Raw genomic sequence first — 112,862 nt, 5'->3', positions numbered from 1 at the left:
CAGCCAGCCAGCCAGAGCAGCAGAGGAGCAGCTCAGAGAGTGTGCTAAGCCAGAGTGGAGAGGCATGATTTTTGCACCCCCTGGGTAGAGGCGGTTTCCCTGCACTGGTTTCCCTGCACTGAACACTGAGTCGGGGGGGGGGGGGCACTGCAGGGTGTCACAATGAAGACTCTGTGAACATGCCCAGGAAAACTAAGTGTGTCCAATGCTGTTTTAGACCTCCGTAATAGGAAACTAGCCAAATGAGTTGAGCAAGCAGTCCAGCCACATTATTCTGTGTATCAGGAAGGGTGAAGGACAGGCATCCCACGTGCCCGTTGTTGTCCATGAAGGAGGACCACGCAGTTAAGTCAGCATGGCCAGGGCATGAGGGGCATAAGGCAAATGGCAAATCAGCCTGATGACTTCCATTACTACTTCAATACCATTTAAATGTAATGTGAGAAGAAATCTTAAGCTTGGATGATGGAGAGGAAAAAAACACACAGAATTTGAGTGCAAAAAATAAATATAAAATTTATTAAAACACCCACAATAGTTTAAAGATATCGGGAATAATACATTTCACAAACCAGTTGGTTGTGTAACATAATAAAATACAAATTAAAAAAAAGGAGGGTCCATATTTGCAATTTTTAGGCATCCTAAAAATAAATTTTCAGAGACACTGAAGGGAGAAGTGTGAAAGGAAAAAAAAATACAGACAAGAGGGGGAAATTATACAAAATAAAATTATCAGCATAAATTTACCATACTAAGGATATCTACAGTTTAATACACAAGTCCTATTGCCTTGAGACATTGTAAAATCTACCATTTGTCAACCAACCCCAGATAAACTTCATTTCAAGTCACAAATCAACAAAGAAATCTTCAAGTGTGGTCCACAAGGTGGCCTCCACTGGAGGCCTCGTTTACCAAATGTGAATTCAAAGAGACAAGAAATCAAATACGTTGAGAAGTTACAGCCTTCGGTTAACTAAACTGAATTAGTCTGCCAAATCCAACCTGTTTCTTTTCCTCATTTCTCTTAAATTTAAAAAAAAAAGTATTTAGAAGTCAGCTTTATACCTTTTTAATTAGTTTTACACGCAAAAAGAAAATCAAAAGCCAAAAGCCAGCTGGACAGCAGACGTTTTCCAAAGATTGAACAGCAGTGAGTAAACTCTAAACAACAGGTGTCAAAAAAGGAGGAAAAGGATGGCAAACAAAAATCACTTGTAAAATATATCCCTGATATTGGAGCAGAAGACAAAACTGGCCAATTTGCTTTACTATTCTTAGGCAAAAAAGAGAAACAACAATTCACATCTTGACCATGAAATATTCTTAATGCAGGCAAGACTCTTGTTGCATTCCACAGAGAACTGCCTTCTTAAGAGAATACAGGAATGTTGCTCTTTGCTAGTTACCGTAAGATTTATAATTTGCTGTCTGGAAAAACAAGTCACATACTGTCCATGAAGTGGTATGGCGCTAAGAGCAATATGCCGGGGGATCTGTCCCAATCTAGCACCAACATTTCATCTTTGCCCCTGGAATCTGCTTCTTAGTCCACCCAGAGTTGTTATTTCTGCATTTTCAAAACTACTTAGTGGAGTAATCCAACTGGATGGCATATTTGAAAAAATAATGCACTTTTTGCTGGCGGGGGGAAGGGGTGGTGATGAATCAAGTCAGGATTTTGCTGTTCCCAAATCAAAACATCATTGGAAACCTTTGCAAATTCTGCAGCAAAAAGAGTTTGAGAACATTGGGGCAGATTTTTTTTAACCAAACATGCAGAAACTATTATTTGATTACTGATAATATAGCTGCTTAAGATCTTATTTCTAAAAATGCTTTCCCATGTGGGCCATACGCTGTTCTGAGGTACTTCAGTAAAATCTACTGTTTACTGAAATGAAAGCACCACTCTCCCAGTTCACCTTTGTATTAGTTCTGTACACCGATTCCTCATTATGTTTCATTATTTTGAAAGTGAGAACTTGCCCAAGAATAGAACAACAAAGGCCATACAGTTTATAGGATGTCAAGTACAGTGTTGACGTAATAAAATACACACCTTGTTTCTAATATTTGTATCAATCCCATTAGCTATAACTGAATCACAGGTTGCCACAATACTCTGTTTCTGAGGTATTTTTTGTATGTATTGTGATAACAGCAAGCTTATTATATGATGAAAACCTGGCTTCTGTACACATTTAAAACAAGTCTTGTGAACAAAAGAGAGAGAAAAAGTGAAAGACAACGAGTGAGAGAGAAAATAAATAGCACCAAAAAGGTATCTTGTAAAACTTTCAGACACAACTACTCACAAATAGCAATATACAAAGAAAAAGCCATCCTAAAGTAGCAGAATGAAGCAGGCATTTTAGACTAAAGGGTAGCAAATCCATGTGTGGCCAGACCCTGGTTCCCTTCTCCACTATGAACCTTTAACAGGTTGGGTCCGTTTTCAATATTAACATCTATAGAATAAACCTGTTTACACTGAGATGCAGATGTGGTCCAAGGAGGATTTTTCCTTGGTTAAGGAATGCAGGACTAAGTCATAACTTTTTGCTGTTAACTATAAAAGCAAGCAAGCAAGGAAGCTGGAGAAGACGCAACTACATTGCTTTATAAATAGCTGCTCTGTCTTGGAGTGACCTCAAAACTACCAATTCAGCACCCATTGTTTTTGCATAATAATTACCAATACAGAATGTTACATATTCCTGCACCAGGCACACTTGCTAAACTGGCACAAGTGTTATCTCAAAGTAGTTTGTAGTACCTTATTTTCCAGCTGCTTAAGGAAAGCATTTTAAATTTTACTTATTCATAGTTAAACTTCCTTTGAGCTTGATCCCAGAAGCCCTTTTCACTGGTGGTAGTTTTGCCAGCACCTGATTCCATCGAGCGAAGTAGGACTACTTGAATGAGTAAAAAGACAATTCTCAGCATCTGATCCTGAGCTGTGCTGCTCCATTTATATCAGCTTAGGATCGAGCCCTAGGATGTGGACAGTTGTCATTTATACCAAAGTAACCTCTGCTGGATCTACACACATGTAAATGAGCTAAAAATTATGTAGCTGTAAATTTTAGACTCAGAGCATAGACTTTAAAAAAAACATGTATTTAAAACATTGAAACTTTCTATTATCAGTTAATTGTACAGTTCTCTGGTTTGACATATACTGTAGCACCATAGCAAGATGGAATCTGGCAGAAAACAAACAAGCCCAAACACCCTTTTTGAAAACAAACCCACCAAGATAGCACCATTTCATCAGAAGATTTCGGTTATTAAAAATTATGTCTTTAGCCTACAGTGCAGACATTGCATCAGCTGAAGCAACTTGGGGCTTCTTTGCTCATTTTTCTCTCTCTTTGCCTTTCTATGGGACACAGTTCCAACCTATGATAAATAGAAAGAAGGGAGCTCTCTAACTCTACTGATATATTGGGATAACCTTGTGTCTCACTGATGCAGCTCCTCAACTGTCTGCTAACCAGAGACAGCAACACAACATTCCTCTTACACACACACAAAAGTTCATAGCAAGTTCACAAGCAATGAGCCTTTTTGTCACCTTCCCAAACTGGACCCCCTGTACGCATAATTGTTCCTTTGCCTTCTATACTGTTTGGTCCATGCATTTTTTTCCTTCATAAATAATTATTTACCATGATCTGCTTGAGCTCTTGATTGACCCAGAAGAGTAAGCGCCCCAAAGGAAATATTTTTAAACAGATGACACTCACGGTGGCCCAGTAGCTCAGCAAAGCATACAGAGGAAATAAGAATCCACTTAAAGAAGGGACCTTAACCGACCCAAATTTCCTCCCAGAGAAGTTTAAGGGGAGTTTGCTAATAACTTCAGCTGTAGCACCACTGACTCCCTTTTTAAAGATTTTTTCCCCAGGGATTACAGTTTTGTTTGTAATTTTAGCACCATCAGCTATTATGATTGAGGGTTAGTTGCTGTTAACTTGTTTCACATCGCTACCCCCCAAAAATACATTTCAAAGAAATTTCTCACTACCGCCTGCAGAAGTTGCTTGGCCTTTGACAAGGGCTGCAGTCAGGATTCATGATTTCTGAAAAGGCCAACATGATGCTCAAGGCCCTGGTGGTCTTGGCTTCCCGCACCTCCTAATAGGATGTTCAGTGGGCCTATAGAGATGTACGAGCTAAGGCAGCCTTAGTTTCGTGCTCTCCAAATGTTGCTGAACTCCGACTCCCATCACCTATGACCATGGACTGTGCTGGCTGGGGTTGATGAGTCCTTCAAGGGCACCAGACTAGGGAAGGCTGCTCTATGCAACAAACAGCATAATTAAGCTCACCAATGTTGCTGCAGATTGAGGGAGACCTGCCATAATGGCACATCCAACTTCCTATGAATGAGAAGTGTAATCATTTTTTAGCACTACCCCATTGGCTTCAGTGTGGTCGGGCCAAGGTGGTGCCCTTAAGACACCTTTTACAAGCACCTTTGTAAATAAATACATATCTGTTTCCATTTACTTTTCTAAATGACCCTGACCACAACAGGAGCTGTAATTGTCCATGTGTAAGCAAAAAGATGACTGCCAAATAAAATAATTCTTTTTTTCTTTTTTAAAGCAGGAGTAGATAATCTGTGCACAGTTCTATTCATAAATCTGAGGCATGGTAACTTTTCCCAACAACTGAGATTCGAGGTAGGTTATATACGTAGTGAGAAACAACCTCAGATTGCACCCTACTCGTAAATATACTAAGTACATCAATTTATTCAGGATTTTGAGAGTCAGGAGTTTTGCCTTTACTTCTAGCAGCCTTGTTTTAAAGTGTGCATATAACATATGTGCTGCAGAAAATTATGGTGGCATTCACATAATGCTGCTATAGATTTAATACTGCCATTGCCAGAATCAAATAGCATGTGGATTGCCTCCTATCTGCACCAGGATCAACCAATTATACTGGCAAACACCTGGCACAATGGGTTTGGAGAGCCAGATTTCTTTTTTTAAAAAGAGAGAGAATCTCAGTCCAAAAGTCTTAGAGAAACCCATCTAAGATGAAGCAAATGAGAATTTTGCCTTAGACACACAATTTCAATAGGGAAAAATTATTCCAGTTTTATTCACTCTGGACTTGCGTCAGTGTGAAGGGAAAGCACCATTTGGTCTTTTGGATTATTTGTGTGAGACAAATAAAGGACTTGCCCTGCCAATTTGTTTTTCTCCTTTTCTCTATTCCTATTGTGAAAAAAACAGTGGAAATGGACACAGGCAAATTTGGAATAATTCATGGGTCTTCCTGCGTTGCCACCTTCTGACTCCCAAGACAGCTCCTGTTCTTTAAACTTGCCTCTACAAAAAGGTATTTCCCCCATCCAGAGATCTTAAGGGCACCATTGCTAGGTCAGAAAGTTACAGCTCCAGAGCCACATTATGCCATGATCAGACAGCTCAGGAAAATCCCTAAACGGAAGCTGAACACACAATAGGATTTCAACAGGTCAGATGCACAGCGACATCCCTCCAAACGAAACACCTCCCTTCCCACATATATTACAATTTCTTGCTCCCCAAAGTCATGCAAATGAAGCTTCCAAGGCACCCCTGCAACACCTTTAAAATAGGAAAGTCAAATGAGACGTTAACAAGGAAATTACAGAAACAACAAAACCAAACTAAAGTGTTTTTGGAAAGAGATACAAGTCCAACGCTTTCCCCCAACTACAGCCGGCTAACAGAGCCATCCTACATCAGTCAATAGCAAGCAGCCATTGGCCTAAAAAGCCTGAGAAGATAGAATATGTGGTGATTTAACTGAGGGCTGGAGCTACACGCTTATGCAGAGAACTCCCGGATTTGGACCACATCAGACTTCAGATAGCAGACGCCTCAACATTAAATAGAAATAAACAACCCTCCCTGCATGCAGAAATCTAAAATAACAGAGAGAAAGCTGTTCCACTTCGTGTAGTTGTTTATGGGGTGAGGGACCATGTGAATCTTTAAAGAAATGTGATTTTCCCACCTGAAGCCTGAAGTGGTATAATCGAGGCAGGCCTACTAGTCCATGATTCGACAAACATGTAGAATGGCCTTCAGAGGAGCCCCACTGAAATCAATGGCTGATTTACAGACGTGGAGGATCAGGCCTTGAATGGGACGACATCACTATCATCCTATGACATTCAGAACATTTCCTATAAATCTCACTTGGAACAATTCTTAACAAGCACGATACGCTCATGGGTATGCATATGAAATCAATTATCATTCATTGATTTTCCCCTTGCCAAAAAAAAAAAAAAAGCATCTTTACAGAATACAGTAAAAACAAAAAAAGGACGGAAAAGCATGTTAAATATTTTGTTTCTATTTACATTTCTCCCGCAATAATCTGTTTTAAAACATACTGCTCTTCAAGTTATTGGGTAATTTTTTTTCTTTTAAATCTTGGTGAAAGTGCTTTTTTAAAAAAATCTTTCTCTATTTACAGTTTAAAATCAGAACCACATAAAACACTCAGGATGCTGTATAGAGATCCTGGTTTTGTTTAGTTTTTTTCCTGTTCCAGCGCGTGAGGATTGAGAAGGTTCCCTAGTAAACAAAATGCTATGTACAGGTTTTAATTTGCAAGCCATTTTTCTTTCTCAAAAGGCACCTGTTAAGTGCAGAAGGAGGTGGCCAAGGAATAATCAGTTTCAGATCTCGAACGTGTTTGATCTTCTGGCCTTCTGCAGTGTTGAGAAATCGCATGCACAGGCTTATCAAAGCCATAGGGGACCTACTCTGCTGAAGGAGTCAGACCTCCCATTTTTTTCTACAGAAAGACCCGTAGTATAAGGCAGCAAAATACTCTTGCACCCATTGCCAAAAGAGTTGCCGCCACCCAATCTGAAGATGGCACCCATTTTGAGGAGACGCTTTGAAGGTGCTTCCTCACGGCTGGAAGGTTCTACCCCCAATTCCAATGGAAGTTCATGGAGATTTTCTGAGCAAATTTAGTGAGAGCACCTAAAGCCCAGCAGGGACTTCATCATTAACATTTTCCCAGTAAAGGATGAAATTCACACAATATGGAAAAGAACCACAGACACAAACTTCCTCTTACACAACCCTTCTGTCCTTGAGCCCTGTCCTATTAAGATTTTTTAAATAAAAACAACAACAACCAACCCTGATATAAGTAAACTTTTTGGTGTAGTTTAAATAGTACAAGGGTTCTGAATTAGAGTGAATTTCATCCTAATTTAGGGAAGATTTCCTATCATCATTTTAGCAACACAATGCTTCTGTCGAGGGGAGGCCTGGCTTCAGAGAGTGTAGCCACTTACGTGAATCAGCTATTCTTAAGACAACTTGCATTACTGATGGGGAAAGGGAGGTTAACCTTAAAAAGTTGTGATTCAAAGTTTTAAAAGCACCAGCTGTTTTGCAGTAATCAGTTATCACATAACGTTGATATTTCCTCTTTAAAAAATGGCACAAGAAAAAGAAAATAAAACTTACAATAAGCCAATTTCATTTTTGCATTTGAAAATATCCACGTGTAAAGGTTGGTGTGTGTGGACATTTTCATTTGGTAAGCATGCACCTTTTGAAAACACAGCACAAAGGAGATCTATTGTGTCCTTCCTTTTCATTGGACTCTGCACCAGAGATGATAAAAAGAGGTTTGCCATGATGGTTTCTTAAAGATACAGGAGCTCAGCCCGAGATTCTTTTGTTTCCAGAGTGGCTTTTCTTTTACCACTACAGAATAAGAGATTCAAAAGTGAGGCAGACATCAGTTCGAAATAGTCAGGCCTAGCCTACGAAAAAATTAAGTGTGGATGGTTACACTGTATGATAAATTTGGCAAGAACCGAAACATTGCTAAGTGCTATTCTGTGAGTCCCACAGAGTGAGAGACATGAAAATCAAAAGGTCACCTCCTGGGCAAACACAGCACCTTCCAAATATTGTTTTATGATGCTTCACTTCTACCCAGTCCTCCCCACCTCCCCTTCCACCTCTTCTCCTTAAATCTGTCCTTTTCTCAGTTCCTTCCTTCATGAATTTAACTGGGTAAGATATTTATGCCAAAACAGTTAATGGAGAAGTTAAACTAGCTTAATTTTGCACAGGCTGCACAGCCGCTGCCTCTTGCCTTGGCAAAAGAACTTCATTCAAGAACTTGCCTTTAAATAAAAACGTAACCACATGCAGTGGCAGAAATAATATCTTTATCTTCATTCTTTTCATTTCCACCTCCTCTGAAACTGGTTAAAGTTAGGCCACAAGCTCACAGCAAACCTGACTTTGCAGTGGTTTACACGACATAATTTTTACACAGACAGCAACATGTGCCAGCTGCACTCATGCCAGAGGACTGGTACTCCCCTGAGATGCTCTAGGCAGACTCAGTTGTCTTGAGGATTGAAACAGGCAAATTGGGTCACCTTTTTACAGCTTTCCCACTGTGTGAATCCATCTATTCTGTTGGGGGCCCCTCCCAAGTTAAGAGAAGTGTCACACAAAATTTTATGCTCTGTTCAAAACCAATGAGGTGGAAACTGTTGCCTATTTGTAGTCTCTTGTCTTCTCTACTTAATTCTTCCACCAAACATTTTCCTTCCTGGAAGAGATCTACTAAATCTCTAAGAAACCATCACACAGCAAATTATACAATTACTTTAATTGTAAGTCTTGGTTTCTGGGAGGTCTCTAAAGTGAGATTTCTACCCCACCTGGATGTGATGGATGGTGCAGATTCTTATTGGCTTAGGGTGCAGCTGAGTTTTAAATTTTGCTTCTATGTCACATAATCCCCTTCAGAGTTGTAATAATTTCTGTTAAAAATCCAATATACACATGTGTATTTGGAATGGAATTAAAAAGCTCTCCTTTGCGAAAGGACACTACAAATTTCTCTTGCCATTATCATGATGTACAGATTAAAAATGCACAGATATAAATATTTTTAGATTACTGAAAAATGTTAACAGCAATAAGTTTCTTCAGCTCAACTCCCAAGTGCAGATAATATACTGGAAATGTCACACTTGGCCTGGCGTCGTATTTCTCTCCGACACACGAAGGAAAAAGCACCACAAACCAGCACTGTGTTCCAGTGCTGCAGACTTTGAGGTAAAATGGCCCCATGCCAGCTGCTCTCTGCTCAAATCCAGCGACTGTACGGCCCAGTTACCTTGGTGTAGGCATAAGAGGACACAGTGATAGCTGAGTTTGTTGGGATGGCCAGGGCCTGCCGGGTTGGGACAGTGTCTGTCTTCTCCTTCTGCTGGGGCTCAGTGGCCAAGCTGCCTCCCCATTTCCGCTTCTTGCCAAAGGCTTTGATGTCCTGCTGGAGCCCAAGCCTAGCTGCCTCCTCCTGCCTCGCCCGGGCTCTCTCTGCCAGCTGTTTCATCTTTGCTTCCCAGAGGGCAAGTCCATGATTGGGCTGGTTTAAGTTCTTGTGCTGGTAGAAGACCAGGGAGATGCGTGTGGGGTGACACCGGTTGGGCTTCTTCAGCGGCGTGGTGGCATGTAGCTCTCGCCTTGCACACTCTATGAGGATGGAGCCGTGGGCCGGAGCCACTGCCACCCCGCCAATATTCTCATCCAGAAAGTTGTGTTCACTGTCTGACCACACCTCTTCATCCTCCTCCTCTTCTTCCTCCTTGATGTTCTTTTCGGGTGTCTCTTCCATGCTGTCATCTAAGCTGAATGAGTCCCATGGCCTTTCTTCCTGGCCAGCATCCAGAAGCATTGTACCACCATCGGCTTTCAAGGAAGGGAATGGCTTCTCCCCACACACACCTGATGCCACAGAGGGCAATGAGCCAAAGGAAGCCCATGGTCTGCTGGGTAATCCTGTGCCCGGTGTAGGAGTCCTCCTGTCATCTGCTTTGACAGAACCCCAAAGTTCATCTTGAAGTCTGGAGTTTCCCTTGATGGAACCAAAATTCAGCTGCCCCAAGTTCCAGGGCTTCTCCTGAAGGTTTGAATTCACTGAAAAGGCTGAAGAGTTCTCGTTGACTTTGCAAGGGCTCCATGATTTCCCCAGCACATCAGGGCCAGGTGGCAAAGGCTGCCCTTCTGTAGGAAACATATTCCACTGTTTTTCCAAGAGGTGGGACTGTGGTAACCTGGTAGCATTTGAGTGGGAACCAAACAAGCTGGACTTATTCTGTGTGTTTGCATTGAGAACGCCGGCATTGTCACTGGGTGTAAACATGTTCCAAGGGCTCTCAGCATGACTAGTCCTGTCCGAAGGGGACTCATTTCTGTTGACTTTGTAAGGGCTCCACTGTTGTTCTGGGCCTCCATTCTGAGATGACATGGACAAATCAGATAGGTTCAGATTTGGATTTTGGCCATTAATAGCAGCCGCTCTCTGAAAAGACTCCATGTGTGACAAAGAGTCCATTGGTTCTTGCTTGATTGTTCGGTGATTGAAGCAGTTTGTGTTTTGTGCAAATGACAGGGCTTCTGCAGGGACAGAGTTACACCTCTGGGGCACAGCCGTGGGCTTGCCTGAATGCCTGCTGGATCTCTCGTAGGTGCGCTGGTGGTGGTTTTTGTTTCGTACAGTGGGTGGGATTTCATCTAACTGTTCGGAATTCTTGTAACCATGGCTCAAGTTATTTTGCAACATTTGGACATCAGGCTTCTTCTCGTAGCTGGTGCCTGCCCAGGGTGCATTCCTTGTGTCACCGTAATTCAAAAACTGGGAGTGAAACATGTGATTGCTGGAAAATCCATAATACCCAAAGGATGGAAGAGAGAACTTTGAATGCAACCCGTTCATGGAAGGCAGGTTAGGCTGTGCATAGTAGGAATGGTATGAGTAAACACTGTTCATGCTGTATGGGTCAGAGGGCCTGCAGTTCCCCAGCACCGAGTAGCTTTCCACGACAGCGTTCCCATTGTATTTGAAAGTGTTGTAGTGGTTCTGAGGTTCCACTTTGATGGAAGGTTTGACTGACCGCTGGGAATGTCCACTTTTCAAAGCCATATCTGCAGATGCAAAACAAGAACCAATGTTAATTTGCGGAAACAGGATTGCTTCTTTGGCACAAGACCTTTGAAGATCTGGGTCAGTGTTCTGGCTAGCAGACTTTCTGTCCCTTGCCTGAGTGTCTAAGAACACCATTTAGGAGGGGGAAACTTAACCAAGTGGCTACATGCACATTGTGATAGTCTGCACTATCCTCCTAAGTGGCAAAATTTGACCACCTTCAGGAAAACTTAGAAATCCTCTCTCTTTGCGCACTTGACTTGTGCAAGGCCTTTGCATAGTGTGACTGCACTGCCTAAGACACATTACTAGTGTCTAAGATACATCATGGATCTATCTCTGCCCCCACAGACAGGGTATGGGCGAGGAAATCTCAAATCATCCTGCAAAGCACATTCCAACCACATTTATTTTCCTTTGCAAAATCCTCCTGACAAATCCTGTGATGTTGGCAGCAGTGCTACAATCCAGTCCCCACCACAAAAACAAAGGAAAGAGAACGCTGGAGCAAGTTGTGATGCTCCAGAATTTTTATGGAGCATGCCGTTCGCTTCTTGCCCTGGGGCTTCTCACAGAACTGAAGATAAGCTTTCTGAACAGGATTTCTGCCACCCAAACCAACAGTGGTCATTCGCACCATAATTAATTATCAATGCTGATAATTTCAAAACTAAGACAACCTCAAACCCGGAAGGATAAACACCCACCGTCTATTACATAATTACCTTACCGTCCCGGCTACATTCAGACATATTTCATATAGGCATCAATTTCATATGGTTACCTACTTGGACATCTGCATGGCTTGTATTAACTTATATGTCTCATTTTAAGATTTGTGTGCTGATGGTAACTGTATCTACAATGTGAATGGATGATGGTCTACTATTATTGGTATTATTAGTATATTATTATGATTATGCTGATTTTTTTGTTTCCCCCCTTCTTTAATTTAATTTAATTTATTTTCTTTCTTTCTTTGTTGAATATGCAAATATCATCATCTTCATCATCAACCTAGGTTCCATGAAATCCTCTGCTTTCCTGGCAGCTTTAGAGATTCATCAACAAGAATGTGAATGAGAAAGTCATTGTGGTATAGTGGCTAGAGTATTAGACTAGGAGACCCAAGTTCAAAAACCCACTCAATCTAGAGGAAGCCTTGAGCTAGTCTCTGTTTCTCAGCCTAACCTTCCTTACAGGATTCTTTCTTATGAGGAGAGAACCATGAATGCTTGACCTGAACTGCTTGGAGGAAGTGTGGAATAGAAATGAAATTTACAAATGAAAATAGTAATTGAGGACAGCAATCTTCCAGGAATGACTCATCTACCATTACCAATCTTCCTCTAAGTTGTGCAGAAAGTGTTTGTTTGCCCTGCTCTTGAGCCGTGCTTTCCAATTGGTGGTGCCTTTGGAGTAAGTCGGGTGGCATGCAACTAACTCAAAAAATATTGTTCTAAAGTAGCATTCCCGGACCTGATGCCCTTTGGATGTTTTCAACTACAACTCCAATCAACTCCAGCCAGCACAGCCATGCCAATATGGCAGTGCAGGCTAGGACTGATGGGAGTTGTAGTCCAAAACTTCTGGAGGGTCCCAAGCTGAGAAAAGCTGATAGAGAGTACACAGGTTGCACAGGAAAATGGTGAGGCCCAGATGGCTAGCTAATAATCTGATTGTCACCCAAGAACATGTCCCACAGTCCTTTGCTTGTGCCTAGCAGTGCCTCAACAGAGATATTGATTAATAAAGCATTCCCAAAGGGCAGAAACTTTGAAAACTATTGATCAGACTGCATCCCAACAGCAGCTGTGTAAGAAACCTAACCAGATTAGCACATCAAACGCACAAGACAAGTGGCCTTCTCAGCTCCCAACCCCTGTTGCCCTCACCTGCATCCTGCTGAAGTGGTGGCATCTCAAAAACCTCCTGCTTGATTTTCTCAGGTGTAATCAGCTTCTCCTTCTGCATTTTCTTTTTCTCAGCAGCTGCCTTCCTGGCTTCCAGCTGCCTCTGCCTGCAAGACTTGGCTGGCTCAGGAAGCTTCCTCACCTCTCTGGGGAAGGAGGTGAGAACCTGGATCGCCCCTGTGCCCACCTTGGCAGCTTGATTCTCCTCGCTGCCAAACTCATCGGTGGGGGACATTTTATACAGTGGAAGGACATGCAGCTGTTCATCCTCAGGGATCCTCCCAGTGGTACGATTGTCTTCTTTTGTCAAGGTACACACCTAAAGAAGGGGCCAGACAACACACAGGGAGTCCCAGTTAGCTACTTCAATGGGGACACACAAAACGGCAAGGCCAAAGTCTAAAAAGTGACTTCAGGCATGCCTAGAAAAATGAGAATTTCAAGATGGCATATCTATTGCCAGATGGTTGAACAAATACTTTCACTTTACCTGAGCCAATTAATCACGGGTTATACATTTAGGTCAAACTGATGTGATGAGATAGAGCTGTGAATAGTGTAGTATGAATTTATAATATATACTATGATAGGCAGGCTACATGTGGGATAAAAAGAGTGTGTGAAAGGATAGGATACTGCTAGGAGAATCTGCTCACTCAGACTGTCTAATGAATGTGTCAGGAATGTTTGTTTTGTTTTGTTTTTGTTTGTGTGTGTATATAACAAAACATAAAAAATATAATAACAGATGGCGAATAAAATGAAATAAAAGTAGAGTAAAATGTGGTATCTAAAGCTAAACATGAAGGAAAAGATTGCCACACCAAAATCAAACATAATAAATTAGTATCACGAAGTTCCAAGTAACACAAATGGATTTGCATTCTCCTGTACCTTTTACTCCACTCCAGTACATTATGAAAAGGCTCCGTTTCAAAATGAAGATGTTTCCTTGTTGTCTACCCTCTCTAGTTCTCACCATACATGTAAGCTTAACCACACATACTACGTCCCGTATTTTAGTTATCCATTCTATCATGGATGATGTTCTCCTTTTTTTTTTATTACCCAACTTTGACAAAGAAATCTTCTGGCAACAGTTAACAGAAGTTTAGTTATGAAGGGAAAGACAATTATCCATCTTTTATTGTATTTCTTAATGTCTCAGCAGATGCCCTAGGCTTTTTCTTCTCCCAGACAGAAGTCTGTCCATAGTTTTGGGCATGCCATTATTATACTTAGGTCTACTTTGAGTGGAAGATTTAAGAAGAAGAATAGTTTTTTGGGAGGTATCATAACTGTTGCCATCTTTTCCATCTAGGAGGTTTTCATTAGAGTCCATCTTTCTCATTTATTCATCATGATTATATTTGGCTAGTTTTTCTACCTAAATACCTTCTAGGGGAATTTTGTGACAATAATGTTTGTGCAGGAGGCAGCCTGTTCTTCTCTCTGAATTCGGCAGCTCTGATAACAGAGGCCTGCTTCCCCTCTGAGAAGGCGACTTAATTTCTCTGTGTGTATAAAGCTAAGGCGAGGAAATGCCTCTGTAAGCCTCTATAAGCATGTGTAATTAATAGGCCAATGGACTAAACCAGGCACAGGCAAACTTGGCCCTCCAGATGTTTTTTGGGACTACAACTCCCATCATCCCTGTCCACTGGTCCTATTAGCTAGGGATGATGGGAGTTGTAGTCCCAAAACATCCAGAGGGCTGAGTTTGCCTATGCCTGGACTAAACCTTCGCAGATTCCTCAGCGGCCGCTTATTTAACCAGTTAAAGCTATCCTGAACACCTCAACTGATGTGGTTAATTGGAGAAAACCCACTATGACAGGATCTCCTGCATGTTAAAGAATTAACTGCAGCTATTAGAGTGGGAGGGGATCTAGAGTGGGCAATATGGCGGACAAAGGGTTAACCTTAACTCCCATACTGTTTTCCCATTGAAAACCGCCAGCACCCCTCTAGCTTGGGGGTTATTTCTACAAGTTAAGCAAACTGGGGGGACGACACACATTCCCTCCTCTCAGCTCCCCCCCCCCACTGTAATCTCAATCTGAGTTCCTCAAGACCTTTTTGCTTTGTTTTTAATGGCAAGGTATCTTAGGGATGGTGGAGAAATTCCATCTTCCTGACCTGATGTAGAACATGGGAAAGAGGAAGTAGCCTTATTGGTCCAGCTAGCTCAGTACCATCCATGCTGATTGGTAGTGGATCTCAAGGCTTTCAGACAGGAGTGCCTCCCATCCCCCAATGAGATGCCAGGGAGCTTTTGCTTGCACAGCCAGCGCTCTACCAGCGGGCCATGGCCCTTCCCTGACAAGTGTGCAGATTGGAACATCACTATCCCGTGGATTTTGGACTGATCTGAATATTGCAAAACAATCCTTGGCTCACAACATTTACAATGGGGCATTTTAAAAAGTGGTATCTTGAAAGAAAAATGTGTTTAGAGATGGGTATTTGAAGCACATATTGAAACACTTAAAAAAAAAATGCTAAAGCGAGACACCATGAGTATATGGCTGAATGCCTAACATAAGAACATATGCTGGGTGAGATCACTGGCCCATCTAGGCCAGCATTATGTTCTCACAGGGGCCAACATGATGCCCCAAAGGTAAACCCACAAGCAAGACTCGAGCACAAAAGGACTCTGCTCTCCTGTGCTTTCTAGCAGCTGGTACTTAGAGAAGCACTGCTGCCTCCAACTGCAGAGCCATCATGTATTGTGGCCATCAAGAACCTTCTCCTCCATGAATCTTCCAACCAGCAAACATGACATGGATCACAGTCATCCATCCATCCTCATTCAGGCATCATATTTCATTTCCTTAAGGTGGCCTTCTCCAACCCGGTGCCCACCAGATGCTGCTGGATTACAACTCCCGTCAGCTCCAACCAGGAGAGTTGTAGCCAAACAACTGGAGGACACCAGGTTGGCAAAGGTTGTCTTAAGGCCATGTACTCCTTTAATTTGGGTCTCCCTGAGCTGCGTTTCAGTTTCTGCTTCACTTTCCCACAATAAAGACAAAGTATCTTTGCTTAGCCAACAAGCCCCCTACTCTTCCTTCCACAACTGCAGTGACACCTTCAAGTGGATTACGTCAGAAAGTTTCCATGGATTAGAGTTCATTTAGTCAAATGCACGAAGTCAGCTGCATCTTAAGTTGGCTGATGGAAGCAGTTGTCCAAAGCATTTGGAAAGTTCCATGTTGGTGAAGAATGGCTTACAGGAATCTTAGCAGCTTTGCTGTAACAGGCTAAGACAGCCACCCCTGTGGAACTTTCCAGAAAGAAATGCAAAAAGAAAAAAAGAAAAACACACACACTAAAACCAAAATGAGAGCCAGATGTAGTGGTTAGAATGTTAGACTAGGATCTGGGAGAGATCAGGGTTCAAACCTCCAGCCATGAAGTTCACCTGGTGACTTTGTGCCACTCACTGCCTCTCAGCCCAACCTGCCTCACAGGATAAAAATATACGGGGGGGGGGGGGGAATCATGTATGCCACCTTGAGCTCCTTGAAGAAAATGAATGCTGTTACTGCATCATTTATGCAATGAATAATTAATAAAATGAGCGATGATGCTTCCTTACCACAGTACACCCATTGTAAAGGTTATGCTGATCTTTGTGAGCGTGAGCACAGAAGTCCATGCACGCTGTCACACCAGAGAAGGGCCTCCCCTCTTTCAGTCCAAGCCGGCAGTCTATTGCTATATCCTCATTTGTAACCTGATGAGAAAAGACAGCAACAACTCAAATCACAGCAGTACCTTGGGAAAGATCTATGGTTTATTTGTTTATATTAATATATAACTTTTAAAATCTGTTGTTGTCTTTTATTATTATTATTATTATTATTATTATTATTATTATGTAATACAAAGCATGAAGTTGAACAAAACAAGAAAAACTCACCTAATTTCCCTAACCCTCCCTCTCCCCACAGAACACAGTCAGAAGTAGAATAAAAATAAGACGATACTGAAGTCACCCTGGAGTTGACATCAGATGGAGTTTAATTATTTTGTAACAATTGTCTTTCATACATTTTTAAATTTTTGAATTTTATCTGTGTCGTTTTAATTTGTGTAAGCCACCTGGGAGAAAGCGGGCTATAAATAAATGTAAATGTAGCAGCAGCAGCAGCAGCAACTCAAATGGCTTACATTAAAGTAAAATAAAAACAATAAGTAAAAACACAGCAACACAAATAAAGGCTAAAAACGTAGCTTTAGATAGGGAGAGGAGGCAGTACTACAGCTCCCACACCACTAGAAGAGACCAAAAGGCTTGGGAAAGGTAAAAGCCCCTGCCTCCAATCTAAAAGTGGGCAAAGATGGGGCTAGGCATGCCTCTCTGGGGACAGCTTTCCACAAGCTGGGAGAGGGGGGCATTTGTTAGAGCTGTAAAGGGACAAAGGGCTAAAGTCTGAGTGCCAAGACAAAAGCAACATCCACACTTTCAATGGACTCCTGCAGTCTTTCTCAACCTGGTGCTGTCCAGACATTTTGGACTCCAACTCCCATCAGCCCCAGCCACCAGAGCCACCCTCCCATCTGCCCTGGAATCCAACATTATGCTGCCTGGAGCTGATGGGAGTTGCAGTCCAAGACTGGACTGTCCTTGAAAACAAGACTGCACTACAGAGGGTTGGACTAGATGGCCATTTGGGTGCCTTCCAACTCTAGAATTCTATGATTACACAAAGACCTGAACCTTCATTTACCTAGCCCCACCCTGGGCTCCATCTTTTGTTTGCTCAATATTTTTATACTGCCTTCTTCTAGTGCCAATGTGGTTCTCTCCAGATGTTGTTTCCATCAGCCCCAGGCAGTGCTGGCCAATGTTTGGGGAGCTGAGTTGAGTTCCAACAACATCTCAAAGATAGCAGGCTGGGCAAAGACTGCTGTAAACCAGACAAACCAGTATACAACGAATCAGAGCATTTCCTGCAACGGACCTTGGCAACAGCCTCATAGCCAGTATAGGTCAATGGTTCTTAAAGGCTGTGGCACACCAGCAGGAGAGGATGGCAAGCGTGGTGGGAAGATTTGAGGATAATCAAAGAAACATTTAAACATTTCAGTATTGTATAGTATCATTATTGCAGAATATTGATAGCTATCTTTTAACATGAGAGAATCAAGTGATGCTGCAAGCTCACGCCTCTCACTGTGAGGCACATATGAAAGAGGTCCTTTATAATAATATTTTGGAATGACTTATGTTCTTATGTAGCTGCATTGTTTTATACTTTCTGGATGTCCCATGAGCATATCAAGTAGATGTGTTCAATGTTACCAGTCAAGCACTGCTAGAAGCTGGTCCCCACCCCACCCCCAGCCAAAAATTCAGTGTGGCACAAGCAAACTTTTATTCTGAAATATGGCTCAGAGAAAAAAGTTTGAGAACCACTGGGATCTATACCTAAATCAGTAGCACAATAATAACAAGAGCTCTATGGTGGGTCATTCCAGGTACCTGATTTTTGTAGGCCTGGGGTGCCAGCCTCCTATAAAGTGGGGCGACTTCTGTGGCCAGGTCCTGGAAGCTTCTTCTGAGAACTTCTTCCTGCAGTGAGAGATTGGGAGAGTCATAGCTGCTCATTGATGAGTCAGACTACCTAGTTCAATCTCCTATGCCCAGCAGCCAACAGCATCTCCCTGAGGCCCAGAGTCATTTCCTACCTCGCTGTCACCACCTGTGATCCTTTTTCATGGGAGATGCCAGAGATTCATTCAGGCTGGGACTTTCTACACACAAAGCAGGGGCTTTTCTACAGGACAATAGCCTCCAACCCTTTCACCTTTTTTTAATGGATCCATAGTAAAGCATTTCAAAGGGGCTGCATCAAAAACTACTGCCGGCAAGGACATTTCCGAAACAAGGGGTAATACTTCCAAGCGTTTCACCAGGACCCAATCCTTTCTACCAAATATTAAAAGCTAGCATCACAGAGTTGTAGCCAAATGCCAGTCCTACTCACAGTAGACCCACCAACATTCATGGGCATGACAAGCTTAGGTTCATTCATTTCACTTGATCTACTCTGAGTAGAACTTAGTTGGATGCAATCCATAGTGATCAGTAACCTATATTATTTATAAGAACTGTGAACACCTTTCAAATGAGGAAGCAAGAAATTCATTCTGGAGTAATAAGTACAATGGTTACAATTCGTGATGCGGTTTCCCTATTAGTGTCGCCAGCAGCCCCCTCCTTCAGTTTTTAAATATTTTTGCCATTAGGACAAATTCCAAAACTTTTTCCATCCACTTATTTTTGGTATGGTTTGTAGAGGCTATTTTCCAGCCCTTTCACGTTTACAAGAAGGAAGCAATGACTTGCTTGACCAAATGCAAGCAGGTATTTGGTCAGCCTACTTTGGGGGAAGTCTCACATACACTTTGCGAGAATCCCACGTCGTTGCTCTTCCCCTTAAGAGATGCTGGGGGAGCCCTAATCCCCCATGAAAAATGAACAAAGGGAGGCGCAGTGGTGGGTGGGTGTCTCACTAACCTCTTTGGGGTTGTCTCCCTGAAGTCTGAATTTCCTGGGCGTTTTGCTTCGAGCGTATTTGCACCCATTGAAATACATGCTCCAAGAGCAGCCGAAGGAGAAAGAGGCACCACAGGTGTTGGGGTCCTTGCCTTGACACGCACAGGTCCGGCTGCAATGAATACAAAGGAAGGCATTTCAGATGCTGTCCACAGCAGCCAAGTGGAGCTACTGACCTGTGCTCTTGCCATTCCCAACCCACTGAATCTAAAGGTGTCAACCACAAATGAGTTGGGAGGGCCAAATCCCCCCATCAGGAGGTGCCCATCAAGGGAGCCCAACCATAAACCAACACTTGACCTCTAAAAAGCATTGACTTATAAAGCAGTTAAGGGGATTTCCTTTCCTTTCTGATAATGTGGGAGGTATGGGTTGTGCTCATATTAATGTGATGTGAAGTTTATTCCCAAGATTAACTTTTAATGTGCTTGCAACGTAGTGTGTTAACTGTTATGTATATCTGTCTTATCAGTGGCTAATATGTTGCAATATTTTAATGAGCTTAAATCTTATTGTCTTTTCTCTAAATAAGTGTTCATAATCACGGGAGCTTTCTAACACACATAGCTACGATTTATTGTGTACAGGTAACTCAGAATTGTGTACAGGTAACAATTTATTGTGTAGAGGTAACATGTGCGGTTTCAACTTTACCTGGTTGAAGGCTGGCTAGCTAAAACTGCACAAATTGAATGCATAGAATGCAGAGAGCTTAAAAGCTATTTTTGTACAGGGTATTCCCCAGCACAGAAAGAGCTTTTAAGCTCTCTGTCTTGCAGAGCTGAAAGAAACGCCTGGTACAGCCTAATAAAGGCCTCGCACAACAAGGACACATCCTGTTTCTGGCGTACCATATCAGGCCTACTGGAGCATGGAGAGGGCCAATTTGTACTGTCGAACCCCAAGAATGGACGCAGTACTACCGCTCACTTTTCGCAGACCAGGATACTCAGCTTAATCACCCAACAGTATCTCCAGAAAACTTACCAGCTTGGCCCCCAGTGTCCACGACTGAGGTAAAAGACCTAATTACACAGCTAAAAAACAATAAAGCCCCAGGCATTGATCACCTGCCCCCAGAACTTTTGAAGTCCAATATTGACTGGTGGACACCTCTGCTTGCGGCAATATTCTCTCACATTGATTCTTCTGGTTTACTCCCTGACAGCTGGGCCATTGCGGTAATCATCCCAATATTCAAAAAGGGCCCTACTTCGGATCCGGCCAGCTTCAGACCTATCAGCCTCTTACGTATAGTTAGTAAATTATATGCAAAACACCTCCACAATAAATTAATCAACTAGATTGATGTTGAGGCTATCCTTGCAGAAGAGCAAGCAGGATTCAGGCAAGGCAGATCTACCATAGACCATTGCTTCGTCCTAGCCCACCTCATAGATAAGTACGCCAAGCAATCTCGCGATGTGCTGTATGCTGCTTTCATTGATTTGAAAGCTGCTTTTGACTCAGTCTCACAAGTAAGACTATGGGCTAAACTGAACACCTCAAGCATAGACAAAAGATCTTATTAACTGCCTTTATAAAGACACTGTGCTGAAAGTGCATTGCTCTACAAATGGCCAACTTACAGGATCTGTACCAGCCACAAAGGAAGTCAAGCAAGGATGCATTTTAGCTCTGGCACTCTTCAACCTATACATAAATGACATGGTCCAGTGGCTAACATCTCCAGAGTTCCATGCCCCTAAACTGGCCTCAAAACCAATCTTTGTACTATTAAATGCTGATGACACAGTCCTCTTATCCCAAACAAAAATGGGCCTAATAAGATTGATAAGAGAATTTTAAGTGTATTGCCAGAGAGAACACATGGTCGTAAACTATCAGAAAACCAAAGTTATGGTTTTCTCAAGAAAATATAGGCCCCACAGTTGGCGTATGGACAATCAGCCAATTGAACAGGTCAAAGCTTTCAAATATTTGGGGCTTATCTTCCAGTCCATGGGGTCATGGGGAGCACACCAAAATGTGCAAAAGAAAAAGCATCCCAAAGTGCCAAGACATTGACTTGCTTTTTCCATACAAAGGGTGGCAAACATATACCATCAGCCCTAGAAGTCTTCCAATCTAAACCCCTAGCACAGCTACTATATGGGGCTCAGATTTGGACTGATAACCACCTTAGCACTTTGAAAGCTGTTCAATCAAAGTTTCTAAGGCAGATTTTTTCAGCACCGCCATGCGTCCCAAACGCATCACTGAGACTGGAGGCAAGTCTCCCTTCAGTAGAAGTACAGACTTGGCAAAGAACTCTTAACTTCTGGCTCCGCCTAAACTCAAATCTCCCCGGTTTACTATCCCTAGTACTTCAAGACTCCCATAAAAGTGCCTGGCTTAAAACCATCTATCAAAAACTTTACTCTTGCGGCCTATCCCCACAACACCTACTCACTATGGGCCCTACTAAAGCAAACAGTCTAATTGGTCAACGTCTAAAAGATATCGAGCATCAGAACAACCTGGCCACTATAAGGAAATTCTGCCCTTGGTATGTTCATTTTCCACCTCTCCATTTTGATTCTCTGGCCCCATATCTACACAAACTTATTATCCCAAAATACAAACGTGCTTTTACACTTGCAAGACTGGATGTTTTGCCATCTGCGGTACTTGAGGGTCGATTTCAAAAGATCCCACCTGAGAAATGTCTTTGCCCCTGTGGAGATGGTAGCATCAAAACAGCGGCACACGTCCTCCTGTCTTGCACTCTCTACAAAGACTTGAGGAATGAGATCATCACCCCACTCGTACTAACCATCCCAGGGCGCTCAGCCACGGCCACAATGTCCTTTCTTTTGTCAGATCAAAATGAGCAGATAACAGCAAAGGTTGCTAGGTTCATAGCAGAGGCAATCAGAATAAGGGCCACTAACTGACAGCTGATTCAGGACTTTAAATTGTGCTCTTATATCAAATTTCCTTTTCTGCGTATACTGTAATGTTTTACTGTTGCTATGGCCACTGGCTAATGTGAATAAAGTTTTATTTTATCTCTGTCTTGCTTACTGTCTTGCTTACTAGAAGGCTCTCATGTGGGCTCTGAGAGGCTCTCATGATGTCTCACACATCCCTATGAGAGCCTCCCGGAGCTGGTAAGCAAGGCAAAGAACTTAAAAATTAAGAAAACCCTTTGCCTTGCTTGGGAGGGTTAAGGCCCATTTGGCACAGCAACTCCAGAAGGTAAAAGTGCTCTGGTGGGGGCGGTTCCAACGGTGTGGTTCTAGTATTTTTTGTCTCATGTCAAGATTGTTGTTTTTAAAAAAGGATTGCCAATTCCCGCTATCACTGAATCTGATAATTTTAAGCAGGGAAGAGCTCAAAATGTTGGTCTGGAGGGGGCAAGTTTGATATGGACCCAAGGATCTTCTATTTGGCCCCTAATCAATGGTAGTCAGGGGAGAGAAGGAAGGAGGGAAAGCAGGAGAAACTTGTTAGTTTTAGAGGTAACATGTTCACCTCTTCAGAAGCAGAAATCAGGAGTCAATAAAGCACCCTCCTCTCCCCAGTCCAAGGAAACTTTCAGTAAATCAATTCCATTGCTCAGGCAAGTGAGGCAAACTTCATACTGCACAGTAAACCATGGGCAAATAAATACACACACACACACAAGCAGAACAGGGCTGTGGTTAGCTGCTTTGTCTCCTCCCGGCCAAGATCTCTGAGAAAATGCTGTGTCCCACCAGCCTCTTGTCTCCAGCAGCCTGGCCAGGGCTAAAGGAACTTACTCGTCGTTCAGCCCACATCGCCGGGTGGTGGGGTTTCCATATTTCGTGAGCGTGTCAGTGAGCTCCTGGTACAGGGTGTCCCCCAGGGCACGAGGGATCCCCTCCCAGGCCAGAATCAAGATAATGATGACAGCATTCTGGCAGTGATGACCAGCACGGTGTCGCACCAGGCACAAGAGCTTCTCCTCTAAGTTGTGCCTCCTGATGACCTGGAAAACAGGAGAGGATATTGCTTGGTTAAGGAAAATACAGCCTCCAACCTCACCCTGCCATCCTCCCCCAACGGGGCCAGAGTGGTGCTACCCAGCCTCCTGGGCAGAACTGCCCAAAGAGAAGTCAACATTAATGGGGCAAAGTGACACACTGTAGACTTATTTTCCATACAATTGAAGGAACTGTAGTTGCTGCTGACTCCCCTGGCGTGGCAGTGCTGCACATCAATGCCTGAACATAAGAGACGCCTAACTGCTGGATCAGACCACCAAAAGCCCACCCAGTCCAGCATCTTGTTTCCCACAGTGGCCAGCCGGATCCCTCTGGAAAGACCATAAGTGGGCTGTAGAAGCCTTCCTCCATTGCTATGCCCAAGCAACTGGAGTGAAGTGGCATCCTAGGTGAGAGCCATTGCCCCTCTCCTCCTCCTCCACTACCCCCACCACTATGAAATTGTATCTTCCTTCCACTATTCCTGCAATGAGAGTTATTGAGGGTCTTTGGGGCAGAATTTGGGAACATTCTTGTTTGCTGGCAGTGACTGCATAGGAACTGCTATTCGGCCAGGTTTCTGGGATAAATGCTAAATGCCAGGGGAAAGGAGGGCAGCCACTTACCCACTTTGCGATGGGGCAGCCGCGGGAGCTCTTTCCTTCCTTCCCTGTGTAGATCACTTTTTCAATTCTGATGGCTTTTCCCTTCTCACCATACCTGGTTGGAAAAGTCACAACATTAGGAAGACAAACAGGGCACATGACTGAGAGCTCTGCTCTAGAGGACTATCTGAGTGAAACCTCTTCCTGAAAGATTACAAGGTGGGTTGGGCTTCCACTTGCCAAATGGCTTTCAAACTAGCCAGCAGGGCCATCTTACCCATAGGCGCTAGGGGTGCGGGGCACCTGGGCGCTGGGATCTCAGGGGTGGCAGGCCAAGAGTCCGGGGCCCGAGAGTTGAGTCCGGGGAAGAGCCGGCCTGTCGGTCGGAGCGCCACAGTGGGCTCTTCTGCTGTGGGTGGCTCTGTGCTGCAAGTTCAGGGGCGACCGAGCCAGCAAGACGCTGAGACGGCCAGCCAACTCCACCCTCCTGCGTGCCTAGAACTGGGCAACCTGGGGAGGCAGGTGCCGGGCGGATCTTTGCACCCCAGTGCAAAGACAGCCCTTCTAGCCAGGATAGTAAGCTAACTTCAAAACCATGGTTTAATATTCTAGCTCGTTTGCGAGCTGTTCACCATAGTTTAGGAGTTTGGATGCAACAGGAAGCTGCGGTTAGGAAATGAAACATGACTTGTTCAGCTGCTTGTGTGAAAGGAAGAGTAAAGGGAGGCTACATGCAAGTGCAAGGCTTATGAAAGCCAGGACTGGTTTGTGTATGTTTCACCCAACATGTACTCTAAAATGCTTGGTGTGGTTATTGTTTTGCCATCCCAGTGCTTCGGGGCATCATAGCTAAGAGACAGGCAAATACAACTTCCTACATTAGTTCTATTAATTGCAACTCAACCTTCCCAAAGAGCAGTATCTCCAGGATACCGGAGGTCACACACTGGGGCTTTGCTATTCACTGGGAAAAGGTTGAATTTCACTTTATTGCAGAAGACGTGCTTCTCAAAAGGACTCACTGAGCGTGGGAGATGTTCTTCATATCAGTTATTGATGCACAGAGGTATGTTTCCCACCTCCGCCTTTAGGATCGTCAGCCTCCCAGCCCTGGTTGTGCTGCCTGCGGTGGTGATTCAGTGGCAATGTGTTTAGAGGTGACTCAGCTTCTTCAGCAGTCTATGAGTCAACTGCAGGGGAGTAACCTAATCAGTCTGAACATGTGTCGACCCACCTGCAAGCAGTCTGCAGCACTAACCCTCTGTTGCCTGGGCAAAACTCCTCAACGGAAACAATAGGGGGGAAAGCACCTCTTTCTTGTATGGTATACCTAAAATTCAAATGACCTTCTGGATGAGCCAGGGAGACAACACTTCTACTGGCAACAATTAAAAGAAGTACCTGAACATCTTACATTTTTAATGTTGAGAGGATGTGAGCCTCAGCCCAACCTTCCCTTTTTAAAAACATGGCAGTCTTCAAACAATTCTCCAAACCATGATTTGGAGGATGAGAAACAAGCTGCATGCTCCCTCCTCCCTTCTCAGAAAACTCATGTGGACTTTATTTATTTATTTACTTATTTATTTACTTTATGGTATTTATATCCCACCGTTTTCTCCAAAGAGCTCAAGGTGAAGTACATGGTTCTCCCCTTGCTTAATTAAATCCCCACACCAACCCTGCGAAGTAGGACATATGTTGTCTTCCAATAGATTTCTACCACATTTCACAAGTAATTATTAAACCTTTTTTTTAAAAAAAAACACACCTTAATTTGGGAGGTTTTTTTAATAATCTAAAGATTAGAGGCATATCTTCCCTTAAAAAAAAAATTAACCAAATTTACATTGAAGGGTTTACTTTCACTGAATCTGAATATGCAAAAAAGATGTGTGCTGCCCCCCACCCCATGTAAATAATATCAGTGGGTCCTACTCAGAGAAGATCCATTGAGATGAATGGACATGACTAACGCAGGCCCATTAGTTTCAATGCTTCTACTGTGAATGGAACTTAGTTGGAGGCAACCAACTAAGAGATAACGTACTTCAACAACTGTTACTTTTACATACACATATCTAATTTGTGTAGTATAATTTATATTAAAACCCTTCTCTCTATAGGAGGAAACCAATTTGCTAGTATGTTTAAACTGTTTTCTCGTGTGTTTTTAAAAGTCTAGGTGGTGGGAAAGTGATCAGGATCAGTAACACACAAACAAGTTCAGATCAGTTCAACTGGGTTGGCTGGTTTCAGACCACAATGCATGTTGCCATATAACAGGAAAATGAAGAGGTCTGCTCAGGCCCTTTGTCTTTGGGCTGAATGCCTGACTCAGCATATATGGACCTGCCAGTCAAAACAGAGGACTGAGACTGTACGCCTGCAGCACTAAGGGCCAAAGCAGAAAGGAGAAGAGGCAGAGAGGTCTGTAGGTCCAGAGGCAGAGGAATCTCCACCAAGGCTGCACCAACACTAGGACATTCAAGGTTTCAGGCATATGTGGGTCACTGTTTCCACATTCACATTTGTATACCTTCAACCATCTATGAGCACTTTCAAAATTATTATGCCTCCCAAGCCCATCTTGGAGCTTCCTGTCCACACTAGTGGGTAGCGCCTGATGGGATGTATTCATGCTGTGTGCTGCTGTTTGCTTGTTGCATTAATATCCCACCTTTTTCTCCAACGAGCTCATGGTGGCATACATGGTTCTCTCCCTCCTCATCCAATTGCCATCACCCCTTCAAGATAGGTTAGGCCAGGCTTCCTCAACCTCGGCCCTCCAGATGTTTTGAAACTACAATTCCCATCATCCCTGACCACTGGTCCTGTTAGCTAGGGATGATGGGAGTTGTAGTCTCAGAACATCTGGAGGGCAGTTTGCCTATGCCTGCTCTAACCACTACACCACACTGGCTCCCAAATAGTACTTCCCCACACACTGTAAGTTCCAAAAGTCTGAGGCCCATTACGGGCACTGCGTGCAAGTATTTGGTTCTTTGTGTGTAAGCACTTCTTTAATTTAATTTTGAACTGCAAGTTTTCCAATATTCCAGATTCCCACAGAATCACAGAAAAGTCTACTGGGGACATGTGCACAGGTATTTGCATACCTGTCAGGCACACATTCTTTTTCATTCTTCTTTTAAATGTAAGTTTTTCAATATTCCAGATTTGCACAGAACTTCAGTAAATATATAAAATTTGTGTCACTCCAACTCAGGCAAGGATTTGGAGTCACTTGCATGAAAACCTTATTCTTAGTTTCTTTCCCTTTCCCTTCCCCACCTCTTATACCTGACAAGGGAAAATTTCTATTTTTAACACAGCTGTTTTGTGCAATACCTCTTCTGCCGAAAAGACCTGTTTTAAAAACTTTTTAAAAAAATTATGGGGCACCTGCACCCTTTTCCTATTGGCTCCCTTTTATAGGGAGTTATGGTGATCACAGAATCAAAGTGTTGAAGGTTATCTATGTTGATGCAAGAATTTTAAAAGAGAAAAGAGAAGAAATCTTTTTAAACTGCACATGTTTTGCAACTTACCGTTCTTCCATGAGTTCCCTGATGGCTGCCACAGTTGGTCCAGATCCCAGGTGGGTGTAATAGGGCCCTTCGTCTTTTTCCACTATTTGCTCTGTTTAAAAACAAAACCAGATGAATTATTTCACCTCGGTGTCTTTGCCTTTTTATAGCAAAGGGAACAGGTGTAACTGAAAGTTTGTTAAGCTGAAGGTGGGCAGAATGAAGCCCTTGGTCAGATGCCCCACTGAAACTGCAGAAACGAGGGGGTGGGGAGGGGAGAGGGCAGAAGCACACCTCACCAAAACACAACTGGGATTTTAAACTGCACTGTGATTTACACAACATGATAAATTACAAACTACTTTGCGAAGCTTATGCTCAAAAGTTGCCTAAAATTATTTTCAAAGAAATAATTTTCCTTTATTCTAGGAGTAGAGGACTGGTGCCCTCCAATGTTGTTGGACTACAACTCCCATTATCCTGACTTGCTGGCCAGGCCGGCTGAGGCTGACAGAGTCCAATAACTGGAGGTTATTGGCTGGAGGTTCTCCAGTCCCAACTACTCCCTTGCTGCCCCCGCAGCAGCAAGAAAGGTCAATTAGGCAGGCAGGCTGGTTGGAGTTTCACAGGGGAAGCTGTGGGAGACACCTGACTCTGTTGTCTTCCCCGTGACATCATCAAGAACAGGCTAAGCGTTATACTAATTCTCCAAGTAAGAGGGGAACTCTGCTGTTTGTGGCTTCTTTCTCAGTCCAGGCAACTGGTTCATCTAGATTAGGCATCCCCAAACTCTGCCCTCCAGATGTTTTGGGACTACAACTCCCATCATCCCTAGCTAACAGGACCAGTGGTCAGGGATGATGGGAATTGTAGTCCCAAAAATCTGGAGGGCCGAGTTTGGGGATGCCTGATCTAGTTAGCAGCAACCCTTAGAAGTCTCAGCGTTTTCTCTGTTCTGCTTCCTTAATAAAGAAACTAACCGTAAGTTAGCTGCCATGTCACTGTCATTCTCTGTTCTGCAAATGACCTGTTCTCCCTGTCGGCTCCTTGAGAGCTGGTGGCATTTTATATATAAGTGGCGTCAAAGAAGCAAAAGTACAAGCTAAAAGATGTGCATCCTCCCTCTGCAATACTGCTGTGTATTTCATAATATTCATTCAAATGCCTTAAGAAACATGCAGGAGATCCTAAAGTGGCAGGGACCTCTCACCTACTTGGAGTAGCAAAAAGGACTGGTCCCAGGCTGATATTTGCAACCCCAGACAAAAGTGCAGCCACATCTAGAGGCCCTAAGCAAGATCAGGGGAAAGCCCTTCTGGTTAAGATCTCGGTTCTGCTGACCTAGTAATTAAGGTAAGCTACAAATACAAAATTCTTCACTGCTCAAATGGTAACCCTGACTTGAGCTCAAAACTTATTTCCCAGCTCTGAAAACAAAGTGCTTCTGTTTCCTGTTTCCACAGAGCACAACAAAGGTATCTGACTGAAAAACAGGAATGCCTTCAGCTCTGCATCTCTGAAAGGCTCCCAGATGGTCCACATGCCCATCTTAATAAGCCAGTTCTAATGAATCCCATACCAACTAGCTGGGAGCTGAGATTTACCCTTCCTGTGTCCTTTTGTCATAAGATAACCTACAATTTAGTAAACAAAAAATACAACTCATTGATGGAAAAAGAGGATGGCTGCCAATATCTTCTGTTTCCTAATAAAATAATGTTATACAGTGGTACCTCGGGTTAAGTACTTAATTCGTTCCGGAGGTCTGTTCTTAACCTGAAACTGTTCTTAACTTGAAGCACCACTTTCGCTAATGGGGCCTCCCGTTGCTGCCGCGCGATTTCTGTTCTCATCCTGAAGCAAAGTTCTTAACCTGAGGTACTATTTCTGGGTTGGCGAAGTCTTTAACCTGAAGCATATGTAACCTGAAGCGTATTTAACCCGAGGTACCACTGTATTTATAACAATAACAAACGAACCAGAATAGCAACAGCTAGCTATTTATGTAGCCTCTCTCAGCTGAAACTGCTTTCACCAGTTAATTAACTAAGGTTGCAAATATCCTCACCTCACTTATCTGGGAGTTAGCTACATTACATGGGACTTTACTTCTAAGTAGACATGGTTGGGACTAGGCCTGGTCAATGTACTGATACGTTGCCTGAAACTGGTTTAAATTTAAAATTGAAAGAGCAATTTTATAATTTCCAATCATACAATGTATCACTAATCTCTGGCCCTGCTCACACACACAGACACACACACACACAGCCCACAGCCCAGCCGCTGGCCTCAGGAGTGGGGTTTGCCTGCCTGCAAGCCAGTACCTTCATTTATTTCCCTGGCCACGTGAGTGCCGCTTCCTCTCTCCATTCCTCCTTGCGCACAGCAGAACAGTGGTTTGTGGTAGCCACCGCCTGTACAGTGAGAGACTATCACTGGGGCGAACTGCAGCTGGCTTGTGATGCCCTGGCTGCTGTGCTCTGCCCAGGGTAGTGGCACCTGCCCAGCCTTGCCAGGAAGAGGCAGAAGTTGCACAGGGTGATGCTAATCATATCCAGGGCTGGCAACTGCCTTCTTCCTCCCCATCTCCTTTCTGACATCGTAATATACCGCCACATCGTGAAGTTTAGCTGGCGATATATTACGATGTTGGAAAGCAGATATCGCCCAGCCCTAGTTAGGACTGCATCCTTAAACCTTAATTAAAGGTAGCGGCCTCAGTGATCTGTTAAAACAGTCTGGGGCAAACCAAAACATCACAGAGAAAAATCCTGCAGAAAGAATGATCATGTTGTTTGTGACATTTCACTTGGTCCTAATCAATTTATTGCTTTCCTATGACTTTGGGATCTTCAAATAAACCAACAAGGCTACTCATGGAAGTTATTTATTTATTTGATTTATTTATTTCATAGAATTTATAAACCAATTTTCACCAGAAGCCCCAAAGAGTTGTACAACAATATAAAGGTAGTTCAACAGACCAAGGTCAGTTAAAAGCAATTCCAGGCACTACAACACAACGTTACTGCACTAAGACCATGAGGTGTACAAAAGCACCTGGACCTAAGGCAGTATTAGTTGGCCTGGGAGAAAAGGCAGGTCTTAGTAAGATGGTGAAAAGCTACAGTAACATTCCCACCTGTGCCTTTGGGCTTAATTACGCCAATTTGGTCCACCAAACCAAGCCTTTCCCATCTGACACTGCATTAATGCCAAAAGGGCTCCAGAAGCTTTATTTGCAAGCCCCTTGAAAGCAGCTGTCAGAGGTCTAGGACAGGCATAGGCAAACTCTGGCCCTCCAGATGTTTTGAGACTACAATTTCCATCATCTCTGACCACTGGTCCTGTTAGCTAGGGATGATGGGAATTGTCGTTCCAAAACATCTGGAGGGCCAGGGTTTGCCTATGCCTGGTCTAGGAGCACGTCAGGCCAGTGTTACGCATTACACAGAATGAAATCAGGGTCCTCAGCCCTCACCACCCTGCCTCTAGGGCTTCTTCAGCTTCTCATAGATCATCAGAACAATGGCAAACCCATGCTGGCTGGTGCTAATGGGAGCTGTAGCCCCAAAAAGCTGGAGAGCAGCTGGAGGAGGCCTGACTAGAGCTTAAATTGGTTAATTTCATTGTACACAGGTTGTACATTGACAATAAAGGTATTATTATTATCATAAATGGAGTTCCAAGGTCACTGACCATGGATCAGATTTTGGCCCACTCTGTCTCATCCATTTCATGCACAAGTTGGCAACAGTGACCCAACACCATCTGTCGGATTCTTTGTTGTGATTCCTGCCTTGAAGGGGTTGGACTAGACAACGCTTTAGGTCCCTTCCAACTCTACGATTCTATGAGCTTGTGGACTTTTGGGACACCATATCACTTCATACCTGGAAAGACAAGAGTCCCCACCTTGGGTTGAGTTCACCGCTATGCCACTCTCTTCCCCTCAGAAACAACAGTGCAAGTGTAAGTCCAAGTCCAAGGCCCAATTCTGCTAGCAGAGTCGCAGGTAAAGCCCTGGAAACTACCACTTGATACCTTCCATACCTTTGACTCTGAGAGTAAATGGAAAAGACAGTTCATGCTGTCAAGCCCTAGCAGGTCCTGGGGGATTCACAGTCCCTTTCAGCCAACTATCACACCAAAGGCTACTGCAATCCTAACTGACTGAATCAAGCTTGGTGGTGTTAGAAACTCAGATATATAAGCAGGGCACTAAATGGCGCTTTAAACCTATGTTATGGTCACCACAAGAAGATGTTGATTCACAGGAGCTTGGACTGCATGACCCTTGGGGTCCTTTCCAATGCTACAATTCTACATGTTTATGAACTCAACTACATTGCTTGACTGTAGCTTGCTCTTACAACAATTCACTTGTCCCAGGATGCAAGACGGAGAAACACACACAATCGAAATGGAAATGATATTAACTATGGAACAAGGCAGAGGTTTTTAAACAGTGGTTTGTGAGTTCCCTTTGGGTGGCCTGCGGAGAGGCTGCAGCACAGTCAAATATCTCTGTACTCAGCCCTGCACCTACTTTCCTTGAACTGATGATGGAGGACTGCATGCAAGTCAGTTGGCTCAGTTGCCAACCTGGTGCCCAAAACTCTCCACTTGGTTGTGATTGGACCTGTGTAGTAGCAAAATGCACCTGGTACCTACCTGGGAATTTAGAACACTGGTGTTTGGCTCTCATCAAAACCAATTCAGCAAAAGCCACCAACCTAGGTGCAGCATGATTTCAGCTTTGTGGCAATTGTTGGAAGCTGCACCTATGGTGTTGCCTTTCCAGAATTGAGAAGCATCATCTCCTTCTTCCCTTATTTGTTCTTGAAACAAGCAAACAAAAAAGCAACCAAACCCTCCAGTAAGGTGAGACTTGCTCCACTGTTGCAGGCTGCTAGGATTTGCCCTCGGGTGTAAACACAGCTGGTCTTTTCTTTGAAGTCTGATGGAGACTGGCTTCGGCCAGACTACACTTGGCTCAGTTGCCAAGCTATTTTAAAATAACAAGAGACCCAAAACAGAAATCCTTAAATCTTGGCCAGTTCCATTGCTAGGGCAGGAAATACAAAGGTGTCAGCATGGTTGGTCTATGCTGACCAAATGGCCTGATCTCAGCAATTAGTGGCCAGCTAAAGATCAGTTAATCAGTGACATAACAACATGTAAGATGGCTTTATAACTGTTAAAACAGTAAAATTGTTTTGCAAACAAGTCCACAAAAGTTGCAAGCCCACCTGCCCAGAGGTCCTTAAGTTAGTAAGATATACCCTAAAAGAAAACAACTGGCATTGGCTCAGGTCCACTCACTGGTCACTTGCAAAAATTTATTGCTCACCATTGGCGACCAGGTACATAGCTACTTAACAGCCTGATTCAACCAGTCACTCATTATCAAATCCCTTCATTGAGCCTTTTTTCAGATTGAGGGGAAAAACTTGATGAGTGGTCATTACTCCTCTGAAAATACAGTGAGGAAGGAAGAAACTATGCCTGTTTTCCAGGTGGAAAAAACTGAGCCTAATACCAGGCATAGGCAAACTCGGCCCTCCAGATGTTTTGGGACTACAACTCCCATCATCCCTAGCTAACAGGACCAGTGGTCAGGGATGATGGGAATTGTAGTCTCAGAACATCTGGAGGGCCAAGTTTGCCTATGCCTGCTAATACTGTTGGGAAGCTAAGGACAGCCTTACTGGACTGGGTCCAGGGCCGGGCTGAAGGTCTAACCTGAAAAGCAACTCCCCCAACAAATTAAAGGTGTGTGACCTGCTGTATAACAAAATATCCCAAGAGACTTAGCAGGATAACACAGATAGGCTCACTGTAAACAGCTGGAGAAGGGAATTTCAATGGCACTTCTGAAAGCATCACTGCCTGGAGAGGTTGCTAGAGGAAGCTGGCAGAGGAAGATATCAATCTATGTAAAAATACAAACAAAAGATATTCACAAGAGCAGACAGCATGAAGGCCAGAGAGGTTGGCTGAGTCATAGAGGGTGATCAAGATGATCAAGGGTTTGGAAGCCAAACCTTATGAAGAATGGTTGAGGGAGTTGGGTCTGTTTAGCCTGGAGAAGAGACAAGCTGAGAGGTGCTATGATAGCCAACTTCATATATCTGAAGGAATGTCACACAGAAGAGGAAACAAGCTTGTTTTCTGCTGCTCCAGAGGGCAGGACCCGAACCAATGGATTCAAATGAGAAGGAGGGAGACTCTGACTAAACATTAGGAAGAACTTTATGAAGGTAAGAGCTGTTTGACAGTGGAATGAACTCCACTTCACTGGGGGGGGGGGTTGTTAAGCAGAGGTTGGATGGCCATCTATCGGGGATTCATTAGCTGTTATTCCTGCATTGCAAGGGGTTGGACTAGATGACCCCTGGGATTCCTTCCAACTCCACAATTCTATGATTCTATGCAAAGAATGGATGGGCAAACTGATGCCCTCCAGATGATGTTGGGCTTCAGCTCCTGTCAACCCCACTGAGCACAGCCAATGGTAGCAACATGCATCCTAGATTGCTTTTTTGCTGCTGCTGCTGCTGCTGATACTAGCTGGAAGGCTTAACACCATATATTCCAGTTTTGGCCACTTGGTAACTTACAGATAACTTTGAACATGCTTAGGAAGGCTGGCTTATGAATTTGTTGGGCCCTGACCACACACAGGTCCCCACACCCCAGAATTGCAGCCGATACTTCACTATGGGGCAGGAATTCAAACTAAACACATAGCCATGGTAAAGGAAAACCAACATCATTTATATATTATATCTATGAAAGGCGGGGATGATTGACGCTAGGCCTTCCAGATGTTGTTGGATCCCAACTCCCATCAGCCCCAGGCAGCCTGGTTAAAAGTTTGGGGTGATGGAAGTTGCAGCTCAGCAACATCTGAAGGGACCAACATTAGCTACAACTGACGCAAGGCCAGTAAGTGGGCTGAGACCTGTGGCCACCATCAGAATTCTCTGCTACATAATGAATGGTGTTGGTGGAGATCACACCAAGTGCAGCTTCTTCAAACATTGTGGCAGCCATAGCAGGAGAGTTTGGAGATATTTCAGAACTTGCCCAGTACAACATCTGGCCCATGGCTGGTGCTCTACAAACTTTACATTGGCCTTTGCCAACCTGATGCCCTCCAGATGTTTTGGACTACAATTCCCACCATATGGCCCCCTGGGAGTGTGCCATGTTGGCATAGGCTCCTTTCCACAGGGGTTAAAGCACTTTCAAAGTTGGAAGTCGCTGACTTGAAGGTTTCTGAGGGACAAAGGAACTCCTGCTTCCCCCACGATCGCCCTTTTCTCACCCAACTCTAATTTTTATTCCAAGCACATCTTTGTGGCCCAGTGCCAAGAGAAAGAGAAAACAAATCTCAGCTGGACAGCAGCCATCCAGACAAACGACCAATAATGGACATGCAGCGCCGTCTGGTTTTATCACCAGCAGCTGATGGCCTAAGTCCTTAGTAAACTCCTCTTGGCTACCTTCTCTCTTACTGCATTATTTCTTCCCCATATGGAGAAAGCTGATGTGCACAGCACAAAGAGCTGACTTTTCCATGTGGTGTATTCAGCTCACAGCCACCACACTGCAGGGCAAAGGTGCCATCTTTGGGGGGCCCGGATGCCCAGCCAGGCAACCCAAAGGCAACCCAAAACATTGCGCGTGTGACATCACATGGCATGACATAGGCACCATCTGCATGGGGCCCACAGAGGCCCTGTCCCAGTCACTGCTGTTACGCCAGAGAGCCAGCGGAGGCAAGGCAGTGGGAGTCACATGGTGACGCAAGTGACTCAATGACATCATGTCGTGCATGAGCCGCTGGGCACCCACAATCTGGGGCCCAAATTGGCACCTCTGCTGCAGGGGTCATCAATGGAAAGGGCAGAGCTGCCAGCTCAAAACCCTATGGGGCCCTTCCCTTCACCTGTACTCAGCTGAAGGCTCTTTTCCCATACAGCTAACCCCACACCTACAATCAGATGCTGTGCAGGCAACATGGCCTTATAGTTCCTTATTGTGCGCAAACAACTTTAAAGCTTCCTCAATGGTGGCAATGGTGCCCCTGCACTCCTTAAATGCAACAAGTCCCATGCTTCTGAAGAAGATGAAAAGGGAACACTTATTCACTTCATGCACAGTTAACTGAGGGAACTCACTGCTACAAGGTATGGTGATGGTCACTCACTTAGATACACGTAGTTTAGGCCCCATTACCCTACTAGAAGAGCAGTCAGTTAAAATGACTCAGCTAGTTGTTTTGTGAAAAGTAATCTTTTAGAAGGGACTGGCAATACTGGCTGGTTCACACCTGTGCTGCAGATTCATTTTTGTTTCAAACTTGTGCCAGAGTTAACACAGAAAGCCTCAGCATTATTTGCAAGAGCTCAAAATCCTGATGTGGAGAGTGCAAATGCCATGCAACTCCGCACATGTGCACACGCGAGCACAGACACAAACACCCTCTTCTGAAACCAACCCTCAGGCAACACTTGTTTTCGGTTTTTTAGAAATCAAGATTATTCCTTTGCAAGACACAAGGGGGCAGGGAAATCACATGACTCACCCACGCAGTCACAAGTCGGGAACTCCGCTTGAGCGCGCTTGGCAGGCGTGTCCAGCAAGCTCTTGGTTGGCGTGTCCAGGTACTTCAAGGGAGATTCCAGAAATCCACTGAGAGTAGGCATGAGCGGCACTTTATCCTTGGTTGGTGTCCCTTCCATGGAAGCGGTATCTGTGTTTTGGTTTTCATCAGAGTAAAAGCACGTGGTGGACACCACGGTAATAGCACCAGAAGATTCGATTTTTATCTGCTTAGGGGACCGAGCTGCAAAAGGGTTTTCAAAAGGCTGCCCAGCCCCTGGCAAGAGGGGTAACATTTTGTGACCCGCACTGGCAGCACCAAGGGGGCAGTCCTTGCTAGCCGGAGGCTGGAGAGTTGCATCTAAGCCCACCGTGGGCTCTGGAGAATGGCTCAGAGAAGACAATGGGGGCAGAGGAGAAGGAGGAGGAGGAGGAGGAGGGTGGGGAGCTGAAAGTGGCCCGTCCCCGAGGAGCAGTGGGGCAGGAAGCTCAGAATTCTGAAAGCTGAAATTTTCTCCAAACTCCGCTTCAAACTGCTTGATCAGCTCCTCCAGCTTGTCATCCATCGCGATGGAACTGTGGGCGAAGAGAGGGTGGTCTGCGGGGTTTGCAGTCCTGTGGAAGGCTTCCTCGTGCCCGTTGCTGCAGGCCACAGAGGATGAGCAAGGGGCAAAGCCAGGCACAGGAGTGGCAAGGGAAGCCGTGTTGCATGCAGAGTTCTCAGGGTAGTAGCAATGGCTCTCCTCCTGGTTGGGACAGCATGTTTCCTGAGTGTTGGGAGCCGGGCTTCTGTTTTCAAGTAACTTCTGCAATGGAGACTGCTCTGCAGGGCTGGCTGGCATGGGAAGAGGGGGCAGGAGCCTGGGAGGGGTGCTGGAGATCAGGAGCTGCTCAGGCGGCATCTCTTTGCTCGGACGCTCTGGAGTGGCAACCGAGCGGAGTCCTTCCAAGCTGATCTGGCTGACAGGGAGGAAGAGGGGCTGAGCATCCTTCTGCTTGGACCTCTTGATCTGGACTTGCTTGCGCAGCGGCTTGGCTGGAGTATTTTTATCAGGCTGGACCTTCTTCTTCCTCTCCTTGACAGGCTTTTCTGATGGCTTTGGTAGTGGTGGTGGCTGGGCCTGGGTGCTGGGAGCCCACCAGTTTGGCATCTGCTCCTGGGGGCTTCCCGGAGGTGTCTTCTGGTCCACGAAAAGGCTGCGCTTATGGTGGAGGTGGTGCTGCAGAGCCTTCTGGGTCTTCTTGTGGAAGCTCGTCTCCTGCAGGAGCTGCGATAGCTGTGGGCTGGAGGAGGCTGCCTTGGGGTAGCTGGGGCTGTCGTCCTTCTGGGCGAATGGCTCCTGCTTTGGCTTGGCAGCTTTGGCTTTGCCGGGCATTGCTTCAGGTCGCTTGAACACGGATTTGATGCAGTCCGTGGCGCTGCCCAGTAGCTGCTCCAGCTCAGCCATGGGATCACTCACCAGTGGAGAAGGAGGGGTGTTGGAATGCAGGCCCCATAGGCTGCTCTTCAGCTTGCCTTCATCACCCCACTGCTCGGGGAACTCCACTTTTTGCGGGGTGGAGGAGTTGGGGAACAGCTCTGATGGCTCCAGGTGTCCATTGTTGCGATCAAGGCAATAGGGGGCCATATCCTGAGCAACCTTTGCTCCCTGCTGCCAGGAAGATGGTGCTGATGATGCAGGAGCTTGGAGCAGGTTGTGGCTCATGTATGATTTCGAGGCCTGGCTCTGGTACAGCTCAGCACCGGATTCAGATAGCACCGAGTTGGGGTGGTTGTGTGCCGGGAAACGGGAAGGCTGCTCCAGCTGTTCCTTGGAGATGAATGCCATGGCTTGCAAGGGACTCTGAGGAGGGGGAGGAGTCTCTTGGGCTGGCTCAGGAAGAACAGCTGACAACTGTGTGAGGGCTTCAATAGCAATGGCTGTCTGGAGGCTGATGTTCTTCTCCTTTGCAATATTCAGTGCATTTTCCGTAAGAGGGAGGGCCTCCAGGGAACACGGAGCCTCCTTCTCTTCTGTAGCAGGCATCAGCTTATGATTAGCACCATTGTCTAAGGGGGGTTGGTGTTCCTGGCTGAGAGGCTGTGGGATGCAGCTCTGGTCCTCTCCAGTGGCCAATCTGATTTTCTTCTCAAGCCACTCCAGGTAGTCTGGGCACTCGGGTCCATCGCAGTTGCAGTTGGGTGGTTTGACGCCATGCTTTGCATAATTCAGAGCAGCTTTGAGAGCAGTCAGGTCCTCATTGCCAGAGCAGGTGCTGGAAAGAGGCACTGCCAGGTCATGGTCTACCCCACTGCTGCGATTCATCTCGGCGTTGAATTTCTCATAGAGCTGCATGCTCAGCAAGGAAGGGGACCGCAGAGGCACCATCCCGTGTGAAGACATGGCTGCTTCTGCTGCTGCCGAGAAATCCACCAAGTTCTGAGCACCCTCCAAGTTGGCATTGCTGGAGGAGTCTCCCTGGCTTGGGGCAGATGGCAGCCTCTCCCAGTTGGCTTTCTGCTCAGCGCAGGAGCTGTTGAGCCATGAAGGTGTTTCCATCAGCATGGCCCCTCTTCCAGCGGCTTGGGATCCTCCTCCATTGGCCAGGCCAGGCATATGGTCCTCGCTCAACCTTCTTTCTTCAACATGGCTAAATGGCCCTTCTTCCATTTGGCCTGTTTTGGGTCCATCAACTGAACTGCACTCCAAACCGGTCTGAAACAACAGAAGAAAAACAGAAATAATGAGTTCTAGTGGATCAAACAAACCAGAGTCTAGCAGCATCTTGGTGATGTTGCCCCAGACAGAGAGCTTTGGCAATCCCGCCATGAACTCAATGAGTTTTGACTATTCGCAATTTTGGCTTTAGGTGTGATCTCCAAACCTTGATGTTGGGAAAGATTATGGGCACAAGGAGAAGGGGACGACAGAGGACGAGATGGTTGGATAGTGTTCTCGAACATGAGTTTGACCAAGACATGAGTTTGACCAAGCTGCGGGAGGCAGTGGAAGACAGGAGTGCCTGGTGTGCTCTGGTCCAGGGGGTCACGAAGAGTTAGGCACGACTAAACGACTAAACAACAACAACAAAAACGTAACCCCTCTGTAAGTTGTGGGCTTACTGTATGCGCCACTTGGGTTCTCACTTTTCCAACTGGAGCCTCTCAACTAGCAAGGTGGTGCTCTAAATAAACAGCCAGAAAATTCAGCACCCAGGTAGGTGCTTCCCCATCTCATCATTCCAGGAAAGGCCATTGCTGTACATATGGTGAATTCTTCAATTGACATTCATTTCCTTATACACTATTGCTTTATGCAAGTAGCACCATCCATATGAACACATAGGAGAAAGGCCTGTTATTTTAGTAGTGTTGCCTAATAGAATATACTGACTAAGTATCTTGTTTTAGGGAAACATTTTGATAGTGTTAACTGTATCCCTTAAACAGAGATACTTAGTCAATATATCCTTTAATTCAAGTTAACACAAGCCTTCAAGGCTGCTTCCTTGACCCCTCACAGCCATTCAAAATGGCCCTAAGCACCACTGCTACTCTGGTTAAAAACCATTACAATACAAAGACTCCCCTACAATGAAAGTTTGCAGCATTTGGGACATTTTAATTTAGAGAAAGTAAGATGTGACATGACAGTTTATAAAATTATTCATGGCATGAAGAAAGTGATAGAGAAAAGTTTTCTTCCCTCTCTCATAATACTAGTACTTGTGGACATCCAGAGAAGCTGAAGGTTGGAAGCTTCAGGGCAAACAGAAGAATGTCCTCCTTCACACAGCACAGAGTTAAACTATGGAACTCTCTGACACAGGAGGCAGTGATGGCCACCAAGCAAGGCAGCTTTAAAAGAGGATTAGACAAATTCATGGAGGAAAGGGCTATCGATGGTTACAACCATGACAGCTTCACTCTGCCTCTACAGTTGGAAGAAGCAATGCTCATGTGCTTGAATCCTGCTTATGGGTTTCCCACAGGCTGGCCATTGTGAGAACAGGATGCTAGTCTAGATGTTCCACTGTCCTGATGCAGCATATGCTCTTAGGTTCTAAGATATGTTAACTTAAGCAAGTCTATGGAAGAAAAGTTTACTGTCTTCTCTCCATTACAGCCACCTACAATCCCTAAAGCCTGTTCAAAAGGAATAGACCAAACAGGAAGGGAGCAGGAGTAGCATTGTATATAAAGGATGTGTACACTTCTGAAGAAATCCATGACCTGGAGCATGAAAAGCAGATTGAGAGTATATGGGTAAAAATTGTAGAAGAGAGAAACAACAGTGACCTTACTGTGTGTGTCTGCTATAGACCACCAAGCCATACTGAGCGTACGGAAATGCCATTTACCTTCTTGCCGCGGCGGTACCTATTTATCTACTTGCACTGGTGTGTTTTTGAGCTGCTAGGTTGGCAGAAGCTGGGACAGAGCAATAAGAGCTCACCCCATCATGCAGATTCAAACCATCAACCTTCCGTTCAGCAAGCCCAAGAGGCTCAGTGGTTTAAACCACAGCACCAGCAGGGAGGAACTAACTGATGAAGTGGAAGTGCTGAGAAACTTGGGAGGAGAGATCATGTTCTCCTGGGTTTCAGGAAACAGAGGCAAGGGAAAACTGAGTGTAGTCGGACATGCACTCTGTACTTTTAAGAAGGCAAATTTCAAAAAGCTAAAGGAACTACTGGGTGTGATCCCATGGTCAGAAACACTCAATGAGAAGGAATTCCAAGAAAGATGGGAGTTTCTAAAAGGAGAAGGCCCAAATGCAGATTATATCAACAAGAAAGAAAAGTGGGAGACATCTAAGGAAACTGGTGTGGCTGCATCAGGAGCTTACAGATGAGCTGGGAGTTAAGAAGGGCATGTATAAGAAATGGAAGAAAAGGGAAATCACAAGGGAGGAGTATACACGAGTAGCCAACAGTTGCAGGGGGGGAAGTCAGGCTGGCTAAAGCTCAGAATGAGCTCAGGCTTGCAAGAGAGGTTAAAAATAATAATACATTGTTACCCTGGTGGATCACAAGCATAACACGAGTCAACAGTGTGATGCAGCAGCAAAAAAAGCTAATGCTATTCTAGGCTGCATCAACAGAAGTCTAGTGTCCAGATCACGGGAAGTAAAAGTACCACTCTATTCTGCCTTAGTCAGACCACACCTGGAATACTGTGTCCAATCCTGGGCACCACAATTTAATAAGATGTTGACAAGCTGGAACGTGTGCAGAGGAGGGCAACCAAGATAATCAAGGGTCTGGAAACTAAGCCTTATGAGGAGTGCTTGAAGGAGCTGGGTATGTTTAGCCTAGAAAATAGGAGACTGAGAGGAGATACGATAGACATCTTCAAATATCTTAAGGGCTGTCACATGGAAGAAGGAGCATGCTTGTTTTCTCCTGCTCTGGAGGGGAGGACTCGAGGCAATGGCTTCAAGTTGCAAGAAAGGAGATTCTGACTAAACATTCGGGAAAAAACTTCTGACAGTAAGAGCTGTTCAGCAGTGGAACAGACTCCCACGAGAGGTGGTGGACTCTCCTTCCTTGGAGGTTTTCAAACAGAGGTTAGATGGCCATCTGTCATGGATGCTTTAGCTAAGATTCCTGCATTGCAGGGGGTTGGACTAGATGACCCTTGGGTCCCTTCAAACTTGAAGATTCTATGATTCTAAGCCTTCTCTGAAGAGCTGTGGGGTTGAACAATTTGAAATGGGGCATGGGAGCTGCTGGCGGGGAAGTGATAGGTAACTTCCTTTACCAATAATTTTATTTATTACTATCTTTGTATCCCTATCTCCCTCCATTCGCCTCCCAAATTAGGATTTTTTTCCTGGGGTACCAATCTGCCTATTATTTATTTTAGCTATAATATTTATAAACCACTTTTCCCCTCAATGTAGCTCCAAAGCAGTTTCCAACACAATGCAACAGTAAATTAAGAAAAAACACAGTTAAAAGCAGTGGTCAAAGCACAACACTTGTGTGTCCAGAATACCAAAGCAAAGCTCACCCCACACCTTCCAAGACCTGGGTATTTATTTGCAGAGGTTTGTTTTGATTAGGTGCCAGAAGCCCATCTGTGATGTGACCATCTGTGCCTCTAGGGGGTGGGAGTTCCACAGCTGGAGAAGAATTAAGGAGAAGGGCCTATCCTGCACCCCCACACAGCAAGCAACACTTGCTGGTGTGCAAAGAGAAGGGCCCCCCCTGCTGAACTGAGAGCCTTAAGAACATAGGAAACTGCCTTATACTGAACACAACCATTGGCCCAAATAGCTCAGTCTTGTCTGCACTGATTGGAAGTGGCTCTGCAAGATCCCAGGCAGGGAATGTTTCCTACCTGGAGAAGCCAGAGATTGAACTTGGTGTCTTCTGCATGCAAAGCAGATGCTCTACCAATGAGTCATGGCTGGACTGGTCAGTATGGGAAGAGGCACTCCATCCCAAATCATTTGGGTCCCAAATCATTCAGGATTTGTAAGTTTATATTATATATTACATTTCTATACCACCATTTCTTCCAAGGAGCTCAAAGTGGCATACATAGTTCTCCTCCTCCCCATTTCATCCTCGCAGCCCTGAGATTAGGCTGAGAGACAGTGACTGCCTAAGGTCACCCAGTGAGCTTCACGGCCAAGTGGGGATTTGAACCCTGGCCTCCCAGGTCATAGTCCAACACTCTAGCTGTTGCACCACACTGGCTCTCATTAAGCCAACATTAACACATTAACTTGGGCCCAGTAACTTCTAGGCAGCCACAGAAGAGAGTTACGTATCAGAGTGCTGAAACTGTGTGCCCAAGACCTGAGAAATCCTCCGTCTGGGAGTTCTAACTTAGCATGGGAAAGCTCTCCAAAGATTGCAAGATTTCCCACTGTTACTTCACTCTCCTGTGCTGCTGCTGCCGCCACTGTAGGCCAGAAGCCTGTTAAGCGACTTGTGCTCTGCACTGACAGGCCAGTGGAGTGGGCAAGCTCCAACAAGCCTCTTCTTGGAGAAGCTGCCTGTGGTTGTCTTGTAAACCAGTCTTTTGCTACCCTGCACATAAACCCACTCACAGGTGTGTGTGCGCGCACACGCACACACACCCCACACACACTCTCTCTGTGTGAGCTCTTGCCAATGTGAAGCGCAGCCCTGCTCAGAGAGCAGATAAGGCAGGTCTGGAAGCTGCCTGGGCTCCATCCAAGTCGGTCAAGGATACAGCAGCTGTTCAACCCTCCTCTCGCAAAGGCTGCTCAGCATTCCTGAAACAAGCAGGGCTGCCAGTGTTTACTGGGGTAGCTTGTGCACAGGCAGGAAGGTGGGGGTTGTGGTCTGGTTGACCACAACACTGGCTGTGCCTGTCCTGCAAACCCCACATATGTCTCTAACCTAGGAAATGTTCTAGGCTTCTTCCTTGCTAGGTTATATTGCAGCCAATTAGAGCCTGCTCCCAACCTATTGATGAGGCCTAATGCTGTGGAATTGAAAATAATGGGAAAGTCAGCTTCAGCGGCTTTGACCCTTTGTAGCTTAGCATTCCTCCACATGTGCCCAGATGAAACACCACCTGGCAGTACAGACAGCTTTCAGCTGGGTTCACTGGGTTCCAAAGAGGTTCACTGTCCCTTGCCTATGCATTAAGAGTCTCATGCTCTACCAGCTGAGATATTCAGAGACCTTGAACTTGTACTGGTCACCAGTTTTGTTTCTGAGCCAATAAGAAAATAATCATCAGGACAACCAAGGCAGTTTCCTAAGTAAAGCCTATTTCAGAATCCTAAAAGCTGAACTGATCCATGAGTTGCTTTTTGTTTCTCCTGCAAAAACCATGTGGGGGAAATTCACAATTGATCAAGTGCCCTGAAGGTTAGGAGGAAGGACCATGGCTCCTCCTTTGAATTTCATACTATAATACTCCAGCACCAGTCATACAACCAGTCTATTATGTCCACTAAACACATTGCCAAGAAACATCTGAAAGCCATTTCATTAGAAAGAAACTTGTTGGTAGGACCCAGAGGAGGCACACCCCTCTTCAAAGCCATCACTTCAAAGCACAGGCATAATTTTTCCCCCAAAAAAGAAAATGAAACAACTACAAGCAAAACCACTGAATATTTTCCAAGTTAAGATTATGCTGCAGAGAAGCTATCAAGTGCTGGAAAACTATTTCAGGTTCCAAAAAGCCAACCTAAAACATTTCAGGAGTAAAATTCCTGGGCTCCTCTCCCTTCCTTTGACAATTTTAATCAAGTTTATCATGGCTTTCAATGTCCTTGCAACTAAGGCTGTTTCAGTTGATAAGGCAGGTTTAGACTTTCTAAAAGTCTTTGACAAAATCTCTCACCAGAAGGTATTCATGAAACTAAAGTAGTCAACAAAGGGGCAACAAAAGAGGAATGGTATTTTGTGTGTGTAACCAGGAAAGAAAGAGAAGGCATCAGTTAACTTCAGCAGCTCCTCAAATGAACAAACTTTTTGGGAGAGAAATGCTCCCTTTGTTTCACTCCTCTTAGTAGATTAATTCCCAGTTCAAAAATTAAGGTTGTGGGGCAGCCTTCAACAATTTGGACTACAGTTCCCATCAGCCCCAGCCACCAAGGCCATATGATGCTGGGATTGATGGAAGTTGTAGTCCAAAAGATCTTCAGGATCCCAGGTTGGTGAAGGATGCTGTAAGGCAGGGGTTTTCAACCAGTGTGCTGTGGCACCGTGGGGTGTCTTGAATGATAGTCTGGGGTGCCGTGGGCAACACTGGCCTCTGTCCCTCTTTCCTTCCCTCCCTCCTCTGATGCTCTCCTGCATCTCTGCCTCCCAAAGGCTTGCGCAGCTGTTTGTTGCAGCAGCCCTGGCTACAAGCTCCACAGGCGAATGGTGCCTCTGGGGCTGGCCAGGGGGTGCTTCCCAGGCCTCTGAGGGGCAGTGTGAAGAGGCACCTCTCTTTGGGGCGGGGGGGGGCAGCTCAGAGACCAGGGTGCCAGCAGTGGCTGCCTGGAGGACTCCCAAGGAGAGGAGGCTGAGGGAACACTCCACAAGGGAGGGTGTTCGAAAAGGGGTGAGAGGCTGCCCACTCTGCAGGCAAGAGGTGACCCAACTGGCCTCCTGAGCCCCATAGGGGTGCCATAGAAAGAATGTAGTTGGTCAAGGAGCCATGGACTCAAAAAGGTTGAAAATCTCAGCTGTAAGAGAACTGAGGTAGCGTAGTGGCTGACACTGAGCAGAGATACAAAGACAGTGGAAAAGCAGCATCCTGATAGCTGCAGTTTGTGGCTTGGCTCCCACAGTCAAATACTGTGGAGCCCTGACCATCTGCCATCTAGGACTAGTAATACAGATCTCTACCTCACACCACTGTTTTCATAACATGATAATGTATGTTCAGTGCCTTGAACGTGATATGTTATGTATCATCTACTATAGAATATATTATTGTCTGCTCTCTTCTGTTTAGCAGTCCCATGGCTGCTTTTCCAATTCAGACACCACACCAAACCACAGTGTGAGCGTAATTCAAACACTGGTTTCTGATTCTGGTTTACCAACCCAACACAAGCCATAGTTTATCAGTTCCTTTATCACAGTGTATCAAGTTAAGTTCCCCGATCTATGTCTGAAATGAGCCTGTGTAGATGTAGGAAAGGTTTCCCTCTGTATTCATGATTCAAAGAATCATAGAATTATCGAATTGGAAAGGATATAAATGGTCATCTAGTCCCACTCCCTGGAATGCAGGAATTTCAACGAAAGAATCCATGACAGGTGGCCACCCAACCTCTGCTTAGAAACCAAGGACAAAAAAGTTGGTTTCCAGGTGGAAAAATCAAAATTGGAAACAGAATTGTTGGATCCAAAAATTAAGAATTTGTCAAGAATGTATAACTTGCTGTTGAAATGGAACACTCAGGATGAAATGGTGAAATCAGCTATGATTAAATGGGCACAAGATGTTGGGCATAACATAATGATGGCTGACTGGGAACAGTTATGGACCACGGGTATGAAATTCACGGCATGTAATGCCTTAAGAGAAAACTTAATGAAAATGATTTATAGGTGGTACATGACACCAGTCAAGCTTGCAAAAATATACCATTTGCCCGACAATAAATGTTGGAAATGTAATGAGACTGAAGGTACATTTTTCCACCTTTAGTGGACGTGCCCAAGGATTAAGACATTCTGGGAGATGATTTATAACGAAATGAAAAAGATATTTAAATATACTTTTTTGAAGAAACCAGAGGCCTTTCCCCTGGGCATGGTCGGCCAATTGGTGTTAAAGAAAGATAGAACTTTTTTTATGTATGCAACAACAGCAGCAAGAATACTTATCGCGAAGTACTGGAAGACACAAGATTTACCCACACAGGAAGAATGGCAGATGAAGCTGATGGACTACATGGAATTGGCAGAAATGACTGGCAGAATCCGAGACCAGGGAGAAGAATCGGTGGAAGAAGATTGGAAAAAGTTTAAAGACTACTTACAGAAATACTGTAAAATTAATGAATGTTAGAAAAATGTTGGAATGAAGTTATATGGCTTTAGTAGAAATGTTATAAGGAATTAGGTATAGATAGATTAATAGGGTATTAAAGGGAAAAATAAGGTTAGAATGTGTTAAGATAATTATAGGATAGAAAATAGAGGAAGATGGAGAGGAATTGCTGAAACAATTAATAGAAGTGGAAAACAAAAAGGGAGGTGTGAGGAGGTCATGGAAACATGTGAATGAAAGATAAGATATTGAAATTGGATTGTGTTTTGAATGGTTTTTGTTTTGTTTTGTTAATTGTTTGTGTTAGTGTTGTGTAGTGTTTTTTGTACGGTACTGTATTGTTTTATTGTGCTTTTTTGGTTTTTTGTAGTGTTGTGTTTAAATTGTTGAAAATTAATAAAAAAAAAAAAATTTAACAAAAGAAACCTCCAAGGAAGGAGAGTCCACAACCTCCTGAGGGAGTCTGTTCCACTGTTGAACAGCTCTGTCAGAAAGTCCTTCCTAATATTTAGTCAGAATCTCCTTTCTTGTAGCTTGATGCCATTGGATAAAACAAGCTTGCTCCATCTTCCATGTGACAGCCCTTGAGATATTTGAAGAAGGCTCTCATATCTCCTCTCAGTCTCCTTTTTTCCAGGCTAAACATACCATTCTTCCTCATAAGACTTGGTTTCCAGACTCTTGATCATCTTGGTCGACATCCTCTGCACACCTTCCAGCTTGTCAATATCCTTCTTAAATTGTGGTGCCCAGAAATGGACACAGTATTCCAGGTGTGGTCTAACCAAGGCAGAATACAGTGGTACTATTACTTCCCTTGATCTGGACGTTAGACTTCTGTTGATGCAGCCTAGAATAGTGCTAGCTTTTTTTCTGCTGCTGAATCACACAGTTGACTCAAGTTAAGTGTGTGGTCTATTAAGATCTCTAGATCCTTTTCACATGAACTACTGGCAAGCCAGGTGTCCCCCATCTTATATCTGTGCAACTGGTTCTTCCTGTCTAAGTGTAGAACCCTACATTTGCTCCTACTGAAATTCATTTTGTTAGTTTTGTCCCAGTTCTCCAATATGTTAAAGTCATCTTGAATCTTGATTCTGTCTTCTGCAGCATTAGCTACTCATCCTAGTTTGGTGTCAATTGCAAATATGATGATCATCCCCACAATACAACCCAAGTTGTTCATAAAGACGTTGAACAACAATGGGCTCAGGGCAGAACTCTGCGGCACCCCGCTTGTCGCTTCTTTCCAGGATGACAAGGAACCATTAGTGAGCACTCTGGATTCGGCCAGTCAACCAGCTACAAACTGTCCAGCCCACAACTTTTTTCCCTGCCATTCCTAGTTTTGCTTGATTCCTTCAGTTCCCAGGCCAAGCAGGCCCAATTCAAGGTGCTTATGTTGCCATTTAAAGCCCGGATTAAGCCTGGGGAAGAAACATCTGAGAGAAAATCTTCTCCCCTATCACACAAGCCACGTTTTGAGATCAGTGGGAGAGACTCTCCTGGTGTTTCCTATATAAAAAAAGGTATGTGGTGTAGGCATCTCTGGGACAACCTTTTTGGTGGTGGAGTGACCTCACCACAGAGGTGTGTAGCTTTGTATTCTTTCAGACACCAGATCAAAACTCCATATTTTTCACCAGGCTTTCAGTGGCTGATGGGGTCAAGTAATTTTTATGGTGTTTCTAACTATGCTACTTCTAGAATTTATGAGAATGTTTTAATGTTTCCATTTATTATGTTTGTTTTTGTAAACCACTCTGTGACCAGTTTGGGTGAAGGGTGGTATAGAAACTTATTAATAGAATAAAATATATAACTACCTAGTATTGTTTGTTTGCTTGTTTGCCTGACTGTGCTGCCTCAGCCACCATATTGTTCTAGTATTATTAATCTGGAGAAATCCTAGCTGAGCTGATATTTCTAATTCTTTCCATGCAGCTTATTCACTGGGTCGGAGAAGCAATTCATGTAGGTGCCAGATTTAAAAGGTGGGCTGTGAGTTGGCCTTTGGGGTATGAAGGAAGGAGAGCTGAGAGAAGATTATCCAGGGGACAAGAGAGGAATGAGGATATGTGGTTTTGGGAGTAGTAAGCACATGGTTAAACTATGGAACTCACTCCCACAGGAGGCAGTGATGGCCAGTGATTTAGATGGCTTTTAAAGAGCACTGGACAAATTGATGGAGGGCTATTAATAGCTATTAGTAATGTTGGCGATGCTCTGCCTCCACAGCTGGAGGCAGCAGTGCTTCTGAATTCCGGTTGCCGGAAACCGCAGGAGGGAAGAGTGCTCTTGTGCTCAAATCCTGCTCATGGGTTTCTCACAGGCATCTGGTTGGCCACTGTGAGAACAGGATGCTGGACTAGATGGGCCACTGGCTTCATCCAGCAGGCTCTTCTTATGAGGTACAAATCCAACCTCTCTCCCACCCTGTGAACCCAAAATGCTATTTGGGATCAACTTTATTTATACCACACCATCCAAGTTACTGTGCAAAGAAAACAGGTCCTAACCTTGCAGAACATATATTTAAAACTTGACAAAGGAAGGGATAGGAGATCAAGGAAGGGAAAGAATGCCCATTGGTTACAGCTACATGGACTTTTTAAAGGTTTCAGTGGGATGCAGAGACAAATAACTGTGCCAAATATGATTATTATTATGTGTCAAGGACTTCCGAGAAAAGTCATGGGGGTGTTCATGTAGGTGAACTATTCCAGGAACAAACCTGCCAGCAACTGGTATCATTAGGCAGTACCTGCCAGGGCCCAAACCCAGCAAGGGGCACACCATTCACTATGGCTGCTGCTCACTGGCTACTCACTTTCTCCCTCTGGCCCAGACAACAACAGCCACCATCTCTCTCTCTCAGCACAATCCTCACCACCACACACAGGGAGGAAGAGAGAGCAACTGGCCACTGTAGGGCTGCCTTCAGATGTCTCTTGAAGGTTATATAATTACTCATCTCCTTGACATCTGATGGGAGGGTGTACCACAGGGTGGGCACCACTACCAAGAAGGCCCTCTGCCTGGCTCCCTGTAGCTTCACATAATCAGAGTGAGGGAACTGCCAGTAGGCCCTCAGAGCTGGACCTCAGAGTCTGGGCTGAACAATGGGGGTGGAGACACTCCTTCAGGTATACTGGGTTTTTAGGGCTTCAAAGGTCAGCACCAACGCTTTGAATTGTGCATGGAAACATACTGGGAGTCAATGTAGGTCTTTCAGGACCGGTGTTATATGGTCTCGGCAGCTGCTCCCAGTCACCAGTCTAGCTGCCACATTCTGGATCAGTTGTAGTTTCTGAGTCACTTTCAAAGGCAGTCCCACATAGAGTGAACTGCAGTAGCCCAAGTGGGAGATAATCAGAGCATGCACCACTCTGGCGAGACAGTGCGCAGGCAGGTAGGGTCTCAGCCTGCATACCAGATGGAGCTAGTAGACAGCTGCCCTGGACACAGAATAAACCTGTACCTCCATGGACAGCTGTGAGTCCAAAATGACTCCCGGGCTGTGCACCTGGTCCTTCAGGAGCACAGTTACCCCATTCAGGACCAGGGAGTCCTCCACACCCACCCACCCTCTGTCCCCCAAAATAATATTTCTGTCTTGTCGGGATTCATTCTCAATCCATTAGCCACCACCCATCCTCCAACCACCTCTAGACACTCACACAGGACATTCACCGCCTGCACTGGTTCCAATTTAAAGGAGAGGTAGAGCTGGGTATCATCCACATATAGGTGAACACCTAGCCCAAACCCCCTGATGATTTCTCCCAGCAGCTTCATATAGATGTTTAAAAGCATGGGGGAGTGGACAGAGCCCTAAGGCACCCCACAAATGAGTGCCCAGGGGTCCCAACACCACTTTCTGGACATGGCACAGGAGAAAGGAGCAGAACCACAGCATAACAGCACCCCCAGCTCCCAACCCCCCTAGACAATCCAGAAGGATACCATGGTTAATGGTATCAAAAGCCACTGATGAGAGATCCAGCAGAACTAAGAAACAGCGTTTACCTCTGTCCCTAGCCCGCTGGAGATCATCAACCAGTGCAACCAAGGCAGTTTCAGTCCCATGATGAGGCCTGAACCCTGACTGGAAGGGGTCCAAATGGTCTGCATCCTCCAGGTGTGCCTGCAGTTGTTCAAGTGACCACCCACCTTGCCCAAGTATGGAAGATTTGAGACTGGATGATAATTGGCCATAATGGCCAGGTCCAAAGATGTTTTTTTTAAGAAGCAGTTTAATAACCGCTTCTTTAAGTGGGTCCAGGAAGACTCTCTCACAGAGGGAAGCATTTACCACCCCACAAAGCCCATTGCCCAGTGCTTATATGACGTGTTGGGAGTGGGAGCACGTGTGTCTACACCTCAAAAGTGTTCAGGGGAAGAGACATTGTTCAGTGGCAGTGTACCTGATTAAAGAACACATGAAGAGACTGTTGGATAGGACCATTGGCCCATCTAGTCCAGCATCCTGTTCTCACAGTGGCCAACCAGATGCCTGTGGGAAACCCACAAGCAGGGCCCAAATGCAAGAGCCCCCTCCCCTCCTATGGTTTCCAGCAACTGGTATTTAAAAGCATACGCCTCTGACTGTGGAGGCAGAGTGTAACCATAATGGCTAGTAGCTATCAATAGCCTTCTCCTCCTCCATGAATTTGTCTAATCCTCTTTTAAAGCCATCTAGATTGGCGGCCATCACTGCCTCCTATGGGAGTCAATTCTACAGTTTAACTCTGTGCTGCATGAAGAAGTTTGTTTTTTTCAGCTGTCCTGAATCTTCCAACATTCAGGTGCAACTGCATGTGGACAAACACCAGGTTGCAAAGTAAATTCCTCCCTCAAGAAGCAGGAGGAGCAGAAATAAAATGCACCCCCAATTATGCTTGCAGCCCATGTTAAAAAAAGAAGCAGCAAATTTGAGTCCAGTCTTGGCAACAAGCTGGGGCAAGTTTACCTTATCCTGAAATCACAACAATCTAACTTAGGCTGGCCAACTTCTGAAATGCTAGATAAATACACCAGCTTTTATGGAACGCTGCTGATTTTTACAAGTATTATTTTTTTGCAGATTAAATTTGCCCATTTTTGTTAACCCATTCCTGTGTTTTCCAATCCATTCCTTTGTTCTTTCCCAGCACAGCAGTAGCAGCAGGGTCTGCCAGAGCCTTTTGTGCATTCATCCCCCTCCCACCCAGCTCCCTTGCAAAAACTCCATGATCCGAACAAACCCTTTGGTTTCCTCTCCTCCTCTGCAAACAAAGATCCCCTGGAGGACATGCTGGTCCCAGAGCAAGGATCATTTATGTGGCATGCACTCCCTTGCTTAAATGTTCCTGGAGGAAGCAGCACCCCAAATACAAAGTCATCCTAATGCTTTAAAACAAAACATTTTCCCCACCACACCTCACCGTGGCTTGGGGGGAAGGAATAGCAATACAAGAGGAAAATCAAAGTGGGGAGGGGGATCACATATTTCCCACCCCACCCCCAACACAAAAGGCTTACATTCTTTTAGAATTTAAAACAAAAAATGTAAAGAACTCCCAACATTAAAGGGAAAATGACCTCAAGGATTTTGGCAAAGGTTTCAAATCCAACTTCAAAAAGTTAGCAGCCATTTGTGGTTTGATGCAATTATGGGAAAACTCCACTGCAAAGCTGCAAGGTGCAAAAAAAGCAATAAACCAAAATGACAGAGTAACCTCCACACCACGAACTGCATCTGCCTCCCTACATACTCGGCACAATTCACTCTCTGGGCTCTGTCTGCAGATTTTCGTGCCTCAACCCCTTCTGCACAGCGGCACTGCCATGATTCAGAAACAGCAAGCAAAATGTTGACAGAGGCATCAAAAGGTTCGCGTTTCACGGGGCTTCCAAAGTGCACTCAGCCTCCCCTAATGGTGCCCCAATTTTCTCCTCCGGTTTAGCTACAGTGCTGCAAATCCTGTTTGTTAAAAATGACATGTGTGTTTGCTGCCTTACACACCAGATTTGTGAACTCGGCTTACAAGAGGGCAGCCCATCCTGTGTGCAGAAAAAGCTGCCTTTGGCTAAGTGCTCTGTGCAAAGAACAAACCAGTCAATCGCTTCACCAGCGAACACAAAGAAGGAGTCAGACAGACATCTTGGAAAACTGCAGGCAAGAGAGGAGAGGGGGAGAAGAGGGGAAAACAGCACAAGGAAGCACTTACATTTCCAGAATTCGCCAAGAGAGAACCAAATACGGCGAAGGAGAAGAAAAGCAAAGCATGGAGGAATCCCGAGGAAAATGAGATATGCCACAACTGAAGACCGATTGCAGAGGAGGTAACAGTGATCTAGTTATTCAGCCTACACAGACCTCCCCCTCCCCTCTCCGAACAGCTGTGGGGGCCATTATCCCTCCTGCACATTGCACGTACATCCCCAGGATGGCTGCAGTGCTGCGTAGAGTCAGAGAGGACTGGATTGCTGCAGGAGACAGGAAGAGACTTTTCCCCCCTGGAAGGGGTGGGGGAAGCCACACCCCAGCAGGCTTGGAGGAGGAAGGCCTTCACCTTTCCAAAAGGTCTTTTGAAAATATGTATTTTTTAAAAGAATAAAATCTAATTCCACAAACTGACGTATGCACAAGAAGTCGCCCACTCTTCAAAGCACTGCGTCTTGCAAGTGCTATGTTTTCTTACTGCAGACATCTACAAAACTACCTCAGATGACCCTCCTGACCGTTCTGTTAAAAGGAACCAGTTGCGCTCGCTGCAACAGAAGCGCGGAAACATGGCTGTGGCCAATTGCAGCTCCCTCCCCCCCCCATCCAAGCACTACAAGTCTGACGTCAGAGCATCGTCTCATCCTAACGAAATCCCTTCCAAGGTAAGCGCAGTGGAGAACCTGCCTCCCATCCCCGGTCTCTCTTTCATAAATGATCCCTCTGACGCGATCCAGAAGTCCCCAGTACTGCAGAGACATTGCTCCTCCTCTACATCACATGGTCGCATCTCCAACCCCGTTTCATGGGGCATGCGGTCCTGGGTCACACGACTCCAGGCTCAGTTCCTCGCTGCTGGTGGGAAGCGCCAAGTTTAAGGACAGCAAGGGGGAAGTGTTAGTCATCACGCTATGGGAGTGACACGTTTTCCCATTGCAGCCAATTAGAAGCCAATCGAAGTTTTCGTTGCATCAAAGCGTCAAGTTGTTACGCATCAAAGGCTACCTATCCTATAACACTCTAGTAAGTGAAGCTTTTGAGCGCACGTGTACAGTACAGGCTGCTACTGCAAATGCCCCTCTCTCAAATCTTGTTCTACGCTATGTTCGTGCTCCGTTAGGAGGAAAGTATCATGCCTCTATTATTAACTGTAAGGTGCAAAAAGTGCTGCTATCTCATACAATATAGGGCTCAGACTGGGAATATCTCTTTAACCATTTCAGAGCACATTCTGAATCCCCCATCTTGAAGGGCCAGAATAAATGTCACATATCCATATGGTTCTAAAAGACAACAATTATATGAAGTTGAAGCTCATTACTAGAAAGGAGATTCCAACTAAACATCAGGAAGAACTTTATGACAGTAAGAGCTGTTCGACTGTGGAATGGAGAAGGTGGTGGACTCTCCTTGGAGGATTTTGAGCAGAGATTGGGTGCTTTAGTTGAGATTCCTGCATTGCAGGGGTTAGACTAGAGGACCCTTGAGGTCCCTTCCAACTATATGATTCTATGACTGTGAAGTATCTTAACCATTTCAAACCCCCAGTCAATGAATGAATGAATGAGGTGCACAAACCCAATTATTCAGAGGCCAATCCTTCAGCTTTTGACAGATAAAATTAGAGACGTTCTTCTGACACCCTAGTTCACATACGAAAGAGAACCACAAACACATACATACACAACCAAGCTAAAAGCATTGTTCCATGTGCTGTATTTATCATGTAAAAGCATTCACTTATTTACTGATTATCCCTGCCCTGATTTAAAAGCCAAGCAGGCGGCCTGCTCCCATTTCACAATTGGCTTGAAAGAACACAAACAGGCAAAACCTGAATAAGAAAGACAAAAATGAGATGTGTGTGTACATGCTCCAATTCAGGAGCTCCACCCCCCTCCCCCAAATCTTCTACAATCCTCTGAATAAATATTTCTGGTCTTCTACTGAAGTGTCGGTGTTGCTAAAAGGTATTTTAAGAGCTGTTTCCTACATTTGCACACAAACCCGTCTTGAGAACTCTGGAAGGACTTGGCTATGGTAGTGAGCGAAAGGGCTTGGCTATGTGGCCTTGAAACAATCCCCTCCTTCACCACATGGCTCTAATCAGGAGCAACCTTGGAACCACAGCTCTGAGGCTGAACTAAGTCTGTTAATAGCTCACTTATTTATTTATTTTACATTTTTAAGGGCACATGCAAATACTGAATCACACAGAGAGGGGGGGGGAGAGGGAGAGAGAGAGGGAGAGAGACTTTGGAGCTGCCTCAGCAGGTTCTGAGTCTTTAAAGAGCCAAAGAGCATACCTGCCAACTCCCCAAAAGAAAACAAAGGGAAATTAAACATTATAGTGGGCTGGGACTGCACCAGCCGGTTTTGATATTACACTCAGACAAGCAGCAAGCAAGAGACTCAAGAGGCAAATGAAAAATAAGCCACTATGAGGACTGTAGATGGGAGGCAAATCAAGGGCTGTGGGTTTAACCATTGGGGCGGGGGGAACCCAACAGGATCTTTCCCAGAAACAGAAGCTATGTAAGAAGAACTAGCCACACACAAGGGCGCCAGCTCCGGGGGGCTGAGCCCTTTTGGCCACCACTCCAAATATTATTGGAATAGGGGCTGGGGGCCCTCAATGACCAAAAAGTGCAAAGGTGAAGCATGGAGGCAAGCATGGCACAGCTCCAGTGGCTGGCTCCTCCTCCTCCTCCTGCCACAGAAAAGTGAGGCATCTGCCTTAGTGGCAGGATCCCACAGGGGCAGCAGATCCCGGTGTCAATCTTTCTCTCTCCCCCCCCTTTATTCCTCGTGTAGAAGCAGGGAAGGGGGCACCATTTTGGGATCTGCCTCAGGTACCCTGAAGGTTCTTGCTGGACAATTTGTATCCGACACTAATCAAATATGATGCTGATAAGAATTTATCAGTGCCATGACTTTCCCAGCCTGAGCTGTGGTGTGCTCCACTGAACTCCTTTGTGTTAGCTTTCTTTGCCCATGGTTCTTCATATTGTTCATGGAAGGTGGAATGAAGGCCATGAGCAGCAATCCTGTTTCTAAGATGGACACACTCCTTGAACTGTTCAATTTGCTTCGCTGGCCCCACCATGCTCTCACCACAGAAGGCTTGCAAGTTCACGAACTGTCTAGCAAGAATGCAACCTCAGAACTGTGCAAATGGAAGGAGGACAATGTTCTGAAGATACCTGAAGAAGAGTAACTGCAAACAGAGTATAATCACTAAAAGCACAGGGCTTCATGTCCCCTTTGCTTGTCACCATAGCACAGGGAGAACGTTTTCAGACACCTGCGGTTAATCTGCTCTGTATGCTTTCCAAAAAAAGTCTGGGAAACTCAAAGCAGCACAAGCAACTGGCCAGAGCCCCAAGCCCCAAAGAGTGCAGTCACTGCTGTGCCCAGTTCACATGCTGGGCATCTTCTCTTGGGCAATAGATGTGCTCCAGTGAAACCCAGAGAATACTGGAAGTTTCATGATGCTGGACATGAGTCAGTGCTCTTCCCACATGACCCACTGCAAGGCCTGCCTGCACGTCTGCAGGACAGGAGCCTAATCTAATCTTGGTTTCCTCCTTGTCCCAGGGCAGGATGGTGTGGAGCTTGCATGTGTACACACACTCTCTCTCTCCTAAGTTGCTGCATGCCTGCTGCTCAAATTCTATGGCAAGAAAAGCAAAATTCTATGGCATGATTTCTTACTTTGCACAATTTCTCTGTCTTTTTCTTTGTGCGTAAAGGAGAAACCCCTCTTTAAAATGGTGTTTCCTATATATACCATAACAAGAAGAGACTATCTGTAATGGAAAGGGCATAGGTTCAGGGCCAAAGTATATAGATGGTGCATGAGTGCATGTCAGTCTTCCAATTTTATTTTATTTTGTAGTGAAAATGCATCCTTAATTGGAAGAAAAAGAACGGTAGAAAGGAGGGGCTGCTAAGTCTGCTCCCTCTTATTCTTTCTCCACTCAAAAGTGCCTTCCAAACTGCTTTTTTGGAGGGGGGGGGGAGTCTTAGGCACTTCACAGCCAAAGGAATGTTAACTCTTGACTGTCAAAGATAACACAGTTGCTTCTACAGCTCTGGATGCCTATGCACACCAATCTAGCATCTAGGCTACTATTCCTAGGTCAACACTAGGGGTCGGCAAACTAAGGCCTGTAGGCCAGAGCAGGCCCACCTGGGTCGTAAATCCAGCCCGCACCCCACGCCACAAAGCCGAGACTCCCAGCGATGGTGAAGGAAGGAAGAAGCGGCGGCGGCTCTGCCACTCAATCACCGCGCCTGGTTTAGCTCAGCAGCGTTTGATTGGCAGAGCCGCCACCGCTCGGTCTCTTCTTCCTGTCGCAAGTAGACAAGGCAGTGCCCACCGCCAGCTCCTTCCACCTCGCCCACTCAGGAGTCCGCTTTCCCTTCCCTGCCAGCTTCCACCTGCGCCGCCAGGAGACCGCCAGGAGATGCCGCATCTCGGCGTGTAGCCACACCCTGCCCTGCCGCTGGATGCACGGACACTAATAGCCCTAAAGACATGCTTACTCACAAGTAAGCAGCAATTGTTTCAAGGCCACTTGTTCAGCGCTTGAAGAACTGCTCAAGCCCACTGAGATGAAATGCGCTACGGATCACGCCCCTGGGAAGGTAAGCACAGCGGCTGGCCCCCCTCGCCTCTTCTTCCAGCAACAGGGGACCACCACCCTTCCACCAGCTTATGTATCTTCCCCAGATGGGCTGCGCACATGCAGGCAGAGACCGCGCCTATGTGAAAACTTCCTCTGCGCATCCCTTTTCAGTCCCCTCCTGATTCTGGGAGAAAGTGGTGCAGGAGAGGTTGGGGAAGCACCTGGCTTGCCTCTTGCCTGACCTGCCTCTTCCTCCAACCCATCTTGTGCTCAACCTCCAGCTCTGAAGCATCCCCTGCCTCCAACTCTTTCCTCCACAAATCACTGGCACCCTCTCCCACCCCCACTCCCCTGGTGCACACTCCTGCCAGTCCCTGACAGGAGAGCACTGATACAAGGTCCTCCACTGCTCTTCATATATTTATAATACATTCTGTGTATTAAAATGGAAGGATTTGTGCTTGTTCTTTCCATCTTGGCCCATCCTCTCCCTGGAGAGTTCAAAGCCTTGAGATCTATGGAGGAAACGGTTCTTGTGGTTCTGTAAATAGGCATTGTCCATTGTGTGGCAATGTGGTGGCATTCCAACTGTGGAGCTCTCATCCTCTGGAGGTATTGTTTGTCTCCTTCACTGACAATCTTCCGGTGTCAAGTCACATGTTTTTACCCAGACCTTTAGGGGGAAATGGATACATAAATGTCCCTTGGTTTTCCTTTATGTCACTGTTGAGATGTTGGAGAGTTTTCACTGTGAATATGCTGGGTTCAATGAATAATAAATATTTGAAATAACTGTGCCATTTGTATTGTGTGTTGTTTCATCTGAATGTTTCACAAACCACTCTAGGTTCCCAATGTCACATCTCACTTGGTCATCAGTTCCAATATCTTTAAATTGCAGCAACACAAGAGAAAGTTTGGAATGAGATCAAGAAAGATTTGGAGATTTGGAACAGAATGGACCTTTCCCCTGATGGGAAGGATAGCAGTGATAAAGATGAATGCACTACCAAAGATGTTATTTTTATTTCAGTCAATACCGAAAATAAGTAATCTTGTCTGCTTCAGAAACCGGCAAAAAGATATTTCTAAGTTTGTCTGGAATGGGAAAAAGCCTAGAATAAAATGTAAAATGCTTATAGATATAAAAGACAGAGGAGGCTTTTCCCTCCCAGACTTTAAACCGTACTATGAAGCAGCATGTATTACGTGGATTCGGGACTGGATTAAATTAGAGAAAGATGAAATACTGGACTTGGAAGAGCACAATAATAGATCTGGTTGGCATTCATATTTATGGTATGGGAAAGATAAAAAAACGTAAAGGCTTTCATAACCATATAAGAAGAACCCAAACCCCATGGTGGCTTTCGCCAGTGGAGGCATTAGCATTAAAACCACTCAACCGGAGAGGCAGCCAGCTGACATTTAGAGAATTATTGGGGGGGGGGGGAAGGGTATACTAAAAGAGTATGAAGAATTTAAAGTCTTTTTGCAAAGTTGGCTACATCATAGACAGTTGAATGAACAGTTCAAAGAGGATAATAAGAGAGGTTTTGGTTACATAGTTTCAAACTTTCAAAAAGAAATGATCGAGAGTGATACAAAATTACTTAAAAAGAGGTATAATCTCCTGCTATATGGGGAAACTGGATGAGATGGTTAAGTCAGCACAAATAAAGTGGGCTCAAGATTTAGGTCATAATATACAATTTGAAGATTGGGAAAGGATGGGGAAGCTGAATTTAAAATTTACAGACTGTATTTTATTGAAAGAGAATTATATGAAAATGATGTATACATCTTCAGCGGTACCTCGGGTTACATACGCTTCAGGTTACATACGCTTCAGGTTACAGACTCCGCTAACCCAGAAATAGTGCTTCAGGTTAAGAACTTTGCTTCAGGATGAGAACAGAAATCGTGCTCCGGCAGTGCAGCGGCAGCGGGAGGCCCCATTAGCTAAAGTGGTGTTTCAGGTTAAGAACAGACCTCCGGAACGAATTAAGTACTTAACCCGAGGTACCATTGGAGATGGTACATTACAGCAGAGAAAGTGGCTAAAATGTATAAGACTTGTTGGAGACGTAAAGAAAAAGATGGTACATTTTATCATATGTGGTGGGAATGCAAAAAGGTCAGAAATTATTGGGAAATGATATATAATGAATTGAAAAAAATGTTTAAAAAGACTTATGTTAATAAACCAGAAGCTTTCCTCCTAGGAATTTTAGATCAAGAAATAAGAAAAGACAACTGGAAATGATTTATGTATGCAACAACAGTGGCAAGAATTTTACTAGCACAAGCTTGGAAGACAGAAGAAACCCCAATGAAAGAACAATGGCAAGAGAAACTCATGGAATATGCAGAATTAGCAAATTTACATGAAAAGGACAACAAAGACTTTAAAAGAGAATGGGAACCATTTACAATATATATGAAGAGACAACATGAAGAGTTGGGACTCATTGGCAGGGTTTGAGTAAACATTCACAAATGTATTAAATAAAATAAAAATAGATGTAAATGTATTAGTAATAAATTGGGGAACTAATACGCAGGGTGAATAAATTGAAAGTAAAACAAAGTGGAAGTATGAGGGAAGTCCATGGGAGGGGGGCAGGAAAAAATGGAAAATTGTTAGAGAGATATTTCATAAAGGATGGATATATCGAAAAACCAATTAGAACTATTTTTAAAAAAATAGATTGCAACACAAGAGGCTGAGTCCCAATCCCTATGGAGCTGAAGGCTGTAAAAAACCGCATCCGCCAACGTAAGAGCCACAACATCTGTAAGCTTGAGTGACTACCTGCCAATGATTCTTTAGCTGTGATTCCTGCACTGAAGATGACCTTTGGGGTCCCTACAATTCTATGATTCTGTAAGCTGCCTATCATATGGATCCAGCCAGTTGTGCAGAGCATTATCAACACCACACACACCCCAAGCAACTAAAGTTGGGGGCATGACAGAGATTGACAGCTAATACAAGGCAGAGAGGAAAGTGAACAGAGTTTTTCTTCTCTTTCTCCCATAATACTGGAACTCAGGAACATCATAGGAATCTGACTGGCAGGAGATCCACAGCAGACAAAAGTAAGACCATCCTCATAAAATCATAGTGTCGGAAGAAATCCCAGTCCAACCCCCTACAATGCAATAATCATGGCTAAAGACTCCCTGAGAGATGGACGTCAAACCTCCTTTTTAAAAACCTCTGATGAATGAGACCACAACTTTCTGAGAGAGTCCATTCCATTGTCAAAACAGGACAAGAAAGGAGATTCCAGCTAAACATGAGGAAGAACTTTCTGGCAGTGAGAGCTGTTTGACAGCGGAATGGTCTCCCCTGGGAGTTTTGTGGGCTCTCCTTCCTTGAAGGTTTTTAAGCAGGGGTTGGATGGCCATCTGTCGTGGATGCTGTAGTTGAGATTCCTGCATTGCAGAGGGTTAGACAAGGTGATTCTTGAGGCCCCTTCCAAATCTGCGATTCTATGATTACATAATTAATTTACAGAACTGAAAAATGTGGGAATCACCCCTGGCTTAGACGGCTTAAAACGTAAGAGGAGTCGGTTGGTTCACGCCAAAGGTCCATCTAAACCAGCATCCTGTTCTCCCAGTAGCCAAATGAAACACCAGGCGGGTTGTGTCCCTGGCGTGGGTCAACTGCAACCACGTGGAGCTCTCTGGATGCCAGGCTGGCAGCTGACATCTCCATCTGGCAAGCCCCACCAGCTTTCTTAAGCTAGTGAGCCACAGCTTATTTATTACATTTATATCCCACCTTTTTCTCCAAGGAGGACATGGTTCAACCCCCTCCTCATTTAATCTCTACAACAACCCAGTGAGGTAGGTTAAGAGGCTGAGACTGGCCCAAGGTCACTCAGTGAGCTTCATGACTGAGTGGGGATTTGAACCCTTATCTCCCAGATCCTGGTCCAAGACACTAACCACTATGCCACACTGGCCTCCTAGAATCATAGAATCATAGAGTTGGAAGAGACCACAAGGGCCATCGAGTCCAACCCCCTGCCAAGCAGGAAACACCATCACAGCACTCCTGACATATGGTTGTCAAGCCTCTGCTTAAAGACCTCCAAAGAAGGAGACTCCACCACACTCCTAGACTACTTCTGCTATGGGGAAGCTATATAAAATAAGTAGGTAAATAAATATGGGGAAAGCAAAATGTCACTTGGAGAAGGATCTGAAATATTTTCCTTGAAGCTTGCAGAATTTCTTTTATTCTGGGTTGTTTCTTTTGGTGTTTTAATGCATTGTAAAGCACATTAATATTTTTTCTTTAAAATTTAAAGTGGTATGGAAATGGAATTAATATAATAATAATAATAATAATAATAATAATAATAATAATACTTTTCATTGTAAAAAAGGCACCCCGGCATTTCATTGTGAGAACTGGAACCTAGGTTTAAGGTGCCATTTGGTGACTAGCTTATATATTTTAGTTTCTGACACTGGTGGGAAACTCACAAGCAGGATTTGAACACAAGAGCATTCTCCCCTCCTGCGGCTTCCAGCAACTGGTATTCAGAAGCCTGGCTGCCTCCATCCGCAGAGGCAGAGCAGAGCCATCCTGGCTAGTAGCCATCAAGAGCCCTCTCCTTTATGAATTTGTCTAATCATTCTTTAAAGCCATCTAGATTGGTGGCCACCACTGCCTCCTTTCAAAAAAGGGATCAGACAAATTCTTGGCAGAGGAGGTCTATCACACACGGCTACACACAACCTCAAGAAGTGGAAGCAGCAGGTCTTTTATTACCTGGAGAGCAGTGCTGGCATATGGATGTTGCCTTCACCCCCTGCTCCCGGGTGCTTGACTAGATGGACCTTTGCTAATATCCAGCAAGGCTCTTCTAATCGGCTAACACCAGTGTTGAGGCTGCCCACAAAGCCAGCCCAGCCTCAAAAACAACAGTCTACAGAAGTTAGGAGGAATTCAGTCTAATCTGCTAAGCAGATTGCTCTGCCTGTCATTTCTGCTTGCCTAACGGAATCATCTCCCATCTTCTCCTCCTGCATGCTGTTTTGGGGGTTCTCTCCCCAGAGCCAGTTTGTAGGAGGCGGTGGAGGGGAGTCCTGTTACGCTAGCGGAAGTCCTTGTGTACGCTTCCACTGGTGGGGCTCATTAGCCGAATGCCACCCCTAAGCATGCTCATGCAAAACATCTTTGGTGGTCTCCATGCAAGGCCCCTAATTTTCCAACAAGAAAGCCCCTCTGCCACAAACTTGGAAAGTAGCTGGGAGCCAAATGATACTCAGGTGGATAGATGGACCCTTATTTCAGCTCAGTAAGGAAGTTCCCAATGTGTCTTGCTGTAAATTGTATCATGCGCACAAACCTTCCGGTGACAAAGTGAAACCACGATGTCAGAGAAAAGGGCTGCCAGGGAAAGGAAGTGTCTACAAGAACACAGCCATTCATGCTGGTGCCCAAACCGTAACTTGAACTCCCCATCATAGTATCCACACAGCGCACAGCAGAAGCAAGTATGTCCAGGGGAAGCCAGCTGGCAGGACAAACCCTGTGGCTTTCCAGGCTCCTTGGAGCAGCTGTTTGAGTCAGAACTTGATGGAGCAAGTTCCAAGGGAATGAAAAGACTTGGAGTCAGTCCTCTTCCTTACATCTAGACCAGCTGTCTCCCCTAGCAGAAGCACTCTTAGCTTCTGAACTCATGTTTCCAACACTTACTCAGGGAAGGGAATGAATGGCTTAAAACAAACTATCAATTCTTCCTCTGGCTACTTGGAAGTATGGCTATACCAGGTTAGCAATAATGGGGGGACAGGGAGAGAATTAAACAAAAGTAGTAAGGAGGCCTTTGAATGACAATAATTCTGAGTTCAGACACACCCCCCCCAAAAGAACAGAAGAGCCTCCAAACTTGGATCAAACAATTCTTGAAGAGCAAAGTAAAAATCCTCTAAATCAGTGGTTCTCAAACTTTTTCGCGCCACAGCCCACTTGGTTCCATAAACTCATTCCAGGGTGCCTCCTATCCTATCCTATCTTGTCCTATCCTATCCAAAGCATTATTCAGAATAATGGTTTGCATAGTCCACAAAGGCAGTTAATAACACAAAAAATTAAAAACCTCAATTAATTGCACATTTATGCAAAATCCAATTAAAACTATTTAATTAATTCAACAAAACTAATGAACTTGATCCAATGACACCAACTTTTCAAGTCTGATAGTCATTTACACCTCCAGTGCCCTCCTGCCACGCCCTTGCCTCTTAGTGTCCCTTTAGGTAACCCTATTGCCCTCCCCCGCAGGGGGCACTACCACTCAGTTTGGGAACCACTGCTTTAAATAAATGATTTCCTAATATTTAATCTGTAACATTTCTGAACACAGTTACTGTATACATCTACAGAGGTCCACTTTCCAGGTTCTCCCCGCAGTGTGGCAGTTACGGTCCCCAGAAGCAAGCCCCCTACCCCTGCAAAGGGGTAAATGTATGCAAAGGCTACTAGCATGTTCCAAACTTTTCCGTATCATTCCAATACTTCTAGCAGCTGTGCACTTTCCACACTGTTTAGCTCCCAATCCTCTTAGCCAGTCTTCACCACTCTGATGCCCTCCAGATGTTTTGAACTGAATCTCCCATCAGCCCTAGCCAGTATGGTTCAAAACATCTGGAGGACACCAGTTTGGTGAGAAACTGCACAGATAGTATTTGTAGCAAGTCCAGAGGGCCAGGCATCCTTATTGCTGTTTTTATTTTGAAATGTATATCCTGTCACCTTCACTCAGTTCTCAAAACTGCTTCTGCCATGAAAGCACACAGAAATCCCAAAATCCAAGCACAACAACAATATAAATAAGGCAGAAGGGCAACCAAAAACAAACAGCAGCAAAGCAGTCGGTAACAGATCCACCCTCAAGGAAAATATTCTTGTAGTCCAAAATTCTACTGTATTCCACCACCCCCTCCAATACAGCCGGAGCACAGAAACCTTCTGTATGATCCGCCATAAAGAATAGACCATAGGGTGCCACCACAGAAAAGGCCCTTGCCCTTCAGCCTGGACTCAAACAAGGTCAGTACCTGGATTAGAACCTCTTCAGCCTGGACTCAAACAAGGTCAGTACCTGGATTAGAACCTCTTCACCTGATGACATCAATGCATTGCAGAGCTCACAGACAAGGCGGGAACAGCCCTTAATCTATCACAAACCGTGGCCTGCTTTTTAAGGCCAGTACCAAAAATTTTGAATGATAAGCTATTTCAAACAAGTGTTGCAATACCTCTAGGTCATTCTCATCAAAGGCAAGAGGACACCACTTGAACCAATGTTGGTGTCCAAACAATCTTCAACAATGGCCCCACATAGAGTCTGTTAGATCATGTGGTAACTGATAGGCTAGGCTACTGTATCACAATGGTCCTGTTAGCCTTCTTTATAAATGGCTGAAGTTGACGTACCTACTAATATACAGAAATGCATCCTGAAATGTTTTTCAGCTTTGCTCCCCCATCACCCCAGACACACACAACGGCACAACCCCAGTTCCAAATCCATCTGATCCAGAGAGGTTTTTGGGGTCCCTCTCCCCTCCCTGCCCCCCAAAATCAGATGCCTGGCATACTCATCCAGTTAACTATTTGTGTGGCTCTTTCACACCCACCCTTTTTCGAAAGCCAGTTTCCCTGCTACTTGAAACACAGCTCCAGGAAAGGAAGGGGGAAGGGACTGTATGACTGTCACAAGAGACAGCCAATTAGCACTCTTCACAGCCGGCTTCTATTGGAAACAGTTGCCTGAAAGTTGTCTTCTCTGAGAAAGTTGTAGCTAGAAAGTGATTCACAACAGACTTGCCATTCAAGCCATGTATGTCTGTGTGCCTACACTCCTAAGTTATAAAATTCTACCTGGGCCTTCAGGAGCAGAGTCCCAAAACGCTTTCCAATCTTCAACAAATAAGAAACTTTAAAAAAGAGATCCAATTGACTTCCAAAACCATGTACAAACCCCATAATTTAAAGTTGAGGGGCTCTCCTAGACAGGGTAGTACTCTGGGGCCAGTACCAATGCAAAAATTTGCAATGCTCAGGTTGTCTTTGAGTCTGACTTGCATGGCAGCGCACACCTGAAAACATCTCACTTAAATGGGCTCCTGACACAATTTGCTCGTGAGTGTTCCTACCAGGATTGAATGACAGAATCCACTTCCCAATGAGACATCCCCCGCCCATGTGCAACTACAAGATTTGCTCCTGAATCAAGCACATCAGAAGTACAGAAGTTGAGGCATTCTCTCAGCTAGTATAATTGGCCCGCCTGCATAGATTAGCCTTCTTTCAAGAATTTGGAGAGGCACATGTCATATCATAGGAACAGTGCTCGCTGAACTTCCATTTACCATCTCATGGCTACAGAGAAGGCAAAAGGAACCTTGACATATTTTGCTACTTACTCATCTTCAACTGGTTCACACATACAGGAACGCCACTTCCACTCTCACCTTGGTGAACAGCAATTAGATATGTGCACATGAAAATCACGTGGCTGGGACAATGCAGAAGTTTATGAGGGACAACAGATTTGCGAGAGCCCATTGGCACACAAAGGTTGCCACTTGATATCCTAGCCAGAAGCAACAAACATGCTTCTGGTTAATCCTACCCAAAATACTGGCCTGGGACCTACTTCTGGCACTGAGTAAATGTAATGCAATATGGACAAGCACTATGTAAAAGCTATGTAACTATCTAAGCCAGACTCCCCCAACCTGGTGCCATCCATATGTTTGGACAACAATACTCACCAGCCCCAGTGAGCACAACCATGTGGTATTGTGTGGGAGCATGCCTGATGGGAATTGTAGTCCAAAACATCTAGAGGGCACCAGGTTAGCAAAGGTTGTCTTAGGGCAAGTTGTGTCAAGTGAGACCTGTTTACTTTCTCCACTCCACTTTCCAAGCATGTCCTATAATGTGAATCATATTTAAGGTCACATGAATGGGATGTATTTACTAGATCACAAGAACTTGATCTCAAGTCATTGCTTGATATCAGACTGGAAAGGAAGGGAAACTTTTAATGGGCTGACACCGTGCAATGGTGGTTGTTTCAACGCTATTGGTGGGCCTCTGCTACACACACAGCTGCTAAAAAGTCCACCCCCTGCTTTTTTAAAGTGCTTTTTCAACATGATCTAGGCATTGCTGGCAGGGGCTGATGGAAGGTGTAATGCAAAACATCTGGAAGCCACAAGGCTGAAGAAGGCTGACATGGGCATAGCCAGGATATTTGTTAGGGGGAGAAAGCTTCTGTTAGGGGGGCAGGCTTTTGTTAGGGGGCAAAACATCAGATTTGTATTGATTTTGGGGGGCAGCTGTCCCCCTTGGCTACTCCCATGAAGGCTGACCTAAGCAAAATGGGTCTATTGAATTAATCTAAAGAGCACCTCAAATGCCAGGCTTCTAAGAAAGACCACATATTTCACAAAAAGGTCTCTAGACCTTTGCCAACAACTTACCCAAGTTTTAATTTGCATGTGTTCAGAAACACACTGCGTTCCTGATGTAAGGACAGGTTCAGCCTGGTTTGGTACCCAAGCTAGCCAATTCAAGTGACACCTCTCCTCAACTAATGAACACAAGGCACAAATCAGTTAGGAAAAAGAGCCCCTCTGCAAGCCCCACTGAAAGGAGGACTTCTGTGTTCTTGCGCAGCCATATCAATGTCCATGACTTCCAAAATCCAGCACCTCTGATAGTTGCTTCCCCTTGCCTCACAATAAAGCTGCCCCCACTACAGAAAACCTCCCAAAATCTGAACACAACTGTAAATCAAACATGCATTCAGTGTGCTTCAAGAATTAATGCGGCTAAGAGGCCTCCAGAAATGGATGCCAGAGAAATTCTTCTGCGTCTCTCTCAATAGTCATGTTGTTTCCATTAAGGAAGGAATATATTCTTCTCTTCCAGCAGATCAGGCAACACACACACACACACAGAGAGAGAGAGAGAGAGAGAGAGAGAGAGAGAGAATATATTGGTGCATTATTGAGACGAAAAAGGATCTCTGGCTAAACCCCAAATCTAGTTTTCACAACCCTCCTCTCATCTTCCCCTCCCCAGTGCCAGAGGATCAAACGTGAGTGAGCTGCAGGGGAAATCTTGCTCACGCACAAGAGCTATGGCGTCACTCTTTTTGCCATTAATGCCTGGAGACGGGTGGCTAAAAATAGCCCTTGTGGAAAAGGCCCTCTTCAAATGCAGCGGCAAGGAAGGGGGAGGAGAGAGCTCTGCTTGCTGCTGACATACTAAAGCTGAACCAATACAACTCTCACCCGCCCCACATCTCCCCTTCAAATAACCGATGTGTTTTGATTGCGGTGGTACCTCCTGCCCACCCTCTCTTCTAAATTAGCTGACTCTAGAGGACACAATTTACTAGGTAGCCTTGCTTGCCAGAATTGGCTGTGCATCATTATTTTCGTCTGATATGAAGCATTTTCCTTCTCCCGCTTCTTTGTCCCCCAATCTCTCAGCCCCCTTTCCCAGTCACTCTAAAAGCAACAAAATAAATTTAAAAATAGCCAAAGTAATTAAATCCCAGCCAATGCCCAAAAAAGCACACACTTCCATCTTCCAAAATGCTTTTATGAAAATTTGTTTTTTACTAAACACAAACAGCAGGCTGAACATGAAAATGTATATCGCCCATTATGTAGCAATAACAGTTGGTCCAGCGTTAAGTCCTTTTCTATTCCCAGTGTGCCGTTCCAAAACCTAAGATTAAATTTGCAAAAAGCAGGCACTTAAATAGTCTTCTGCATGCAGGCAAGCAGAGGTGGGGGGGTGAGAGGTCTGCTTCTACAAATCACTTATGCAGAGGAGAATCCCACACACTTTCTGGCAGCACCACGACTTGCACAGATTTCCTGCTGCGTCTCCCAAGTAGCCAAATGAATCAACAGGAAAGAAAAGGAAAAGGAAAAGGAAAAGGAAAAGGAAAAGGAAAAGGAAAAGGAAAAGGAAAAGGAAAAGGGAAGGAACCTGCTTAGAGCAAGATAGGTTTTGGTGCCACCATCATTTCAGGGATTGGGTCCAAGAAGCAAGAAAATGCTCTCCCTTGTCTTCCAGCTTCTCATCCACAGTCTGCAAGCCCTAGGACCATGCTGAGGTTTGCTGACTCACAGGGAGGTGTACACACAGCCTGCAATGTTTGTAAACCTAAAAGCCACGTGCTGGCGGGCGGGCAAGCAAGCAGACTGCAGCAAGAACCAATTGGTACTTTTGACTGCCAACCACCGCTGTGTAAGGCCTCATCTCCAGGCAGGTGGGAGGAGGAGGAGGAGGAGAAGGGATACTCTTTCAAATGTCCCAAACACTCTAGAATGAGGCACGCCCATTATCCAAAGTGCTTCTGGAGATTTGACCAGATTTGTGGCCTTAGGAAACCAATGTGGGAGACAATGCCAAGGCAGAAGCTGAAAGCTTCTCCCATTTTAAAAAGGCACCTTCCTTCCTCTCTTGATTTTGCCTTTAATGAAATAGTTATACCATGGATAAAGAAAGGCAAATTCAAGCTGTGGCTCCACAGAGCAATAAATTATTGATGTTTGTAATACTGTATTGTAATGTTGTAATACTTTACCCAGGTGCATACATAGAAGGAGAAGCCAATAATGTTGTGTAATGTGCTTTAACCACTAGAAATTAGTTCTATAAATGCTAAATATTATCATCATTTGTCTTCCAGTAGAGTCACAAATACAACAAAGGATAAGTAGGTTAGGTTTACAGGCATAGAGAATTTTGGAACATGTGTGCAGGGGTAGGGAGAGCACTGAATGGATCAATTCTCCACATTCCAAAGAACAATAGTAGAAGAAGCCAGCAGAATTTGGGACAGTTCCACTTCAGACTGCAGTAGTGGGTGGGTGGGTGAGGGAATCGTGTTTTTCGTAATGCTTCCCACATCAATAAAAAGTTCCTAGCAATATCTGAGAGAAAGTTTTGGAATAGTAGTTTTTCAAAAGCAAACACACGGGAGGTGCAATCACGTAATATAGCATACCCTTACTTAACTTCTGCAATTATTATTTTAGTGCATACTCAAATAACTAACTGCTGTGTGGGAATCCCTTGCAGACAACTGCAGTGCCTGGAGACAGCAGTCAGGGGTCGTCTATCCACAGCAGTGGCCAGAGAAGGAATGACCACTGGGAGGAGCACAGACAGAATAAACGCCATGGTGTATCAAACACTTGCATCTGCCCTAGCTGCAACAAAACATGTCTCTCCCATATTGGTCTCGAAAGCCACAGCAGGCACTGTGACTTCACCCCTGAAGGTGCACTCTTCCATTGTCTTCTGAGACAGACAGATGCCAACAAAGATACTCAAATATATTTTAATGTGACTGCCCCCCCCGCCTGCTTTCTAACATGGGTCAACACAGAATTCTACTTGTTCAGTCTATCACAGGGATGCAAAACCCTGCAGGTGCTGTTGAGTGACAACTTCCATAATTCCAGTGGTACCTCTGGTTAAGAACTTAATTCGTTCCAGAGGTCCATTCTTAACCTGGAACTGTTCTTAACCTGAAGCACCACATTAGCTAATGGGGCCTCCCACTGCTGCCGCGCCGCCGGAGAACGATTTCTGTTCTCATCCTGAAGCAATGTTATTAACCCGAAGTACTATTTCTGGGTTAGCAGAGTCTGTAACCTGAAGCATCTGTAACCTGAAGCATCTGTAACCCGAGGTACCACTGTATTTTACGTATTTATAAACTTTCCATGCCATACCAATGGTATGGAAGATATTATTGTGGTGAACAGCACAATATCAGCAATAAAAATTACATTTATAATGGCACCACAAATCGCTAGATCAGCTTAATACGAGGGGCGTTCATTAAAGATTTCCCCTGACATACTTCCCATGGACTGAGACAAATGAAACTGGACACGGTTATTAGTCCTTCTCTACATAGCTACCAACAAGAGTCTGTGGAGACCTCGTGTCTGTAGAAGTCAGCAGGTTGCGTCAGAAGCCACAACATGACCTCAGAAATCAGCATTTCATCTGGAAAAAGCTTGCCCTTGAAAAATAACTTCATGGTGGGAAAGAGGTGGAAGTCCGATGGTGCGAGGTCAGGAGAATGAGGGGGTGAGGAAGGATTTCATAGCCACAGGACCATGCTTCAGTCTGAGCAACATGCGAGTTGTGAATCGGGGTGTTATCCTGCAGGAGGCGGACACCTTTGGTCAGCATACCACACCTCTCAATTTTGATGGCCTTCCGCAATCTCTGCAGCAGTGAAGCATAATATGTCACAGCAATTGGGTACCCTTTGCCAGGAAATCCATCATCACTACTCCATGCTGGTCCCAAAAGACGGGGAGCATGACCTTGCTTGCTGACAGTTAGATATGTGCCTACTTTGGAGGTGGTGAGGCAGAGTTCTTCCATTGTTTGGACCGGGATTTAGTCTCTGGGTCATAATGATGAACCCATGTTTCATCCTGAGTAATTAATCTGGTGAAGAAGTCATCATGGTTTTTGTGACACATGGCCCAAAGAGCCCGTGAGCATCTGACTCATTCCTGCTTCTTGAAATGTGTCAACAGCCAAGGAACCCACTGTGTGGACACCTTTCCCATGTGCAAATGGTCATGGATTATTTTTTCTACAGAGCCCACACAGGTCTTGACATCTGCAGCTAGTTGGCGAAAGGTTATGCGACGATCCTCCAAAATGGCGGCCTCCACTTGCCGGATGGTGTCTTCATCAATGGAGGACTGTGGTCACCCAGGAATGGGAGCCATTCTACCGAAGTCCGACCACACTTGAACTGACGGTGCCAGTGCTTGACTACATCATATGATGGAGCATCCTCCCCATAAGTCCTTTTCATCTCATCGAATGTCTCCCATGGTGTGCGCCCTTTCAAGTACAAGAACCTGATGACCGCTGCATGATGTGCAGACATTACTCATAACAGAGAAACTGTTAGGAATTCAGAGCTACAAATTACTACGTTACCTATGGAGAGATGTATGCGCAATTTCATCCTCCTACGATCACTGGAAGTGGGTCAGGGGAAATCTTTAATGAACGCCCCTCGTACATCAACACAACTGAATCACCCTCAGGGAAAGTCTGGGTGAACAAACGAGTCTTCAGTGGGTGTTGAAATGCCAATGCCCACCTGATGTTCTTTGGGAGCACATTCCAAAGGGCAGGTGCTACCACACTAAAAGCCCTGGTCTTTGTGGACATAAGGCAAAACCTCATGAGCATACAGCACTACTAATGATCCTCTGCCAAGGATCCCCCACCCAACCATTGGCCATAACTAGCTGGGACTGATGGTGATTGTAGTCAACAATATCTAGAGGGTCACAGATTTCCCAGCTGGGCATCACATTTCGATATGGGCTCGAAATTAGAGATCCAACCAAACATCAGCATCCAATTCATGTGTGGGACAGGAACAGTCCAAGCCCAAGAGTCAGAGACAGTAACTAGAAGCAGACTACCACAGATGGCTGAAGAAGATACTGGGGGTAATTCATAGGTTTCATAAAACTTTTCTTATCTCTGCTTTAACTTGGCAAAGAAAAACTCCAGGTTTGCTCTGGACTTCTTCGTTTCCAGCAAATTAGCCTGTTTCTCCACGGAAATAAAACAAGAATTATGCTAGTGGCCTACCACATAAGGTTGCTGAGGGGATACATATGAGATAAGGAAATGCTGCTGTCCAAAAGAGTTGCACAGGACAATGAACTATGTGTACTTAAAAATATGAAAACCAAAATCCTATACAGTGGTACCTCTGATTGCGAACGGGATCTGTTCCGGAGCCCCGTTCGCAACCTGAAAGGAGCGCAACCTGCATCTGCGCATGCACGGGTCACGATTCGCCGCTTCTGCGCATGCGTGTGATGTCATTTTGCGTGTCTGAGCATGCGCGAGCGGCGAAACCCAGAAGTAACCCTTTCCGGTACTTCCGGGTCGCCGCAGGACGCAACCTGAAAAGACAACCTGAAGCAAATGTAACAAGAGGTATGACTGTACCAGGAAATTAGCTGAGATTCCTTCATTGCAAGGACTTAGACTAGATGACCCTTTGGATTCCTTCCAACACCACAATTATATGAAATGCAGGATTCTGAGACCCGGATGAGCTTTGTAAATTAAAGTTGATATATATGTCTTGTTCTGCATAGTTTATCCTGATCTACTTGCAATGAGAAAAGCCTGGAGAGTCGGCACCAGGCACTAACAGTACACCTCCCCACCCCCATCGCTACTGCACACACCACACCACACACACACACCCCCCTAGGTAGTTTCCGACATCCCACCACGTATGGTCCACAAACTTGGTTCAGAAGACGTGCTTTGCAATTTGTGTTTTTTTAAGAAGGGGGTGGGACTGAGGTTTTCAAGAAGCCGTTTTCTGTGCTCAGTATTATTATCATACTCCCTTCTGGGCCAGAGCTGCAGCACCCACAAAACCCTGATTATAAAAGTACATACTGTACGTACACATATTAAACAGGCCTTGGTGTCTAGCTCCAGGAGACAAGAGGATGAATCTCTCATCTTTCTCTTTCTTTCTTTCTTTCTTTCTTTCTTTCTCTCTCCTCCCCGCCCCCAACTTGTTTCACTTATATTTGTTCTTGATGAGAAACTCTGATAGTTAGCCCTTCAGAGATTATTACTTGTTTGCTGCAGTGTACATAGCTTGCCCTGAGCTGGATTGCACGATGGGATGGTTCCTGAAGAATTAAAGGTCTTTTGCAACTTAAAACAAGCCTTTGATCTTTTGAGCACACGCCCACTGCCTCTCCTCCTAACAGCAGCACCTGCACTTATAAGAGCATTTTATGTCTTTTTGGCTTCCAGCATCTCTGCTTCATTCTGCACCAGCTCCTTGTCTTTGTGTGGCACTTCACACCAGTGCAACTTTCCCCAGCCTAGTGTCCCAGCTGATGTTGTTGGACTCCAACGCCCATCATCCCCAGTCAGCATGGTCAGTGATCAGGGATCCTAGGAGGAGTTGTAGTCTCAGAGAGGATCTATAGCTCAGTGCAGAAGCACAGGCTCTGTAGGCACCAGGTCACAGATTCAATTTCCAGCATCTAATCCTGTTAAATGGGTCTCAGGAGGCAATGGCTGCAAAAGGACCCAACCTGGACCTTCAGAGCCATTATCAGAGAGGGAAACCTGGGCTGTACTGACCAATGGTCCAACTAGGTAAGGCAGCTTGATCTATAACCATGCCACCAGCTCAGTTTGTGACCTTGCAACACAACAAGTATTTTTAGGAGTCAAAGATGAATGAGCAGGAGGACACCGTCTGAGTCTAAATTATTGCTGCCTCCACACATCAGCAAAGCAATCACAATTAAGACCCTCTCCTGACAGCAAAGTGGAGGAGTCACCTTTGCCTCCTATCTCACTCATTAAGCTAAATTGCATGGGAGTCAAGTATCCACAAAGTGGGATGCAAGGAAGACTGCCAGCGGCAAAGAGACATTCCTTTGCCTTTCTTGCCCCTCTGACACCCACGCAGCTCAGCCAGAGACCACAGCCTTCATCAACATCTGAAAATCCCTTACAGCATTACAAAACAGACATAGGAGGCTCAAGGTGTTCAGTCCTGTGGAACCAGCAATTTTCAGCAACACCCTTACATTGCCCCACTTTGTGTTTTGCTTCCTGACAACTGCAAATAAACAACTGAAAATAATTTGTCAAACATACATAAATTTAGAAAATTTTCTCCTGGACTGACCCAATTACACAAGCAACCTAAACAGTTGCTTGGGGCAATTATATATTTTAAGAGCACAAGCAAAACCTCTGAAAGTTCCAGAACCTCTTGCTACATCCCAGAAAATGCTTGGCTCATAAGAGGCACCCAACTCTTGGATCATGAGCAGCATAATCTTGGCTTAGCGCAAGACACTGCACCGAGTATTATGGTCCCCTTTCACGAGAGCATTGGAAAAAACAGTATAACATGCAATGTTACAAGTATGGGGCTATAAATATGCACTGAGCTACAGAAAGGGAACAGGTCTCAGAAAGGGGTCTTTTAATCCAGACCCAACAGATGAATAATATTCTTTCAGAGAAGGGTCGTAACTCAGTGGTAGAGCATCTGCTGTGCATGCAAAAGGTCCAGATTCAATCCCCAGCATCTCTAGGTAGGGAAACCCGGGACAATCGCTGCCAGTCAGTGTTCACCGTTCTGACTCAGAAGAAGGAAGATTCTTGTTCTTGGTGGTGGAAGTTTCAGAAGAAGGAAACACATCTGGATCACCACACGTGATGGCAGGCACAGAAGAAATTGGAACCCAACTGAAAAAGTTTAACCCAAGCATAGGGCTGGCCAATATATTGATATTGATCATCCAATACTGGTTTCTAGACCACATCATGATAACAGTTTGAAAATAACTGGTGTGGCAATACATCACGGATCACAGCGTGTGCGTGCATGCAATGTGCGTTTGCCTGGAAGCAGCTGGCAGAAAGCAGGGTTTTGTGAAGCCACTGCCAATGCTGGGTCGCTGAGATGCCACAAAGTAAGTAGCCCTGTGTCATTCCAGCCTCCTTCCTCCCTTGCTCCCTTCTGTCTGTGTGTCCTTGACTTACCCAAATGCCTGATCTTCAAGCCCCGCAACTGCCCAATCTCCATGTTCCTTTGCCCACCAACACACCTGATCTCTCTCCCCCCCCAACATACACACCTGTGCAGTCTCCAAAGGCTGTTCCTTCACACACTCCCCACCCGCACTGCTCTTTCACCCCACCTAACCCCCCATGGCTGCTCCTTCGCCTGATGATGATGACAATTATTTATTGAATTTATATACTGCCCTATACCCAGAGGTCTCAGGGCAGTTGATCTTCCCACCCCACCCCACATAGTTCAATGTTTCAGACATCACTATATATCACCAAATTGCAATAGTGATATATCGCTGTGTTGGAGACAAGATATTGCCCAGCCCTACCCAAGCAATTAGAAATCAACATACATGGAAACTCAAAGCATTGTATTTAAACATCAATTACCAGTACTCTATTGATCAGGACTATTTCATGCACTTACTATGAATCGTAGGATCTTAGAACAATAGAAGTGTAGAACAGCCCTTGCCGTCAGAAAGTTCCTTCTAACGTTTAGTTCAGGCTTCCTCAAACTCGGCCCTTCAGATGTTTTTGGCCTCCAACTCCCATGATCCCTAGCCAGCAGGACAAGTTGTCAGGGATAATAATAATAATAATAATAATAATAATAATAATAATTTATTATTTATTCCCCAGCCAGTCTGGGTGGCTTCCAACAAAAGATTAAAATACAATAGTATATTAAAGATTAAAAGCTTCCCTAAACAGGGCTGCCTTCAGGTGTCTTCTAAAAGTCTGGTAGTTGTTTTTTTCTTTGACATCTGGTGGGAGGGTGTTCCACAGGGTGGGTGCCACTACCGAGAAGGCCCTCTGCCTGGTTCCCTGTAACTTGGCTTCTCACAGTGAGGAAACCGCCAGAAGGCCCTCGGTGCTGGACCTCAGTGGCCGGGCAGAACGATGGGGGTGGAGACGCTCCTTCAGGTATACTGGACCGAGGCCATTTAGGGCTTTAAAGGTCAGCACCAACACTTTGAATTGTGCTCGGAAACATACTGGGATGATGGGAATTGTACTGGGATGATGGGAATTGTCGTCTCAAAACATCTGGAGGGCTGAGTTTGAGGAACCCTGGTTTACTTGAAATCTCCTTTCTTACCATTTGACTCCGTTGATCAGGTTCTACCCTCTCGAGCAGAAGAAAACAAGATTGCTGCACGTTCCATAATACAGACCTTTAGATATGTGAAGATAGCTGCTATATATCCTCTCGGTCTCCTCTTTACCAGTCTAAACATACCCAACTCTCTCAACTGTTCCTCCTAAGTTTCCAGACCCTTGATTATATTGGTCTCCCTTGTTTGCACACGTTCCAGTTTGTCAATATCCTTCTGGAACTGTGATGCCCAGAACTGAGCATAAGACTGCATAGGAGAGCTATATTTTTCAGGTTATAACTGCATGCTTTACTGAACAATTGCAGATGGTCATTATCATGTTTGAGACTAATATAGCAATATTTTACACAAATTGCACTGCTATGCTTGCAATGAGCTTCTTGAAGAAGGGCGCCTTACAGTGTATAGATCTCCAAGCATAAGGCAGCTATGCCCACCAGGGCTTTTTTAACGGTGACTGAGACTATACTGAATGTGTTTCACTTTGGACTTTTGAAATGCACTCTAAAAATACTAAGTGGTATTACTGTCAATAGGTTTCAGCTAACTTTGAAATGCCGCAGTCAAACATGCTGGAGTAAGATATAGGATACTTCATTAAAAAAAAAAAAGTTCAGAGGAATAGACAAACTTTGAATCCCACCCCACGTACATTAATTATACAAAGCCAAGCTCAGAATGCACAAAGGGAGCATTCTAAGGTCCTGCTACACATGGATGGAATTTCTCAGTACTACTCAGTGATATTTTTCTAGAAAAAGAGGGGCCGGAACTCACCATGAACACAGCCTTTATTCTCTTATAATAGCAAAGGAGCCCACCTGAGAGGTGCCAGAACTGAGCTCCAGTGAGTTCCAGCTGAAAAAAGCACTGGCACTGCTACTATACTTAAGAGGTGCTGCTTCTGACTGATGGGCAGGAGACAGGAGGAGGAAAGGGGAATGCCTTCAACTCTACTGTGTTCCAAGCTGCCACAAGCTAACAGGAATCACAATTCTCCATTTCTTAGCTTTTCCTACCATACAAAGATCTTTGTGTTTCCAGAATTCTTTCCATTATCCTCCCTCCCAAACCCCCACATATATGGATGTAATCTGAAAACACAGAATAACAATCAGATAATGAAATTTTACAGCGGCAAAGAAACACTCAAAATCCACAATAGGGATGTTGAGTTTAATATGGACCAATTAAAATATCACAGAATTGTGAGCAAACCCTTGAGTTATTCAGCACTTCTCAACAGGCAAGATGCTATAAAATGGAGAAAGGAAAAAGAAAAGCTGAGAGTGTTATATGACATGCACGAGAGGGATCCTGAAACCACAAGGAAATGGTAGTCTACCACCTGAAGATGGGAGTTAACTTTGGATGTGCTCCACCCATTAGGCAATGTTCCTGAACGTAGTTCCTTTCTGATTTTCTCCATAGTATAGCAGCTAAAAACTAATATCCAGATTTGCTAATATGAAGACAACTACACTGCCCTTTCCCTTTTTTCACTCTGCCTTCCAAGGGAACCCGGTTAGGGTGATTAGGGCCTGAACTAGACCTGAGTAAAAACTGTAATTTATATGCTCTCAAAAATGAGAAAACATAACAGCACTAGGTTGTTTCTTACAATCTGCCTCACACCTTGAGCACCTGATTCAGTAACATCTGCAAAATTCCCCTGGCATTCTAAGTTCAACACCACTCGCAGCTTCTCCCCCCCCCCCCAAATCATCACCATCATTATTAAATTTATATAGCACCCTATACCTGGAGGTGATTCACAGAACAAAATCAAAATATAAAACCACAAAATATATAATCAAAATAAAAACCACCCAATAGAATGTGTGTCCCCCCCCCACCAAAAAAGAACTACATTTTAAAAGGGCTGTCAATCAAATCAACCAAAGACCTGGTTAAAAAGGAACGTTTTTGCCTGGCGCCTAAAGGTGTATAATGAAGGCGCCAGGCGAACTTCCATGAGGAGAGCATTCCACAGACGGGGAGCCACTGCAGAGAAGGCCCCTCCGCATGTTGGCTTCCTGTTTTGTTTAACATCCTAACTGATGAAGAGTTCTGAGTAAGCTGAATATTCGCTTGCTATTCTGCGAGGTTTAAATTGGTTCTAAAGGGCAGTGCCTTACTCTAGATTCTGGACCTGTTAGAAGTGTTGTTCTGTCAAGTATCGGGGTACGAAGCTTGAAGGCTTTATAGGTTAGAACAGCACTTGAACTGTGCCAGGAAATGTACAGCAGTCAGGTGTTATATGATCAGACTACTTTTTTCTTATAAAATTACTATTTTAAAACAAATTGTTGCACAGTACAAAATATAGGATAGCAACAGATCCGTAACATAACAGTGTGCATCAATTGCTCAAAGAAGGGAGTCACGACCGAAGGGTCCCATGCAGATACAAAGACCAGTTTGAGAATCATCTGTAGGAACAATTTAATCAAGAAGGAGAGTCTAGGTAATATGTCCAGCCGAAAGTTCCTTTGAGTAGTTGAGAGCCTTATGATTTGCTCCAGCAGGCCTGGAACAGATTCATGAGACTCTCCTAATGAAAATACCTATGGAGCGACCTCAACAGGCTGGTAAGAGGAGCACTAGCGGAGGAAGAGGAGTGCGAAGGGAGCGCACCGCCCCCGGCAGCGCGATCCCAGTGGGGTGCCATCGTGGCTGCCCCCCTGCCCACGCTGGGCACCACGCCCCCAGGATGCACATAACACCCCTGCAGGCAGCACGCCATGTCCCCAGGACGTGCACCAGCCCCACCATCGCCTGCTCTCCGCCCCCGCCCCCGGTGCCAGAGCATGAAGCTCCGCCACTGAAAAGGAGTTCAGGAGCAAGCTGGAGTAGCAGCAGCAGGACAATCTGCAGAGCAGGTGTGCTTGTTCTCCATCTGGCCCTGCTCTTGAAGGTGAGGAGGACACTAGAGGAACATTGCCAGCAGAGGGGCAATGTCCTTTTCCTTGTGGGAGGCAGTGTTTCTGGCAATCTCAAAAGGGGTGGCAAAGGGGAGTTCACCCCGGGGGGGGGGATGTCACAAGGACTACCCCATTGACATCTTTCTTGAAAGGTTCCCTCCTCCCTCCCTTTTTCGAATGTTGCAGTTCCAAGGAAAATCTGCTGTCTGAGAAGCTGGTGGTCCCATTTGGCAGGAGCCCGGTTATGTGCCTCCAAGAGAGAATATGGATTTCCAGAGGGCCCTGCGAGCTATTCCTCCAGACAATGCTGGTTCTCCAGTTGAAGTCCTGGTTGAAACGTGGAATGCAGAAGAGAGCTGAGCAGCAGCTGACACAATTGCTCCTGAGAAGGCTTCCTTGTCTAGCAAAGCTCAGAAAGCTCTTTGGTCTCCCCCATTCAGTTGCAATGGAGGTGATGGAAAAACCCTCTTTTCCACCTCTACTGCATCTTCTTTATGCCATCCAGCACGAACTTTTCCAGGTAGTTTGGAGCTCAAAGGAGGCTGAATAGTGCCCACTGTACCATATCTGTAAGATATTTTGCGGATAAAGCTGCTTGCATGTACTAGGGGTGGATCCCACTATTATAGCAAGCGTGAGATCTAGAGAAGTATCTCCTCTCTGGTTTTACTTGAATGAATTTCTGCTGGTGAAGCCCAAGGACAAAGTGCAATTCTTGTTCATGCAATTACTTGTGTACTGCATCCTTGTGTCTTGTGGCTCATTAAAATCCAGCCAGGAGGTGATGGCTCAATGTCTCCTTGTGGGAGGGAGAGGTCCTAGGCTACCTAAAAGAGGCAGTGACACCCTCCCTGGAAGACTTTAATAACTTTAGGACATAGGCAAGTTCCCCCTTCCTTGAACCAGCCAATTTTCTGGAGCCATTTCAATTGGGGAAGAGGCCTTGTTTTGGCATAGAGACTGCTTTGGCCACCTTGTACCAGGAGAGGGGCAGGGGAATCTGACCCTGTTGGTTCTCCTTGATCTGTCAGCAGCTTTCCATACCATCAACCATTATATCCTTCAGCAGGGACTATAAAATTTGGGAGGGTGGACACTGCTTTGCACTGGTCCCACTCCTACTTGAATGGGTAGCTCCAGCTGGTAGTGCTGAGGGGATATTGCTCGGCCCCACCGATTCCCCAGTATGATATTCCCCATGTTATTTAACATCTGCATGAAACCATTGAGTGGGGTCATCAAGAGGCTTGGGATGTTCTGTCATCAGTGCACAGACAACACACAGCTCTATTTTACCTTTTCATCCTCAGCAAATGAGGTGATTACATTTTTCTTACGTTACAGGTCAACAAAGAGCAATATAAGAACACCTCCCCAAAGTGCCCCAGGATACGTGGTTACAGAGTACTCTGATGTCAGTGCCCGTTACATATCAGAACAGATTATAGCTTAAAGTTATACCAACCAACACTTTTGCAGTGTGAAGGAGACTCCAGCATGTCTTCTTTAGTAAAGGCGCACCGATCCATTGAAAATATGTCCTTTTGTTTCAAACCCCTCACTAATTATAACTTTTTAGTCAGATATTTTTCACAAGTGCTAACTGGCAATCTTCCTTATACCATGTGGTTATTGCCGTTCCCTCCAGAAATTTCCAGTATCTTCAGAATACCAGCCTAGCTGCTGGCAATAAGTGGCCAATGAAAGGAAGATTCATATTGTTTCATAAGAAAATATTAAGTAAGTCCTGGGAATTCAGCCATACGGTTTTGTTCCTAACCTTTGCATATTTAAATTGTAAGACACCTTGAGCCTTTCTCTAGAATAAAGTGTCTAGGAAATTTAATAAACCAAACTCAAGGGGAACCTGAGTGTGTAGTGTAAGGACAGCCTGGGAAAGGACAAAACTGTGGATAACAGGAAATAGAGAAATGCAACCCACATATCACCTGCGGTTGGTAGGATGGCAACTATTGCCAAATCTTAGGATGGTTGTGCGACCTTCTATCAGACCAGTCAGAAAAGTCAGCCTCTCCAACTCACTTTCCCCTCCCTCTCATATCTACCATGAACACCCAACCGCCACAAGCTGCAATGCTGAGCTTGGTGTTTCATCATCACCATAACTGCCTCCTCTTAGGGATTTCCCCACAAGCAGCTCTCAGATCTGGAGCAGCCCATGAGACCAGATTCTGCTGGGGGCACAAGGAAAATAAGCTCTTCAGTTGTCAAGTTGCTCTTCACAAAGATCAACATAACAGGAGGCAGAAACTGGCCTTGTCCTGAACAAGCACATGATCAAACTGCTCACCTGCTTTCCCCCTTTTTGATACCTCCCCAAAATTAGGAGAGGGAAAGTTCCTGTTTTGCACCATCGCTACCAAGCGGTCACTTCAAGCCACATCACAGAAAGGTTAAGACAGTCACCATGGTTACATCAGGATGATGTCACACCTGTTTCAAAGAGTCTCGTCTCCTTTGATAATTTTACGAGCTCATACAGAGATCTAGGGAACAGGGAGAGAGAGAAATAATGGCTTGCCTGTCATAAAGCAGGGACACCTTTTGGATGCTCTTTGGATGCGAAGGAACTCCAAAGGAACTCCAAGAAAAGCAACACATACACACCAACTGTGGATGAGAAGCAAGCCTCAGAAACTGACAACCAGGAGGGGTGTGTGTGTGTGTGTATCATTTAGTGCAATATTTTACACACACACACACACACACACACACACACACACAATCAGCTTTCACAGTTGGCCGTACTTCCACTTCCAAATCCCCCTTCAGTGCTTTTGTCTTTTTAAAAGTATACAAAGAAACAGTACCTCCACCGCTGGCTTTCGATCCCGTGTGCTGGTGTCTTTCTTGTCCTTTATTTCCACCTGCAGAGGAATTTTTTAAAAAGAAAAAGAAAGAAAGAAAACAACAACTATCAAAACTAAATTTTAGAAAGCAGCTGAAGCAAAACAACGACAACAAGGTATCCAGCAAGATGCAAGAGAGCTTTAATTTGCCAGGCCTGTGGTGGGTTATTTAAATGTTCATCCTCCATTTACAATAATCCTCTCAGGCGGAGGAGGAGGAGGAAGGGATGGTGCGGGAGGCTTGCATTTATTTTTTTAAAGGTCTTTGAACATAAACATAAGAAAGGAATCCATTTGTTACCTCGCCCCAAACCTTCCTTCTGCAGCTTCCCACTCTGCTGGCCCGCTTCCCTTTGCTGCCTCCTAGCCAGCTCGCCTCCCCCCAAAAGCCAGCCTTCCTTCAGCCCCAGCGAGCCTCCTCCATCGCTACCAAGCAGCCATCTTGCCTCATTCTCCTTGAAGCGGCGGTACAGACACCCTGGTGCAGTCAGGGGCTTTTCTCCTGCCAGACGCTAGAGTCATTATCATACTGCCGAGCTCCCAGCCCTCTTCCCCCCCTCCCCACCAAACAAGCAGGGTGGACGTGACATGCATGCCAGGCTTCCGCCTGCCTGCCTGCCTGCCTGCCTGCCTCACAGGAGGAGGGGCAGGGCGAGGGGAGGGGTGGGGGAAACCCAACCCTCCCAGCAGCAGCAGCAGCAGCAGCAGCAGCAGCAGCAGCCAGAGCAGGAGGGCGGTGAGGGTGGGCCGGGCTTTGCAGCTGCCTCCCCAGAGCTCTCACCTGCCTCACAGAGGCAGCAGTCCAAAGCAAGGAGAAGGAAGAGGAGGGTCACCCAGAGCTGTCACCACTGCTCTACTGACCCAGTGCCACTCCGGCCAAGATCTGTCCACCAGGGATGGGGCTGAGACTCTGCTACTTCCCCTGCATGGACACATTACTGAGGGAAGCAGCTCTCGGAGGAGGAAGTCCAGAGCAAGGATGAGGCCATTCACTCACGTGGGCCGATTCTCGCGGAGGAGGAACTGCGCCTGCCAGGGCCAGTTTGGCAAGGAGTAAGGCAGGCATCTCCAAGAATGCCATGAACGCCTGGCAAGGGCACCACGGCCACGTGTGGCTCTGCACGAAACAAATAACGCTGTGCATTCCCCACCACCACCACAGTTTTTAATATTACAACAGTACGAAAATTTTAATAACAGGTTGAAAAATGCACCCACAAACAAACCACATACAAAGAAAAAAATTCAAAAGATATAAAGTTCAAAGACTTAGTTAGCAATAATTGTTCCTATGAGAACTCTTTAGGAACCATGCAATGCATGTAATCATGAGAAACAGTGTGGTGTAGTGGTTAGAGTGCTGGACTGGAACCTGGGAGATCAGGATTCAAATCCACACCCGAAACATTACAAAGCCACCCTTTGACTGGGGAAGCAATGTATTTCCCCCCTCCCCCGGTCACAGTGTTCAACAAATGGTTTCCAATTTTATTGCTGGTTTTTCTTTTCTTTTGCTCACAAATAACATGTCATAGATTTTGCCATCACAGCAAAGATCCCAAACCTTTTCTAGCAACGCTCTGCATTTTTTAGTGTTCAGAGAGATTCAGCTTCCTGGTCAGGCAGGTCACCCTTTATATTCCCCACACTGCAGGTCTGTATTTCATGTATCAATTCTCCTCCGCACTTTTGCGTCGAAACCGTCCTTGCTCCAAAGCAGCCTGCCAAGGAACCCCTCACTCTAACGCAATCATTTTCTTATCAGCAGGTTCAGATAAAAGGAAGCACTCTGCTGCCATAAAATGATGGATGCTAGGTTCTTTCACAACTATGCTTTCAGATGCTTTTCTTTTTTATTATTTTTACATTTATATCTCACCTTTCCTCCCAAGGGCTCAAGGTGGTGTGCATGGTCCTTCCCATTTTATTCTAACAACAGCCCTGAGGCAGGTTAGGCTGAGAGCCAGAGATTGGTCCAAGGTCACCCAACAAGCGGAGTAGGGATTTAAACCCTGGTAAAAATGCAAGATGCAATCTGTCTAATGAAGAGAAGACATAGCCAGTTTAGGTGGCTTTTAAAAGGGGGGGGGGTTAGAAAACTTCATGGAGAGGGCTATCCAGGATTATCAGCCATGACAGCCTTTACATCCACAGTCTCCAACCTGGTGCCTTCCTGATGTTCTGTACTACAACTCCTATTAGTTCCAACATCCTACAGCTCCATTGTTTGAGGCTGACAACATCTGGAGGGCCGCTGACTGGGGATGGCTGCCTGAGACAGAGACGGTACATCTGGGAATGCCAGAAGCTGGATGAAAAAGAACAACAGGAGAAGACCTTTTTTGGCCCACTTGTGAGTTCCAAGAGGTGTGTCACTGACCAGCCACTGCTGTAATCTAAATGCTGAACTAGGTGGATGTTTGGTCCAATTCAGCAGGGCTCTTCTAGTTCGGAACAGATTTTTCCCCCTGACAGGTAGGCTTTCTAATAGGCAATTCCTCCCATCCAACTCAAAACTGAGCAATCCAACAAAGCTTTTGCTACTCAAGAGTCTGCTGAAAGTATAAGGTTATAAACTTGATCTAGGAAGCAGGGTGTATGGAATGTGAGTCTTCATAGTATCATAGAATCACAGAATTGTAGAGTTGGAAGGAATCCCAAGGGTCATCTAGTCCAACCCCCTGCAATGCACGAATCTTTTGCCCAATGTGAGGCTTGAACCCACAACCCTGAGATTAAGAGTCCATGCTCTACTGACTAAGCAATCCCAGGATAAAGGCTATGTTTCCTTAGGCATGTCATACTTAGGCTGATGGATCACAGTTTGCAGGCAATGTTTGCAGGACTAACATCATTCGTCTCAGAATGGTCTTTGTTGTCTCATTCAAACAAGAAAAAAGGTGTGTCCTTATTGCAACAGAGGGCCCTACAGGAACACAGCAGACACAGAAGGGTGACACCCAGCTCCCAAACACATTTGCACAATCAACCTTCATAGCTTATTCCTCATGCACAGGAACATCTCAGACAGCCAAGCACATTCATGCAGACATGCAAAATACATGGAAATGTGCTCTTAAAGAGGAAAGCTGCGTGCCCAGTCACATTCTGCTCTACAAGATCTGCACAAACTTGTCCCATCATCTGTCGAAATCCGTCCCAGATTGAAATCAGCTGCCTACATGAAAAGAATTCACTCTACCACAATCCAGCACATTTCTGGAATCAGCAGATGCAAGTAAACTGGTTGCCAGACCTGTTTGTGCCTGCCAGAGGCTGAATGCACCTCATGACTACAGGTGCCGTGCAAGGGGGTGGCGAGCCTTTTCAGCTGGAGGCCCGCATTTCCCGTCAGCCAACCCTCCAAGGCTTGCATGCCAGCAGTGGGTGTGGCCAAAGCAAAAGTGGGCATCGCCAGCCCATACCTGAACCCGCATGCAAGCAAGCAAGCAAGCAAGCAAGCAAGCACTACACTGTCCCAATCCCAGTTGATAAAGCTGCCTCCAGGAAAGAAGAGGGAAGCCACTGTGAGCCTCTGAGGGAAGAGACAGCAGTGATGCTGAAAACACCGGAGATCAGCGTGCACTGGAAACGCTGCTGAATGAAATGTCCAAAGCCAAAGAAGGCTGAGGAGGAGCTCCAGCAACCAGGAGGTCATGAGCCTGCCTGATGCCCTGCACTCCTGTCCACTGCTCTCTGCATGCCCAGCAGAAGGAGAACGCCTTATGCCAGCTAAGATAATATGGGTAAAGCCGCTTGATTTGCATAATGCATACAGGTTGCATAGTTCAGATTTTCTTTTTTCCTTTTTCCTTTGTGATTAAATGAAGCACAGCCCTGTCAACATGAACAACAATAAGTTACTATTGCAAGGTATTGGAGTCTTATAAAGGAAGGAGAAAGACTGACACACGGGGTAAAAAAAGCCACACACAACATAATTGGGTGCCATTGAACCTGGGTCCAAAACAATTGCAGATTGCCACTTAGGGCAGTCAAGCTCACACAAAAAGTTAACTGGCCCACTTATGCTTCCATATTCCAAGCAGACCCAGACATCACAGGGTCTTCAAAGTCCTGCGCACTCTGGGGACCGGCCCACGCCCCCTTCCACCTTGCAAGAGGTGGGTAGGGCTTCCCCCCTACAGCTGTGTCCAACTTTGGAACATCCATAAGCTCAATGCAGCTGCCTCTGCCCCCACCCTGCCTCTAAGCAGGAGAGGAGATGGAGGCTCTGCTCATCACCCTGGATATAGATCTTCCATCATGACATCCCTTCCAGAGGGATTGTGGAAGACTGGGCAGCATATGTGGTTGCCACCATTTTATCTTCACAACAACCTTGTGAGGCAGGTTAGGATGAGAGGGATCATGCAGCCAAGTGCCATCAGGATTTCAATCAGGGTCTCCCCAGGCCTGATCCAAAACTCTTAATCATAGAACATAGTGATTCTTTGTTAGCCATCTAAGCCTCTAAGGCCAAAAAGCAAGAGAAGAGAAATCAGGAAGCACCTCTATCTACTTGTGTGGAAGGAGCAAAAACTTCCTCCAGGCAAAGGACACATTTCCAAGCCTGTTCAAGAGCAATTTTCACCAACAGGAAAGCCAGCAGGTATTAAGCTGGTCAATGAGGAACCCTATAGCTTTCACACTCCTCTGCCATCCTTAGCCTCTCCTTTTCCAGCCTGGTGTCCTGCAAATGTTTTGGAATATAGTCACAGCAACACCACACATTTAAAGCACTCTTACCAGCCATGGAGATTCTTTGGAAATGTAGTTTGTTGGGGATGTCAGAGCTCTGTGAGGTCAGCACCTTTAATCAACAGCATGGCATAATGGTTAGAGGGTTGGACTAAGACCTGGGAGACCAGGGTTCAAATCCCCACTTGGCCACAAAGTTCACTGAGTGATGTCACTCACTCTCAGCCAACCCACCTCACAGGGCTGTTGTGGGGGAGGAAGAGAACCATGTAAGCCACCTTGATCTGCATGGAGAAAAGGATGGCATATAAATGCAACAAATAAATAAATTAGAGGAAGCCATGACTATTATGGTGTTTCAAGAGTGTTTTAAATATATGGTATGGATATGACCACATAACTTTCATCAGTCTCAGTGAGCACAGCTCTTGTAGTCAGAAACATCTGGAAGGCACCAAGCTAGGAAAGGCTGCCTTAACTTGATTAAAATTGCCTTCCACTGACAGAGATAATGTGAAGCACTTAACACTCAATTGCTAAGAGAAAGTGTGAATATTACTATTACTCTAAAAGTGAACTTAACCACTGGTGGAAAGTTCCCAGTGCAATTATAGCTCTGCTATCTGGGGTGGAATATTGGGGAAATGAATCAAAACTAGCTTAAGAACAATTTTTCACTGGAGAGAGGCTTCAACCACAACCAGTATCTTTGCATTGCAGGGGTTTGGACCAAAAGACCCTTTGAGTCTCTCCTGACTCTGCAATTCTATGATCTCAATCAGTTACTGTCTCTGCAATGAACTGGGTAGGTTTCAAAACCACACAAACAACCAAACTTTAGAGCAACTGGACCCACCAAAAACAAAGAACTCAGCACTAATGGCTCATACATCCTGTTCCAGACATGGGCTTTACCACTGACCCAACTGCCATCACCTGAAAAGTAACGAAGTCACTTTGGGGCTGAGTGGCTGCTTAGTCATTAACCAGCACCTCAATGTGGACAGCAGCTGATGTTTAAATGAGAAAGTCTCACTGCAGTAAAAAGGGAAAGGGTGTGGGGAGAGGACAGGTTTTCATGGGTCAGTGAGTACTTGCTTCTTGCAGTGAAGATCCCCCACTGTGATCTTTTGTAATAAATAAAAGCCATGGTCATTCACCTTTTCCCCTCTAATCAATAGTGACCTCTAGAACAAAACAGGCGGGGGGGGGGGGGGAGAGACCCATTCCTCTTTTCTTTTGCAGAGGTCCATGCCCCCTGCCTGCCTCTAACACACAAGCAGCTGAAAATCACCCCTATTCGCTACAGAAACACTGTATGTCTCCTCCCCTTGCATTTAAACAACACCCGTGACAGCTCCACTGAAAGAGCTCTGCTAAAACCCACCCTTTATAGCCCCAAACTCCAGCAGAAGAAAAAACACAGAGCAAGCACTGTGATGATAGAAGTGTTTTTTTGAGTTACACAGAACTCTTCTGCAGGCATGGACTAATGCACAACAAATACATAAATCAAAGCTGTTACCAGTGTGTCAAGGCTGGCATTTAACCCAACAGTTTTAAGACTAAGGAGCAGATATAACCAGAAGGATACACAGTCACTCCAAAAGAGAGAGCAACAATTTTGGAACTAAGTTGGCTTTCTGTTACAATTTCACCCAACTCATGGTGATGCATATGGCTACCGTAAGAGCCCTGATGGATCAAAACCATGCTCCATCCAGTCTAGCATCTACACAGTGGCCAACCGGGTGCCCTAATAGGAACTCCACAAGCAGGGTGGAGGCTCTGCTCTGCCCCCCAGTCAGAAGCAGCAATGCTTCTGAATACCCATTGCAGACCCTCCCAAAGTCCCTGTTTTCCAGGGACAGACCCGGATTTGCAGAAGCCAACCTGGTGTCTGATTGGATCCCAGAATGTCCCACTTTTCCTTAGGATGTCCCTATTTTCATTTGAGAAATGTTGGAGGGTATGGCATTATCTGACCCCCTGAGCCAAGGAGATAAGTAACTATACAACCTTTAGGAGACATCTGAAGGCAGCCCCATATATAGGGAAGCTTTTTTAATGTTTAATGTTTTATTCTGTTTTTATATACATTGGAGGGACACGGGTGGCGCTGTGGGTTAAACCACAGAGCCTAGGGCTTGCCACTCGGAAGGTTGGCGGTTCGAATCCCCATGACGGGGTGAGCTCCCGTTGCTCGGTCCCTGCTCCTGCCCACCTAGCAGTTCGAAAGCACGTCAAAGTGCAAGTAGATAAATAGGTACCGCTCCGGCAGGATGGTAAACGGCGTTTCCGTGCACTGCTCTGGTTCACCAGAAGCGGCTTAGTCATGCTGGCCACATGACCTGGAAGCTGTATGCCGGCTCCCTCAGCCAGTAAAGCGAGATGAGCGCCGCAACCCCAGAGTCGGCCACGAATGGACCTAATGGTCAGGGGTCCCTTTACCTTTATATACATTGGAAGCTACCCAAAGGAGCTAGGGCAACCCAATCAGATGGGCAGGGCATTATTATTATTATTATTAAATAGGACATCCCTGTTTTCATTGGAGAAATGTTGCAGGGTATGCATTTGCTGGGATCCCCAGGGGAGGAGAGGTCCTGTTGTGCTCAGGTTCTGTTTGCAGGCTTCCCACAGGCACGTGATTGGGCACTTTAAGAACAGGATGCTGGACTATATGAGCCACTAGTCAGATCCATCAGGTTCTTCTGTGGTCCAACATTCTGGGTCTCTCATTGTGGGATCTAATAAAACACTTATAGAGAGAGTAGAAGACACATGATTCTTGTCATGATATTTGCAGAGCTGGAGATGCATCATTTCTGGTCAATACTGTACAAGCTACACAGCAATCAGAGGGTGTGTTGATGCAGCTCCTTGGAGCAAGGTTAGTCAACATGGTGCCCTCCAGATGCTGTTGGAGCTGCAGCCAGCATGCTCAATGGTCAGGGATGATGGGAGATACAGTCCAACATCTAGGAGGCATTTGGCTAATCCTGGCTTAGGAAATGTGTGAGAACAGGATTGGCAGTGCACTTCTTTTTTTAAAAAAAACAACAACTACAACAACTAAAAACAATCCACTCCAAAAATAGTACTTTCACTATGGTCATGATGCATCACATCAAGATTTGGGGACAAGATGATCTGTCAGATCTATTCCAGATTTATGAAACGCCTCTCTCTCTCTCTCTCACACACACACACACAGAAGTTCAGATGCAAGTTATTCTTCATTTGATAATATAATGGCAGTGTACAACAAGGCAATTAGACACAGGAATGAAAGCAAATTTATACAAGCCACAATCACTACCTATCAAATTTTTGCAAAGATGGACCCAACTTATTTTCACATTCCTTATGCAGCTGGCAAACACACACGTAAACCCTGTAAACTGACTGGCATGAAACCACCCAGCCACCACACTAATATGAGTTTGCCAGATAAAAAGCAATTTTAGACAATTTGAAAACATCATCACCGTCGGCATGGTAACATAGCTCGCACTTTCCCAACTATAGCATCACTCTCAAAACAGCCAGGGACGTCAGTGATGCAGCAAGAAGTGGAGAGGTGGGTGGTGAATCTCTGCAGAAATCTCTTGGCTTCAGAGAGAGATGTGGAAGTAACAGAAAGCCTCGCAAGGATCTGTTGGGATAATACTGCTACTCCTGGGCAGTTGCAGAAAACTGCTTTTTGAAAGTGAGCATTTTCTGTGCACTGTTTGAAGAGCAAAGTACAGGTGAAAATGTTTTTTTAATGTTTAATGTTTTATTCTGTTTTTATATACATTGGAGGGACACGGGTGGCGCTGTGGGTTAAACCACAGAGCCTAGGGCTTGCCAATCGGAAGGTTGGCGGTTCGAATCCCCATGACGGGGTGAGCTCCCGTTGCTCGGTCCCTGCTCCTGCCCACCTAGCAGTTCGAAAGCACGTCAAAGTGCAAGTAGATAAATAGGTACCAACAACTACTCGGAGCGACAGGAGGTAAATAGCTTCAGGATGGCCCTGCAACTTCTAAGCTGGAATTGTAATGGACTCAATCTTCCGCGAAGGAGGAAAAACATATTCCATTTATTGAAAAAAGAGCAGTTGGACACAATTTGTTTACAGGAAACTCATATAACAAGATTGCATAGGAAATTACTCGTCAATAAGAGATTAGGCCAAGAATTTATTTCATCGGATAAAGTTAAGAAAAGAGGAGTGGTAATCTATGCAAAAGAAAAATTTTCCCCAAAGTTTATATTTAAAGATGAACAAGGAAGATATTTGGCAATTGAAGTGCAAATTCAAGGTGAAAAATTTTTGATACTAGGGATCTATGCACCTAATGAAGGGAAGTCAGAATTTTTTAAGAAGCTGCATGAGACATTGTTGGACTATTTGGATTACAAATTAATTATGATGGGAGATATGAACGGAGTGGTATCTACAAATATGGATAAAGCACAAAGACAGGTAATTACCAGAGATGGGAGACTACCAAAGACTTTCTTTGAAATGACTGAAAATATGGACTTGATTGATATATGGAGAACAAGGAACCCTCTCGAGAGAGAGGGAACCTTCTTCTCTGAAGCAATGATGACCTGGACCAGAATCGATCAAATTTGGATTACTAGTGGGTTGGCTCCAAAGATTAAGAAAGTGGAAATCTGTCCAAAGACTTGCTCCGACCATAACGCCGTGAAGATGGAGATGAAATTTACAGTAACTGGTCAATTCAGATGGAGGATGAATGACAACCTATTTCGAGACGAGGAGATCCATAGAAAGGCCCAAAAAACTTTAAAGGACTATTTTGAAATAAATCTAAAAACTGATGTAGAAAAAAGAGTGATATGGGACGCAAGCAAAGCAGTGATGCGAGGATTTTTAATTCAACAAAATTCAGTAAAAAAGAGAAAGCAAAATGAGAAGAAGGATAAGATCTTGGAAAAGATAAAAGAAGGAGAGAAGAAATTGAGATCAAAACCAAAGTCCCAGGAGATTCTGAGAGAGATTAAGTTATACCAGACACAATATATGGAATTGATGAATCAAGAGATTGAATGGAAGATAAAACAAATGAGACAAAAGACTTTTGAATCAGCAGATAAATGTGGTAAGCTTCTGGCTTGGCAACTGAAGAAAAGACAGAAACTAAATACAGTTACAAGTCTAGAAGTGGATGGAAAGAATATTTCTAAACCTAACGAGATAAGAAACTGTTTTTTGAGTTATTTTAAAAAGCTATATTCACAAGGACCGCAGAAGGAAGAAGATATAGACGAATTCCTTAAAAAGTATGGACTACAAAAAATCTCCTACCAAAGTAAGGTGGATCTAAACCAGAGAATAACAGATCAAGAGATAGAGAGTGCCATTCAAAATATGCAACTGGGCAAATCTCCAGGACCAGATGGACTGACTTCCAGATACTATAAAGCTTTGAAGGAGTGGCTGGTACAACCATTAAAGGAAGTCTGTAATGAGATCTTGGAGGGGAAAAGGGCACCAGAATCGTGGAAAGAAGCGTATATTACACTCATACCAAAGACAGAGACTGAAAAGACTCAACTTAAGAACTACCGCCCAATATCATTACTTAATGTGGATTATAAAATTTTTGCAGACATTCTGGCAAAAAGATTGAAAAGAGTGTTGATGGAGAAGATTCATAAGGACCAAGCAGGCTTTCTCCCAAAAAGGCATTTATCAGATAATGTGAGGAACATAATAGACATTCTGGAATTATTAGAGGTGAATATAAACACTAAAGCAGTTCTGATCTTTGTGGACGCGGAGAAAGCCTTTGACAATATTTCTTGGAGTTTTATGAAAAAGAATCTTCATGGGATGGGGGTAGGCCAAGGATTTGAGAATGGTATGGGTGCCATATACGCTGAACAAAAGGCTAAGTTGATTGTAAATAATGTGATAACTGAAGAATTTAAAATAGAAAAAGGGACACGACAGGGGTGCCCAATTTCCCCTTTACTTTTTATTTCTGTTCTGGAGGTGTTGCTTAATATGATTAGAGATGACCAGCAGGTTAAAGGTGTACAGGTCGGAGCCAAACATTACAAGTTAAGGGCCTTTGCAGATGATTTAGTACTTACTTTACAAGAGCCAGACACTAGTACAAAAAGGGTGTTGGAGCTAATTCAAGAATTTGGTCAGGTGGCCGGATTTAAATTGAACAAACAAAAGACTAAAGTTTTGGAAAAAAATTTGACAGTCATGGAAAGGGAGAAGTTCCAGAATGAAACAGGTTTGACAGTGGTAAAGAAGGTGAAATACCTAGGGGTCTATTTGACATCTAAGAATTCGAACTTGTATAAAGACAATTATGAAAAATGTTGGTCGGAAATTAAAAAAGATCTAGAAATATGGTCAAATTTGAGATTGTCAATGTTAGGCCGAATTGCAGCTATTAAGATGAATGTATTGCCTAGAATGTTATTTTTGTTCCAAACATTACAAATTCTGGACAAGATAGATTGTTTCAAGAGGTGGCAGAAGGATATCTCGAAATTTGTCTGGCAGGGCAAAAAGCCCAGAATAAAATTTAAAATACTGACGGATGCAAAAGAAAGAGGGGGGTTTGCCCTGCCGGACTTAAAACTGTATTATGAAGCAGCAGCATTTTGCTGGCTGAAAGAATGGATGCTCCTCGAGAATACAGATATCTTGGACTTAGAAGGTTTTAATAATACATTTGGTTGGCATGCATATCTATGGTATGATAAAATTAAGGTGCATAGGGCCTTTAAAAACCATATTGTCAGGAAAGCATTATATAACGTTTGGATAAGATATAAAGATTTGTTGGAAAGTAAAACCCCTAGATGGTTGTCACCTTTAGAGGCTACAGCGCTGAAAAAGCTCAATATGGAAGCTGAATGGCTAAAGTATTGGGAAATTTTGGAACAAGATGGAGATAAATTGAAGTTACAGAGCTATGAGAAATTGAAACCCAAGGTTCGAGATTGGCTCCATTATTATCAAATAATGGAGGTACATAAACAAGACAGGAAAATTGGATTCCAGGTGGAGAAATCAAAATTAGAAATTGAACTGTTAGAATCCAATACTAAGAATTTGTCAAAAATGTATAATCTGCTGCTGAAATGGAATACACAAGATGAAATAGTTAAATCAGCTATGATTAAGTGGGCACAGGACATTGGTCATAACATTATGTTTGCTGACTGGGAATGGTTGTGGAACACTGGTATAAAATTTACGGCATGTAATGCCTTAAAGGAAAATATTATGAAAATGATCTATAGGTGGTACATGACCCCAGTCAAGCTAGCAAAAATTTATCATTTGCCTGATAATAAGTGTTGGAAGTGTAAAGAAACGGAAGGTACTTTTTATCATCTTTGGTGGACGTGCCCGAAGATTAAGGCTTTCTGGGAAATGATATATAATGAAATGAAAAAGGTACTTAAATGTACTTTTCCTAAGAAACCAGAGGCCTTTCTCTTGGGCATTGTCGGCCAATTGGTGTCAAAGAAAGATAGAAATTTCTTTATGTATGCTACGACAGCAGCAAGAATACTCATCGCAAAGTATTGGAAGACAGAAGAATTACCCACCTTGGAAGAGTGGCAGATGAAGGTAATAGACTATATGACACTGGCTGAGATGACTGGCAGAATCCGTGAGCAGGGGAAAGAGACAGCGGAAGAAGATTGGAAGAAATTTAAAATTTACCTTAAGAACTATTATAAAATTGAGGAATGTTAAAATGTCGAGGTTTGGAGAAAGAAAAGGAGATTACAGTGACATAAGATTAAGTTGAAGAAAAGAATAAGAAAAAATATATTTGATAAAATTAATTAGAATTTGCTGAAATAAATTTTGGAAATTGGGATGTAGGAAGGGGAGGTTTGGGGGAGTCCGAGAAGAGAGGGACATGAAAAAAAGGTTATGAAATTTTACATGTTTGTATGTCTTTTTTTATTTGTTTGTATTGTTTAAAATTATTCTGTAAAACCAATAAAAATTCTTACAAAAAAAAAAAAAAAAAAAAAGATAAATAGGTACCGCTCCGGCAGGATGGTAAACGGCGTTTCCGTGCACTGCTCTGGTTCACCAGAAGCGGCTTAGTCATGCTGGCCACATGACCTGGAAGCTGTATGCCGGCTCCCTCAGCCAGTAAAGCGAGATGAGCGCCGCAACCCCAGAGTCGGCCACGAATGGACCTAATGGTCAGGGGTCCCTTTACCTTTATATACATTGGAAGCTACCCAAAGGAGCTAGGGCAACCCAATCAGATGGGCAGGGCATTATTATTATTATTATTAAATAGGACATCCCTGTTTTCATTGGAGAAATGTTGCAGGGTATGCATTTGCTGGGATCCCCAGGGGAGGAGAGGTCCTGTTGTGCTCAGGTTCTGTTTGCAGGCTTCCCACAGGCACGTGATTGGGCACTTTAAGAACAGGATGCTGGACTATATGAGCCACTAGTCAGATCCATCAGGTTCTTCTGTGGTCCAACATTCTGGGTCTCTCATTGTGGGATCTAATAAAACACTTATAGAGAGAGTAGAAGACACATGATTCTTGTCATGATATTTGCAGAGCTGGAGATGCATCATTTCTGGTCAATACTGTACAAGCTACACAGCAATCAGAGGGTGTGTTGATGCAGCTCCTTGGAGCAAGGTTAGTCAACATGGTGCCCTCCAGATGCTGTTGGAGCTGCAGCCAGCATGCTCAATGGTCAGGGATGATGGGAGATACAGTCCAGCATCTAGGAGGCATTTGGCTAATCCTGGCTTAGGAAATGTGTGAGAACAGGATTGGCAGTGCACTTCTTTTTTTAAAAAAAACAACAACTACAACAACTAAAAACAATCCACTCCAAAAATAGTACTTTCACTATGGTCATGATGCATCACATCAAGATTTGGGGACAAGATGATCTGTCAGATCTATTCCAGATTTATGAAACGCCTCTCTCTCTCTCTCTCACACACACACACACAGAAGTTCAGATGCAAGTTATTCTTCATTTGATAATATAATGGCAGTGTACAACAAGGCAATTAGACACAGGAATGAAAGCAAATTTATACAAGCCACAATCACTACCTATCAAATTTTTGCAAAGATGGACCCAACTTATTTTCACATTCCTTATGCAGCTGGCAAACACACACGTAAACCCTGTAAACTGACTGGCATGAAACCACCCAGCCACCACACTAATATGAGTTTGCCAGATAAAAAGCAATTTTAGACAATTTGAAAACATCATCACTGTCGGCATGGTAACATAGCTCGCACTTTCCCAACTATAGCATCACTCTCAAAACAGCCAGGGACGTCAGTGATGCAGCAAGAAGTGGAGAGGTGGGTGGTGAATCTCTGCAGAAATCTCTTGGCTTCAGAGAGAGATGTGGAAGTAACAGAAAGCCTCGCAAGGATCTGTAGGGATAATACTGCTACTCCTGGGCAGCTGCAGAGAACTGCTTTTTGAAAGTGAGCATTTTCTGTGCACTGTTTGAAGAGCAAAGTACAGGTGAAAACAGCAGAACTTTGACAAGGATGCTCAAGTCCTTGAATGAGCAGCCACAAGAGGCAACTGAAAGCTGGGCTTTGTAGTAAACTGCTGTTGTCTATTTATAAAGCCACACTAAGGTCACATTTGTATTTTATTATTTGCTGAAGAGAAGGATAAAAATGCTTTTAACTGACTAAATAAATAATCTAGCATTCTGTTTCCAACACTGGCCAGCCAGATTCATCATGGGAAGCTCACAAGGAGGACATGAAAGGAATGGGCAGTCTGACGGGAATCTGACATCTCAGTCAGTAGAGAATGGTATAGTGGTACCTCGGGATGCGAACGAGATCCGTTCCAGAGCCCCATTCGCATCCTGAACAGAATGTAAGACGCGACGGCGTGTCTGCGCGTGTGCAGGTCGCGTTTTGCGGATTCCGCGCATGTGTGTGACGTCATTTTGAGTGTCTGCACATGCGCGAGTGGCGAAACCTGGAAGTAACGTGCTCTGTTACTTCCGGGTTGCCGCGGAGCGCAACCCGAAAGCACTCAACCTGAAGCACATTCAACCCGAGGTAAGACTGTACTCTTAATCTCAGAGTCATGGGTTCAAGCCTCACATTGGGCAAAAATATTTCTGCATTGCAGGGGGTTAGACTAGATGACCCTCATGGTCCCTTCCCACTCTACAGTTCTATGATTCTTTTGGGGGTTCCAGCTTATCCTTCAAACAGGAGTACAAGGGGCTTGATGCCCAGGGACCCATGGGTGCATTGTTACTTTTTAAACATAAAGCATTTTCAGAAAGGTGAGTCAGATGGCAATATTGATATTTAATATTGATCAGATGGCAAGAATTGGCTCCTGACCTTTTGTGAGCTGAGAATGAGGGTATTGTATTCCCAGGCGTTGAAAGGTATTATAAAGCTGCTGTGTTAAACCATTTCACTTCATGGTTCACCTCAGACAAAGCAGCTAGATTGGAGGAACAGACACTATCAACACCTCTTAAACATTTCCTTTGGTACTGGACCAAAGATGATTGAGCTTCCATTAGCTTTGATCCCTGTCTCAAGGAAGGAAAAACAGCAATTTAAAAGTTGGCTGGCAAGAGAATCAGGAAGAAAGTCATAAGCGAGGTGGAGGTGAAGGCCTACGATTGGAGCGTGCTAAACACATCATTATTTTCTTTAAATAATAAAAAAAACCAGGCACTTGGGAGTAAGCCCCCTTGATTTTAACACTATATACATGTAAGGCCAAGGGTTAAGCCAAATACCTATTAATGACAGAAACAGACAGCTAGATTTGGAATGTGTATTCAAAAACCAAAAGTGCTGTAACACTTGGGCCCGGTCTTATTCAACATCTTTATCAACGATTTATCAAGGGCATCCTGATCAAATTTGCAGATGACACCAAACTGGGATTGGTGGCTAACACCCCAGAGGACAGGATCACACTTCAAAACGACCTTGACAGATTAGAGAACTGGGCCAAAACAAACAAGATGAATTTTAACAGGGAGAAATGTAAAGTATTGTAGTTGGGCAAAAAAAATGAGAGGCACAAATACAAGATGGGGGACACCTGGCTTGAGAGCAGTACATGTGAAAAGGGTCTAGGAGTCTTGGTTGACCACAAACTTGACATGAGCCAACAGTGTGACGTGGCAGCTAAAAAAGCCAATGCAATTCTGGGCTGCATCAACAGGAGTATAGCATCTAGATCAAGGGAAGTAATAGTGCCACTGTATTCTGCTCTGGTCAGACCTCACCTAGAGTACTGTGTCCAGTTCTGGGCACCACAGTTCAAGAAGGACACTGACAAACTGGAACGTGTCCAGAGGAGGGCAACCAAAATGGTCAAAGGCCTGGAAACGATGCCTTATGAGGAACGGCTAAGGGAGCTGGGCATGTTTAGCCTGGAGAAGAGGAGGTTAAGGGGTGATATGATAGCCATGTTCAAATATATAAAAGGATGTCACATAGAGGAGGGAGAAAGGTTGTTTTCTGCTGCTCCAGAGAAGCGGACACGGAGCAATGGATCCAAACTACAAGAAAGAAGATTCCACCTAAACATGAGGAAGAACTTCCTGACAGTAAGAGCTGTTCGACAGTGGAATTTGCTGCCAAGGAGTGTGGTGGAGTCTCCTTCTTTGGAGGTCTTTAAGCAGAGGCTTGACAACCATATGTCAGGAGTGCTCTGATGGTGTTTCCTGCTTGGCAGGGGGTTGGACTCGATGGCCCTTGTGGTCTCTTCCAACTCTATGATTCTATGATTCTAGTTGTTCCAATCCTTCTCTGGTGGCTCTTATTTAAATAGTTCTTCCCTGCAATATATTATTAAAATATTGATGGCACCCATAAAAATGAATCTGTGACAGCTTTCCAAGTCACATGTGAATTCTGAAACATATACAGTTCAGTGCAAGCAGTCCCAACAAAAATTTTGATTTACAGAAACTGTCCAACAATACCTTACTTCCACCAGAAAAAAACTTTCACAATGGTTAAAGAGAAAAGTTAAGGCCTGGTTCAAACAACATGGTTTGGCTGTCATTAAAACACTACTGCACTCCCTCTCCCAGCACCATGAACTACAATTCCCTTCCTGTTTTAAGCAACCCGTGGTTTCCCCAATCTGGATATTACAAACTATGGTTTACACCAGGGGCTCCCAAACCTGCAGATCAGCAGTGGTCCGTGAGCTTTATGGAGGTGCTCTGCAGAGCATCTGTGAGTACTCAGCAGCCCAGTCTGCCCACAAGGTGAGCAGGATAGACTAGAAACGGCCAGGGTGAGCAAGAGACACTTGGGAAAGGTTCCCTGGAATTCAAGTTGTAACACAATATGTAAGAAATAAAAGAGGCAATTAAAAATACAATTAACAGTCATACTGCAGCTAGCACAGTGTGTTGCAATTGCTACAACAGGAAGAAGAAAAAAATTCAGTGGTTCACCAAGACCCTCAGCTTATTTAAACTGGATGGGGGGTGGCAAGGTTTGGAAAGAGATTGGAGGAGGTAAGTCTGAATATGGCTTGGCCACTATGTCTGAACAGTGCCAAATAGAAACAGAGGTTTCATTCTGCATCCTTCTTCCTCCTGCTCCACAGGAAGGAGCACAGCTCAGTGTATAATTGCTGTAACAACAACCATATCTTTTATGATTCACTTTTCATCAAATTTATATACTGTCCTTCACCCAAAGATCATAGGAAATTCACAACATAAAAATACAAAACAAGACCACAAAATACATAATAAAAACAAGAAGAACAAAAACAAGCCAATAATCCCCCTCCCGCAAACACATTTAAAATGGTATAGAATGTTAAACAGCCAAAGGCCTGGTTAAAGAGAGGCATTTTTGCCTGGTGCCCAAAGATAGGCAATGAAGGCGCCAGGCAAGCCTCCCTTGGGACAGCATTCCACAAGTGGGGAGCCACTGCAGAAAAGGCCCTTTCTCGTGTTGCCACCCTCTGGACCTCCCATGGAAGAAAGGTCTTATGACATACCTACACCACACACTGAAATCCATTTCAAAAACGACTTATCAACTATCATGGCTCCCATCTAAGAAAACTGGGCACCTGCCAGAAGCTTACCCGAGTTTCAACACACAGCAACAAATTCCAGAGGTTTTTTTTTAAAGAAAAGGATGCTATTTAAAACAGCTTTCCAACTGGCTTAAATCTTTAATGAACACCTCTCTGTCCCCAAGCTTTAAAAGAGGTTGTGTCTCCATAACAGAAGTGATGGAGGACTTGGGAGGACCTCAATTCATGACTTGGTGAGCCTTTTGCAACTATCAAGACTCAAGTCATCATACAATTGGTGGTGAACCAGGTCTGAATCCCTGCCTGCCAGCCCCCAAGTCACCGCCACAAAACCCACTGAACAATCACATCCTGGACACTTGTGTGAGGCCCACAAAACTGTGGCACAGCCAGATATCAGAGAAGGTCTCTAGCTCCCTCTGCCTGCAAGCCACTGTACGCCACACCTCTGGAGTGAGACTTGAGGCAGACTAAACTTTCTCTGCCTCCAAACACCGCTGGCTGATTTGGGGGAGGGCAGGAGGAGCCAGAGACAGAGCATAAACATGTCCAGAGCATGAGGCAAATCTGGGGACAGGACTGAGTGCACCATTAAGGCAAGCTGTGGCGGCCTGCCTCTGGGGGTGGCAGGGGAAGAGCCAGTTGTCAGCAATTGTGCTCAAAATGTAGGCAGCTGTCTTGTCATGAGTTAGCCCACAGATGCTTCCAGCTCCACTCAATCTACAATGTTAACCCTCTGCTCCCCACCCTGCCACACACTGCCAACACGATAAAAACCCCACCTAACTCCCAAGTGTGGCAATCAGGCGGGGGACGGGGACGGGGAGGGAGTTTCCATAGACACCAATGGGAGCTTTTTAAATTTAAAACTGAAAACAAAACCCTAATTGCCACTCCAGGGGGAGAAGAGAGAGAGAGAGAGAAGGAAGGTGAATGAATGGATGGAAGCACGCTGTGTGTGTGTGTGTGTGTGTGTGTGTGTGTGTGTAACACTTGTTAAGTTGTGGGTGAACATATCAGACGACACAGCAATTCTTCAAACAGCTCTTGTTTATTCACAGGCCAGAACAGAACTGGGTTGAAGGGTTCAGCCAACCTGCTTATATAGAGTTCAACTACAAAGCAACAGTAACAACTTTCTGTAACTATCCAATCACTGAACGCCACTTTGAATTCCTTATTTGCATATGCAGACCTGAGTGAAACTATCTACAGTATCCCCCTGCTGGCCCAGGGCGAGAACTTCAGTACGTAAAACACTGAAAGCTGATGATCCTGAAAGCAGCCCCCCCCCCCCACTGGACACCCCCCCACACACATTGCCCCCAAGAGAATGTGGCCCTTAGCAGGATGGGGGCATTCCCACCCTTCACCCACACTGATCAGCAGCATCCTCTGCTCTCCACAGTCTTTGGCTTCAATCTTTCCCAGCCTGACCCGGAGATACCAAGGCATGAACCGGAATATTCTGCGCTCACAGCATGTTTTCTGCCACTGAGCTGAGGGTCCCTCCCCACCCAATAATGGAGTTCATTATTTTAACTTTTTTGGGGAGGGGTGGCAGGGATGATGTCATATAGACTTTCTGCCTCAGGAGCCAAATTCCTTTGGCTGCCTCTGGCTGGGAAGGAAAAGAGAAGGCAAAGGGAAAGTGAAAAGGAGGGAGGGGGGAGAGGGGAAGAGAAAAAGGGGAAAACAGACACAGAAGCTTGTTGTGCTTGTTGTCGTCACAAGCGAGCTTTTAAAGGCAAGTGTTGACCTGCTCACAGATCTGCTGTGTGGGTGGATTTGGTAATTGACAATGTAGCATATTTCTGATGAGTGAGCCGGTGTGCTTAGTAAGTATGGGATGATGTGTTGGCAGTGCTGTGAAATCATGTGCATCATTTCACATACCCTGTTAAACCCAACCACGCTGGCTCCCCCCCCCAACCCCCACCTACAGTCGGTAGCCACCGTGTTGAAGGGCAAGTGGTACAGTGGGGACGTCCTGGACGTCAGAGCAATTCTGAGTCATGCTGAGATGTGCTGGGGTGGGAGGAGCTCCTCTGCAGGTGGGTCGTTTCTAAACCCCCCCCCCCCCCAAAAAAAACCCACAACCCTTCTCTGGTGTAAAAGTGTGTCCCCAACTTTGACATAGGGAAAGCACATGCTTCAGGAAGCAGCATTTGGGGGGGGAACATGCTCAAAGCACATTTTCTGTTGCTCCAGAGGGCACAATCCAAACCAAAGGATTCAAAGGACAAGAGGAGAGATTCCGACTAGAGGAAGGGATTTCTGGTGATAAGAGCTGTTTAGCAGTGGAATGGAATCCCCTGGGAAAGTGATGGACTCTCCTTCACTGGAGGTTTCCAAACAGATGTTGGATTGCGAACTGTCAGGGATTCTTTAACTGTGATTCTTGCCTTGCAGGAGGCTAGAACAGATGATCAATGGGACCCCTTCCAACTCTACAGTTCTGCGATTCTATGGAAGAATGGCAGCATTAGCAGGAAGACCAGGCATGGCAAATCTGCAGGAGGAGGAGGAGGAGGAATTGTATTTGTTTGTCACTTTTCTTACAAAGGTAACTCAAAGCAACTTACTTTAAAAGCAATTTAAAACAATAAAAACCTATAGACACCACCAGTATAAAAATGATGGGAAAATGCAGCTAAACTGCGGAGGTTCCTCCGTTGCAGGAGGTTGGACTAGATAAACCTTTGTGTCCCTTCCATCTCCAATTCTATAAATCTATGAAAAATACAAGACTACATGTCCCACCTCACCAAAAGCAGCCACAATGTCCCTCAGATTAAGGGACAAAAGTCCAAGGGAAAAGAAAAGTATTTGCCTGGCACCTAAAACTATATGGAGATGGCAACAGGCATCATTCCCTGCCTGGAGAGAGCATTGAGGGACTTGACTTGTGGGCACATGCAAGTCAAACGTCAACTAAAGTACCAATGTGGGTGATGGCCACCAACTTGGATGGCTTTAAAAGAGGACCAGACAAATGGATGGAGGGCAAGACAATCAATGGCGACTAGCAATGAGCATGTTCTTTCTCCAGTGTCAGAGGCAGCATGCTTCTAATTACCAGTGACTGGGAAACACAGGTGGAGAGGGCACCGCGGTTGCATTCAGGTCCTGCTTGCAGGTTTCACATAATGGGCTTGGTAGCTGGCTGGCTGGCATATGTATGTATGTCTATACCACCTTTTCCTTCAAGAAGCTCACGATGATTTACATGGTTCCCCCCCCCCACTCCATCTTGTACCCACAACAATACTGTGAGGTAGGTTAGACTGAAAGACGATGACTGGCCCAAGGTCACCCAGTGAGCTTCATGGCCAAGTGGGGAGCTGAACCCTGGTCTTCCAGGTCATGGTCAACTCTAACCATTACACCACACTGGCTGTCCAAATGAGAGAGCTGCAAGTTGCCTTCTCTGAGGCTTAAATTCAGGACCTTCAGATTATAGGACAGACACAGTGTCTGCTGTGCTAAAAAGGCTTCTGGCTGGCCGCTGTGGAAACAGGGTGTTGAACTAGATGGGTCCTTTTGGACTGATCCTGCTGCTAGACTCTTCTAGTGTCCTTAGGTGGGTACCACGTGGCATAACGTGTAAAGGTGGCCCTAGGCGTTTCAGTGCCTTCCTCCCTCTCTCCTCCCAAGTAGGTAAACGTGGTGAGTCAGAAGTTCCTGCCTGTGCTTCTTTGCTCTGGCTGCACAAATGCAACATGCAAAAATTGGAAAATTAGTCACTAACTGACAGGAAGGCCAGCACCAGTGGCTTACAAGACAAAAAAGCACCAACAGAGGAGTTTCCTTTCTCTGAGAAGCAGAACTACATAATGCAGAAGTGTGACAAGGGGTTTTAAATTTAGTTTCAAGTCTCCCTTTCACAGAAATTCTCTCTCCACATGCCTCCTACTTCTAGCATAGAAGAGCAGAGCAACAACAGCACTGTCTCAGTTTTCATAGGTCAGGGAATAAGGGGGAAACCCCCACAGAACATACGCAGGTGGTAAGTATGGCAGATACTCCTCCAACCTCAGAAGGCTACAAGGGAGGCAATTCTTGGCTGCAAGGCCAGTGCGTGGGCAAGGAACCCTTAACCACAACCTGCATACACACACACTTAAACAAAACCCTCACTGCTTCAAAAACATTAGGCCCAAATCCCTGCTGTGGTTTTACTGACCAGACAATTGGTATATGCCTGCCAGTGCACCGGCAACTGCAGACACACCCACCAACTCTCTGCCAACCCAGGGGGGAGCAACTTTCAGATTTATGGGATGTACTTCATTTTTTACTAGAACCTTAAGATCCAAATGCAAGAGACATATATTTGGAATGAAAAGAATTTTGAACCTAGCGATTTGCTCTGAGAAGCAGAACTAAATACAAATTCAGTCCTGATTCAGAACTTAATAAGAGCCAGCAGCCCATCTCTCTAGCATCTTGTTTTCAGAGCGGCCAGCCAGATGACAGGTTATCCCCCAGCTTTCTTCATCACAACAATATAATTTTGGAGTTGGAAGTCATTTTGTTGTTGGCATTATTAAATAACTGGACGTCAGAAAAGTCAGAAATCTTGGCCTATCTGCTGCAACTCACCCAGAGATCTATCAGTAAATCCTTATGTATCTTAAGGTTATCTGCCAAGCCCTGGCCTACACAAACAAAACCATCTCCCTCGCGCTCCAGTCTCCAAAATGGGCAGCGCCAACCACCAGTTGACAGTTTCTGTCATCATGACAACTAGATGGAACTTTCTACTTTGTAGAATGAAGGCACACAACCACAGTAAGGAAGGAGTCACGCTAGCACATGGTTGCAGGATGACCCAAACCAATCAGCCAAGTCCCTTGACTGCAGATTACATCAATTGAAACCTCACTTTTTCACATATATTTGCATCCAAAGTGGCATGCATCAAAGTAAACAGTGGCAATCTCATATGCAATTAAAACAAGATAATGTTTAAAAAGATATAACAAGCAATCCTACTACAGTGGTACCTTGGTTTAAGAACAGTCCAGTTTAAGAACGATGTGGTTTACAAACTCCGCAAAACCGGAAATAGTGTATTGGTTTGAAAACTTTACCTTGGTCTAAGAACGGAATCCGAACGGTGGAAGGGCACCGGCGGCAGGAGGCCTCAGTAGGGAAAGCATGCCTCAGTTTAAGAACTATTTTGGTTTAAGCACAGACTTCCAGAACGGATTAAGTTCTTAAACCAAGGTACCACTGTATTACAAACAGAATACAATCGCAACTAACAACAGAAGGGGAGGTAGGCATTCAAGTCCATCTAAAAGGAGGAAAAGAGTGGGCCCAACTGATCTCTTCAGGGGGACCCCTACTAAGTTTTGAGATTGCCACTCATAAAAGGTCCTGCACCTCATAGCTGGTGCAGGACTCCCAATGCCAATCTCACGGCTTAGGCAAATGAGGCGCTTAAAATTGACTTGACCCCAGGCCATTAAAACCATCAGCACTTTAAAAATGAGCCCAGAAGTAATGTAGTTGATAATATAAGATTGGCATTACAATGGTACCTCAGTTCTCGAATGGCTTTGTTGTTGAACAAATCGACTCCTGAACACTGAAAACCCGGAAGTAAGTGTTCTGGTTATTGAATGTTTTTCGGAAGCCGAACGTCCAAAGCAGTTTCCACTTGAGTGCAGGTAGCTCCTGCAGCCAATTAGAAGCTGCACCTTGGTTTTCAAATGGTTTCTGGAGTTGAACGGACTTCTGGAACATATTAAGTTCAAGAACCAAGGTACCGTACCACTGCATATCCATTTGCTAGGTTTCCAATAGCATTCTGGACCCATATTTTGAGCCAACTGAAGTTTCCAAACAGTCTTTAACAGCAGCCCCAAACAGTGCAGCCTTCATGCAGACACAACCATCCTTCAACATGCGCCATTCTTCTGTGCATGGCAACCACAAAACTTTCTTTCTCTCCCTCTCTTAAAAGATCAAAGATGTTGCCTTTTGAAATGTGCAAATAAACAAGTTAAGGTGCTCCATTCATTCACTCTCTCTCTCTCTCATTCTCTCTCTCCACCATGCCTGGTTGGGTCTCGAACACATCTACTGTTGCCTAAAAGAATTGAGGATTCATTTGCCTAGGTTCTTGTCCGCAAGAGAAAACAGAAGTCTATAGGAATATGCCTGGACCCGGAAGGGTTAAGCCACTATCACTCAGTGGCAAATATCCCCTTTTCGAGGCCCGATGCTCAAGAGGATGGTGGCTGTCCAGATTCCAGCACACTTGGAGGAGGCTGAATAATGGGATACGTTTCAATCTGACTGCAGTGGACCTGGCTCGTTCTTCATGCCTTCTCCCCAGCTTTTGATACCACTGACCACAGTATAATGGAGCAGCTCAAGGAGAAGGGGGTTGGGGGCACTATACTTCAGAAAATAGTGATGGGGGCACTGTACAATGCAATCGATGGGAGTTGTCATGTGGTGTCCCACAGGCTTCTATCTTGCCTATCATGTTATTAACATCTATATGAAACCTCTGGGAGCTGTCATCAGGAGATATGGAGTGTGGTGTCACAGATATGTAGATGACACCCATCTCTGTTCCATCTGAATCAGGAGAGGTGCCTGAGATGCTAGACAGGTGTTTGGAGGCAATGATGGACTGGATGTGGGCAAAAACTTTGAGGCTGAATCCTGAAGAGACACAGATTTTATCTGCTCCAAGTTCTCAAATCCAAGAGATGGGAAGATGGCCTGTTCTGGATGGGGTTGCACTCCCCCAGAAGGAACAGGTTCATAGCTTGGGGGTACTCCTGTTCCAACATTGTCACTGGAGCCTACAAATGTGTATTTGCAGCGGCAGCTGTTTCGTCAGCTACAGCCCCTTTGGGACTGAGATGCCTTAGCCATAGTACTCCATGCTTTGATGACTTCCAGACTTGACTATTGCAATGTGCTTTATGGGAGGTTGCCCTCGAAGATGGCTTGGAAACTTCAACTGGTTCAAAACACAGTGGTCAGTTAAGTGGCTGGGGTTGCCTCCTATAGCCTCGATCTAAAACAGCTGCATTGGCTGCCAGTTGATTTCAGGGCCCATTCAAAGTGCTTATGCTCAAGTCTAAAGCCCAAAGTGACTTTGGCTCCAAATAGCTGGAAAGCTGCCTCCTTCCCTGCAGATTCTCTAGGACACGGGTGTCAAACACAAGGCCTGCGGGCCGAATCCGGCCCGCCAGACCTCGTCATGTGGCCCGTGTAGCCGCCGCCAGCCGCCAGCCTTCACCTTTTATTCTCGCTTCTTCTTCTTTTTTTTTTTGACACAAGAAAGCCGCCTCTTCAGCGCATGCGCGGCAGCCTACAAGCCAGAGAACGTCTGCCCTCTAGCGGCGCCGGCCGTTCTACACAGGAAACCTCCACTTTACATGCATTCAGGAAACCTCCACTTGTTTTTATATTGAGCGCATGCCATCCTGTGATGTGACAGATCCAACGGCTGCCTGAACCCTTCTCTCCTGTACTGTAAGCCCTACAGATACAACCGGCCCTTTGAGGGTGACCAAACTGCTGATGCGGCCCCCGATGAATTTGAGTTTGACACCCCTGCTCTAGGGTGGTGAGCACAGCAGAGGAGGCCCACATAGTAGTTCTACCTCCTTCAAAATTTGGGGGGTAGTATTTTCTATGGCAGCCTCTGCTGTGGAATTCACTCTGCACAGAGATGCCTCTGGTACCTTCATTATATGATTTTTGGTGAATGCTGAAGACACATCTCTTTACCTTGACACCTGAGATAACAAATGTAACAAATGTAATAATAATAATAATAATTACAAGAAGAGCCAGATGCTGAAGGTGGATGAGGTGTTACCTCTTAACCTTCCATGAAGAGAAATTAACAATTACTAACAACCTGCTCTGTTGGGCAAGGAGCAGTATTAGAAACTCAGAAGTATAAACTAATCACCAAATGATACCTTAAACCTAGGTTACGGTCGCCGCAACAGAATGTCTAGGTGCCATTTTTTCACCAATGAAGTTTCTTCTTCTTCTTCTTCATTTCATTTACATCCTGCTTTATATTTTAAAGCAAAAATCTCAAAGCCATTTACAACACATTGAAATATAATATAAAATAAAATAATCCAGAATAAAACAAATTCAAGCTTCAAGGAAAATATTTCAGATCCTTCTCTGAGTTACATTTTGCTTTCCCCATATTTATTTATTTACTTAATTCATATAGCTGCCCCATAGCAGAAGTACTCCAGGAAGCCAGTGTGGAGTAGTGGTTAGAGTGCCAGACTAGGACCTGGGAGATCAGGGTTCAAATCCCTACTCAGTCATGAAGCTCACTGATTGACCCTGGGCCGGTCACAGCCTCTTAACCTACCTCACTGGGTTGTTGTAGGGATTAACTGAGGAGGGGAGTAAACTACGTATTCCTTGGAGAAAAAGGTGAGATATAAATGCAATAAATAAGTTATTCTGCTTACTTGCTTAAGGAAGCTGGAAGGACCTGCCAGATGGGGATGTCAGTCTGCAACCTGGCATCCAGAAATCTCCATGTGGTCACAAAATTGCACCTGACTAATTTCTAACACTGGAACCGCGGGCTCCTTCACATGGAAAAAAGTGAACAGAAAAGAGTCTTGTGCAAATTACAACTTCCCATGGCCGCATCTCAACATTGAATCACATGCAAAGCAGCCACAGAGCAATGAACTCCAGCATGTGCTACCATACTATCCAGTAAAATCAACTTTGAAAGTGCATTGCCTTCATTTAGAAGTGGCGTTGTGCAGCAGTGTAGTTTGCTTTTGCTGCTTCTACAGTTTCCCATACTCTGATAAGAGGAAGCAGCTTAAAGTCTTCCACCCACATGAGCTGCTATTATGTCATGGTACTAGCAATTCATGACACACCTTTCTTGGCAGGGGGTTGGACTCGATGGCCCTTGTGGTCTCTTCCAACTCTATGATTCTATGACCTCCCATCTGGCTGAACATCATGTGTCTAATTGCTAACCATGATGTAACAACTACCTTTATACGGACAGAATCCCTTATTAATAAACATTCGGTTGCAGGAAGGGCAGCAGATGGTTTCAAGGTACAGTGGTACCTCGGGTTAAGAACTTAATTAATTCTGGAGGTCCATTCTTAACCTGAAACTGTTCTTAACCTGAGGTACCACTTTAGCTAATGGGGCCTCCCGCTGTTGCTGCGCCGCCGCCGCGTGATTTCTGTTCTCATCCTGAAGCAAAGTTCTTAACCCGAGGTACTATTTCTGGGTTAGCTGAGTCTGTAACCTGAAGCGTCTGTAACCCGAGGTACCACTGTACCCAGCTATGAGCTACAGTATCCAGACTGAAGTGCAGGCAGCTGCTCTCTAGAAGCTCCCACCACTCACTTTGGCAGTAAGAAAGCAAGCATAGCTCCGTTGGTAGAGCATGAGACTCTTACGCTCAGTGTCATGAGTTCAACTCCCACATTAGCCAAAAGATTCCTACATTGCAGGGAGCTAGACTATATGACCCTTGTGGTCTCTTCCAACCCTACCATTCTATCATTCTAAGACTTAGAGGCTTTCCCAAGAGGGGTTTGGCCCAACTATACAGTACAAGCAACCATTTCAAGACACATGTTTTTAGGGAGACTGACAAGGCAGAACACAGTAAGAGGAGTGCACCCCATGATGAACCCTCAAAATGGCACACAGCTGTGGCTCTTCCAACTATGTTCTATAGTCAACCACAATTCTAGTTTGCTCACCCTTTTGCAGACCACCACCTCAACAAGTGCCTTGGTCCAAATGCATCCCACCCAGGAATCAAATTCTGGTCCATTCAGTTTTGTTCATTCCCCTTCCATTCTTTGAACACAGTCACTTGCAGAAGAGGATAGCAGCCACTTCTTTTTAAACATTAAAAGCTTACACTGAAAAGTGGGCTGTCTCTCAGGTTACTCCTAAGAAACCTCTCGCTCTTCAGCCACTGCCCTACGCTATCACTCACTGTAGTTTCACAGAGCATCTGAAAGTACGCAAGGAACCCACAGTGGTCCCAGATCCACACTTCTGCCAGTGCCACAGTGGGAGCTGAGCCACATCTCACAGATCATGTGCAACTGGGCACAATCCAAGCGTGCACATCCTCTTCAATATTGCAAAGGGTCCCGGGGCTCCCGTCACTCCCAGACTGAGCAGTGCCACAGAAGCCCGGCAACAGAAGGAATCCCTTCAAACAAACATCTAAGAAAACATCTAAGAAGAGGAACACTTACCTCTCTCATGCACCCCAGTTTCTTTTTCTTCAGAGCTTCACATTTCCTCATCTTGCAGACCTGGTGGCTGGTTCTTCGATTCATACAATGGGTGCAAGTCCCACAGTTTTCCTTCCTTAAGCAAGGTGTGCAGAGGCCACAGCGCTTTCGTTTCTTCCGGGACTGGGAGGCAGAGTCCACACCAATGCAACCCTCATTCTGCACTGTTGTTGGGAAGCCACCGCTGGCTGTGCTCAGCATCTCACTGTAGTCAGGGTAGTGACAGGCCCCCTCCACGGTGCTGCTAAGTGGCGGAGCTAAATAGATCTTTTTCATGACTTTGCAGTGGCAGAGAACGGCAATGGAGCCAGTTTAGGGTGATGCCCTGGCATGAAGCTGTGCAAGACTTCGTACCTCTTCAGAACAAAGAGCTCAAAAACACCTTGGTGAATAATTTGGGTTACCTAATGAGTCCAACTCGCTCCAACAACAAAAAAGATATACTATTCTCCTTGCTGTACTTCATCTACATTTCTTTCCCGATATTCTCTCTCTTCCCAGGGTGCTACACCCCCAAATGCTGGGATCTTTAGGACAACAGAGGTCAGAGGTGCTCTGAGCATGGACCATCCTGGAGAGAAAAGAACTTTGGACAGGGTGAGTATCAAGAGAGAGTTCAGTTCGAGCCTGCACACCTGGTGGTCCAAAGTCACACTTCCTCAGCAAAGTATTCTAAAGAGGAATGGGGCGGGAGTGGGGGCCATTACTCACAGCACCCCCTCCATATGCACATCAAGGTTGGATACACACGTCAGCCCAAGCTCATTCCACATCGAACTGGTGGCAACACAGCGCTCCTGGGTTTCCAAGACAGCAAATTTTTTTAAAAGTGTCGTTTTTGATATGTTTTGAGGAGAAGGAAGCTCTTCCCTGGGAACGCCCTTTAAAAACTTTAGAAACGCGACCCTACCCCACCCCCACGCGAGATCCCGGCGGGAATCCACTCCCTGGTGGAAGGATCTTCCTCCTGAAGCCTCGCAGGCAAAGCTTGAGAGAACTTTTCTCCCTCCTCCTTTTGCTTTCTAAAAGACTCTCATTCCGCCAGAGAAAAGAAGGGGTTGTGTTTCGGGCCAACTAGTCTCTCGGCTGGTCAAGCCCCCAGAAGGAGCTTCCAAACGCCGCCCCCGCCCAAGACACAAAGGAGCCCTTTATTACCACCAGCCCGAGCCGCCGCCGCCGCCGCCGCCGCCGCCTCCTGGGAAGGGGATCCGCTAGGATCGGGCCCGTTGGGGCGGGGGGGGGAGGCCGGGAGCCCCCGCCTGCAGCTTGCTCGGCGGGGCGGCGGAGGGAAGCGTCTTGCAGGCGGCGGAGCAGGAGGGAGCGCACGTTGCTGCTGCTGCTGCTGCTTCTTTGTTCTGGAGGTGCCTCTCTCTCCCCCCGCGGTTGCTGGGCGGGGGCTGGGCCGGGCCGGGGGGAGCAGCGAGCGGCCTGCTGCTGCCGGCGCGGGGCTGACTCAGCGCCGCCCGCCCGCCCGCGCCCTGCCAGCCCGACTCGGGGCGCGCGGCACTGACTGGCGGCGGGGCGAGCGCTGCTCCGGACCGGCCGCGCCTCGGGCTCGCCAAGTTGCAGCTCCTCGGGCCGCGCTCCTGCCCCCGGGGGTCCCCGCGGCGCGGAAGAAGGGGCCCGGCCGCGGACGCGCGCTTGCGGGAAGGAGCTCCGGGCGAGGCAGCGGGAGGGCCAGGGTCCCCTGGGTGCAGCCGCGTGGCCCTCGGCGCGCGCCCCTCCCCGGCCCCGCGGCGCCTTCACACGAGACGCCTCAGCCGCGCTTTCCAGCCTCTCTCGCGGCAGAGGAGGAAAGGAAGCCGGAGGACCCTCGGCGGGCATTTTAAAAACTTGTTCGGGCAACGCTCGCGCTCCGGAAAGTGGCAGCGCTCTAGAAACGCTTCAGCTTCTTGAAGAGCCGAGCCTGTTCCCGCATGAGCCATTCACACGTGCACCCACCAGCGCCCTTATTGGGCATGAGCGCGAAGAGATTCCGCGCCTGCCCAACTAAGCCCACCTTGGAAAGGGGCAAAAGGCCGCACCTTTCAGGGGCTTTTTAAAGGGGGGGAGGAGTGAAAGTGTGGCCGTGCTGGGCCGCTCCAGCCGTCCAGTGGGGGCTCAAGGGCACGACAGAATAGTAGCATCATATGGGGGGGGGGGGGAGATGTAACCTGGCCACTATAATATTACCTGGTTGTGTCTGAAATTTTTGAGGGTTGGAAGAGCATCCATTCAATTACAGGTCTCCCCCCCCCCCCCCCGCAGATTAAAGTGGTACCGTCCAATCACACCATGAGCATCTCAGTGTCAAGTGGACTGGATGGGCCTTTGGGCCGATCCAGCAGACTCTTCTTGGGTTTTTAGACTAGGTTAGGGCAGTGTTTCTAACCAGGCATATGCGCCCTTTCCCAATGAGGGGGGGGAGCGTGGCTGTTTCCAAAAATACATACAGTGTAAGTGAAAAATCAAGAAAAATAAAATTCAAAGTTTTGCTCAGAAGAGGAGATTGTGTGTTACATGATCTGCACATCACCATGCGCATAGCCAGGATTTACCCCCAGCTATACCCACGCACAGCGTCATAGGTCCACCGCAGTTCAGTATTATCTCATAAAATAAGTGCCTGGCACGCTCTGGTCCATGGGGTCACGACTCAACGACTAAACAACAACAAGCAGTACAGCA

General features: G+C 45.2%; 1 protein-coding gene across 6 annotated transcripts; it reads right to left on the bottom strand.

The window, feature by feature from the left end:
* Positions 1-1,041: 1,041 nt before the first annotated feature.
* Positions 1,042-111,532, bottom strand: TET3 (tet methylcytosine dioxygenase 3). Of its 6 annotated transcripts, none has more exons than XM_081017245.1 (11): positions 110,157-111,532; positions 82,074-82,130; positions 36,170-38,882; positions 27,592-27,682; positions 24,062-24,155; positions 23,232-23,440; positions 19,447-19,597; positions 18,409-18,498; positions 16,519-16,656; positions 12,897-13,233; positions 1,042-11,000 (listed from the first exon to the last, which is right to left on the bottom strand). In XM_081017245.1, the coding sequence occupies exons 1-11, from the start codon at positions 110,469-110,471 to the stop codon at positions 9,160-9,162; spliced, it is 6,036 nt and encodes a 2,011-aa protein (XP_080873371.1). In that variant the 5' UTR covers positions 110,472-111,532; the 3' UTR covers positions 1,042-9,159. The 6 variants fall into 6 exon arrangements, with proteins under 6 accessions (XP_080873371.1, XP_080873373.1, XP_080873375.1 ...); XM_081017247.1 differs by lacking the exon at positions 110,157-111,532 and adding an exon at positions 82,974-83,063; XM_081017249.1 differs by lacking the exon at positions 110,157-111,532 and adding an exon at positions 82,559-82,755.
* Between the last annotated feature and the right edge of the window lie 1,330 nt (positions 111,533-112,862).

Source organism: Podarcis pityusensis, assembly GCF_964106645.2.
Source record: "Podarcis pityusensis genome assembly, chromosome: 8".
NCBI classification, from domain to species: domain Eukaryota; kingdom Metazoa; phylum Chordata; class Lepidosauria; order Squamata; family Lacertidae; genus Podarcis; species Podarcis pityusensis.
Note: the sequence above shows the minus strand (reverse complement) of the source record. Positions and strands in the feature narration are given on the sequence as shown.

Excerpts from the sequence above, each read along its gene's own strand:
- TET3 (XM_081017245.1), bottom strand. The coding sequence starts at position 110,471 with ATGAAAAAGATCTATTTAGCTCCGCCACTTAGCAGCACCGTGGAGGGG. Across the intron at positions 18,499-19,446 it reads AGGGAGACAACCCCAAAGAG|GAAGAAGTTCTCAGAAGAAG; the intron begins GTTAGTGAGACA and ends CTCTCACTGCAG. Across the intron at positions 11,001-12,896 it reads ACCACTTCAGCAGGATGCAG|ATATGGCTTTGAAAAGTGGA; the intron begins GTGAGGGCAACA and ends TTGCATCTGCAG.